Source organism: Zalophus californianus, chromosome 13, assembly GCF_009762305.2.
Source record: "Zalophus californianus isolate mZalCal1 chromosome 13, mZalCal1.pri.v2, whole genome shotgun sequence".
Classification (NCBI taxonomy): Eukaryota; Metazoa; Chordata; class Mammalia; order Carnivora; family Otariidae; genus Zalophus; species Zalophus californianus.
The window spans coordinates 12522523-12634657 of NC_045607.1; the positions used below are offsets into that span (position 1 = coordinate 12522523).

At 44.9% G+C, this 112135-nt stretch overlaps 2 protein-coding genes across 6 annotated transcripts; one reads left to right on the forward strand and one right to left on the reverse strand.

Annotated features, from left to right (window-relative positions):
- Window positions 1-23227: 23227 nt before the first annotated feature.
- MRRF (mitochondrial ribosome recycling factor) lies at window positions 23228-81227 on the reverse strand. Of its 3 annotated transcripts, XM_027614991.2 has the most exons (8): window positions 81094-81180; window positions 78805-78927; window positions 75904-76115; window positions 68424-68579; window positions 65234-65352; window positions 59322-59413; window positions 39529-39688; window positions 26782-30109 (listed from the first exon to the last, which is right to left on the reverse strand). In XM_027614991.2, the coding sequence occupies exons 3-8, from the start codon at window positions 76085-76087 to the stop codon at window positions 30032-30034; spliced, it is 789 nt and encodes a 262-aa protein (XP_027470792.1). In that variant the 5' UTR covers window positions 76088-76115; window positions 78805-78927; window positions 81094-81180; the 3' UTR covers window positions 26782-30031. The 3 variants fall into 3 exon arrangements, with proteins under 3 accessions (XP_027470793.1, XP_027470792.1, XP_027470791.1); XM_027614992.2 differs by lacking the exon at window positions 78805-78927 and having other exon boundaries at window positions 23228-30109; window positions 75904-76026; window positions 81094-81219; XM_027614990.2 differs by lacking the exon at window positions 78805-78927 and having other exon boundaries at window positions 81094-81227.
- Window positions 81123-103042, forward strand: RBM18 (RNA binding motif protein 18). 3 transcript variants are annotated; one of them, XM_027614993.2, is made up of 6 exons: window positions 81123-81318; window positions 84236-84354; window positions 92259-92385; window positions 95766-95852; window positions 97556-97641; window positions 100996-103042. In XM_027614993.2, exons 1-6 carry the CDS (start codon window positions 81160-81162, stop codon window positions 101153-101155), a joined length of 738 nt encoding a protein of 245 aa, XP_027470794.1. In that variant the 5' UTR covers window positions 81123-81159; the 3' UTR covers window positions 101156-103042. The 3 variants fall into 3 exon arrangements, with proteins under 3 accessions (XP_027470794.1, XP_027470795.1, XP_027470796.1); XM_027614995.1 differs by having other exon boundaries at window positions 81179-81318; window positions 84226-84354; XM_027614994.2 differs by lacking the exon at window positions 95766-95852.
- The last annotated feature ends 9093 nt before the right edge of the window (window positions 103043-112135 follow it).

Genomic DNA, 112135 nt, shown 5'->3' on the forward strand with positions numbered 1-112135 from the left:
GGTGCCCACTCCCTCAGCTTCTCTCCTCCTCACCCTCGCAATACACCCCCCCACCCCGCTCTAGCTCCTCAGACCCTCTCCCCTCCTTTGCCCGTCCATGTGCTTTAGATGGTCTCTTGCTCTCTTGGCATAAAGGAAAAAATACAGACTTTAGAAACATACCCACCTGGGTTTCCATCACACTAGCTGTGTGACCTTGGCCATGTTGCTTAAATTCTTTGGGTCACAATTTCTCACTACAAAGAGAGGGATTGTGTGATGATTTAAAAGGCTGATGGATGTGAAAATACTCAGCATATGGTAGGTGTTCAATAAATGTTATATTTGCTTTTTCTCAAGGGCTGCCACCCAAGAGTTGGGTTAAGAGACTTACAGGGAAAACCTTCTGGCCTCTGCTTTCCCCGCTTAATTCTCCTTTTTAAAAATCTTGCCACAGGTTCACACAAAGAGAACTCCTTCTCTGCAGGAGTAAATATTCTATAAGGCACATATATATACAATGGGATATTATTCAGCCATAAAAAAGAAGGAAATCCTGCCGTTTGCAACAGCAAATTTGAAGACATTATGCTAAGTGAAGTAAGTCAGACAGAGAAAGACAAATACTGTCTGATCTCACTTATATGTATAATTGAAAAAAGCCAGACTCACTGTGGGGCACCTGGGGGTCCCAGTGGATTAAGCATCCAACTCTTGGTTTCGGCTCAGGTCATAATCTCAGGATCGTGAGATCGAGCCCTGTGTTGGGCTCCACAGTGAGCGTGGAGCCTGCTTAAGATTCTCCCTTTCCCTCTGCCCCTCCCCCCTCTAAGAAAAACCAAAACCAAAACCAAACAAAACAAAGAACCAAACTCAGAAGCAGAAAGCAGATTGGTGGTTGCCAGAGCCTGGCAAGTGGGGGAAATGGGTGGTAGACAAAGTGTATGAACTTCCAGTTACAAGATGAATAAGTTCTGAGGATCTTGTGGAACATTGTGGTAACTATGGTTAATAACACTGTATTGTATACTTGAAAGTTGCTAAGAGAGTAGATCTTGAATGTTCTCAACACACACAGAGTAACTAGGTAAGGTAATTGATGTGTTAACTAACATTATTATGGTAAACATTTCACAGTAAATAATCTATCAAATCATCATGTTGTACACCTTAAACTTACAAATGTTTTATGTCAAATACATTTCAATAAAGCTGGAAAAAAATTCCATGAGATGTTGATTCCCAACAGAAGCATGCCCTCGCTAGGGAGGCATTTAAGAATCACCTCTAGGTATTTTTCCAAAGCAACACACGCACACGCACAAGCACATGCACACATTCAATGAGATTTTGATATTCCATTCTTCTGATGACAAGATGCAAATCAGACGCTCACTAAGTGAGCGTCCATACCGGTGGAAGTGCAAAGAGGTAAAATAAGGGGAAACACTGAGATAGATCATTTATATGCCAAACCATCTCCGGCTCACAGATCTGCTGGATCTCAGCCTGGCATATCTCCCCTCACCAGGTCTCTCCTTGGTATCTCACTTCATCTTCCTTCCCTGGCAACATAATTTGGATTATGCTGGATCTGGGCTCCTCCTTACTGCTGTCTACTTGGAGTCTTTTAACTTTCTTATCCAGACCAACCCAACCTAATTCAACTCAACTCAACCCACCCCAATTCTCCTAAATTCAACTCAAGTCAACCCAACTCAACTTATTTCCACTTACCCCACCAAATCCATCCTACCCCAGTTCAATCAAACTCAACTCCACTCAACACAACCCAACCCAGCTTAGGTCTACCAAGTTCAAATCAAGGAAAACCAGCTCAGCTCTGCTCCACTCAACCAAACCCAAACCCAACTTCCATTCAATCCAATCAAATTGAATTGTATTCACCTCACCCACCCCTACATGATATAACACAACCCTACTCCACCCAAACCAAACCAACCACACTCAACCCAACAAAACATAATTCAACTCAACCAAACCCATCCTGCCCAGCTCAGTTTTTCTCCCTTTGTATCTCCTTCTTCTTTCCAACACTTAATACCTGCATTCTAACCCTCACCCCACTACCCCTAAGGAGTCGGACACAAAGCTAATGCCTCATTTAAAGAAAGATGGGGAAGTTTTCCTTTGGACTTGCCACCTTCCTGCTCTTCTCCCAACCCTAACCGCACCCTCTTGCGGGTAATAACCTTCAGTCATCTCTGATTCCCCACCATTTATCCCTACCCTTTAATGAAGCCTTGGGGCCATGAAGCCTCAGATGCCCCAAGCGTGTGCGGGCTTTCATCTCTGCACACATTGCCCCCAGGGGCATGATGTCTGGAGGACATGTAGATTGGGGGGCCAGAGGGTTCCAGTCCCAGAGAAAATCCTAAGGTCAGAAGACCAACCCCCAGACCTGGGCACAGTGTGGGCAACAACAGGATCTGACTTGACCCCTGGGAAGCAGAGCACTCTGTCGCTGGCTTTCCTGCCCACCCTCCTGGATCTCTTTCCAATCCTTTATGGCTGCCCTGTGTCTGTCTTTATCTCTCAGTCTTGGTCTCTGTATCTCTGTATCTGTTTCCCACTGTCTCTCTCTGTCCCCACCGTTACCTCTGCCTCTGTCTCTGGGTGGCCTTATCTCTTCATCTCTGTCTAGAACACTCTCTTCCTCTTTCAGTATCTCTCTTGCTGCTAACTCCCTCTTGCTAACTCTGTCCCTCTCCATCTCTGTCTCTGTTTCTGGCACAATCTGCTTCATGTTTCGCGTCTTGGCTGGGGAGCTCTTTCTCCCGAACACAGATGCCTCCATCCCTTCATCCCCTCCAGCTTCTCCCTACCAAGGAAGCAACGGTCATCCCAGGCCGTTTACAAGCCACTCCGAGGCTGCTGGACCCAGAGCTCAAGCTGCTGCCCCACTCAGGAAATCACACTTGTGCCCAGGAACTCCCAAAAAGGAGTTCAGGCCAATCATCTTATCTTATAGATGAGGAAATGGAGCCCCCAGAGACAGCAAGGGGCTTGCCAAAGCTCAGTTAGAGTTAGTGGAGCAAAGATGAGACCCTGTCGACTAGAGACCTCAGACTCTGAAGCCAGAGGAGGAAGGTCTGGGTACCAGCCTGGCCCGGGAGGTAGATGGAAGGAAGGGACACCTTCCCCCAGAAGCCATCTGCGTCAACAAGGGAATTAACTGCCTTCCACACCATCTCAGAGTGGCATTTCCCTGTCTGTCTTTCTGTCTGTCTCATAGTAACATCTATTCTTGGGGGTGGGGGGGCGGGCAGGGGTGGTGGGTAGGGAAGAAAGGAGACAAGAAGCAATCTGGGCTTTGGTGAAGGTCATTCACCACTGACCCCGACCTTTCCTGACAATTCTGAGAGCATAAGCAGGAGGGCCTCAAAGGCCTGGGGAGGAGGAGAAAGCCAAGGTTTGGCCTCCTGCAACAGAACGTTCTACAGTGAGGAACAGAGCTGGAGTTTTAGTCAGACTGGAGCGGAGTCCAGCCCCTGAGCCCTTGGCTGCAGGCTCCCTGCCCGCCAGGCACAACCCCAAGACTGTCTGGGTCTTCATGAGGGTGAGCTTTCGGGCCTGGCCACCCGCCAGGACGGCATTCCTCCCCAGCCCCACCTGGCACCGGCCTCCTGGCCAGTCCAGGCTCCAGCAGGAACCAGAGCGTCCTGGTGGGGCCAGGCCAGAGCCAGGCCCAAGCAAGGCCCCTTGTCCAGCCCAGAAGGGGGGCCCCCACGAGCTCCTCCGAAGCCCATGACTCTGCACATCTCACTGCTCTGGATCTGCCTCCCTCAACATCATGGAGTTCCTGGGCTGGCGCCGGCCCGGGCTTCCTCAGAACCCTAGAAGGGCTGAAAATAGAAAAGGAGAAGAAGAGAAGGCTGTGGTCAGTGTGGTGGGCAGAGGAGAACTTGGGGAGGGGAGGGGAACTGGTTCCTAGGCGGCGGACGGACACCACCAGGACTGGCCCCGGCCTGACCTCCAGTACCCTCCCACCCCTTCTCTAAGCCCCCCGCTGCCTGCCTTTATGTAGAAGGGGCCTCCGAGCCTTGGGCCCAAACCTCCCTCGAACAGTTCAGGAGACTGTGGCCCAGAAAGGGAAGGAGATTGCCCAAGGATAGGTAGCAGAAGGAGCCAGGGTCCGGGGCTCCTGGCCCTTAGGCCCAGCTCCTTCCCCAGCAGGCTCTCGGGTTCTTGGGGTGGGGTTCTTTTTGGGCCCCGAGCCTACCCCATCGGCCCAAGAAGCCAAATTCAAGTAGTTTCCCGCCCGCATGAACTGTCCCAACGGGAGAGCGCCCTGTTCCTCGGAAGACACATCTAGGCTTGAATCCCAACTCCCTGCAGAGAGAGGCCTTGGGAAGGCCAGGCCCTCCTCACTTCTCCTGCCGCTTTTCTTTTTTTTTTTTTTTTAAAGATTTTATTTATTTGACAGAGAGAGACACAGCGAGAGAGGGTACACAAGCAGGGGGAGTGGGAGAGGGAGAAGCAGGCTCCCCGCCGAGCAGGGAGCCCGATGCGGGGCTCGATTCCAGGACCCTGGGATCATGACCGGAGCTGAAGGCAGACGCTTAACGACTGAGCCACCCGGGCGCCCCCTCCTGCCGCTTTTCTGCTGACCTCTGCCTTGGCTGGCTTTTTCTTCCCCTTTCCCCAGCCCCTCTCGCCCCACTGCCACCGTGGGCCCAGCAGAGACCTACCCCGAGGTAGGCAGGGAGGGGAGCCTGCCCCACTTCCACTCACTCTCAGCCCCGCCTGGACCTCCAGACACGTCCCTGTCCCTGCAGCAGACCTTGGAGCCCACTCACCCTCCGGCCCTCCGCTCCCCCCCACCCGCCTTCATTCTTGGAAGGTCCTTGGACACACGAAACTGAAATCTGCTTCCCTGACTTCTCTTCTCTGCTCTTCTCTGCTCTTGCCTCCAGGACCTTCCTCTGCCCGACGTCCCCTCAGAGTCGGGCAAGCTGCACTCCTTCCCTGACAGCCTGGTCCCTTCGGGAGGCTGCACGGGCAAGTTTCTCCAAGGTCAAGTCCTGCCTCAGCCACCCCCAGCCGTGGGACCTGTGGGACCCCATGCGTCTCCTCCCCTGGCTGATCCTAATCTGTATCTTTCCCAGTAGTAAATCATAACCGTGAACGTAAGAGCTTCCAGTGAGTTTTGCAAGTCTTTTAGCAAATGATTGAACCCGAGGGGAGTTTGAAGCGCCTCCCAAACTCGCAGTTAGTGCCAGAAGCGAGGGCAGTCTCATGCACAGACTGGGCTCCCCAACCTTGTAGTTGGCCCCACGTCACTGCAACTCCTCCCACAGTCGTGCATTGAATCCCCACGACAACCCTCTGGAGCAGGTACTATTGCCGTCAGTCCTGGTTCACAGATTGGGAAGCTGAGCTGAGTAACCTGGCTGAGGGGGCACCGCGGATAAATGACAAGGCTGAAATTTGAAAGCAGGCAGCTGGGCCCACCGCAGCCTACACCTTGTCACCACTGTGCTATCCAACTGTCCAGCTAGGGGAGGCTGAGGGGGGACCTGTGAGGCTTTGCAGGGGAGAGTTCCCGGAGGGGTTGCGGGGTAAGGAAGCTGAACTTTGACCTGGCGCCGGTGGGAAGCCATTGGTGGTTTTGAGCAGGGAGGGACATGAGTAGCTGCAGGTTTCAGCGAGATCCCTCTGGGTGCAGCATGAGAACAAGTGGGGAGAAGACCAAATGTGGCTACTGTAGTGGACAGGGTGTGGGGGTGGGCGGCGGGACAATGGTGGTGGGACTTGAGCTTTGCTCTCCGTGATGGAGAGCAGTGGACACGTTCCAGGTCTACCTGAAAGGCAGACTTGACAGGACTTGGGGACAGACTGGATTTAGGGAATAAGGGAGTGGGAGGAGCCAAGGGTAACACCCAGGCTTCCGGACTAGACAATTAGGGTGCTAAGTCCTTGAGATGGGGTAAGACAGAGGAAGAAGAGATTTGGGGTGGACTGTACCACCATTAATGGTCCCAGAGTCCTGAAGGACAGGGTTGTCCCCACCCCAGGGCACAGGGCCCTTTGTGTGGACCAGGACAGTGCACTAGCTTCCGGGGGCGGGGGTGGGGGGGAGTGGTACCTCCCTTACCTCAGTGTTGCCACCAGGTGGCAGCATAGGCCGCCTTTTCCCAGGAAGGCCAGCTGAAGGAGGAAGACAGGCGCATCTCCAAGCTGCAGATGCAGACACATTGGGGAGACCTCTGAAAGTGGGCAAAGGGCCTCCTCCAGGGGCCTGTAAGTATGAGTTCCTGCAAGTGCAGCATGCAAAGACCCCCCACCCCCATCTAGGAGGCAGGAGTCCTGGGTTCTAGATAGCGCCTGTGATCCAGAGCCAGCCCCTGCCCCTCTCAGTTTCTCTCCTATAAAGAGCGCAAGCCCTGCAGGGGAGCCAGAAGCCGGCAGGGGGACTTTGACCTGTTTCTCTGGCTTTCCACCCCCAATAGCTGTGGCTTTCAAACATAGTTTTAGAGGCAACATCTTTTTTTTTTTTTTTACACAAAATCCCAAGCGCCTCATGTATGACACAGAACAGATGCATACTGGATGTGCTCTAGTTTGAGTGGAGGAACCTCCCAAACCCACACAGAGGATGAAGTCCAGACCCCTCACCTCGGCATTCAAGGCCCTTCACTCCCTACCTCTCCATGCCTTCTTCCACCCAGACCACACCCTTCTACTCTTTCAGCTCCGGCTGGACTTGCCCTTGGGAATACACCTCTCCTCCCCTCCTGATTCAAACCCTCCTCATCCCTTAATGTCAGCTCCCTCGTCACCTCCTCTGAGAAGGCTCCTCCGAAGCCCCTGGTGGAAAGAGTCACTCCATCCTCTGCAATTGCCCCACACTTCAGTCACCAAGCACCTGCTGTGGTTAGGCACTTCCAACCAGCCAACAGCACTTCCTCTTGCTCTGAAGATCTCATGTTCTATGTACACTCACACCTGTCTCTCTCCCTGCTCCTGAGCACCTCCTGGTGGGGACCATGCCTGATTCCCCTGTAGTAGAACATGTCCAGCCTCACACAGCTAGGAGCTGGCAGACTAGCCTCTGCCCCACCAGGCCTCCCCAAGCTACATTAGCAAACGGTTTATCTTTCTTGGGTCTTTGCTTCCCTCCACCACCGCCCCTATAATGGGGGCTGCTATTATCTAACCAGGACTCTGTATAGAATTAGGACTAGCTACATCATTTGCGCTGTCCAGGGCAAAATGAAAATGTGCAGCATCTTGTTCAAAAATTACTTAAAATTTAAAGGCAATGATAGTAGACCATTCAACCAAACACCCATGGAGCTGCCCGTGAAGTCTGTGGGCTACACAAGGGGTCTGAAACCTGATCAGCCCGCACCCACATGTGGGGTTTTGTCTGCCAAGAACACAGCCACTTTTTTCTTAATTCAAGGGCAGTCTGCTGGTCAAGCTGGGTCCGGCAAAGCTGCATCTGCCCAAAAGGGAGTGAATTTTCCTTAAGTAACACAAAGTTCTGGTATTGGCCAGTGGCAGTCCTGCCCACATTCTCTGAGATCTCGTGACCTTGGCACGTGAGCCACGCTCCTGACTTTTGGTTGAATGAGGAAAGGGGACCAGAAATTGGACACAAGACATTGGAGAGCAGGGAATAGGGCAAGCTAGCACACAGCTGTGGCCCATTAATGTCTGATGGACGAGTAAATGAATGACCAAGTGCGCACTTAAGACATCTAAGTCATGGCACTGTGGAATTACAAGGCTAAGAGAAAGAGATCAAATCTGGGGTTTTCAAGCCATGTTCTCCAAACCTATAGGGATGCAAAGGTGTGCTGGGGACATGAAAAGACTAGGCACTCAGGGATCGGGTCCCCTTCCTGCCTTTTGACCTTTTTTTCTGTCTCGTGTACTGGGCTTCCCATATAAGTTTTTGTTTAAAGAAGTCTGCCGGCTCAGGAAGGACAAGAGACTTGCCCGAAGTCCCAAGGCAGAGCCTGGGGAGAGGATCAGAGAGGCGAGGTCAGAGGTCAGCCCTGAAATTATAAAATCCAGGCAGGAGGGTGAGCATCAGAAACTGGAGTTTTATACCAGAGATGCGGAATCAATGTGGAGGATCCCAGACAAACCAGAGGGTGGAGATCAGGGATGGTAAATCTCAGCTCAAAGAAGAGATTCAAGGTCAAGTTCAAAGTTCAGTAGCCAAAGGTGGGGGCTCACTCTTGCTTTGTTCACTCAGTTGGTATTTCCCGAGCACCTACTATGTGCCAGGCACAGTTCTAGGTCCTAGGATACAGCAGTGAACAAGACCAAGTCCCTGCCCTCACACAGCTCACATTCTGGGAGGCAGGGGTCTGTGTGCAGGAAATAAACTTTATTACAAGAAAACAAACGAGGCAAACAGCTAGAGAAAAGTGATAGGAAGAAAATTAAACAGAGTGGGAGAGAGAGACTGCCAGTAGGTGGGCTAGCTCCTATAGGGTGGTCAGGGAGGGCCTTCCTGAGGAGGTGACATTTGCGCTGCACTCTGAATGAGTTGGGGCCGCCAGTGTCCCAGCTGGGGGTGGGGGACAGAGCTGCCTGCCAGGAGAGCCTGCAGATCCACAGGGTGAAGTTGGGCGGGCTGGGCAGGAAGTCTGGCCCCCTGTAACCGTATCTCCAGGAGGGAGGAAGCCAGGAAGGCGCTTTCAGCAGTTGTATTCATCAAGGCAGGCTGCAGTAACCCCTGGGCAGCACCAGAGGCTCCTCAGGGCCCCTATCCACCTTTAGCCGCCTGGGGAGGAGACAGCCAGGGAGGGAGGGCCGCCTAGAGTGGGCCCTAGATTCTCTTCCAGACAATAAATGCTTCCAGGTTCCTGGGGAGCATTCCTTGGGTCACAGCCGCATCTGATCTCAATTACCCCCGGTGTAGGGTTCCAGGGCTGGGGGGGGGGGGGCAGGGGTGGAGGGAAGGCCGCTTCTCCATAATCAGAATCTCCTGGCTCAGTGGTGAAGGCACCCCTGGACAGGTCCCCCCACCCGCAGATTTAAGGATTCGGGGAGAGGGTTCTCCCTGGCTGCGGTGGAGACCCTCTGCTTCATGGCCATTTTGCTGTGTGACCTGGTGCAAGTCACTTAATCTCTCTGGCCCCTGTGGAAATGGTGACAATTCCACCTTTTCCTTCCCAAAGAGACAAGAGTACAGTCCAAGTGCGGAGGGCAAAGCTCAGTGCTCTGAGCTGGGCTGGGCTGGAATGGGGTGGGGTTGCTCGTCCCTTACTTTTTCCTGCCTTGATTAGATCTTAACCCTCCCGCTAATACATCCCCACCCAAATGATGGTACCAGAGTTGCTGGGATTAACAGATAAAACAGACCAGGGGCGTGCCACCCCCACCTCCAACCTTCCCCAACTTGCTTGGGCAAGGCACTGTACCTCTGGGCCTCTGTTAACTCATGCCCCCCTCCAGAGGGGATGTGAGGGTCAAATGAGTAACAAGCCTAAAGCCGGCTTTTTGAAAGGATACACACACCAGCAGCGGTGTTCACTGGATCATGTTTACAGTCAACAACAACCACAAAAATGGCCATAGTTCTAAGCACTGGGAGATAGGCTCTGGATTTGAAACATCTGCTTGATCCGGTTTTTGTGACTGATGACCTTGAGCAAGTCTTTCCCCTGCCAGTCCTCAGTTTCCCCATCCACACTGGTGCCTGCAAAGCTCCACCCTCTAGAGGGTCTTCTTCGGGGTCCCGTCACGCGCAGCCCCATTTGCCCAAGGGGGTGTCGCCCAAGCTACACTGGTGAGTCTTCTTTTATTGGGTAAAGCATTCCCCCCTGCAACCTGAGTTTCACCAATGTACCTTTTCTTCTCGAGGGACTGCGGCACAAGGTTGGGCTTTTAGCGGGGCAGGCGAACGGGAGGGGGCGGGGACGGAGGTGGGCTTCCAGCGGCGGGTTTTAATCTACACGGAGGGAAAGGCAGGCTCGGGAGGCAGCGAGCCGGGATTCGAACCCGGGCCGACGGGGGCCGCAGGGGCGGGGCGCGTTCCTCCTTCCCGGGCTACGGGCCCGGAGCGGATGCCGGGGTCAGCGGAGAGCGGGGCCGCCGGCCGGCCGGCTGCTCCGCGGGCGCTGCTTTCTCCTTTTATGTCCGTGCGGGGGGCCGGGAACTCCCTGCCTGGGGCCCGCGAACAATGCGCCGCTTCCTGCCGCCGGGCCCGGCCGCGGCCCCGCTCCCGCTCCCCGCCCTGCGGCCGCCGGGAAATGGGCCGCAGCCCGGGCCGACCGCGCCGGGACACGGGGTCGCGCCCCAGGAGACCGCCGGGCCCGCGCGCGGCCAGGGGCGGAGGTGAGCCGCGCTGGGTCCCCGGCTGCAGCCGGTGCGCGTCCGCCAACCACACGGGCACCGAGCGCACGGCTGCGGCCCGCGTGTGCGTGCGCACACTCGCTGGGGGGGGAGGGCAGCCCGCCTGTGCGTGTGCACACTCGCCGGGGAGGGGGCAGCCCGCCTGTGCGTGCGCACACTCGCCGGGTGGGGGTCGCCGGGCCGCCTGTGCGTGCGCACACTCGCTGGGGGTGGAGAGCAGCCCGCCTGTGCGTGCGCACACTCGCCGGGGAGGGGGCAGCCCGCCTGTGCGTGCGCACACTCGCCGGGTGGGGGTCGCCGGGCCGCCTGTGCGTGCGCACACTCGCTGGGGGGGAGGGCAGCCCGCCTGTGCGTGCGCACACTCGCCGGGGGGGGTCGCCGGGCCGCCCCGCGGCCTCGGCCGCCTGGCTGTGCTCGGCGCCCCGGTCGCGGCTCCGTCCTGCACACGCCCCCACCGAGCTGCGCTGCGGGCGCGCGGACATCCACTTGTTGATTCGCTTGTGGTCAGACATCTCCAGCGTGCCCGGCCCTGGACGAGGCACTGGGGATTCAGCAGTGAACAAAAGTCAGCAAAGCCCTGGGCCTCCTGAAGCTAACGTTCTAGTGACGGGGAAGACAACTCCCGAAACTCCTGAATCACACAGTATATTTCAAAGTGATACTTCGTTAGACAAAAATAAAGAAGGGACGGACTGATGCGGGAAAGGAGGTCTGTTTTAAATAGGGTGGTTGTGGATATTTTAACCGAGGTGACATTTGAGCAAACACACACAAGACACGAATCACAAACATATACCTCTCAAGAGGATACGCAGTACGTCCCAAGGAGACGCATTACGCAGACATGTACACTGCGTACATCAATGTGCCTACACATACATGCATAAACCCTTCACATACATGAGAGCCTACCAGTCCACGTGCAATGCACTGTATTTGTACGATATACATATCCACTACGCGCGTACCACCTCTGCACGCACAAATGTGCACCTCGATGGCCATGCCTGCATCTCAGGTATCTGTCATCACCCCCATTTCCATATATTCTTCAACTCACAAGTACAGAGCCCTGTGTCAGGCTCACATATCACATACCCCAAGTATATGTTTTTTCTAATTTCATAAGACACTTGTCAATATAGTACACCACAATACGTTCATTTTCATGTTGTGTCCATTACGTGACATATATCACATACGCATACACCCAAGCACATGTATCATAAGCCTTGGGTAAAATGGATACCTACATTCCACACACCCCCACACACACCTACACGTGCCTCTCTTGCTCATACAAACACATTTCCCACATAGTCCCTGTACCTACTTTATACATCCCATTTACACGTACCATGTGCAAATAATAGTAATAACATTTACAGAGTACTTACTATGTGCAGCACAGTCATAGGTACCTAACTTGGATTATTTCATTCAATCGTTAAGGAAACTCTACGCACCGGGCACTACCTGTTTAGCCTAGCCGTTCAAAGCTCACACTGCGATCAGAATGCCCGGGTTTGAGTCCTGGCTCTCCCACTCTCTCACCTCTGAGAGCTTCAGTTTCTCGGTCTGTAAAGTGGGGGCAACAGTCATCCTTAATTCAAAGGTTATTGTGAAAAGTCAGTAAGATGATAATGCATGAGAACCGTATAGTACAATACCAGGCACATAGTAAGTGCTCAATAAATGTTACCTGGGACTATTATTATCCATTTTGTAGATGAGAAAAATGAGGCTCAGAGAAGTTAAATGACTTGCCTGAGGTCACACAATCTGTAAGTGGAGGAGGCAAGCCTCAAGCACAGGTCTGTGTGACCACACAGTTCAGGCCCTTGAAGTATTCCATTGCTCATTACACAGCAGAGACACCAACACACACACACACACACACACACAGCACATGCCCTGCAGACTCCATATGCATGCATCACATAGCTCCCATGGTATAGATATGCATTCATTCAACATTTATATAATCAATCTCCATCCACCCAGCCAGGCACCCATCTAGGTGCTGGGGACATAGCAGTCAGCAAGACAGACTTGATCCCTGCTCTCATGGCCCTTACAGACCGGCACACACAACTGCGAACACACACTACATATCACCTGTGTACACACTGCATGTCCACATGCAGATATCCTATACACAGAGCCCAAGTGTCTGACTTACTCCCATAGACTGACCTCATTGCTAACCCAGCTACAAATAATCCACGTGGACACAGGTCTTACATCATTTACACATACTCAGTATATCCATACCATGTGTACACATAGACCTCCTACGTGTCATTCACACGTGGCCAGTGTATACACTGCCCTTAACCTATGTCCACACATTACACATAACCAGCCTGTTGTCACTCATGTACCTGTTCCCCTTTCTGCCCCATATGGGCAGCTTGGGAGGCCCAGGTCAGCCCCTCTGGGCCGGTCTTGGGGGGGTGGTGGGTGGAGGTCAGAAAGACAGGGCCTGGACCCCCCATCGCAGGGGAGAGAAGGTGGCCCATGGCTTCACAGTTGGAGGCCAGGAAATTATAGTCGACACCAAACCAAAGCGGCCCCTTAGCAGACCAGGTAATCAGGCCTCTCCCGGATTCAGCCTGACAGCTTAAATGTTCTAATTCCGCTGCCAGGGGCCCAGCTCCCAAACTCCGGCCATGGCCCAAGCCTCGGCCCTCCGTCGTAATTGGACCCACGTTTTCATTACTTTGAGATTAGACAGGTCCCCTCCGGCCGGGCCGTCCGCAGCTGCATGGGAACCATCCCCCAGCACGACTGCATTTACCTGATTATGGAGTTTATTTTATAGCAATTGCTCTGGAGTACTGGAGGCCCCCTTCGCTCCACCCCCTGCTCCCCAGACCCCGGAGGCCTCTACCAACCCAGGACAAGTAGTTTCTGCCTAATGTACTGAAGCCACCTCCCCCAGGCCCTGCAATCATGGAAGCCCCCACCTCCTGGCACCCCCGCAAGGACTATGACTCTTTTCCAAAAAAAAAAAATCACTTAAGAAATTTGAAGAAAGGGAGGGAAGAGCATTCTAAGACTCTTCTCCCGGGGTACAGATAGGAGAGTGACCTTCCTTGTTTCGTGTATTCATTCAACAAACATGTGTCCAATTCCTGAGCTAATGGCAAAGGCATTGATGGGTGAGGACGTTCGTTCATTCAACACTGACTATATGCCAGAAAGGAACGTGCACATGGCCACTGCTTCCCAGACATCACAGTCTAGCGGGGAAGCCCGGCGGGTTCCTGGTGCTTGGTTTATGCTCAGGTGAGGGCAGGAGACCTACAGGAGGACACAGAGTTAAGAAAGGGGGTTGGGCTGGGGTGCCTGGCATGCCACTCTTGATCTCAGGGTCATGAATTCGAGCCCCATGTTGGGTGTAGAGATGTACTAAAAAATAAATAAACTTTAAAAGGTCAGGGGGGGCGGTGTGCGCCTGGCTGGCTCAGTCAGGAGAGCATGTGACTCTTGATCTCGGGTGGTAGGTTCATGCCCCACGTTGGGTGTAGAGATTACTTAAATAAATAAACTTTAAAAGGGGGGGGTGAGGATGGAGGCATTTCAAGCAGAGAAAACAGTGCAGTAGCCTGCAGAGAGACAGAGAGAGCCTGGTGTGTGTGAGGAACTGGGAAAAGATAATGTTCAAGTTTGGGGTGTGCGGGGCAGAGGGAAGACTGAGGATGGAGGTTGTCAGAGCCCCGATCATAAAGGGCCTTGCTTAAAATTGCTGGCGCTTCACCCTGAAGACCCAGAGCCATGGGAGGGCTCTGGAGGGACCCCTCGCATAGCACATAGGAACATTTTAAGTAGCTGCTGTGTGCCGGGCATGGTTCTGAATGCCCCATGCGTAGCAACTCAGCTTATCCACATGTCAGCCCCACGAGTGAGGCAAATACCCCAGGCCCACGATTCCTTCCCCACAATACTGAAATCCTAAAAGCTTCAATGACCCAAAGGTTTCACACAGGTTTGGTGTCAAATCGTGTGGTGCCAAAAGAGACTTGAACCAAGCAGAAGCTATTTTTGTTCATTTCCCTTGCCTGGTGTGAATATGCATGTTTCGTTGAAAAAAAATATGAATTTCATTATAAGAAATGCCCCAGACCCCACTGGGAGGTGGTACAGTGCATGGGTTATGTTCTCTATTAGACATTATTCTCGGAAAAGCTCTGAAACCATCTGACTTCACAGGTTTTCCATAAGGACTCCGGGCTTATACTAGAATCCTCATTTCACAGATGAGAAACCTGTACCGAGCGAGTTGAAGTGATTTGCTCAAGATCACACAGCAAGACAGGGTCAAGCAGTCTGGTTTCAGAGTCTGACCGCAACAGCACACATCCTGTCTTTTTGCTTTTTATGCTCTGAAATGGGGGTCTGAGCCTGCCTGGAGGGACAGAGGAGTCCTGAGCAAGGGAGGGAGAGTGGACATTGCTCAGCACGCACGTGCTCTGAGTCTGGCCTGGGCTAGCTCTGCTGGCCTCTGACCTTCAGCTGCACCAGCTTGTGAGCATCATTGGTCCCATTTCACAGGTAGGGAGTGCAAGGATCGGAAAAGGGAGCCATCCTGGCCAAAGCCCTGCAGCAAGAGAGTCGCAGAGGAGGGAAGGGGGCTTGGGGTTGCAGTCCCCAGAAACCTGGCCTTCCCATTCTTCTGAAGACTGGCAAGAAGAAAGCATAAGCTGGGCCAGGTGGGGCCGAGGAAGGGGACCCCAGTAAAAAGTAGATCCAGTCAAGAGCCCTAGCCCCAGGCTGCCCAGTAGCAGAGACATGGTGCCCTGGTGTCACCCTGGGTGACAGCCCCCACCTCACCTCCACCCCCAGCAGGGCTGCCTCGACTTCACCCCTCCTCTGCCTGTTCTCCGCGTCTGTGCCCAGCCCCACTCGGGGAAGCCTTCCCGGATCCATCTGAGCCAAGCTTCCAGCTTCTTGATATTTGAGCCCTCCAACCATGCCTTCTACACTCTCCTTCAGTATTTTTAACTATTTACTCACAGGGCCTCACCTGCCCAGAGATTGTGGGGTCCTCCCTTTGAAAGAGGACTGACAACCAGCTTTGGAGCCAGACTAGACCAGGGTTCAAATCCTGGCTGGATTTGACCTTGGACAATCATCGTACTTCTCCAGAACTCAATGTTCTCATCTGCAACATGGGAATAATAATAATAGCACCTCTCTTACGGGGTCACCGTGAAGGTGAAATGAGATCGTGTTGGCAAAACGCCTCCGTGCGGGCCCTCTGCTTCTGGGAGCTACTACTATCAGCTACAAGTACTCCTAGCGGCCTGTGCACGGCTGACATTCAGTAAACTCCTGTCCTCTGGTCACTCCCTTCCCGGCTACAAGGGATGTTCAATTAAAACAAAAGAACCCAGTCTTGAGCCTGGCCCTGAGCCTGCCAGGTCTCTCTCACCTCATCTCCTTAGACTTTCCTTTGGGATTCTGGATTTTGCCTTTCTACTAAGCCCTCATGGCTCCGTGTTCCCTCTCCAAGATTCCTTACCTCCATGCCTTTGCTTATGCCATTTGGGACACCAGGCATTCCTTCTCCATGCCCCACTTATGCATTCTAAATTCTACTATTCATTCGCTACTCACTGTGACCTTTATTCATTCACAACAAATGCTTTACCGGATGTCTACTTCGTGCCCAGCTCTGGACCAGGTACTTTCATGCAACTTACCTCCCTCAGTCCTCATGCCAGCCTTGCAAGGGAAGGAGTGTTATCTGCATTTTACAGAGGAGGAAACTGGGCTCAGAGAGGTTATGTCACTTTCCTGAGAAGACCCAGCTAGCATGTGGCAAAGACCTGCCAGCCTCTGGAGCCCAGCAATTTCCTCTCTGCCCTGCATGTGCCAAGACCCAGGGTTGGAAAGCAGTCCTCTGTGCCTGGGTGAGCGAGAGCTGAGTAGGGAAAGGAGAGGAGGTGGCGAGGGGGTGGGGACCAGATTTTGATTGGGCTGGGGGAACAGGTGCTACATGGAGGATGGGCAGGAGGGGAGCTTCCACGTGGGGATTTGGACCCAGCTCTATGACAGGGGCCTTGTTGGGAGGACCCCAGTCTGCTTGAGGAGTCAATGGGAGTCCTATTCCACCCTGCCCACCCCCACCTCCCAGCCCCCCTTTCCCAGGCCAGTGTGAGAATAGGTCCGTGATGGCGGCTTTCTTGCTCTCCCTGACCAGGACGGGAAAATGGATGGCCCAATGCCGGTCACTGCAGGAAGGGTTCAGAAGCCAACCCCCAGCACCACCTCCTCCTCCCAGGGGCCACAGCTCTCAGGGAGGCAGCCCCGTGGTCTCGGGTCTACCAATCCCAGACAGAGGCCAGCTCCGGTAACTCAGGCAGCTGAGAGCAAAGAGCAGCTGTGGCCTGGCAGAGAGAGCCGGCAGTCAGTCACGGAAATGGGGAGAGCAAGGGGCAGAGAGAGACAGAAAGGTGAGGAAGGGACACAGAGACAGACTCAGGGATAGAGATGGGGATGGACAGGGGAAAGAAAAAAGCACACAGAGATGCAAACAGAAAGTGGAGCCTGGGGAGGCCGAGAAGCAGCAGAAAGCAGAATGGTCCTCAGGGGCTGCATCAGGAGGCTCTGGCGTCAATGCTGGGTGGCTCTTAGCCCCACCTTCCCCTCTCTGGACTCAGTGGTCCCAACAGCAACATGGGAGCAGTACTGTGCACCCCTGCTTCAGTTCGGATTCCTGGATCTCTGTAACCCCAATCTAGGGAGCTGAGGTCAGTGATCGGCAGGGGCCTGCGCCTGGGGCCGTGGCAGCACAGATGTGTCTCATTCATGCCCAGGGCTGTGGCTGTGGCTCTGTCCACCTCAGGCTTCCGTTGTGTCCATGGTGATGACTGCCGCCTGGGCCACATCCCTGATGGGTCCCTGACTACTTGTGCATCCGTGTGTCTCTCTCTGGGTCCCTGATCCTCCACTCTCTGTTTACGTGGGGAGCTTTAATAAAGAACCACCTGAAGGAAATGAGGTTTGGGTTGCACAGACCCCTGTCGTGGCAGGTCCTCAGGTCTAATGCCCTCACCCTGGTCCTCTCCTCCCACCGCCCACTGTGAAGTGCACGGCCGTCAGCCCTGGTCTCCTGACCACACACAGCCTACTCCCCACATTACCTTCCAGCCTCGTGCCTGGTATTGAGTCCAGGCCTGGGCTATGAACATTCCCAGGAGCATCTGGAGGACAGACCCAAATGGGAGGCTGGAGGCCAACTCCGGCAAGAAGCTGCAGGAATTGAGAAGGCCAGCAGTAGGAAAGGCGACTCGGCAGAGCACAGTCCAAAATGCTGGCCTCAGGGGGTGTTATGAGGGAGCACAGGATCAGGGTTGGGAGGGCTCACGCTCGTGGACAGCACCTGGTCAGCAAGGAGCTGAGGAAGCTGGCAGAGGCTTACTGCAGGGAGGGAGCTCCTCATCCCCAGGGGAGAACAAGCAAGAGATGCTGTACCTCTCCATAGGAATGTGGTGGAAAGGATTTCATCGCCAGATACATGAGGGATCAGGAGCTTTCTGAGACCCAAGTCTGAGAACATCCTGCCTCTCCACCCAAAAAAAGAGCACAAGAAATCAAGAAAGTGTGAAGGGTAGCTGCCCAGGCTCCAAACTTTCTCACCTGCCTTGGCTAGCTTCTAGGTTTTGCTGGCTGTAGCTCAGGACCACAAGGAGGAATATGAAGGCAATAATAATAAAAACAATTGCATCCGTTGGGGCAGAGCTAACATTCAGCAGGAACGCTCTGCTGAGGCCCTACGGGTTGTTAAAATACTGAATTGCGTCCACACCAGTTGCTAAGGAGCCTCTGTCCCAAGTGTCCTGAGCACACCCCTAGGGGCCTAGCTGCCTGCCCTGGATGTAACTCCACATTCCATTCTCCGCCCTGAAGCCCTGCCTGACTCTGAGCATCGCCGTGCGTAGTTCACCTGCAGGAATTTCATCCTGAACGGAGATGCCCTGCCTCAGCCGTAGAGGCTGCCCCCTGGGCGGCACCCCCTCTGCCAGGGCCCGTTCCCAAAGCCGGAGCAATCAAGGCCTGCTCCCTCCCTGGGCTGGTGCAAATGCCCGCCTCCTCCGGGCCCCTCTCCGGCTGCAAACCCAGCTCATTTGCATGTGGATCGTGCCTGCCACCATGGGTGCTGGGGTCAATTGAAACTCAAGAAAAGAGAAGAAATTTATGCAAAACTGTTGATTGCATTTGTATGTAATGAAATCATCCAATATTCATCTGACTATAGAATCTAATCTGAGAAGAGAACTGAAGGACATGAGTGTCACTGCAAAACCGTAATGAGCCACTGTAGTGATTAAAAAAGCTCTTGAGCCTTCTGAAAATCCAGGCAGAAATAGCGTCTAATCAACTCTGAATATAGGAGGCGAGATTGGGCTGGCGCGCTGCGCACGGCCCGCCGCAGCGCTGGGGGTGCGAGGTAAAGCCTGGCGGCCACGGTCTCTGGATGCCAATCGCCAGGCCACAATCAGCAGAGTCGTCCGTGCACAAAGCAATCGCCGCCTCTTACCACGCAGAAAGAGCCCAATCACGGCTGTTGTGAAGAGCGGCTTCGGGCTTTCGCACCCGCCTCTGAAGCCTGGCCAGAGGTCCCGTCTGGGTTCCTTGCTCCTGCCCTGGAAGGCAGGGAGGGTTTGGATCTCTGGGACTGTCACACCTGGATACCTCTAGCGCCCAGCCAGCCCAAGTGGGGGAGAGAGGCTGTTGTTTCTCGGGAGCCCTGGCTCATCACTGAAATGTCACCTCCTCCGGGAAGCATTCCCTGACCGCTCCCTCAACACTGGCAACTCCCACCAAACACACACACGATGCTCCATCCCTCACCCCTGCTTTGTTCTCCTTCATAGCACTTAGCTCTGCCTGGCATTTTTATTCCTTCATCTGTTTAATATCTGCCTCTTCCAAGTAGACTGTGAGCTCCGTGAGGGCGGGGACTTTACCGTAGTTTATTCACCACTGTGAAGTGTGGGGAACTGGGCTTGACACTCAGTAGATGCTCAATAAATGGTGAACGAATGAGTCCGTTTCGGTGGGCAGCCAAACGTATGTACTCAGTCTTTCAGCAAATACTTGCTGAGTGCACACTGCGTGACGAGTAATACAGTCCCTGCCCCCTTGGAGTTCACAGTCTGGGTAGGAGGCAGATACTGAAGAGGTTTACCTATAACCAAATGGGACACCATGGGGCTGGCTCAGTCCAGTGGCTGTAGGAAGAGCAGACGGAGGGTATGAACCCAAGCTGGCGGAGGTCAGGGAAGGCTTCCAGGAAGCAGGGAAATGAGGTGGAGACCTAAAGGACGGACAGGAGCTAGCCAGGCAGGGTGGGGTCTGGAGTGCCCCCCACAGACGGAAAGGGAAGCGCAGTCCCTGGAGTGACCAGCACCTGTGCGGACCCGAAGGAAGAAGTCAGAGCCGGAGCCAGCTGGAGCCAGAGCAAGGGAGAGCCTGGTGTGAGATGGGGATGGAAAGATGGTCCAAGTCAAACCTTGCAGTTAAGAACCTGTGGTAAGAATATGGGGCTTTTTCCTGGAGGTGACTGGGGGCCTCTGAGGGGGAGCAGAGTGATTTACATTTTGTCACCATATGGAGAACAGGTCAGAGGGGCCAGCTCTGGAGAAATGAGACTGTGTCAGAGGCTGTTCAGTTACCCAGGCAATGGCAAGATCTCAGGGGGCCTTTGAGCAAGGCCATGTCATGCCAAAGGTGGTTTAAGATGATGAATCTGACAGCAAGAGAGGGAGCAGAGGAAGGGGAACCAGGTTGGAGGCAGCCGTTCATTCATTCATTCATGCAGGCATGCATTCAGCATTCAACAGACAACTGAGTGTAAACTGCCCTTCCCCACATTCTAATCTATAGTTTCCAATCTGCTCTGGGTTTGCCTACCAGGTTACATATTATTAAAACGGGTTCTAAAGTTGGAGTCAGTAGCTTCTGAGAATCCAAGAGATTCTGTGGATTATGAGGCTGCTTTTTTTGGCCTGGACTTCCTGACATCAAAAAAGGCCTTGTGAGTCATTTGCCTTCTTTAGGCCTTAAATTCCTCATCACTACAAAGAGAGAGCCAAAAGAGATGATCTCTTGGTTCCCTCCCTGTTCCCCAAACTCTGTAGTTCTATGTCCCAATGAAGGCATTCTGACACCACAAATCCCAGGGGACTAAAAGTCCCGAGGTGAAGTCCGCCCTGCTAGGTGGGCGGCCAGGAGAGCTCACTGTCCTGCCCTTGCCACTCGCTTGTTCTGCTGTGAATGAATGAGCTGGTCCCTCTCTGTGCCTCAGTCTCTGCCCAGCTCCTGGCTCCTTCCTGGCGGGGATAAGGTTTTAGAATGGCACACAAGGATCCTTCTGGGCCCACACTAGACTCCCTGTACGATGGAATTCCAGGAAACTACCTTCAAAGACAAACGGGGGACGGGAGAGTTGCCTAGAAGTAGGGAGAGCTATGCGTCCCCAACTGCCCACACCAGACACCCCCTCCACCTAACAGGTCAGACTGGAGTCCCAGTTCCAACACTTAGGACCATCCTGTGACCCCGAGCAAGTCCTTTCGACTCTCTGAGTCCCCATCGGTAACACAGGGGGTCTGTGAGAATCAAATTAGATACTATAGCTTGGGGCAGAGCATGAACTAAATGCTCAGGAGATGGGGGCTGTGGTTAGGGTTGGGCCATGCCTGCCTGGATGGGTGGGCAAGATTTGGTCCCTCTTCCCCCTTTGGCCTCTACCACAAGCCCCATTTTACCAGCAGCTGGGATTCACTGGGGGCCAGTGGAATTCAGGGATTCTTTTAACAGGTGGATTTGGGTGGGAGGAGCCAAATGCCTCTCTGCCTCACTAGGGAGGGGACAGACGGGACCCCACTGAGACTCTGGCTTCAGGCTTTGTTAGCAACGGTGCTACAAACACTAGCTAACTAGGGTCGGGTGACTTCCTGGTCGTGGCAAACAAGACCTAAACATTTTTGAGTAGCAGCTGCTGCCCCCCAGGTCCCCATTCTAGAAGGAATGCTTTGAATTTCAGGAGCCCACTCCTCTCTCCCCAAAACTGATTATGGGTAGTGGATCTAAGAAGTCGTCAGAGCCTTGGTGGTTTGCCTCCTGCAGTGGTGGATGGGAGAGCTACATCCAGTCTCACAGACATCCCTGGGCACTGCCTCTGTGCCGGCCCTGTGCTGGAACTTCCTGTCCTCCTGGGGCGCCCGTCCCGTGGGGAAGAGAGTCCATGAACATCACAAAGGGAAACACAAGAGGGAAAGTGCTTTCAGCCCTGAGGGACTGAGATATGTAAGGGGCGTCACACCGTGTCTACGACTCTGCTTGCTTTTTCCACTGCGCGTTATGTTTGGGGGGCTCTCTTCTTATTCGAACACATGGCTGGGGCTCACCATGGCATCCCGTGGATGCACCATGCTTACTTACCCCTGGAGTGGGGAGGGTTTCCAAGGATGGAGATCATCCAGGGATGGCATTCCAGGTAGAGGAAGCGGTGGCAGCAAAAGCATGGGGATAGCAAAAGTGGGGGGCGCATCTGGGGGCTGGCTGGGGTCCAGGGTGGAGGGAGCACTGGGCATGTGTGGGGGAGCTGAGGGAGGCCCCCAAGCCCTAGGCCAGGAATCCACCCCTGGCCTGCTGGACATTTGGGAGTGTGGGCACAGACCCCCCCCTAGAACCGCCCTCCACAATAATTCCACTTATCCACCCTCCAAGTCCTCCCTGGGGAGGCCTCTGTTACTCTTTCCATTAATTGTCTCATTAATGACCCACTGAAGTCAAGTACCCATTGTTCTCTGGGCCTGGGGCAGCCTCCCCGGCTTTCTCCCCCGGGGGGTCTGTAAACGTCTTTCCTTCCCCGCTTTCCTTTGGCAGGCGTCCTTATCTGGTCCCTGCAGCCCTGGCCCGGACTGCTGCCACCTCTTCCTCCACCCACACCCTGCACACGCGGCCCCGCCGGTCCTGGGGCCCTGCAGCCACCACCAGCTCCCAGCTCGCTCGCCCCCTGGCCTCCCTCTGCCTCACTCCGCTCCGTTCTATGTGCTTCTCTTCCCGGTTTTCTGTTCTCTTTTCTCTCTTTCCTTCCTTTCTTCCTCTCACTCCCTTAACTGTGTTTCTCTCCCTGGATTTCTGCCACTTTCTCTCTTGGAGTGTATTTATCTCCCTCTGTGTCTCTGTGTCTATCTCAGGGTCTCTCTCTCTCTCTCTTTGGGTATCTTGGGAAATCTCTTCGGGATGACAGTCTCGCTGTCACCCTCTGTTTCCTAATGTCTCTATCTCTGTCTCTCATCTGTCACTACCTGCTGACTCTGCCTGTACGTCTGCAGGCGCGGTGCGTCCGTGCGTGCGTGTGTCTTTGTCTCTCTGATTCTGCCTCTTTCTCCCTCCCTCTGGCCTTTGTGCATCTGTCCCTCCCTCTCTGTTTGTCCCCGTCTCTCTCTCTCCTCTCTCTGACTCACCTCTCCCTACCCGTCCCTCCTTCCTTATGGGTCTCTGAACCCTCCTGATTGACTATTGTCCTGTTTCCAACCCCACCGCCTGCTCACCCACTGGGTCCCCAACACCCACACAGGTCAGACTGCTTCCCTCCATTGCCTGGCTCCCTGGTTACAGCTCCAGCTTCCCTTGGATGACAGCCTCAGGACGGCACTGCTGAGAGTAGGCGTGAGGTCCCATAGCTACCAGACTTTGGAATTCATGCATCTGTAAAGTTAAAAACAAAAAAATGAAGGTGACCAACAGAGGGTCACTGTTTTTCTAAATGGGAATTTTTTTCTAGAATCACCAACTTCTTCTCATTCCATAATAGAACATTTTAACACCAACAGTGAAAGTAGGAAGAACAAGATTTAACAATAATAGAATAGTCCTTTAAGTGAAATCAATTTAATTTTATGACATTTGCAACATTACGTGTATTTTACTTACTCTGCCCCAAATGGGTGAAGATGTTGTCAGGGACCGGCCCAGTTGGAAACCCCTGATCTTGAGCAAGCCCCGTGGGAAAAGGGAGTGACCTCTACTTTGGGCAGAAAGGGCAAAGCTGGGACAGGACCCATAGCTCGTTGGCCACTCCCACACCTCATGGGGCCCCTCTGGTCTCTTCCCTGAAAGAACTTCTGGAGGCTGCCTGGCTGGGGGTCAGGCACCAGACCCCCTGCATTTCGTGCTTTCCTCTGGTCCTGTGTGCCAATGGACAATTTAACCCCTTGCTGTGCTTCACTTTCCTCTTTTGTAAAATGAGCAAAATAATAACTAGCTTCCTAGAGCTGCCTCACACACAGGAAAAGTCCAGGACTGTTAGCCACTATGAGTATTATGATCACAAAGTCGGGGGGCAATTTGGGCTGAGGCTAGAGCCCTGGAAGGGAGAGAAGGAACGTGAACCACGCCACCCAGGGGCCGGGGGCAGGCAGGCTGTGAGCTGCACGTCGGGGTGGGGGGTACCGGCCTGGGAAGGAGCCTTAGGCCTTGGACCCCAGCAAGGCTGCTTTGCAGGAGCCAAGGGTGGCATGGCCCCCTGCCTCCTCAGGACCCCACCTAGCTCGTTCAGGCACCCCAAGCCCAGGAGCTGGCACTCCAGTCACGGACATGGACACTCCCAGTGGGAGCAAAGGCGAAGCTCCAGGTGGCATTCATGGCCGCAGATGCCAGCAAAGGGGAACCTGGACAGCAGAGGAGCCGGGTGGATGCCAGTGACCATGGACACCATGGGAGGCAGCCTTGAGATGCCCTGAAATTCTGGAAGTCGACTCAGCAGATGAGGTTGGAGGTCTGAGCAAGCAGGTGAGAGTAATTAGGGAAACTTTGGGTTATTGATGTAAATTGACTTCATTTGTATTCAAGGCCAGGCAGGCCTGTTACAATTGGACAAACGTTTCCTTAGCAGCTGCTCTGAGCCAAGCACAGTGCTAGGCAGGGGATGCAAAGATGAAAAGAACAGGGAACTTTCTTTCCAGGGACACGAGGCTTATCTAGTGCTGGTAGTGTTCTGTCTCTGAGAAAGGCCAGAGACACAGGCGAGGCCAGCCTGAAACATTTGACACTTCTGTTCCCTGGTTCGAGGATGTGCCCAGAAAGAAGAGCACTTTGAAAGCAGACCTAACGGGACTTGGTGACCTCCTGGATGAGAGTGTGTGGGAGAGGGAGGTGCAGGTGCTTCCAGTGTCTTGGCTTGGCACCTGGGTGGACAGCGAAGGCATTCCCAAGTGGCAACGCAGGAGAGTGAGCAGGGCTGGCGGGGACATGTACTCCAGAGGGGGCTGGCTGAGTTTGGGGGTGCTTGAGGCATATGCAGGTCAGTGGGCATACACACGCATTTAGGGATCAGGAGAAACGTCAAGATAAAGAAGTAAATGAGTTAGTGCAAGGATGTGGGACCAAAAAGAGCTGGGAAGGCTAGACAGATTTTGCCTATTGGGTGGGGCAGCGATCTAAGGGAGTGCCTAGCAGGCAAACAGCCTGAGACAAGACATGGAGGGGGAGGAAAGTGGCACAAAAATTCAGAAAAGGTAATAATAGCATTGAGCTTAAGCACTGGTTGCCTTAGGGTAGTTGTGAGAGGCGTATCACAACTGAAGAGATACAGAGGCTTAGCCTCTGAAGTTACGCCGGGTGAGGTCGGTACACAATTCGGCAGGCAACAGGGAGCCACTGAAGGGTGTGGAGCAGGAGGGGTGTGATGAAGGCTACGTCTCAGCTTGAGCTAACCCGACAGCACATGACGAATTAAAACAAAGACCAAAACAGAGGAATATGAGGGCCAGGGATTGCCACTTCTTTGTTCATTCAACAAGCAGGCAGCCTCCTCTGTGCAGAAGCAACCTTTTTCCCCAACCTAACATCTAGCCCCTCATCTGCTAAGGGTTCAGACACCCAACCACCTAGCGTTAATACTGCGTGCAAAAAAAAAAAAAGAAAAGAAAAGAAAAAGAAAAAAAAAGAGTAACTGTAGGCTTCTACTAAACATTTCAGGATAATCAATAAATGTGAACGAGTTTAGGTCAGTCACCTCCTAAACGAAAAGGAGTTTTACACGTACATGCAGTGGAACACTATTCAGCCTTAAAAAGGAAAGAGATTCTGACACCTGCCACAACATGGATGAACCTGGAAGACATTGTGCTGAGTGAAAGAAACCAGACACAAAAATGAAGAGAGTTCTGGAGGTCTCCTCCTTGCAGGACGTGAATGTACGTACTACTGCTGAACTGTGTACTTACAAATGGTTAAGGTGGCAAGTGTAAAGGGTATTTTATCACAATTAAAAATAGAGGTCATTTTTAAAAGGAGTTTCCAAATGGATCATAGAACAAAACCCAGCTCTAAAACAGAAACCACGCCTAAAATAGTCATTTGGAAACCTACAAAGGAACGGGAAAGCTATACCAAGCAAATGTAAACAAAAAGCAAGCGTGGGCTGTGAGCTTGATAGAGGACAAGACAGAACTCAGACTCCAAGCACGGAGTGAGATGAAGACGAGAGAAGAGCCAGACTCTCTGGGCACCAGACAACCCGGCAGCAAGTCATCCAGCAGAAACTACCGGAAGTGCAAGAAGAAATACGAATGCTAGTCAGTCTCACACTCACCAACAGGCCAAAAAATACAGAAAACCTAATATAAACTACATTTCCTGTGTACATATCAAAATTTGTACCCCTCCCCCAGAGACTGTACCTTTTGGTGCACATCATGGAAACTGACCACGTATTAGAGCAAAAGAAACTGCAAAGCTTCGCTCAGTGGTTTCAATGGGCTAGAGGTAGGAGCACTTTGAAAACTAAAAAGGACCAAGCCAATGAGTTATTGGTACCATCGACACTATTCCTGTCGTTATTGTCATTATTCACTGGTTCTCTTACAAGTTCTAGGGGAGTCTGCCAAACAGGTAGGAGGTGGAAATATGCAAATATAAACCTTTACCATCATCCCTTCAGTGTTTACCATGTGCCGCCTCCTGTGCAGCTTTCAACATACACCTTTATTAGAAATAGCTAATTGTTTTATGAGAGTGAGCTTTCTGCTTCTCTTCTATCACCCTCAGGGCCTGGAGCAGTGCATTTCGAGTAAGTGGTGAAGACTTACAAACTGAAGTGCACTGATTAAGGATCTACTTCAAAGTCAGATCTGAGTTTCAAACTTCTGGCACTGACTAGCTGTGTGACCTTGGACAAGCTGAATGCCCATTCTGAATCTTGGTTTTCTCATACGTAAACAGATAGGAGCAATACTTACACCAGCTGACACTGCTCAGTTTAACTCTAGTAAGTGTCCAGCATGGCACCTGCTCTAAGGTAGGCATTCAGTAAAGGTTAGTCTGAGGTTGAGGAAGAGTAGGTAAAACTCACCAAAACAGATAAACTTAGAATAGGGGTTCTTTTTTCTGAAAAAGCAAAAATAATCATCTTTAAATAAAAACATCCTCCAATGCATGTAAAATGATTTTTTTTAAAGATTTATTTATTTGGGGGGAGCAGCGGGAGACAAAAGGGAGAGGAAGAAAGAGACCCAAGCAGACTCATGCATGGAGCCCACACGGAGCTCAATCCCACGACCGAGATCATGACCCGAGCCAAAACCAAGAGTCAGATACCCAACCCGACTGCGCCATTTTAAAATGATATTTAAATATCATTTTAAAAATGATATTTTTAAAAAATATCATAGGGGTAGCAGTGAAATAAGTTAAGGTACATTCATAGTATGGAATACCACACTGCAATGAAAAAGGGGTAAGTTGTATCTCCATGTTCACATATGAGCAGATGGCCATCATGTGTTGTTGAGTTAAAAAAAAAAAAAAAGCAAGCTTCAGAATATGAACAGAATAGTTCCCTTCCCTGCTTTTTAAAAATTATGTACGTATAAATGTCTGGAAGAATACACATCTAATCATTAAAGGGGAGTAAGATTGGGAACTTAACAAGAAGTCTGTCTTTTAACTTTTTATATTCCAGTTTCTTTTGTAACTTCTAACACACACAAACACACACACACACAAGCATGTAAAAAGGAAAAAAAAACGGGACAGAAGTCTTTGAATTCTCTCTGGCCTGTATGTTTCATGGGACTTGGAAAGCCGGTGAGCTGAATGGAGGAGGTGGTTAATCCTTCTGGCGAGGGTAGGAATTCCCATCCCCAGCTTTTCCTTTTGAAAGAAGGAGGTTCAAGGAAGGAGAGAGGGAGAAGGCATTGCTCCAGCATTACTCATTACTCAGCAGATCCAAACAGGTAGTCTCATCCCGGTCCCTGCCACCACTGCAGCCCGGCACGGAGGAACAGAGAAACTCTTTGATAAATGTCAACTGAAATAGAGCAATCAGCTGAAAGCCATTCGCTGAGCTGTCTGACTGCCCTGGGCTCGAGGTTTTCCTTTATTCATTTATCATGATATACAGCTTTGGCCAACATACACACAGGAGAGAAATTGTTGACATGTGGGACCCAAGTACAGAAAATCTTTCATTTTCCACCCCACCCCCCAACCCCGTCTGTTCACCAAATAAGTTTTTGTTTATTTAAAGACTACAGAGGATTTGGCTGTTAAGAACCAAATGCCTTTGGAGTGGAGTTACAACATAATTTATCATTTCCTCTGTTTATTAAAAAATCCTGCATCTTTGAGAAGCACATTTGCTGTGAGTGGGGGATTTCGGCCACTCACGAAAGACTGCCGCAATGCCCCGCCATGTGGCTTACCCCAAAAAAGGCTCCTTGATTGCTATGTCTATCCCTGTTCTTCCCCCAGCTGCCTTCTGATCGTGTGATGGCTACTCAGGGCTGGTGAGTGGGGTTGGACTGAGGACAGGTAAGTGGGGGCGGAGACTAGGTTAGCTTCTTTCATTTTTGACCTGATTCTGACCTTGAACCCTCAATGGCTGTATACACTGTGCTCTACCAGTATAAGCAGAGGGAGAAGAGCAGACCTCCCCCAACGGAAGGGATCTGAGAAGAGTCAGACAGCAAAGAGAAGCTGGATGCCGCTTCAAAGGAGTGAAGGCAGGCCCCACAGCTGCCCAAGGAGGTTCCACTCTAAGGGCAGACATCTGGCAAAACTGGAATGAACTTCCGACCTTCCACTCAAGACATTTTGGATAACGACTCAGTCCAGCGTGCTGTGCACCCCTCAAAGACAGAGGTCACATCTTGCCCATTTTTGCAACCCCAGCATGTAGCACGGTACCTGACACGCAACTGGTGCTCACTAAATGTTCATGAAGGCTGCAGGATGCAGTGGGCAGAGCGCAAGCTTTAGATCAGGCCTCGGTTTGAATCCCAGCTCTGCCACTTGCTAGCTATGTACCCTGGGCAAGAAATTTGACCTCTCTTGAGCTCCTCCCTCTCTGCAAAATGAGTCTGACAATGAATAACGAAACCCTCTATCACTTTACTAGGCTTGTTACTTTGGGGAAGTCCTCTAATACTGTCAAGTCTCAGTCTCCTATTTATAAAATGAAGATAATACACATCTCCTAAGTTTACCATGAAGATTAAAGATACTGCCTAGAATTGGATCTAGCTCTATATTATGAATGAGAGAATGAAAAGAGAATGAAAGAAAGAAAGAAAGAAAGAAAGAAAGAAAGAAAGAAAGAAAGAAAGAAAGAAAGAAAAGAATATTACTAGAGGAAAAAAACCTTACTTAACCCAGTACCCAAAGATAAGCCACAACAAACCACTTGTCTGTCAACAACAGGCAGGCTCTGGGGGAAAGGTATCTCATTACCAAGTAAATGTTGAGGACAAAGGCAATAGTGGAAAATGACAGAGTGGTGGTGTTATGACTGGAAAGAAAGGAAAAGAAGCCAGGATTTGTGAGCAGCTACTTTGTACGATTCATTTACAACACATGTGAATGCTTCCTATGTTCCAGGCATTATGTCAAGTTCTGAGAAAAATAAAGATATACAGACTAATTATCAAAAAGAATAGTGAAGGTTCAGTTAAAAGCCGTGGACAGTGCTGAGAGCCAAGGATAGGAGTCCTAGCCTGGGGGAAAAGGGAAGACTTCCCAGAGGAGGTGATACCCAAGCTGAGACCTGAAGGATGAACAGGACTGGCCAGGTAGGTCAGCAGGGGCAGAATGGTCCAGGCAGAGGAAAGAGCATGTGTGAGGGTGACTCAGAGGCAAAAGTGTTGTTCTGGTGGCTTTACATACAGGTCCTTAGAGAATATGAATCCAGACTGACTCTATCCATTCCTTTGTGGTGGTTATTCTTTCCAATTTATTTTGATTTTATTGTTAGGTAAAAATGGGCCTCTAGCAAAGAGATCCAGTCACAGGTGAAGGCCCACATCAACCCAGAGTTCAAAGTTGGGGATGGGGCCCAACTAATTGAAAAGGAAGCTCTCGAGATGAGAAGCAGGCAGTGCTGAACCTGCCAATAGTCCTAGTTGCTTGGCAATGTCATGATCAGGGCAAATGCCCTAAGTAGAGGCCATCCGTCACAGCGGATACTCTGAGGGCCACCCAAGGCAGAGGGCCAGAGGAGAATGGGGTGGACAGGGTAAAGGAGGAAGAGAATGCACAAGTCTGGGTGTCCCACTAGAAGGCTGAGCCTCATAAACACCGACAGCTGCATGGTGACAGCCTTCTGTGTGGACAGAGAAGAGAGGGGGCAATTTGCCACCCATGGGATCCACCAGAATCTGGGCTCTGGAGTACTGCTGCCCCGGGTGGACTCTCATCCAAGGAGTTCTTTGGTCTTCACTGCTAGATGCCTGTCCAGCTCTGCAACGGTGTCGTCGGCCATTTGACTGATCTGCAGGAACACAAAATGAGACAGCCCGATAACTGGCGCTGGGGAAGGGTAGGGGGACAAACATTCCAAAACTATGGAAAAGTTATCTGGGAAACAGTGATGGTGACAGACGCTCACATTATTTAGTCCCAGCCAGGCGCTGTGCTAAGAACTTTATATACACACTCTTACTTATTCCCAACAGTAGCCCCATGAGATAGATACTATCATTATCCCTATTTCAGAGATGAGGAAATTGAGGCAGTTAGATCACCTGTCAAGATACACAGCTGAAAGGAGCAATGACAAAATTTAATCCCCAGTAGTCTGATTCCACAGCCCCAAATTCTTAACTATTATTATAGAACACAGAGAAGCCAGCCTTATCGGTCACTTAATGACCCTCTAGAATTTCCTACACCTCCGACACTCTGGTATATAAAGACTATTAAGATCCCAGTAATTAAGCAGGAAAAAAAAAAGTCTTGAAAAAAGAAGAAATACATCTGGTTAACAAACATGGAAAATTCAACAGACACTGAAGAAATGCAAATTAAAACAAGATATAATTCCGTTATCGTAGTTAATAAAGTTTGATGTTGTAGCTTTTAATTACAATATTCAATGCCAGAAAGCTATGGTAAAATGGATAAGCTTATATATCAGTGATAGGAATTCAAATTGATGCAAATGTCCACACCATTTTTTAACCCCCCCAAATCTCTCAACTGGGAAATTACCACATGAATGGAATCTGAAAAAAATTTCTAAAGTTCCATATGCAAAGATATTTATCTAGGCTTTATTTTTTTTTTTAAGATTTATTTATTTATTTTAGAGACAGTGGGGAGGGGCAGAGGGAGAGAGAGTCTCAAGCAGACTCCACACCAAGTGTGGAGCCTGACGCAGGGCTCAATCTCACGATCCTGAGATCCCAACCCAAGCCCAAACCAATCACGACCGGAGCCGAAACCAAGAGTCTGATGCTTAAACACCTTTGCCACCCAGATGTCCCATCTAGGGTTTATTTATTTATTTTTTTAAGATTTTATTTATTTGACAGAGAGAGACACAGTGAGGGAACACAAGCAGGGGGAGTGGGAGAAGGAGAAGCAGGCTTCCCGCTGAGCAGGGAACCTGATGCGGGGCTCGATCCCAGAACTCTGGGATCGTGACCTGAGCCGAAGGCAGACGCTGAACCGACTGAGCCACCCAGGCGCTCCTAGGCTTTATTTTTAATAATGAAAAATCAGAAAATCTCAAGTGACAGAACAGGGAAGTAGCTGAATACATACAACCATTAAAAATGGTTAAGATTAAAAAAAATGGTTAAGACTATCTACTTTTTATGGAAAGGGTATAAATATGAATAACATTCCAGCACATATTTCTGAAATGTTTGAATGTTTATAGCAAGTACGGATTGCTTTTGTAATCAGAAAAAAGGAAATAATGTTAAAGATATTCTTTATAATATCATGGGAAAATGCTCATGTTATCTTTAAAGAAAAAGCAGGATACAAAATTGTGCATATACATAGTAGAAATGATCTCAAGTATGTAAAAAAATGCACATTTCTTAAAAATGGAAGGAAACATGTGAAAATACTAATGGTCTTTATCTTTTAGTGATGGGAAGACAGATAATATATTATTCATGCCCCTATCTATCACATCTTGCAAAAGACCTAGTGTATAGCAAGTGCTCAGGAAATATTTACTAAATGAATAATTATCAAAGTTTTGTGCTTTTCTATATTTTCCAAATTTTCAAAAATAAACATGTACTAAAGGTGAGAAACAAAACACAATACAATTTAATAAGTGTTGCAGCTTCCCTCCCACGTCTAAAAGGGACCAAAGACAGGAAGCCTTGAAGTATGGTGCCCAGGATCCGTGTGCTCAGTGGCACAGTGGCCACTTGACATCTTTATTTGCAGACCACAGGCCTTGGCCAAGAACTAGGAACTAAATGCACTGGGAAGGGTAGTAACGAAAAAGGATTTGGAGCAATTGGTCCCAGGCAGGGAGACAACCAGGCTCTCACCAAATCAACAGCTGCACATTTTACAGCCAGGGGAAAGCAGGGCTTTGGGGGCTGCTGGGCGTGCTGGAAGAGCGGCTGGGCTCAGAATGGCTGCTGGGTCCCTCCTCACTCAGCCACAGACTTTCAGATGCTGCCCCACCTCGCCCAGAGCAGCTGCCTTGCATGGTGGGTGGCAGGATGCCCAGCAGCACTCACTCCAGCAAGCCTACTCTGGAAAAATGGCGCAAGGGCAGTTTGGGGACAAGAATGGGGACTGGGGAAGGAAGAGTACCTAGAGTAACAGTGTGATAATGTGGGTCAGCACCCACATATCAGTTAAATTCACAGTGAGGTGACAACGTGTAAGTCACTGAATCTCAGTTTCCTCATCTATCAAATGGGGATGCCGGTCCCTTCCTCAGAGAGTAGCTGTGCGAGTCGAACTTGTTCATGAATATGCAAGCACGGTTTAAACTGGTTATTTGCTATGCAAATGCTGCTTGTGCTACTCTGATTTTTATTATCACTTCCTGACTTCTTTTCAAATTAATCAATTAATGAAAATATTTACTAACTTTCTAGCAAATTAGAGGCACAAAGTGCCCCTGGGGACAGTCTGCCTGCAAGTTCATCTTTTCCATCTTTATCAGACTTCTTAAATAATGATGATTAACATGGGGCACCTGGGTGGCTCAGTTGGTTGAGCACCTGACTCGATTTTGGCTCAGGTCATGATCTCAGGGTCATGAGATCGAGCCCGGACTCAGGCTCTGCACTCAGCAGGGAGTCTGCTTGAGATTCTCTCTCTCCCTCTGCCCCTCCCCTGCTCGCACATGCACTCTCTCTCTCTCCCTCTAAAATAAATAAAAAACCTTTAAAAAATAATAAAATAAAACGATGATTAACAACAATGACAACAGCACAATAGCTCCCTCTTACCGAGTATTACTAGGTGCCAGGTACTCGGCTAAAAACTTCATATGCATTATTTCACATAATCCTCAAAATCTATGAAATGCTGTTACTATGTCCCTTTAATACACTGTGAATACTTGACTATTTCACCTGACAGTTGCATAGTCGTACATGGTATGCAAAGGGGTTTTGTCCAAATCCAACAACCACACATAACTTCTATAAGGCAGGTGAGACAGGTATTATCCCCATTTTACAGAGGAATAAACCAAGGGGTAAATGTTAACTAATCTGCCCAAGGTCACGTTAAAAAGTCAGTGGTGTGACTGAGCCAGGAAGTCACCTACCCCAACAGCCAGTTTGGTGCTGCTACCCGCTGTGAGGCGCCCCCAGCACCTGGCCCTGTCCTTCCTCACTCCAGGCAAGCTGTGTGGGGGTCATTCCAACCGTCAATCCTAGCCCCGAATTCAGTCAGAGAAGGGTGGGGAAAGCAATGGGACGGACAAACAGGGTGGACAATTACTGAGGACTGGCAACCACACCAGCCACTTTAAAGTATGTTTGTCATCTGGTCCTCTCAGCAAACCTGTGAGATAAGCACCCCTCCTCCCACTTTTCAGATGAGGAGACAGAAGCTCAAAAAGGTGAAGCCATTTGCTAACCTTTGCAAAGTGAAAGAGCTGGGATCTGCACCAGTCAGGCCTGCCTGCCTCCACAGCAAGAGCCCTTTCCATTTTAATCCACTGCCTCATAAAGACCATATCATCATGGTCGTCATCCTCACATCTGCTCCCTTCTCCTTCAGGAAAGTGGGAGGCGGAGCCAGGACAGGGGAAGGCAGGAGCACACAAGTGCAGGGCTGGGGCAGGCGGGTAGCAAGCCAGCCTCCCAGAGGCCTGGCTCAGAACACCCACTGCCTCACCCAGGCCGGCCTCCCTGCCTGCTTGCCTGGCCTCCGGGAGCCCCTCCCTCCTTCAGCCTGCTTGCACCCAGCTTCACTTCAGAGCAGCACTGTTGCTCAGAATAAGGCGGCAGTGAAAGGATCTTGGCCAGATTTACTGGTGGTTTCTGCCAAGCGCCTTAATGCTCAGCAGGCCCATTTATAGTAAACTGAAGCAAAGGTGAAACAGCAGGCTGGCAGATGTCAGAGTCCCGAGTGGGTAGGCCCCGGTCCTTCTTCAGCTGAGCTGGTCTGGGCCGCGGGTTGGGAAGCTGGGTGTGTGTGTGGGGGGGGGGGGGGGGGTGTCAGACGTGACTATAGGGATAGAACCTATAACTCAAGCCCTTCATTTTTATACACCAAAGAAGAAACATTTTTATAATATAGTTTTTAAAAAATCTGACTTCAAAAGAATTTTGGAACATTAAAAAAAAAATCCCACAAAGAATAATATTGAAATTGTTCATAATCCCATTGCCTGAAATGACTAGCATTAATGACCACCATTCTCAAGTGGTTAAGTTGCCAATCTTTTTTTTTTTAAGATTTTATTTTTGAGTAACATCTACAACCAATGTGGGGCTTAAACTCAAAACCCCAAGATCAAGAGCCACATGCTCTACTGACTGAGCCAGCCAGGTACTCCTAAGCTGCCAATCCTTTTATGTACATGAAAATTTTCATTATAAAAATGGAATCATATTATAATACTGTTGTGTAACCTACCTTAAAAAAATAAATTCCAAAAGAAACTTAGTATGTCCGCAAAATATTTTTTTAAAGATTTTATTTATTTGCGAGAGAGAGAGAGAGAGAGAGAGCGAGCATGAGTGGGGGGCAGAAGGAGAGGGAGAAGCAGACTCCCTCTGAGCAGGGAGCCGGACGTGGGACTCAATCCCAGGACCTCTGAATCATAACCTGAGCCAAAGGCAGATGCTTAACCAACCGAGCCACCCAGGTGCCTCTGCAAAATATTTTTTTTAAAGATCTGAAAGAGAAAGAGAGTGTGGAGCCCAATGCAGGGCTCGACCTCACAACCCTCAGATCACGACGTGAGCCAAAACCAAGAATTGGATGCCTAACTGACTATGCAACCCAGGCGCCCCTGCAAAATATTTTTATAACTGTCTCTATATAGATCCCAGTAAATGGAGGTAAATACAATTTATTTTCCCACTGTCAGAAATTTAGACAGTTTCTAATTTTCTACTATGATATATAATACATCAACAGACACCTCTGTAGGTAAGATTCGTGACAATTTATTTTGGATAAATTCTTAAGCCTCTGAGTCAAAAATGTATGGATTTTGGTATACACTGCTATGTTATCCTTTAGGAAGGTTGTATAGGTTTATACAAAAAATAATCTTTTCTGTGGAGTGTAGAAGTAAAAGCAATACTTCCAAGATCAGCAGCATTTCAAACTCACATTAAAAATTCTGGGTTCAAATGCTGGGGATTAGAAAAGGCAAAATTTTAAAAAATACACATATTCTAAAACCCTTGCAAGTGATTTAGGCAGTACATACCAAGAATCTTAAGAATATGCATTCCCCTTGTGCAATAATTCCACAGTTGGGACTCTATCCTAGGGAAATCATCCCAACAAAGATTTACGTATAAAAATATTCCCTGCAACCTTATTTATAACAAAAAAGTTTAAACAAACTAAATGTCCAACAAGAGGCTTATGAAAGTGAATTATGGTATAACCACAAGACAGACTATTTTGTAACCATCAGAAATGGCTGTTTACAGACACTTTTTTAAGACACGAGAAAATGCTAATAGTTTTAATGCTAAACAGAAAATAAAAAGCCAAGTACAAAACCATATGCATACTACATATTCAGGCATGTTAAAAACTATGTAGTTAAAAAAAAAAGAAGGAAAGCAGAAATACTCCAAAATGTTAAGAGCAGTTGCTTCTGCAATGTGGGTTTATGGTGTGAATTTTTCCCCATTTTTTTAAAACAGTCTTCTGAACTCTCCACATTTTCTACAGTGAGCATATATTACTTGGATAATCAGGAACAAAGTGAACAAATACATTTTAAAAAACTCTAATAAAACAACAATCAGCCCCCTTCCTTGCTTATTTAAAAAACAAAAACAAAAACCACATACCCAAAACTCCAGCTTAGTGCCTTCTGTCAGGGAAAAAGAACAAAATAAAGTGACACCTGGACCCTCGTGCTGGGTCTGTCTCCTGAAGATTTTCTCCCTCCACTTTTAACCATATGACAATAAAGGCACTTGTTAACAGAAATGGTAAGAACTCATCTTCAAATGATAATATCTTAAATAATAAAGATTATTGCACTGGGTATGTTATGTACATACACTGTGATCTATTCTCTTGTAATATTACACATGTCCTCACAGAGAGAGCATGCAGGTCTGCACTAGAATGTTAACAATGGTCATCTCTGGGTGATGAAAATTTCAATTACTTCCTTCTTAATTAAAAAAAAAATTGACATAACATGTATAGCTTAGTATCAGAAAAAAACTAATAAAGTTATTTTCATTTTGAAAAATAATAACAGTCAACAGAAATAAGCATTAAAGAAACGAATCTAATCTGAAGAGGAAGGTGAAAAGCGAGGTGCTAATGTGAAGGCTTCTAGCAACGTCTTCGTCAAGTGGGTTTGATCAAGAGTACTACTTACCCGATCATTCTTCCCTTTTCGGGGAACATGGGCTCTGGTCCCTGAGGCAGTGGCCCAGTCTTGTTGAGTGAGGAGTGCCTGGCACTTTCCCGTGGTCCATGGGCTTACCACGAAGAAGCAAGGGAAAGGTCAAGTGTTGGCTGCAGAGACGGAATCTCCTGGGGATGGACAAGGAGCTGGCCCAGCTAGGGCCAAGGACAGACTCCTACAAGGCCTGACTGGTGCTCAGAAAAGGCCAGCCTAATCTAGGAACCTCTTTTAGCTGATGCAGGGCAAGAGGAGGGTTCAAGGAAGGCAAGAAGGGAACTCTGAGGGTCCAGGTATCAGGCACTCTAATGGTGCCTCTAGCATGTCCACAGCAACCCTTTACAGTAGGAATTACAAATCCCTTTTTACAGAAGGAGTCAAGTAATGTCCCCAAGGTCACAGGACATCATGTGCAGAACTAGCCTGATCTAACTCTGGTACCATCACAGGGATACACCGTAAGGCTTCTAGGTCCTTAATTACCAACTGTGTCTGCTTTTGCAGAATTATCCGGGGAGCTTTTTAAAAGTAACTAATGATGTAATATATGATGATTAACATAACAATAAAAAATTTTTTAAAAAAGCAATGGCCACACAAATATTAATTTACAAAATGAAAAAAAAAAAAGTATACATTCCTGGGCGCCTGGGTGGCTCAGTTGGTAAGTGACCGCCTTCAGTTCAGGTCATGATCTTGGAGTCCCGGGATCGAGTCCCACATCGGGCTCCCTGCTCAGCAAGGAGCCTGCTTCCCCCTCTAACCTTCCCCCCTCTCATGTACTCTCTCTCTCTCTCATTCTCGCTCTCTCAAATAAATAATCTTAAAAAAAAATAAAAATAAAAATACACATTCCTAGGGAGACCTACTAAAAATCAGTAAATGCAGGAGCAGAGCCCAGGCATCCATCTAAAATTTTTTCCTAGGTGATTGTTAGGGCTGGCCCACAAATGGCATTCTGACTGCTGGTCTAGGAGAAGGGGAGCAGTTGGTTAATTTACGGCTTCCTCCAGATGTCCCTCTAACAGCACTCATGCTCCCTGCCTCTAGCCTCTTCCCTCCTTATGCCCCATCCTGCCCACACTCATGTTCAATCTTCCTAAAATAATGCTTTCGTGGTGGATGCAGAGGCTTTGGGCAAGCCCTTTATATTATGCTAAACACTATTCTATCTCCTAAATACTGGTAAATTCATCTTCCTATCTTAATTCCACTGATATCTCTTAGCTTCAGGCTACCATTTCCTGGATGGATTTCCGCAACAGCCTCCCTGGCCTCCCTGCCTCCACTCTTGATCCTTACAATCTGTTTTCTACCCAGCCACCATAATCATCGTTCATAAACACAGATGTGATCTCCCCAGTGTCTGGGAAAAAAATCTTTCCAGGAACTTACTGTATCAGAATCACGTGGGGAGCATTTAAAAATGCAGATCTGCAGCGCCCACCCCAGACTCACTGACTCAATCTCTGGGCGTGGGGTCCCAGAAACCTGTATTTTTATAAGCTCCTTAAGTGACCGTGATGCTGTAGCAGATTCGATTATTGTTCAAAAATTTTCATACTCTCCTCTAGACCTCCACAAACATATATATTTCTCTGTCCCGGTGATACTGGGCTTGGCCTGTGTGATCTGCTTGGCCAGTGGGATGTACCAAGAGCAGGTGCTTCAAATGTACTTGAATGGCTGGGCTTATGCTCTTGGCATCTGCTGTTGAAAAGATGTCCTCGGGGGAAGCCTGGGTGGCTTAGTCGGTTAAGAGTCTGGCTTTGGCTTGGGTCATGATCCCAGGGTGCTGGGATCGAGTCCCACGTCGGGCTCTTTGCTCAATGGGGAGCCTGCTTCTCCCTCTGCCTGCCGCTCCCCCTGTTTGTGCTCTCTCTCTCTACCTCTGTCAAATAAATAAATAAAATCTTAAAAAAAAAAAAAAAAGAAAGAAAGAAAAAAGAAAAGATGTCCTGGGAAGCTTGTTGACTCCAGAAGACTGAGAGACAAAGCAGACCTGAACCCAATCCAACATCTGGAACCAAGCCCACTGAGCCCAGCCTAGAAGAGCGACTCCCAGCTGACCCACAGAAATTAGACTAAGAAATAAAACCTGATACTGTAAATCACTGAGTTGTGAGGTGGTCTGTCATGCAGCATTATCGTGGCCACAGACGACTGACAGAGCTACACAGCCAGTGTGGGAGTGTCTGCACAGGCTGGAGATCAAGCTGCTCAGCCTGGTCTCCAAGCCCTGCTCTGACCAACCCAGCTGGCTGCTGTGTCTATCCACTCCCCAGCCTCAGCCATTTTCACGCTGCAATTACCCACCCGCATAACATTCTTTTACACAGCACACCTCTGCATGTGTTATTCTACCTGCCCCCAGTCTCTCACTATTTCACTGCAGTTTGTTCAAGTGCTACCACTCAGCGCAGTAAGCACACTGCTAAGGCCTCACTTGCCAGCACCCAGACAAGCCACCACACACACAAGGGCATCAGCGCCCAGGCTCTGAAGTTAGTCGGCCTGCGTTGGGATCCATTTCTAATTGACCAGCATGTGACTTTGAGCAAGTTATTTAGCTGCTCTGAACCTCAGTTTGCTCAGGACCTCCTTCACGACTCTGCAGCAACAAGGATAAATGAAATGATAGAAAGTGTTCAGCACTGAGCCTGGAACCCAGCGAAGAGCCAACAGCATCTTCTCTTCCTCCACATTCCCAGGGCTAAGCCCAGAACAGAGACTCATCCAATCCTCATCATGTCAAGGAAAGAATCAGGGATACTCTGTTTTAATTTTCCTCTCTTCAGACATGAACAGATGGTTCCCTGGGTCAGACACACAAGTACTACATCTGTTGGCAACAGTACCTGTTTCTCTATGAGCCTAATGGTGTCCTCCGAGACTTTGTCCTTTGATTTCTTCAGCTTATTCATTGCATTGGTACGAACTTTCCGTAAGGAATCCTTGGCCTTGTTGGTGTTCTGTTTGGCCAGTTTCACCAGCATTTCCCTGTGCTCCCTGGTTACTCTGATTAAGAAAAGAAACAAACAAAAACATTCAACAAAATCATCCCACACATTAGCTGCTAGCTGAGAATTTAACATCACTCCGTCCACTAGCTTAGCAGTCAGTAGCTCTGCTCTCCATCGGTGATGATCTTTATGGTCCTGAAGCATGCCCAGGGGTGTGCTTGGGGCCAAGTGAAGTTCCTGGTGAGTTAGGTGAGGAGAACCAGCAAGAGGACTGCTGAAAAGCTTGGGCCAGCGCGTCCTGGCCACACCTGGCCAGTTCCTGCATGCGTAACTGACTTGTCTCCTCAGAGTTCCCATCTGTAAAATGTGGTAAGGTGATAAAGAGGCAGTGCATGTAAACTGTTTAGCGCTGACTCTGGCCCATATTTAGAGCTCAATGAAAGGAACCAATTGTTAGCTCTAACTCTACCCCCTTCTCTCCCACTGAAGCACAAACAAGTGGATGATGCTACAGAAATTGCTCCGTTCAATCTCTAAATCACCCAAAACAAGTTAAGTAGCAATCTTCAGAATCTTACTAATTATTATAGCAAATTACTTATGAATCACCTCAAGACTGACTAAGACACAACCTGAGTGCCAACATGTGAGAACTGCTGCTGCACCAGTTAACTTCCACAAAGAAGCCACGAGAGGGTCTGGCACGTGTCAGTGCTTACTGAATGTCAGCGTTTCCGCTGTTCCCTTCCCCATCGTAGCACCACCACGAGCACAAGGAGGGCCTCCTACAAACCCCTGGCACAAGCACCTTCTAAGCTGGCCCTTACCACTACACAAGGCACTTACTTTATTCTTATTTTACCTTTACTCATCACAACAACCCAGCAAAGTAACCCCGCGAGTTGGCTCCGCCTTTGTTTCTTTGTCCTCTACACAGTGAGGGCTACTCACCTACCACAACCAGGGCCGGGCATGAGGGTACTACGGTGAACACTGACTGAGCTTGGTTCGGCTCTCAGGGAGCTCAGCCAGGGAGAGAGGTGAGTAAAGACACACAACAGGAGTGTGGGACGTGCCGTGGCAAGGGAAGCGAAGTGCAAGGTGCCATAGGAGCACTAAAGCAGCTCCCCTAACTCGCCAGGAACTGTCCGAGCTCGGGCAGGTGGCAAGTAGGGGAGACTCTCCTGAAAAAATAATCCCTAAATGCGGGAGTGTTTGGGTCTGCTCACTAGTGTTCTGGTTCTTATTCTTTCCAGTAAGAAGGCATTTTTTCCTCTCCCCTCTAAGGTCTGGTGTGGCACCAGGACTTGCACTGGTCAATGAAATGTGAGCAGAAATGAGGGGGGTCACCTCAGGGCAGGAGCGTTATTAGGAGCCAGTGTGGGCTCCGCCACATTTGTTTCTGTTGGCTGCAATACAAGCGGAGATGGGGCGCCCATCAGCGCGGGTCCCAGAGCAACCACGATCAACAGCGCCCATCATGCAGCCTGGGCAAGAAGGAGATTTCTATGCTAAACCACGGAGACTTAGGGGTTGCCTGTTACTACAGCATAACCCACCTGTCCTGACTAATACACACACTAGGATCTGAAGAATGAGTGCAGGTTGCCCATGCTGGCACGGCAAGGGGGGCTTCCAGGAGGAAGAAAGAGCACGTACAAAGGCTTTAAGCTGTAAAGAGACGATGTTTCATTTGAGGAATTACTGGAGCATGGATAACAAGAGAGTGACAAGAAAAGAGGCTGGAAAGCCATACCATGGAGGGTCTTGCAAGATCCTGAGCCCCATTTTACAGATGAAGAAAATGAAGCCCAAGAAGTTTGGGCCAAACCCAGGCTGACCCGTCTCAAATGGCAATATTCTTAGTATGACAAAATTCCCCTGCCCCCTGGGTCCTGAAATGGACATCACTGGCATATGGTTCCTGACCCTCAAATCAGTGTGGTTCTTACTTGGTAAGGACAAGCCCACGTTCTGGGTATATGTTCCATGTGAAGCAGTGGCAAGAAGATGTTAAAAGATTTAGTGGCATCTACCTGCTATTTTTCTCCCTGACAGGATGAGAAAAAAAATTAAAGAATTTTGAGAAAAAATGAGCTCTGAAGACAAAGTGGACGGCTGCATTATAAATCAATCCTTCTGGATTCAGCTATTTGAAGGTATTCTCGAAATAGAAATGATCCTGATTACTGCCATTATTAAGCCCATCTCTGCCAGGTGAGTACTGTAAGTACTGCACCTCACAGACCCTCACAACAACTCTTCCAGCTAGATTCTCATCCCCCCATTTTCCAATGTGGAAATTGAGGCTCACAGATGTTAAGCAACTTGCACATGGGCCTGACAGGCCTGGGATTCAAATCCAGATCTCTCTGGCCTGTGTGCTTTCCCCTCCTCTGTGCTGCCCACCCCTTGTAATCTATTTCAAATAAATTATGTACTGCTGCCATTGCTGCTGCTTCCAGGCAGAAAGCTTTTCAAAGTCAGTAATATGAATCTTGGGACTGAAAAGGACAAAACCACCATGTCAGGAGTTTAGGGATTTGGATCAGATCTTGTTACTTTTATGGTTTTTAATTCATTGAACAAAAATCATGCTGACATGTTTAGGTCTCTTTTTTGTTCTGCCAAAGCATATGTCGGTATAAGGAAGGAACAGGAAAATTAAAACTTGATCCACTGATTCAAAAAACTTAATCCTGCTGAAATACTAGGAGGGGCAGAAAATAAATGAATCTCAGTTTGTAAAAAACCTCTTAAACTTCTCTAAAGAGAGCTATTTCAATCTTATATTTCATATATAATTTGAAATAGATATTCCACTGTTTAGACAACCTTTAATAAGATAAAAAATTTTATCTAACAAACTTCCTTTTCACTACATTATTACATTTACATTTTACATGAAGAAAAAACCGTACCTTTTAAAAAATATATACATTGGGACTCAAAGAAATCTTAGGAGTAAAAGGCTGTATAAAGAAAACAAAATTAAAATATATGTAATTTGGCTTTAATACAATATTATTTTGTATTTCTTAATATAAAGGTGACATTAGTATACTATTAACACTATTCCACACATAATAGTATCCAATTATTGACAGTGACAAAAACATTTCAGTTTCAGGATGCAAGTACAGAGGCAATAATCTAAGGAAATGGAGAGCAGAATGCGGGGGTGGGGGCGGGCACAGAGAGGGCTGAGGGGAAGGGAATATGCATGCTGGTTCAGGGTGTTGGGCTGAAAGGTATCTCAAAAACAAGTTCAGAAGCAGCTGGGCTGATGGAAAGGCACTGGTATGAAGTCACCCAGACCTGTTGCATTCCTATGTCTATTACTCGGAAGCTGATTCCTCATTTCTAAAATGAAGGCAATAAAAACACCTCACAGGGTGACGGGGAGAAGCAGACACAACACATACATAAAGTACCAATAAAGAACAGCATATAATAGCCTTGAATAAATGATAACAATTATGAATGTTTTAATCAAATACACCTAATTACTTCCTTATGAAACGAGGGCACATCTGTTTTAGAAAAGAACCATACTATATTATGGAAATATTTTAATTCCTTTCCAAACCAGTGATTAATACATCTGATCATCTCTGTCTCACATTCATGGGGTTCTCTGAGTACACGCTAGTTTGTTCTCAGGCTTCTGCACTCAGCCAGTTGGTTCTGAGCACCCGCCTCTGCACTTGGTGTGCATTCATTCATCAAGCACTGGCTGAGGCCGCTGAGTTCTGTGCCAGATCCTGGGCCAGGCTGAGGAGCTCCAGAGAGAAGGCAGGCCTGGTCTAACTTCCCCAGAGGCTCAGCCCAGTGGTGGAGACAAACTCGTCAGCCACTACTTAGAAAGAGCAAGAGTGCCTCTAGGGCACAGGGATGGGCCTTCTGCAGGAGGAGCAAGCAGAGAAGTACAACTCATTCTGCCTCTAGATCTGGAAAATGCCTTAGAAGCATTTTGGTTCACCGAAGAAGCATCTGGTCCGCTGAAATGCCCGGAGAGGGCATCTCAGGAGGAAGCACGGTGGGAGATCTAACGGCAGGAGGGCAGAAGGGCAGGAGGCTGCAAAGGTCAAATTTGTTCTGCAGGCCTGGAGTTTGCAAATTCTTCTTTAGCCACAAAACTCTGGCTTTAAAGAAAACCATGGCAGACGCTCCATTTATAAATGTATAAAACAAATGAAAAGAGAGCTCTTCCAGTTAAGGGAAAGGGCACTTGGGGAGGGGTGGTGCTCTATCCTGGGCTTACAAAGTGTAGTCCACCCTGACTCCCCTCTACTTCTGGGCCTACCACTAGCTGGCTGAGGGACCTCAAACAAGTTGTTTAAACTCTCTGGGCCTTGGTCTTCTCATCTGGAAATAGAAATGAAAATCAAACAAACGAAAAAACCCCAGCATCTACCTTTCAGAGTTCTTGTGAGGATTCCATGAGAGACTAGGTGGAGTGTACACAGTACAAAAGCCTGGTAGAGCATAAGCAATCAGAGAGTGTCAGTTGCCTTTGCTGCTGCTGTTTATGTGCTGGCCCTCACTGAGGCATCATCAAGTAATGAAGAGTTTATTCTTGGAGGTTTTGATCAACAGAGAAATGACAGGGCAAACAATCGAAGCTTCAGCAAGATGACTTTTTGAGATCCTACTAGGAACTTAACAACTCGTGTACATTTTATAATCCAAATGCTCCCAGCATGTAGCCCTGAAATTGTCTCTTTTCGGTACTAATTCATTCATTTAATTTGTAGTTTCATTAACAGCTGTTTACTGGGCACATATTATGTGCCAGCCCCGATGCCAGCCATGAGAGATGTAGCATTAAACACATGAGTCTACTGTCTAGCAACGGAGGCAGTCATTAAACAAACATATGCACAATTGATCAATAAGTTACAGTTCTAATAAGCACAATGAAGACATACAGACTTCTATGAAAATAATTAGCGGAGTCTGACCGAGGTCCCCTGTGGGACTCTAGGAACAAAATGTGGGGACATTTAAACTAATGATATTTAAATTAAGATGTGTAAGAGTGGTGGGGTGCCTGGGTGGCTCAACTGGTTAAGCGTCAGCCTTCAGCTCAGGTCATGATCCGGGGTCCTGGGATCAAGCCCCAAGTAGGGCTCCCTGCTCAGTGGGGAGTCTGCTTTGGCCTCTCCCTCTTTTTCTATGCTCTCTCTCTCTCTCTCTCTGTCAAATAAATAAATAAATAAATCTTAAAAAAAAAAAGAAGACGGTATACATTTAAAAAAAAAAAAGCTGCGTAAGAGTGGAAGGGCTGGGGGAGATCATTTCCACCCACGGGAATGGTCTGTGTAAGGTAAAGGCATCTTTCCAGGTCAGAAGGTGGGTACTGCTCTCTGAGGGACTGAAAAAGGCAGTGAGGCTGAGGACAGAAAGAGGAGTAAGACTATCCCAAAGGAGGAGGCTGATCAGCCTGGCAAATGCAAGAGTATGCACACAAGCCCTTCAATGTCACACTGAGGCTTCATAGGTCCATCGACAAGTGATCGGACACACGAGTGGTATATATACACACAGTGCAACTGCATTCAGCCTAGAAAGGAAATCTGACACATGTGACAGCGTGGATGAATCCTGAAAACATTATGCTAAGTGAGATAACCCAGACTCAAAAGGACAAATATGGTATGATTCCACTTTCTGCGAGGTACCTAGAATAGTCAAATTCAGAGAGACAGGAAGTAGAACAGCAATTTCCGGGAGCTCACCAGGGGGTTAAGGGAATGGGAAGTTATTGTTTAATGGGTATAGACTTTGAGTTTTGCAAAATGAAAAAGGGGTTCTGGAGACGGTTGCACAACAATGTACATGTACTTAACACCACTGAACTATACACTTTTAAATAACGGTAAATTTTTTATGTACATCTTACCATGATAAAAAAGTTTTTTTTTTTTTTAAAGATTTTATTTATTTATTCATGAGAGACAGAGACAGAGAGAGAGAGAGAGAGGCAGAGGGAGAAGCAGGCTCCCAAGGAGCAGGGAGCCCGATGCGGGACTTGATCCCAGGACCCTGGGATCATGACCTGAGCTGAAGGCAGACGCTTAACCATCTGAGCCACCCAGGCGCCCCACGATAAAAAAGTTTAAAAGAGTCCTAGTAGATTATTCCTAGGAACAACATGGAGTCCCATGAGTTTGAGTGAGGCCCAGGAAACATGATCAGATTTGTATTTTGTATAGATAGCAACGTACAAATGAGATCTAAGCTCCTGGCAAATCTACCCAAGGGCCTCTAGGCAGGCACAACTGGGAGGCTGTGAAGCCGCCCTTTAACAGCTTCTTGGCTGGATGATGAAGACAGCAGGCTTTTCCGCTAGGGTCAGAGAGCCTCCCAGCATAAGGCAGGGGTTTTGGCTGAGCTGGCAGGGTCACACTTTGTTTGTACATACTCCACCAGGCAGGTCTTCCAGTAACATCCTGGATGGGGGCCTTCCTGCAAAATTCCTTGAGCATGTTCCCATGAACAATAAGCAGAGGGCATGCCCTGATGGTAACTCACACAGCAGAGAATCCCCCGGACTGCAGTGATACTTCCTATTGTTTCCCTGAGAATGGGACACATGTACAAAGCTATTCACCAGGTGTATATCAGAGGAAGCTATGCTCAGCGTTGGCAATTACAGTAAAGTCCACTTATGTCAGACGCTCAACTTCAAAAGGATCGCTGGTTACTTAGAGGGGACTTTAAAATGTGGAAAAAACATGCTTCAAAGCCAAGAAGACCTAAGTTGGAATCCCCCCACCCCCGCTCTGCTACTTCTCAGCTTCAGAACTGTAAGCGTGCTACTCAACTTCTCCAAACTGGTTCTTTGTGTAGACAGTGGCAGGAAGAATGTTACTAAGAGGGCAGAAGCCAGTATTAAGTGAAAGGGTGGTAGCAAGGGCTTGGCACGCCGCCGCACGTGTGCACTATAGATAGAAGCTCACTACTGGGTGGCTGCATTCTCACTCTTACCACAGACTCTCCGGGGCTTGGGGGTACTAACAGGAAGTGAATGGCGAGGGAGAAAACCATCAAAAGGATTTAGTAGCTTGAGCTTGGACTGTTGAATGGATGGGAAGCAGAGAGTGAAAGAAGGGGAACACAGGAGAGCAGGCGGTGGGGGCTGGGGGAGGCAGGTGCTCTCCTCCAACAGGACAGGGGGACAGGCTGAGGGAGAAGAAAGCTGCACTTCCAGGGAACGTCCCATCAAAACACATCTCTGACAGCTCCACGGAGACAAACCTCGCCACCTCCTCACCGGCTTCTGGGAGACTTCCCCCCAGGAGGAGCATCAGCCTGCAATCAGCAGCAGACACAGGCCTGACTTCATTGTTCGCTGGTGGGCGCTGCCCGCTGCCTCGGGGCCACTGGCCCTGAAGGAAATGTTTTTGTTTGTATAGCCCAGCCAGACTTCCTACGCTTCTAGGTATACAATTTCCCCCCTCCCTTCTTTCCTCACCCTCACCACCCCCAGCTCACCAGCCTGTTGTACATACACTAAAGTCTCATAAAGACATCAGGTGTCCTTTTAGCCCAAAGGAAATCACACCAGCACTTTGCAGGGACTTCTACCCACCCGCAGTCACCTCAGTTTTCTCTCGGGACACAACTGGCCCCCCGCTTTCAGATGATGGTCCTGTGACTCTTAAAGGCCTGGCTCAGCCAGACATACCATGCTGAAGTACAGCCTAGCAGGATGAAAAGATAAAGGAGGCTGAGGTCGGGGCTCAAATCTCCACATTCTTAGCAGAGTGACCTTGATTAAGTCAGCCGATGTCTTCCCTGTCACTCGAGTGGGACGGAAACCCAAGTGCAAAGATGAGTGCAGGTAACTCTTCCCTCAGTTCTCACGTACAGGAGAAAAAACATAGGTTTGGTGGTGAAGGCAGACTTGGGTTTCCAATCCCGGCTCCACCCCCTGTGAGCTGGGTGACTGGGCGCAAGTAACTTGTCCTCTATGAATTGAGAAGACATCTAGCGAAGCACTTAGGAGAACAGTCCCTGAAGCCAGACTGCTGGGGTTTGAGGCTCAGATCTCTCACGTCTTAACTGTATGGCCCTGGGTGGGTAATTTTACCTCTTTGCCTCAATCTTCCCATCTGTCAAATGTGTATAATACCATTAACTTAATGGGACTGTTGTAAGGATTCAAAGGTAATACATGTGTGGCACATGGTAGTGTGCTCAATAAACATTATCTGTTATTATTTCCTCAACTGTCAAATGAAGGGGGAGTAATAAAAATGTTACGTTTCTTCCACAGTGAGTGTTAGAAGCAAATGAGCAGATGGTTAAAGAACTCTGCCTATGTACATATTAACTATTTAAAAGCTGTCAATGCTATCAGTAATAAAAATATTGGTGATGTCTCCTCCTGAGGGAGGGGGGTCCAAGCCCTGGCTCTGAGAAAGACAGCCCGCTTCTCCACTTACTGTGTGTGACATGGGGCACAAAGAACCCCATTCCCCTAGGACTCAGTTTCTTCAGCTCTAAAAGAGGAGTAATAATTTACCTACCTCAGAGGATTGTTATGAATATATTAGTGAATACAAACAGCACCTGGAATAGCAGTGAGCATACGGTAAGTGCTTGTATTCATTTATTCCATAAACACTGATGGCATTTTTGCATTCTTACTACACGCGAGGCCCTGTTCCAGGGCTAGGGATAGAGCCATGAACAAAACTGACAGAGCAACTCCTATCCATGTTCTAGTGAAAGAGAAAAACCAGTAAATATATAAAATGAAACGTGACTGCCATGAAGAAAATAAAACACCACAGGTGAGACATGGAAGAATCTTATTATTGTCACACTAAGGGCCCACTTGCGTCTGCCTAGACATCTGACTCGGATGGCATCTGCTCCCATTCAATAATAATAATGATACCTAATATTTGCAGAGCTCTTTCCCTGTGCCAGGACCTGAGGTGATAACACTCCGTGCATTAGCTCTGTGAATCCTCACAGCCCCGTGCAGCTGACCCTTGCACGCTAGACCTCCTTTCTTGGTGCTGGGCAAACCGAAGCAGCTCTTCTTACTAGTGGAAGTGGTAAGAACAGCACTGCTCTTACATTAAGGCCTGCTTAGATACATAGTTCATTACTCCCCCTCCAGCTTCCCTACAAGTCCAAGTGCAGTGGGGAGAAAGGAGAAAGGGAATCTACAGAGGACTGCAATGGAAAAGTGATCTGACCCGTAGCAGTCAGCTGCCACATTCTGTAGACAGGTGCAGGACACAAAGCGGGGAGGACAGGGAAGACAGGAGCCTGTCCTCTGGGGTGCAGCTTTTGCACAGGTGTTGGTGGCACCTTCTCCTCTGTCCATGTTCCACTCTTGATTCCTGATTGCACTTTCTTACGTGTTTCAACCAGAACCTCTATGCTGGGAGGGAGCCCTCGTTTCACACACGTGGATCCTGAACTAGCAGGAGGCACACCTGAAAAGCCGCAGGCTGGGTGGGAAGCCACGCCAGAGAGGAGGAGGCAGGCACCCTAACAGTGCACAGAGGTCCTCGCGGGCCTGGAAGGCAGGAAGAAACAAGGGACTGGAACCCAGCCAGCAGAACGAGCAGCCCTGAGCAAGGAGCAGTGGTAAGTGGGCGGTGAGAAGGAAAGGGCTGCAAAAGCAACTGCAGTTGCTCAAATGCAGTGTGCCGCTGCCCCAGCCCAAATGAAGTCCCTAGGCCTTCTTCTCTATTTTTCCCTTTCAGGACTGCTGAAGGTCTGCTTGTGTGTGGGTTGTATAAGAAAAGGGTGTTTCCTGGAATGCACACATCAGACCCACTACTCAGGTAAAGGTTCACAAGGCCCTAGAGCAGCCAGACGAGGAGGCCACAGAGCTGGAAGACGGGCTCCCGGTTGGCAGCCCGATGAACAACATGACAGTGTGGCAAGAACATGGGTTCTAGAAGCAGACAGCTTCAATCTGAATAATGACTCCTCTGCTGACTAATCTGTGACCTTGAACAAATTAAACTTTCTGATGCCCCAGTCTCCTTATCAGTATTATACCCACCTCAAAAGGGTATTTCTCTGCAGCGGCCAAAACAATGAGATCACCATGAAGGTATGTATACAAGGCATGTTTTTTTAAAAAAAAAAAAAAAAAAGGCAGATATTCAATCCCATTTATGTAAACTTAAATATATATATACATATAGGTTTGTATATGCATCTTTTACAATTTGGAAGGATATACACCAAACTCATCAAGTTACTTCATGGAAGAGTATTTGGGGAACAGTAAAAACTTTTTGTTTTTCTGTAGGATTTGAGTTTTTGCAATAAATGTGTACCATTTTTACAATTAAGAGATGAACATTATATATCTAGAAGTCTAGTATCCAGAATATACAAAGAACTCTTAGAATTTAACAAAAGAACAACTCAATTAAAAAATGGGTAAAGAACTTCAACAGACATTGTTCTGAAGATATATAAATGCCAAACAAGCACATGAAAAGATGCTTAGCATCAGCAGTCATGAGGGAAATACAAATCAAGACTATAATGAGATACCACATCTTACCCACTAGGATGGTGGTAATAATAACAATGAACTAATAAAATAAGTGTTGGCAAGGAGATGGAGAAACTGGAACCCCTATACATTACTGGTGGGAGTATAAAATGTGCAGCCCCCGTGGAAAAGTTTGGCAGATCCTCAAAAAGTTAAAAAGAGCTGTCATATGACCCAGCAACTCCACTCTTACATATGTACCCAAGAGAACTGAAAATATGTTTACACAAAAGTGTGTGCAATGACATTCACAGCAGCAGCATTATTCCTAACAGCCAAAAAGTGGAAAACAACTCAAATGTTCATCAACTTACAGAAGGATAAATAAAATGTGGTATATGCCCCTACAATGGAATATTATTTGGCAATAAAAAGAATGAAGTACTTATACGTGCTAGAGCATGGATGAGCGTGAAAACATCATGCTAAGGGGAAAAAGCCAGTCACAAAACACCACATAATGTGTGATTCCATTTCTATGGAATGCTCCGAACAGGGAAATCCATGGAGACAGAAAGCAGATTAGTGGTCGCCTACAGCAATCCCAAGTGGGGCAGGGTGGCTGGACAATAAAGCTGGGAGTGACTGCTAGCGGGTACAGAGTTTCTTTCTGGGGTGATGAAAAATGTCCTAAGATTGATTGTGGTGATGGTGGCACAACTCTCTGAATATGCCAAAAACCACTGCATTGTTGAAGTGGGTGACTTATATCTCAGTAAAGCTGCTGAAGAAGGTCCTATGCCTCTCTGGTTTTTGTCACTGAACAGTGATTGTCTGCTGGACGGAAAGCCTAAGGACAGGAGGCACGCCTGTTTCCTCACCTGGGGATCGGCAGTGCTGATACTGCTCCCTGCAACAGTGCGCGATCACTATGCAGGGAAGGTCACAGGAATGCTCTGTGACAACAGCTCCTTTGACGGCAACCACTTAAAAACTAACATTCACTCTCACTGCCTGACTTTCCTCTCTTCACGGGTGTCAGGCCTGTGTCACGGTCCAAAGGCTCTTCCCTCTACTCCTGCTCCCCCTCCCCTTTATCCGTCTCAGGAGTGTCCCCCAATACATCTGCCCCAGAGTAAATGTGGCTATTATCCAATTCTACAGATGAGGACACTGAGACTCAGAGAACTGAAATAACCAGTGTAAGGTCACATAACTCTCTTCACTGGTTTTCTTTTCATGGTTTCTCTGACGGTAACCTTGGCTCCCCCAGCTTTCCATGCTGCCTTTCCCTGGCTGCATCATGGCTCCCTGCCCCTAGTGAACTCAGCCTGGGGACCATCCTACCTTGCCTTACACCTGGCTTGCTCTCCCTGGAAAAAACCTGGTCATCGTTCATGAGAAATCATATGTCAGGATATAGTGGGGGAAAAGTACTTGGGAAAGGGGATTTGGGCTAGGAGAACTGTAATGCAGGGCTTCTTACTGGAATCAGATTCCAGTAAAGAATGAAGTCTGAGGGAAGGAGCCTACCTGGGCATAAGGTCTATCATCCCCGACGATGCCCGAAGGAAAAGTGGGACCTGACGATGGCAACTGTCTGACTGTTGGGAGGCCTTGCCAAGCAGCTCAGTGGGCTGAGGGTGTTAAGAAGAGCCAAGGTCCCTCTGCTCACCAGAAACACAAAGCAAATCTCACACCACAGCCAGGACTGGTCCTCAGATCTTCTTACTCAGGATATACCTTCTAGGAGGTCTTATTTGCCATCATTCACATTCAAAGAACAAACTGAATTCTCATTAACAATCAAACTGCAGTATTCCTGAGCAACTGAAATTCCAAAATAATTACAACATCATGACTCAACTCCTCCCACCCCTAAAAATGGGGGAAAAGATAGAAAAAAATGAACACGAGGTTGGGGGGAGGGAGTTGGTGAGGAAGAGGGGGAGAGTTAAGGACCAAAAGTGTAATCACTAAACAGAAGTAATGTATCATTGGTCTCACTTCCAAATAATCAGAAAAATAATGTTTCCAAGAACTCTTTTATCAGGAGAATTAGATAGTGCCAAATACTATAAGACAAAGGAATTAAAATTGATTAGGTACCTATGACATGCCAAGCCCCACACTAAGAGTACCACATATGATATCCCATTACTCCTCACAACCATAGAAATGATTCCCACTTTACAGATAAGGAAGCTGAGGCTTCTAACAATTAAGCAGTGGGCACATTCCCCAGACTGCTAGGCACTGGCCATACCTGACAGAGGGGCTCCTTTAACGGGCAATCTGCTCAGGAACGCCCCTTCAGCCTGGGTGAATTTTTCAGAGGTGCACTGCAGGGGGTCTCCTCCCACCCAATCCCCCTCTATTCCTTTCTTCACTGGTGGCAGACCCGTACTCTGTCTCTTTCACGGGCATTTCCTCCCATAAACCTCTTACACATCTGATTCTGTCCTGGCATCTGCTTCTCATAGGACCCAAGCTGACATACACAGAGTGACAGAACAGGGATTTGAACCCCAAAGCCCTTGTGCTTTCCTTTATACCTAGAGATTAAGTGGTGGATAAATCAGGTCACTAAAACCAGTGATCATTCTCACACCTTCTCTCCCTGGACTCACTGGCCATGTTCAGCATGGCCAATGACTCCCTCCTCTTTAAAACGCTTTGCTCAGTTTCCCGGACCCATGTCTTCCGGGTTCTCTGGCCACTTAGTCTCAGTCTCCTTTGCTGGCTCCTCCTCACCTCCCTGACCCATAAATCTTGAAGTGGACCATCAGGGCTATATCCACCAAACCCCTTCTCTTCATGATCTACATTACTCCATAAAATAATCTCACCTAATTTCACAGCCTCCTCTATAGGTTCACGTCTCCCAGATTTCTCTGGCCCACACCTGTCCTCTGAACTCTAAACTTATAGATCAAACAGCCTACTTGACCTTTCCACTTAGATCTCACAGTATCTCAAAATAAACACATACAAAACCTGTCCTTCGCTTACCCCCAACTGGCCCTCCCACAATCTGCCCTGTCAGTGAGTAGCACTTCCATCCTTCCAGGTGCTCAGACCAAAAACCTTGGAGGCATCTCTGAGTCCTCTTTTTCTAAATTCACAACCAACCTGCCAGCAAATCCAGGCAGCTTTTTCTATAAAAAGTATCCAGAATTCAACCACTTCTTACCAACTCCACCATTACTAAGCTATCTAGGCCATCATCATGCCTGGGTTACTACAATAGCTCCTTAACTAGACCCTGCTTTCACCCTTGCCTTCCTACAGAATTCTCAAAAGAGCAACCAGTATGAGCCTTTCAAAAACCTAACTCAGATCATGTCACTCCCTAGCTCAAAACCCTCTGGTGACTTCGCATTTTATTCCAAACAAAAGCCAAAATCCTTATAATGGTCTATAAAACTACGATGGCGAATTTTATGTGTCAATTTAACTAGGCCACAGGGTGCCCAGATATTTGGTCAAACATTATTCTGGAAGTTTCTATGAGGGTGTTTTGGGATGAATTTAACATTTAAATCAATAGACTGAGGAAAGCAGTGGGCAGCCCTGGAGGGTCACCTGGGTGCACTGCAGATGGCTGTCTGGCTCTGAAATGTCCACGTCGCTAAGAAGCTCAGCAATATGCAGCCCACTGTTGAAAACGAGCACTGAGACAATCAAGCAGCAACAGCTATACTAAGGCTCCCCCTGTTCCCTTGTTTCCCAATTACAGTCCCCCCGCCCTACCACTTCCTACTCCCAGTAGAACCGGAAGCAAACTTTGAAGAGCCTTAATGACACTGTTAGTAAAAGAGAAAAACTTTCAACAACGAACTCATTCAACAACTGCGAACTAGTTAATGCTGTGTGTAAAATGCAACTGCTACGTATCCTTTAAAAAGAGTGCGGAGGAATTCTCATCAGAGAGTAATGACACATTGTTAAGTTAAAAAACAAGTGCAGAACAGTGTATGTAATTTAATCCCTTATCATTACAAGAAAAATGGAGGAGATGGAGACACGTGTTTGAATCTGCATAGAAAAAAGTCTAGGAAATCAAGGTGCTAAGAGTGGTTCCCCATGGAGAACAAGATGGAGATATTTTAATTTTTTCTTTAATTCTACTTAAAATAAAATCAATGCGGACACTGATGAAAAATAACGACAGAAGGGGACAATCAAGGAAGAACGCAACCTCAGCAGGGAGTGAGTCAATCACACGTACTTTTATTTCTTCAGTGAATTCATGATTCCTTACAGGTTTCTCTAAAGGCAGACATGAGGTCAGCACTCTCCAACAAGCAGCCTCACTCTACTTTGTGTGGTTTTCTCACTGAAATTTGGTAAACTGATGAGCAATGGAATGTGGGTGTGTGTGCTTGTTTGGGGGCATAATAAAGATGTGAATGGGGTCAGGGCGGAAATCTGGCCTGATGAAAAGGATCTCCTGCTCAAAACTTTTCAGGTTCCCCAATCACTTCACTCAGTGCAGTGAAAGAGTAATATTCCAGAGAGACCTGCCATCAGGAAACCAGATCAGGGAAAAAGGCAGTAAAAAAAGATGTGAGTTCTAATCCTGCCTCTGCCACTTACAGCTTTATGACAATGGGTGTTTACTTCCGTGAGCTTCAGACACTTCACCCGTCAAACAGGCATAGGAACAGTCTCCTGACCTCATCGGAGTGTTGTGAGAATTCGGGGAGAAACTATAAGGCATTCAGCACAGCACCCTCAGGCACTACACCTGCAGAGCAGGTGATTAATAAAGAGTACCCCAAATGTGATTACATAAATAGGAAAGAAAAAGTAGAAGGAACAATTTCACTGAATTTGAAACATTAACAGGAATGATCAAAGAATCTATCCAGTAGGCTGACTTCTCTAAATGAAAGAACACTGGCCAGAGGAGAAAACAAAGGCTGTACACACTGCCCGTGGGTACAGACAGAAGCCAGCCTCTGAGGCTCAGTGTCACTGTACAAGGACAGCCACGAGAAGAACCTGTGCACAGCCAGTTGGGGCTGCATTCCCAGAGGCGGTGAAAGATGGCTCCAAGTCTGACCTGTTGTCAACTTAGGATTTATCTTCCCCCTCTTTCCCAAAAGGATCAGAGGCAGATTCTAGCAAGAGCCACATACTCCACTGACTCATTTAAATAAGAACCTAAGAATCAGAGGAGTATAATAAGGACGAGGTCCTAGCCATGATCTGCTGCCAACTGCAAATAAAACTTAGCTCTGGGCAGCCAGAGTTAAGGCCAGAAAACTTGCAGACTGATCATTAGGCAGAGGAAGAATCAAGATCGATCAGGAAAGGCAAATTTTCCTAGCACTAAACTTTGAAATTTTATAATCAGAATCCGATGCTCGGAATATGCGTAAGCTTCGGGTTCCCTCACACCTCCCAACCTCCTAACAGAAGCTTTGGCGTATTATTTTCCTCTTCACAGCTTTGCCAATTACCAGCTATGTGACCCGGAACCAACAGCCCTCCTCTGGATCTCAGCTTCCTCGTCCTTAACAGGGAATGGTGCTCCTGCCTATTTATGAAAGGGAATGGAGGGACATTTGCTAGCATTCACTGGGTACTGGCTAAACATCAACATCTTTGTGTACACTATCTCACTGAAATCTCCCCAAAACCACAGAAGGCAGGTCCTGTGAGTATTTTAAAGATGACCTCCCTGGGTCTCAGAGAGGTGGGGACAGCTGCCACTGTCACCCAGCTAAAAGTAGGACACGATGAACCCAACTGCACGCTTCTGTGGTACCAAGGCAGAAATTTAACCATGACACTGTCCCCATGTAGGTCAAGCACCGACCAGGTTCTGCGACATAGTCGGCACTCAACATATTAGTTCCCTTCTTCATTTCTTCCTTTCTCCTAAACTACAATTATGTTATCTACAAAACTAAGTTTACTGAAATAACATCGGTATCTTATATTTATATAGTTTCTTTCCTCTAAGGAGATCATACGACTTAATCTATTTTCTCTACTAATCCCACCAAATCTCTACCTATCATTATGTATTATTTCACTTATTTTACAAGTAAGGAACTAGAAGGCAGCAGGCTGCTAGGGTGACGTGCCCACGGTCATATGGAAGTCACTGCCAAAACCAAATAAAAACCTTCGTCCTCTTTATGTCTAAATCAACCTTTATCCTCTCATATGACACTGCCTCCATAATGAAGAACAGATCATTCATTTTTTATCTGGAAAACTACCAAATGTATAATTCAGTAAGGGGCCTCATGACCTTACCACCTTGTCAAAGGGAAGTAAGTATATAAAAAATGAGGTTTGCAGGAGCAGACGGTTTCGGTCCGTCAACTTTCTCTTAGATTACTCCCATTAACCAACATAAAATAATGTAAAATATAAAGTAACAGATCCCCAAGTCTTTGGAAATTTAAGTAAAACTCACTGATCCTTCAAACTTACATACAATGCACAAGGGCAATCATTAACTCTGTAGGGCTGCAGAGGTGCACATTATGTCAACTGGATCTTTGAAAGAATAATATGATACACAACTGGGCCACTCTCAGAAGAATCGAAGTCAGCAATGAGCATTTAGCAGCATAAATTCATAGCATCCACAGAATTTTAAAGTTCCAGAGGGACGCGGCAGGCCACAGAATAATCTCTTCATCTGGTATACAAGGAAACTGAGGCTCAAGGAGGTTAAGTGGTTTTTCCAAGATTTCACAAACAAAAGAACAAGAACTAAAAAACAAATCTGCTGACTACTACCCATTCCAGTTGCAAGTCTTACATCTGATGTCCATGAACACACTTAGCACTTTCCAGAATTACCCATTTATAAAGACAGTGCAGGATTAAGAGCATGTACTCTAGGAACAGAAAAACTGAGGATTCGAATCCTGACTGCAACTTACTGGCCATGTGATCTTGGGCAAGTCCCTTAATTTCTTTGAATTTTAATGTTTTCATCTGTAAACTGTAGGTAATAGTAAATGCCACAGATAAGCTGTAGATTATAAAGAAGGGGCCGGGCCTGGCCACAGCCTGTGACCTCCATGAAGACAAACATCGGGTTCATATATCCCCAGCCCCTAGCCCAGAGCCTGACACATGATCCATTTGTAAAAATTTGCTGAGCAAATTAATGAACTAACCAAGCAAACAGGTACTGGACTTGAATTCAGGTCTACTTGGTTCTTAAACACTAGGTTACATCGCTCCAAATTCACAGATTTCAAAGCACAGTGTTAATTCCGACTTATAGAATACCGAGAACACAATGGAATAAGACAGCCATTTTCTGGCCATAAGGCAGGAAAAAAGTTTAGTGGACTCTTAAGTGTTGGGACTGATTCTTGTTGCTAGCATGGGTACATCATGAGGCTTTAGAATCAATGAAACCTGGGCTTAGGTTCCAGCTTTCACATAAGCTGAGTGATCTCACCTCTCTGAGCCTAAATTTCCATAGCTGCAATAAACAGGGATTCTATGAGAAGTGAGGTAATATATATAAAAAATACAGGATGATGTGTAGCATAAAAAGACCCTATTTCCCCTCTAATTACTTGGAGGCTTCACTCATTGATTTCACTTAGGTCTCTGCTCAAATGTCACCTCGTTTTGGGGCACCAGGCTGGGTCAGTCAGCTAAGTGCCTGACTCTTCATCTCAGCTCAGGTCATGATCTCAGGGTCATGAGATCAAGCCCCACTTCAGGCTTCAGGCTCCATGCTCAGCATGGAGTCTGCCTGAGATTCTCTCTCTCTCCTTCTCCCTCTGCCCCCGCCCCCAGGTGTGCTCTTTCTCTCGCTCTCTAAAATAAGTAAGTCCTTAAAGAAAAAAAGTCACTTCCTTTCTGAACCTTCCTATCTACAATAAAACCTCCCGATTCCCTAGCCCCTTACCCTCTTATTCTTTTTCATAGTTCTTATCATCACACAACACTACATCATGTATTTGTCTTTCTGTTTACTGTGCCTACTCAACCAGAAGGTAATCCCAGGAGGACAGCAGCTTGTTGTTGTTTATTTTGTTTACTGCTATAGCTCAGCCACCAGGAAAGTGCCTGGCATGTAGTTAGTGCTTAATAAATATCTGTTGAATGACTAAATGAATTAATTCAATGTTGATTTGGGATCTGCTATCCGTGAGACACTGTGTAGAAGAGGGACTTAAAGATAATTAAGCGACAAGATGACAGAAGGAGAAACATCTGCCTGCTCTGGAATCTTCACAGGTTTGGAATCTTCGAAGATTCCTAACTCACCTGGGCCATCACGGTTGACTCCTGACTATCCTTATGTCTACCCTGTCCCCCCATGTTCCATTTTATTAGTCCATTGCCAGAGAGACCCCCAAAAAGTCAACATCTGATCAGATCGCCTTCTGCTTAAACTCTTCCGGTGGTTTCCCATTTCAATTAGAGTAAAGCCCACACTCCTTACCACAGCCTGAAAAGCCTCTCCTACCAATCTCTCTGCTGCCCTCCCTGAGTTTTAGAAACACTGGCTTTCGCGTTCTCAAACATGCCAAGGTCTTGTTATTTCTTTTCTTTTTTAATTTCAAAATAAACATACATTTTTATTCACTCAAAACTCCAAGTTCTATTTATATAATTAACAATATTCTGTTCTAATGCCTAAATTTTTCAAGAAACAAGGGCCTAATGTAAAAAAAAACTCTTCAAGGAGCATGGGTTGGAGATGACAAGCATTGAGGTCTATTCTGATTTGGGGCCTTTGTGCTGGCTGTTCACTCTGCCTGAAAAGCTCTTCCCTGAGGCTGGCTCTTCCTCACCATTCAGCTCAGCAAAAATCTTACCTCCTTAAAGAGTCTTCCCAGGCTGAAGTTGTCCCTCCACCATCACCCTCATCAAGTTGCTCTATTGGGTCCCAGCACCTTTTCTTTCCTCACAGCATTTCATTATCTGGAACCACTCTGCTATTTATGTGTCCTACCTTCCCAACCAGAACACACGCACAGACAAGGACTTCGCAGGTTTACTGCTGCATCTCCAGCCCCTAGTACATAGTAGGCACTCAATAAGTATTTCTGAATCAATAAACTGGATCTCAAAAGATGTTGGAGTTTGCCAGAATGAGAGTACAGGTAAGGTGTGCTACCAGCCTAACAGTATCTTGATGTGTTGGTTTCCTTCCAAGGACAACCACCCTATTCCACCAAACTATGTGAATTTTAACCGAACTTACCTGGGAATGGGTACCCGAATCAGTGCCCCTTCCACTTCTGGGTTCAGATTCATCCCACTTTCTCTTATAGCCTCGACAGCTGCAGCTGTACACTGAAAACCAGATCAAAAGGTAAACAGAATTAGAAAATAATTATTACCAGATGCAAGCCCTCTGTCGATAACTGGCAACCCATCTTGGCAGAACATGGAAACATTTAGTTCTGTTACCAGTACGATCAGGAAGTTACATTGGTGCAGAGTGCTTTGATCAAGCTGAATAGCAAACTACGTCCACTCCTGGTACCAGTGTACTGCGGGAAGGAAGAAAAGCAAAGAGAAGGAAAAAAGAAAAAGAAAACAGCTCTGCTTCTTTGAAAAGATTTCAATGGTTTGAGGCAACACAGATCAAAACCACAATAAATCCTCAAGGGAGGGGGGCTGGTCTGTGCAAAGATTGGTGTAAAGACAGATGAAAGATTTTATACATTAAAAATTCCAGTTGACATCTTACACTCAAAATATACCAGTGCCGATTTGGAATGAGTAAATAAATTTAACTCATTCGCATCTACATTCACACCAACCACACTCACGTTTTAGACTGAGCAATGAGTCTCTGCTGGTATATGCTCTAGGAAAGGCAGTATGGGCTTTAGGGTCAGAAAGAGCTCAGTCCAAATCCTAGCTCCACTAACCATGTGACCCGGGGCAACAATCCTGACCTCTCTGAGTCACCATGTTGTAATCTGAGACCACAAGGCACCTAGACCTCACAGAGGATTAAACGAGATAACATGAACAATGCACTGGCTCTGTGCCTGGCACACAGTGACACCCAAGCAAGGGGACTTATCATAGAAACTTATTATATAAAGGTAAGAATGCACAAATCCTCCAAACAAGGCTGAGTTGATGTCATCACTCAGCTGATGCACTGTTGTCCTGACTGACATCCTTCAGGTTCTTCTCCGATACAGTCTTGCTCTCTACTGGGCTAGGTGGCACAACGTCACATTGAATTCCCAAGGTGTGGGTCACCTCACCTCAAGCAACAGTATAACTACACCTGCTATGAAATCCTAAAGGATAAAATAAAGCAGTGCGGAAGAAAGTTACTTTCACTGGCATCACAATGTGGAATTCATGAAAAAAGTCCTCTGACATTTTCAAAGAATTTCACGTTTGACCAAAGCCAATCTACTTCACTTGGATTCACAGGGCCAATTCTTGACCTTGAGTTCCTCCCTAGACTCTGTGGTTTCATGACTGCACACCTATTTTACTTTTCTAGGTTTTGTTTTGATTTTTGAGAGTGCCTAAAAAGCTCATCCGTTTCATCTTAACATGACCTTAATTCTACAGGGACTTAAGGTGTTACCATAAGGTCAAAAAGACAAACCGGAAGTCCACATGCAGATGAATCATCCCTTTGGGCGGCTGTACACAGAATACAACAGCGTGACCACTGCTTAAAATAGTAAATCCTTAAAATGGTACCTCTAACCACAGACTACTGGAGCTGGAAGGGATCTCTGACATAATCAAGTACAGTTCCTTCCGTATGTATACAGGGACCCTCCACACATATGCAGTCTTCCCTGAGAGCCAAGAACAAGGGAGCGAAGACCTTGCCCACATACTTCCGGTTACTGGCCGAGTTAGGAGGAGACTCCGGGCACCTCAACTCTCCAACCAATGACATTACTGTGAATTTTCTTCCAGATCTATTAGCTCACTGTATTCAGTAATTGAGATATGGGGAATTTGATTTTTTTTTTTAATAGACAAAAATAGGGGTGCCTGGCTGGCTCAGTCGGTGGAGCATGAGACTCTTATCTTGGGAGTTGTAAATTAGAGCCCCACATTGGGTGCAGAGATTACTTAAAAATAAAATCTTAAAAATAAATAAATAAATAAAGTAGCCAAAAACAATTTGGAATTGGTCTGGTGTATAAAGGGAATGGTCAAGGTAAATAAAAGAGCTGGATAAAGAAATGAAATTTTCTTCCATTTCTAAAGTTAGCAATAAAGGGAGAATCTCTACTTTGAAGTGACCTGATCTCAAGTCTCCGAATCCCCCTCTTCTGAAGCTTCTCCCTGAATGACCGAGAACTCAGCTGTCACATCCCACCACCACCAACTGCCTTTGGCCGTCTGGTCCCCAGTCTTCCCATACAACCTTCCCCCATAGGCATGGGAACGCCCACCTCTGCTTCCAAGCTGGGCAGGAACTATGCCTCAATATGTATGTCTTCCCAGTATAATTACAGTGCCAGGTACATGGTAAGTGCTCAGTAAAGGTATGTTGAATACGTAGATAATGAACTGGCTTAGATCTGTTAGAAAAACTCAACTCCTTACTTTTACTTCATGTATATAACCCCCCTAAAACTTTGTATTATACTTTACTTGTTGTGTCCTTTCATATGCAGAAAAAGTATGAATCAAGAGAGGTTTCATTTGCAAAAAACCTATTAAAAGAGGTAGTTCTTCTAAAATATTCTAAATATGTAAATTTTCATTTGATATGGTAGGTAACAGAAACTCAGGGAATCACAGTTATTTTTCCAACATGACTTCTGAACTACTCATGGCTCAGACAAAAAGGCACTTATTTCTACTGCACTTCCATCTCAGCCTGTACCCCCTTACTGAAGGGATGCTGACCAGTACATCAGGGCAAACGGGCTTTTCTCAAACAGCAATACTGACCAACTGGTTGTAGCTGCTTAGGGTACTGTGTGGAGAAAGCTCATCGACCCCATCTAGGGTCAGGCAAGAAAGAGTGCTGTGATCAATTAGCAATGTCTGCTATTGCTGTTCCTAAGCTAATCTGGGTTAAAGGATGAAAAATGATAAAAGTTTTGTAGACAGGTGAACAAGAACTTTGACAATGTGGGTCCGAGTCAACTTTGCTAGGGCCATTTTAATTACCGGCCTTCCATTCTCTTTATATCCCAATGAGTCCCTCACGTGCAAGGTCTATGAAGGCAGGAACTCTGGCTGTCTTAATCAGTGAATTCTCACACCTCAATAGAGCCTAATAACTCGCAGAAACTCAATAAATATTTGCTGAATTACTGTAGGAATGGTGAAAGGAACACAGGCTTTAGTGTCAAACAGACCCATGTTCAAATCTTGACTCTATCCTTACAGTGTGAACCTGGGGAAAATATTTAACTTCTCTGAGCCTCATCTATATAATGGAATAAATAATGCTTCATCTGAGCAAGGACCTACGTGGATCACTGAACAGGAGAAAGTAATGCCTGGCAACATAGTAGACACTCAATACACATTAGCTTTCTTCCTTCCACAAGAGCAGAAGTGGAGCCTGTAGATTTTTTTTTTTCATTTTGCCTTGTTCAAATCAAGCTGTGGTTTTGACTCCCTCTTTCCTTTCCCATCATTAACTCTAGCTGCAGGCAAGTTTATGGAAGGCAGCAACTGTGTGTATCATTTATCAAGCAGGACACATGTTAAACAAATGCAACACAGTTTTCTGTCCTCAATACATTTGAAAAGATTATGCATGTAAATCTGCATCATGTCACTACAGCACGGACACAGAAATGCTCAGGTCTGGAAAGAAAGCCAACCGCATGTGAAACAGAAAGGAATTACATAAACACAGAGGGGATTAGGCTCAGCATTTTGAAGCTATGAACCTGGGTACTCTATGGAGTTTCTAAACTGGAGGAAGGAAATGTTTAGTTAGAAACTATTCGTTTAATTATATCACCAGATGAGATAAAGGAATTCAAAAGACAATGTAAACTCACACTTCCTCACTCTCTCCTTGTAAAAAACCTCTCTACTGAGATGATTATGAAGGTTTTGGGCTTTTTTCAAAACTCACAGCATTTCAACTTAAGAGAAATGGGAAAGATGCTTGGTTGAAAAAATGAAGATGTATTCCAACTTCCTAAGAAAAAATTAAGCTGTTAATACTTCCTCCTGCCTCATAAGACGCTCTGGTGGCCAATCAGGTGCTTCTTCTGTGAATGCCATTTGCTATTTAATAACAGAAGTGGCTGGCTCTGAAAAGCAATCTGCCTGATGAGGTCTTCAAGCTGTGTAATTAGGAGGCTATTCCCCAAATTGGCCCGCGGTGCCCATGGGATCAGATGAACAAGGCAGAAGGCCTCGGCCATTCAGAGGGAGCCAGAAAGGGAAAGAGTTGACAATTCTCTTTTCGTCCATTTCTCTGCTTCTCAGTAACACCAAGAAAGAGTGGCCTCTTTCCATCAATCTAATGACCAGTATTCATGCACCTGAGGAAAAGTGACTGAGTGCTTCCATGTGCCAGGCACTGCGATAGGTGTTGGACACAATGTTAGATACGATTCCTACATTCCAAGCTTACAATCTAGTGGAAGTGAGATGGAAAATAAAGATGTAAATAAATGCCTAACTGTTAATGATGAGTGCAGTGAAGAAAAAGAACTGAGCTATGTAAAAGAGGTTAGTGTGGACGAATAATTTAGATTAAGCACATTAGGGAAGGTTTCCCTGAGAAAGTGCCATTTAAGCTGTGATCCAAAATATGAGTAACAATTAGCCACACAAGAGTGTCCTAAGCAAAGGGAAGAGCATATGCAAAGGCCCTGAGAATACAAAGGGTGTGGTGTGTTTGAGGAACTGAAAGGCCAATGTGCCTAGAGAGGTGTACAGGGACGACAGTGGCATGAGACTAGAGAGATTAGAGACAGGCAGGGGCCACATCATAATGCAAATCCTTCTAGGCCACAATAATTTTTTTCTTAAAAGATTACGAAGCCCCTGATAAATTTAAAGCATGGGAATGACATAATCTAATATATGTTTTTGAACGTTCACTCTGGCTTCAGTATGGAAAATGGAATGGGGGAGGGGTAACAAGTCCCCCGCCCCGCAAGTGTGCCTCGAACATCAGCTACAATAGCCCTCTGATTTGAAACAGTTTGTTCAAAGCAAGGACTTTCCCTTACTCATACCTCTAATCCAGTTTGTCAAATCCAACAGGTTCTACTTTGGTCTCTGGAATAGAACTACTGAAAGAGACCATCGAAACAGGAAGGGACCTCAGATTCCTTCATCTCATAGTAACAGATTAGAAAATGGAGGTCAAACAGTCAGCTGGAAGGAGAGGTGGGACCAGGTTCCAGGTTCTCCAGGACTCCCAATCCAGGTCAGTTCCTACTGGACCAACAAGTAAAAGCCCATTTATTTCCTCAACCAAACTAAAATCATAGCCTCAAGGTTGCAATGATCTAAGGCAACCCATTTTACATCTTGGAAGCTCTGCTCTGTGCAATTCTACAATGACCAGTCCAGTTTGAAAGGAATATGAATTCCAGAAGGTCTGCTCCAAATGGTAATGCAAAGATCACAAACTGGAGGCCCATAGGCCAAATCTGGCCCATGAACATGTTCTGTCTCATAGTCTTTAAAAAAAAAAAAAAAAAAAGTGAATCAGTTATCAACATTTAACAAAGGTCTTATATAAAAATTTGAGTTACTGGCTTCATCTAGAAATAAAAACCTTAATATCTGATAACACTGATGACCAGGTCTACATTTCTGCCTGGCAATGATCAGCAGGAGATGGGCAGAGGCTACTCCCTTCAGACAGGGCACAGGTTCTCCTGCTTACTCCAGCCCCTTCCATCTGGCTAAGTGCCAATCACTGCATCGCCACTATTGTTTTTCTTAGATGGAGCCTGTTTCAGTATTCAAATTACTTGCCTGGACTTTTAGTGTTTGAGTTTAACAGAAAAGGAATTTAGAAACAGGAAGAGAGCATTTCCTTAAATCCTGAAGTTCCCTTTATTGTGCCTTCTCTCTTGTTTCATCTCAAGCTGGAGGGAATACTTCCTCCTGACTTGACCCAGCCTCCTCCATTCCAAAAGAGACCATGAAGAAGAATCCTTTTTGGCAAAGCCACCTCACCTCTGGGAAGCTGGCCATATTCACCAAAATCAGCTGTGGTGACTTCATAGAGATCTGGCCAATCTGGTTTAAAGCAAGCTTCCCATCAGCAGTTACCACAGTGATATGATCAAGGGATCCTAGAAGAAAAGTCACAGGGTGTTAGAATTCAGAAGGACTTTAACAACCCCACATCTAAGTCCCTACCTAATTCAGATTCAGCGAATATTCGGGGATCCCTTATCAACGTGGCAAGACCGTTCAAGGGGCTTTTGTAGGAGCAGCAGTGTCACATGATGGAAAGGGCTCACAAATGTTGACAGAATGAGGACTTCCTTACCATCCACGAGGGTGGCCAACCATAAATGGCTCATTCTGAGACACAAAGAGAAAGGTGGGGAGGAGTCCTTTCAGACAAATTGGGTGTTGTCCCAGCAAACTGCTGCTAGAATAATGCAGTACTTTTATGGCCCAAAGATCCGATTTGAAGTATTCAACCAGTTTCAATGTCATCACAAGAAAGGAAGTTGCTGATACCACGGGCTTCAATCTGGAAGAGTCCAGGATGTATAATGGTAAAAGTCTCCATGATTCTGAAGACCAATGATGTGGGTTCAAATACCAACTCTTCCATCTCCTGATTATTTGACCCTGGGCAGATCCCCTCAACCTTTCGGCACCTGTTTCCTGAACTCTAAATGGGGCATAAAAATTGTACTTCTCTCATAGTGTTGTTAATGAGGATTCAATGAAAGGGTTTCTGGAAAGCACTTGTAACTGTGTCCTGGCATATACAAGTGCCCAATAAATGTTAAATTATTTCTTGACTTTTTCCTAAGTTTTAACCAAACCAACCTACTTCCAATTTCTCTAATACAGTCTTCTTCTTGCCTCAGGACTCTGAATATATGTATTTTTCTTTCTATTGAGAATGTCCTTCTCTGTTCAGGTAACTCGGGTTCATTCTTTAACACTCAGCTATAACAGTATCCAATCTCGGAAATCTTAACTGACCTTCTGGGCCAGATTACAAACCCCCTTATGAGCTCCCAAGGACCATATGCACTCTTCTATAATAATCAGTATTTGCTGAACATTTCCTATGAGCGAGACATTGTGCTGAATGCTTTCTATAATTTGGTTGCTTTCATTATCACAGTAACACTAAGAAATAGTACCACTATTTTTTGAGATGAGAAAACTGAGGACCAAACAGTAACTTGCTCAAGGTCACAACAGCTCTTAATAATGGAGTCTAGTTTGGCTAACTCTAAAGGCATGGTCTTCACCACTCTGCTTTGCTATATGGTTTTGTCCATGTTGGTTTACTTGTCTATCCCTTCACATTAGGCTTGAGGCTCTTGGAAAGTGGGAACAATGCCTTTTCTCTATCTACAGCACCTATTCATCAGCACAGCATTAAGTGCTCAATAATGTTTTGATGAATACATGAGTGTGTAGATGGGCAAATGAATGGAAGAGGGCAAGAACAAACATGTGGATAAATCTGTATCTAGACAACTACCAAAAGCAACCAACTACCTTGGAGATAGAAATTGCTGGTAGACGGACGGAGGTGTGAAAGGAAAAGTGCCTGCTGGCTCAGATAGTAATGAAAGAGGATATGGAAGAATCTGGCACAGAAAAGACTGGCTGAGTTCAGTTTCACCCAGTCTCTTCATGGCCCCAAGTTCTATGGAGAACGTTACACAAACATAACCTTGAAGAGAAAGAGGCAAAGAGGAAATACCAACGGGAGGCCTTTTGAAAATGGATCTTGACTCAGCCTTCCTGATTTGCCATAAGATCCTGTGCCACAGAAGTTGCAACATGGGCTTTTCAGTATGCAATTGTGGCGTTTCCCATTCCCTAAATCCATAGCAACATAATGCATCAAATCCTTTTCCCTCAATCTGTCCCCAGCGAGAATCTCCCTCAGCCTCATTCCTGCCCCTCATTTTCTCAGAGGTTAACATTTAACAAATTACACTCCCAACCTCTTTCCAGGCCCATCATCTTTTTAAGTTCAACAAGAGTAGAGCTTGCTGGCTAATTTTAAGTATCACATTTCTCCCTGAGCTCCTCTCAAACTGCTCTCTGGTTTCGGCTGCAGAATGTTAACAGGCCAGAAAGCACAGGGGAGACAAAGCACTTTATCAGTTTCATACCTAAAATAATAAGCAAGTTTAAAATAAACAGTTGGGAGAGATTGAATGGCACGCTCTACTGTCAGCAAAGGCAGAAATGCCCCAGTCCAAAGGTTGACAAATGACGGAATGGTCTTCTGATTTCACATAGGATCTCGTCTCCCTGAACTCAGTATGTTTCTGCTGGTGTTTATAAATGGAGCTGTATATTTTTCACTTGGTTTTCTTAAGAACAAGCTCACAAAACATTTTCTAGTTTCCTTAGGAACGATCCCAACCAAGATGTGAGTAGGAGCAGCCCAAGCTCCCATAGATACCTTCAGAGGGGGTCCCAGGCTTGACTCTAGGATGATGACAATTTCCAAAAGGCCAATTTAACAGCAATTGGATTTTTCCTGCCTGCCTGCACCATTAGCTGACAACTCACTTCTTCCATCACATCTGCAAACAGTTCTCCTAGACAGTTCTGACATTTCCCACTTAGAAAAGCCACTTTCAGGAAGTTATTAACCCAAACGGAATCTTCCTGGTCAAGCTCAGGGGTACAGAAATGCCTCAGACGGATAGGTTTGCAGCCACTTGGTTCCCAGTAAGGGATAAGAATGGCCAAATAGGACAAACTGCGAAAATCAGACAAAGATGTCGGTTACTGTGAGATTATATACCTAGAAGTGCTTATATAGTATAATCTTAATAAAACCCCCATTTTTTGAGAATGCAATTCCATGACAGCAAAGACCATGCCTATTTTCTGTTCACCACTATGTACCAGCACAATACTTAGTTCATCGTAGACAAATATTTGCTAAATGGATGAATAAAGTAGTATTAACGATGAGCAGGCACTGTGCTCCAACCATTCCGTATGTTACCTCATATATTTTAATACTTACCCCAAAGCTATGAAGTGGGAATTTAGACAAGGAAACTGAGGACCAGAAAAGTAAAGTAACTGCCCATGGTCACCAGTTAGAAAGTAATAAAACCGGGACTGAAACCCAGCTCTGCCAAAGCCATGATCTTTCCACTATGCCCCTCTCCAAAACATTGGTTCAGCCACTAACCTGGTGAGGTCCTTATATTGATAGTCTTATTGAAATTATCTTTGAGTACTTCCATCACAGACTTCATTTCTTCATCCACCTCTTCCAAGCTGATTATATCCTCAACCAAGGCAGCATTAAGATTCACTCTGGTTTGGATTTGTCCTTTCCCTTTGGCTAGGAAGTCAACAATCAGTGAATAAAAGAACAGCAGCATACACAGAGACAATAAACAACTAGTGAAGAAGTGCCACTAAGTGCAGAGAAAAATGCCAAGTGCTAAAGAATTATACATTATTAGTGCCCTAAAAGAGAGCCTACACTGACTGTCCACTAGGTACCCAGCACTGTGCTAATCACTTTCTGAGATACTAGTGAAGGCACAAGCTTTATAATGAAACACCTCAGGTGAAAATCCTGGCTATGATGCACACCAGTTTTATGACTTTGGGCAAGTTACTCTACTTTGCAGAGTATCAGGTTCCTTGCCTGTAAAACAGGGATAATACCTATATCGCCAGGTTGCTATGCTACAAATTAAGTAATTCAAATACCTAAAAGAGCACTATCCATATGGCAGGCACTCCATAAATGAATTCCTTATTTTTTAGAAAAATAAACAGAAGATAAGAGAGGTAAAGTGACTTGCCTAATGTCGCAAGGTCATGAAATAGTAAAGCCAAGATTTGGTCCCGGATCTGCCTAATTTTAAACCCGTGAACTTTCCATTAGATTGTCTCCAAAAAATCTAACTGGAGACACAGGAAATATATTAATTCATTTTAAAATGAATACTAAGACAGGGTATGCAAAGTATCTGATAGCTGGGACGGACAAAACGAACAACAGTAGTTAACAAACATTAAAAACCACCAGTGGTAATAACAATGGTTGTATTTCAGAAAATCAACAGCAATGGGGGCTGAAAAAAATTTGATTTTATGCCTAAGCCACCATGGTGATTTTTCATATATGTTCTATGTATATAGATCACTTTCATGAGTAAAACAAATATTCCTGCCTTTCTTCATGGAAGGTGAGTGAAGGGAAAAAAGAATAAAAATATTAAGCAATACTATCCTACACTTAACTACTCAACAAATATTTATTGAGATTCATTCATAACAAATTTTATTGAACATCTACAGTGAGCTAAATCCTGTGATATTTGCAGAGCACATTATAATTTGCAATGCAATTTAAAGTACATTCTTCTATTAGAAAGTCAGAGCAGCTCCCCGAGGTAGGAAGAACAGAGATTATTATTGTCCCCTTGTACAGGGAGATGAGATGAGAAATTTATAGCACAAGTCATTTTAATGTTTTCCCCCAAGTACCAACCAGTAAGCAGCAGAGTGATTTTTTAAAAACATGTATTTGCTTGTGTCCCCACCATGCTTGAAACCTTATTGCTTTTAATAGAACAATGGCTTAGAATTTTCAAAACTGATGAAAGACGAGAATCTTCAGATTCAGAAATACAGGTTCCAAAGAGGATAATAAAAGTAAATTCATACCTAGACATCCTGTGAGTGCAGAAAACCAAGGACAAAGAGATACTGAAAACAGCCCAAGATAAAAGACAAGTGATCCACAAAGGATCAAAATTCAGAATAACAGCATACTTTCAAAGAACAACAGGAGCTAGAAACAATGGAAATAGTATCTGCAACTTTCGATTTTTTTAAACTAAGAATGCATGTTAAAAATTTTAAGTTATGCCTATCAGTATCAGGATGGATAATATGAACGAAATAGTATACAGCCATGAGAAAGAAAGATCTACAACTACACAGAAGAAAATGATTCTTACAAACATACTGTTGAGCAAAGAGGCTAGACACCAGAATACAGACTGTGCAGTACAAGAGTCAGATACAAGAATGTACAGTACAAGAGACAAAACTAACCCATGCCATTAGAAGTCAGAATAACAGTTACCTGCAAGGAGTAGAAGAAGGTGGGAAGTTACTAGAAGGGAGCATAAAGGGGACTTCTGACATGCTGAAAATGTTGATTCTTGATCTGGGTGCTGATTACACAAGGGTTTTCAGTTTGTGAAAATTATCAAGCTATTTCCTATGACAGCTGCACTTTTCTATAGGTGCTTTTTAATTTCTATAAAAAGTTAAAAACAGAAATTAAGGGTAACTACTAAAACAATAAGAAATAAGATGTATAACTTCCAAATCAGCAGTGATGAAAAAAGAGAAATAAAGAAATCTGATTAATTCAATAGAAAGGAGGGGGAAAAAAAGAAGAAAACTATGATAAAGTACAAAATAAAATGATACACAAATACTCAGTAATCACAAGAAATATAAACAGACCAAGAAGATCATTTAAAAGTTAGAAATTCTCAGTAAGAACTTTTTAGGTCTAGTCATATACAATATATAAGAGGTCTTACAAAAACATGAGATTATAGAAAGTTTAATGTATAGGAATGGAAAAATTATAACCCCAGCAAATATTAAACAAAAGAAGGCTGTTGCAATTACATTAATACCTAGAAATAGATTTTAAGACAAAATGCATTATTAGAAAAAATGAAGACCATTTCATAATGACAGTAAAAACAATTCACAGAAAGATATTACAATTCTGAGCTTCAGTATACCCCATAACATAGCCTCAAAATTAACGGAATGAAAAGGAGAAACTGATGAGTCAATAATCATACAAGGACATCCAAAATACTTTCTTCATAACTGATAAATTGAGCAAATAAAAAAATAAATAGAAAATTTGATCAACAAAATTAGCCAACTCAATCTAATGGTCATACATACAATCCTGTACCCAGCAATAAAATATGCATTCTTCTCAAGCACACTTGAACCTTTATACAAAATAACCATGTTCTAACCCACAAAGCAAATCTCAATAAATATCAAAGAATCTATATCATATAGGACACATTCTCTGATCACGGCGGGATTAAGCTAATTCTCCAAAAAGCGTTATGTTTGAAAAATTTAAAACACTTCCAAATAACTCACAGACTACAGAAACACATAATGAAAATTTAAAATATTTAGAAAAAGGCAATAAAAATACTGTGTATCTAAAACTTCTAGGACGCACCTGAAGTTGTATTTAGATAGAAGTTTATAGCTGTACATGCTTATAAGAAAAGAACAAAGGTTGAAAATTAATGAACTGTCCAGTTCAAAAGATAGAAAAAGGACATGGAAGAAAATAAAAAATAAGGGCAGAAATCAATAAAACTAAGAAAAGAGAAATCACCAAAATTAAAAGCTCTTTTTAATAAGGCCTATGAAACCAACAAACTTCAAAAGGAAAGTAGACAAATCAATATTAAGAAAGAAAAGGAGGAGAGTTATCAAAACATTACAGATTTTAATAATCTTAAGAGACTATTTTGGACAACTTTATGCCAACAACTTTGAAAACTTAGAAATAATGAAAAATTTCCAAAAACATATAATTTACTAAAACTAACTCAAGAAAAAGAGAAAATCTAAGCAGCATCATAACCATTAAAGAAATTGAACCTATGATTTAAAGTCTGTCCACATACATGTCCACATACCAGGTCCAGATGATTTCACAGGCACATTCTACCAATCATGTAAAGAACCAATTAACCCTGATCTTATCAGACCATCCCACTGAGAGACAGACTGAGACAGAGATGAATTCCCCAACTCAAATTATGAGACTGATACAGTCTTGATACCAAAACTGGACAAGGATAATGCTAGAAAGTTATGCCCATCGATATCAGAGAGTTACATTAAGGCTAATCTCACGTAAAAGTATAGACTCAAAAACCCTAAATTAATATTAGCAAACCAAATCCAATGACATACGTATAGATTATGTATCAGCAATGTACAAATTATGTATCAAAAGCAAATAGGGCTCATACCAAAAATGCAAAAGCGGTTTAACATCAGAAAAAGCTATTGATGTTGAGTCACCCCATTAACGGATTAAAAAATTTAAAAAAATAGATGATCAACTCAATAAAAGCAGTAAGAGCATTTGATAAAAACTTAATACTCATTCAAATAAAGGATTCTTAACAAAATAGGGACAGAAAATATTTGCTTATAAGAGAGACCACTGAAAAAATAAGCAAACGTAATTCTTGATGTTAACATATGAGAAGTGTTCCTGATAGAGTCTGAAATAATAATAAGGATGCCTACTATCATCAGTCATGTTTATTCAATTATATTCAAGTTCTTAGTCTATGCAGTTGCGGGGGAGAGAGAAAGGGAAGGAGAGAAAGAAAAGGTATATGGATTAGAAAGGGAAAAACAAAGCTATCATTATTTACAAATACTGTAACTACCTATACAAACAATAGATTTAATAAAAGATTTCAAGGTTGCAAAACCCAAGATCGGCGTATAATAACCAAGTGTTCCTATTCACCAGCAACCAAACAGAACACATAATCTTTAAAAAGATATGAATTTAAAACAACAAATCTTCCATAAAATAATGTAACAGATATACTCATGACCTTAAGTTAGGGAAATTTTTCTCAAATAGAAAAAAAAAACAACACCATTCATAAAGGAAAAGACTGATAAATTGGACTATATTAAAATTAAAAACTTTTGTTCATCAAAAAACACCATTAAAAGAGTGAAAACTACGTATGCATGACAGAAGTCTTATCTTTAGAATATGTTAAAACTCCTACAAACCAATTTTTTTAATGGGCAAAAGACTGGAAAGAGGATAAACAAAGAGCCAATAAACAAACATGAAGGGGCTCACCATCATCAAGAAATTACAAATTAAAACCACAATGAGATATAACTGCACACCCATCAGAATGGCTAGAAATAAAAAGACTGACTATATACCAAGTGTTCATGAGTATGTGGAGCAAAGAGAAAGCTAAAACATTTTTGGTAAGAGTGGACACTGGCAAGACCATTTTGGAGAACTGTATGTAGAGAAACTGAATATACGCATCCTCGAAGACTCAGAGATTCCCCCCTCTTGGTATAGGTACACCATCAGAAAGGTATTCATATGGGCACAAAAATCCACGTACAGGCATGTTCATAGTAGCATTATTTATTTTAGCTCAAAACTGGAAGCAACCCAAATGCCCATCAACTACAGAAAGCATACACAAGTTGTGGTATAAGCCTTCACTAGGATACCATAAAGGAAGAAAAATGCACAAACAACTACAACATGCAACAGCATGGACAAATCTCACCAAGAGATTGTTACCAAAGGAAGCCAGACACAAAAGAAGCCATACTGAGTTCAAAAAGGGCAAATCTAATCTACAGTGCTAAAGTCAATAAAATGGGTTATCTTTTGAAGGGTGACAACTGAAAGGGACATGCGGAAAGCTTCCAGAGTACGAGTGATGTTCTATATCTTGATGTGGGTGATGGTTACAAGGCTGTGTTCACTTGATGAGAATTTTCTGTACTGTAACCACTTGCAAGTTAAGTATGTACTTTCCTGCATATATGTTATAACCCAAAAAATTACTTTAAAAATATACGTATGTGATCAAAATGATGATATCCCAGAAATAAACCTGATTAAAGAAAAGTGTAAAATCTTTATGGAGAAAAACTCACAGTATGATTATAAATTTCATATACAAGAGCAAATGGCCAGAAAGAAGAAAATGAAAAAGTGTGTGCATATGATGAAGACAAAGATTTGTAACACCAGATTCAAGATATTACGACAGTGATAAAGGAATTTAGAAAGGAATTTAGTGTAGGGAGAGATAAGTAATTCAACAAAATTAAGAGTCAAAAATAAAATACATAAAAAGAAACTTGACATGCTACAGAGGAGTAAAGAATGAGCTAATCGATACACGATATTGACAGAACTTATTACCCATCATAAAAAAGAAACTTTAGAAAACTAGATTCCCAACCTCACAACATATTCAGGAATAAATTCCATATGGATTAAAAACCCATGAAAAGTAAAAATCTTTAAAATATTCAGAAAAAATATAGAAGAATAGCTTTAAGACCTTGGATAGGTAAGGATTTGTTAAATAAGACATAAAAAGTACAAATGATAAAGAAAAGGACTAAAAAATATGACCATATTAAAATTTATGCTCAACAAAAGATATTGGTAAGTAAAAAACAAAGCAGACAGCTATAACACATAAAATCAACAGAGGACTCTCATTCCTAACACAGAAAGAATCCAATAAACCTAAAAGAAAATGTCAAGCCACCAACTTTTTAAAGAGGCAATCAAAAAAGATAAAAGCTAAATAGCCAATTAAAGTTGAAAAGATGCTGCTTACCCGCTGTAGCTAATGTGTGTGACGCTGTGTGCATCAAGAGCCCCCCATTTCCAGTTCTGCCACTAACTAGATGTGATCATGGACAAACATCTTACAAAGGCACCCCGGCTTCCTCATTTGTAAATGGTGAGATCTGTGCTTCACCAGATAATTACAAAAATTTCTTCATTGGATAATTCTAATTCTTTCACTGGATAAAGATCAATTTATTAAATATGTGAACTTAAAAAAAATTAGTGCAACATACAGATTAAAAGTTGTTGCCATTATCACTATTAACAGAATGTAAGTCTTCTAACTAAGTATTAATGCTCTTTCAGCAACTTGTTCATTTTCCTATTAATAGAAAAGAGAAGGTCCATACGAAATGATAAAAGGAAAGCCGGTGGAAAAAATACTCAGCAGCATCTTTCCAGCACCATCTTTGGGAATGGACACCCTGACCCACCACTGCAAAAAGCAGGTGTGCTTGACAATTTTCTGTCACTCCTTCATTCATTCAATGTTTTTTGATACATACTACGTGTCAGGCCCTCTTAGGTACTAAACAAGATACAGGCCCTATCCTCATAAAGTCCGGCATAGAAGACATATAACAAACAATAATTCTTACAATTAATTGATTAATTAATGAGTGCTGTGCTAAGGACGTCAAATGTAAAATAACCGTGCGTATGAGTGCGCGTAACAAGGGACCTGACCCAGTCTAAGAGGTCAGAGAGGGCTTCCATGAGGAAACGCCATTTAAGCTGAGACCTGCGGTATATCAAAGTCTCATTCTTGGATGACACAAACCATTAAGATCATCCATCTAAATCCACGGCTCTAATACCTCCTCACCCAACAAACTTCTGGTTTTAATTTTACTTCCAACATAGGTCTTGCTATAAGGAGAAAACATGTTGATCTCTGCCACAAATAGTCTGATTTGCTTGGCACTAACATCTCTAATTCTAAAACTAAAAGAAGGAACTCAGACATTTTCTAAGAAATGGTAACATGGGAGGCAGCATGGTAATGAGCAAACAGACCCTCAGTTCTACCACTGTCTCTGTCACTGTGGTATCTTTTAAGCTGATCAACTGAACTGTCTGAGACACCCTCTCCTCATTCTTCCACAAGAGGAGAAATTCAGTACCTCTCCGAGATCCCTTCCAGCTATGACAGTTCAAGGGCTAAATGTAAGAAAATGGTGAGCAGGTCATGTATCTCTACCTTTGGCTTTCTTGGTAGCAAAATGACAGACTGGTACAGCTGGAGAGGCCATGGATTGCCCACGGTCATTTTGTCTTCCACTCACTGTCTTCAGCATCCCTTCCGAAACAGGTCTGGTCCAGGCTGCAAGGGAGTTACAAAAGACAGGGTGGACCAAGCGGAAGCACCTTAAACCCAAGGCCATGACTGAAGACAATCCTTGTGAACATTCACTAAAAAGAGTAAGACAAAAAGGAGATCTAAGTAAAACAGACTGTATTACAACTTCAGAAAATAATTTGTTATTTGTTAAATAATTATGAAGCAACCCCTGCAAACTGAGCTGTGTGCTAGGCAATTTAAATATATCATCTCCTCCCAACAGCCATCCAAGGAAATATGATTAGCCCCATATTACAGGATGAAGAGATTGAGGCTCGCAGAGATTTAAGTAACTTGCCCACAGTCTGTAAGACTCGATATTGCCAGGCTCTTTCTACTGTACCAAATGCCTCTTAGAGTACACAGGGAACACAGAGTAAGTAAACGTGCAGCAGCCTAAATCTTTAATGATGCTAATTAAATCCTTACATGAGAAAAGGCAAAAAATCTTGATAAAGTTATACTATAAAGAGGGAGGGCAGAGCACTGAAAGAGGACTTTAAACTAAATAAAAAAAAAATCATTTCAACAGGCATAAAATGACTGGAAAATTCACACGACAGCATTTAATTAAAATTTTCTTTGGTTCCTTATGCACTGATTACCAATTAGAATGCACTTTACTTTAATGTGAGTCTGAAGCACGGTTGAGGTTTGAGGTCTTCCACGTTACAGAACTGAAGCTCTGGAAAATGCCACCCTCCTCTGTGTTAACACAAGTTACACATTATACATCTAAGGTTCTGACCATGAAAAGATGCTAGCATCTAGCTAATGTACACCTAGCATCTGCCAGGAATCTGGCTATCACTCAGTTAAAACCAAAAACAATTCTCATCAAATACCTGGAAGCTACTACTATCTTTGAAAATTTGTCCTACACCTCATTTAAAAAAAAGAAAAAGAAAAGAAAATCCTATCCTAAAATGTTGATGCAGTAGAACTAAATCAGAGCATCTACTCTGTAGCCAGATGGACTCCAACCCCGGCTCCACCGCTGACTAAATGCTCTTGACCTGACTCTGCACCTCGATTTCCTCAACTGTAAAATGGGGATAATTATAATTATTTCTTGGGCGCCTGGGTGGCTCAGTTAGTTAAGCGACTGCCTTCGGCTCAGGTCATGATCCTGGAGTCCCGGGATCGAGTCCCGCATCGGGCTCCCTGCTCGGCAGGGAGTCTGCTTCTCCCTCTGACCCTCTTCCCTCTCGTGCTCTCTATCTCATTCTCTCTCTCTAATAAATAAATAAAATCTTTAAAAAAAATTATAATTATTTCTTAGGGTGGGGAAGAATAAATGAGTTTATGCAGGTAAAATAATTGGCACAGTGCCCAGCAGACAGCAGGAGCCCCCAAAAGGGTATCTGTTCGTAACTATCGTCTTTCCTTTCAAAAAGACTTTCATGCGAGGGTCAGACACAATAAAGAAATCTTGCATGTCATTATACAAGATAGCCTAGTCAGTCAAATCTGGATGTACATTTCTTTTTTTTTAATTTTTTATTTAAATCCCAGTTAGTCACCATACACCATACATACACCACACACCATATATTAGTTTCGTGATTCCACACTTCGTCCATCACCCAGTGCTCGTCATGACTAGTGCCCTCCTTCATCCCCATCACCTACTTAACACCCAGCTGCTTTTATTTTATTTATTTTTTTATTTTGGATGTACATTTCAACTTTGGACAGTTCACTCCAGCTATCTGGGCATCACTTTCCTCATCTGCAAAATGAGAAAAATAATCCTGATCTTAAAATGAAATAGTAAGTGTATGGAAAACACCTAGCACAGTGCCAGGAATACAGTATTTGCTTATTAAATGCTAGCTATCATTATCATCATTTCTTAAAAGAAAAGCAAATGAGCAAAGGCAAATTATTTCTCCTGATAGAATTTTTTTCTCTCCTGATGGGATTTTTAATAGCAAGGGATGCTAGATGTCATGGATTAGTATATGAAGTCAGTAAAAACAAATCTGGATTAAAAAATGAAGAAGTATCTTTTCTTCTTCTTTAATTATTATCAATAGCTGCTATTAACTGAAGTCAGGCCCAGGCTGCTTGCTTTACCTGTACATATTTCACTTAATCCTCCCAATAATGCCCCAAAGAAAGTAGAGTAATCTCCATTTTACAGATGTAGAAACTGAGGTTCAAAGAGACTGTCACTGTCCAAGGGCATGGAACTAATAGCTCTGCCCTATTTCGGCAAAACTGTTCGCAAAATTTGGCTCTGAGTGAGGTTTCTATATCTAGATTTTTCTAATATAGCCAATGCCTAACCCACACATATCCAAATATGGCTGTATAATAATGTGTTTTTTTAATTTATTTTTTTTAATCTACAGGGTCTCAATTTGGCTGCTCCATTTAAGACAGGTTTCCTGGTGTTCCTGTTGCAGGTCCTAATACCAAGCCACAAAGCAACAGGAAATCAAAATGGGTTAGAAATAAACAACCTTTGACAGAAAATGCAGTACCCAAAAGCAGACCCAGTACATGTGAACCGGAAGACAACTCTATAAATAAACCACATTGCTGAAATGTTTTAGGCACAGATTTTAATTGCACAGAAGTCAGGAAATTTCAAAGTGGAAGTTCAATAAAGGCAGTCCCCTTGGGCCCTTTACCTTAAGGACATGCATATTAACAGTTCAGCACAGAAGAATTAAAGTCGAGGAAAGGAACTGTCACAGGAGCCCAATCCAACAAAATTAGCCTATACGCAGAGAAATATGTGTCAGGAAGTACCTGGGCTTTGGACACGGTGTTGAACTGGAATCCCGCACTTATTAACTCTGTGACCTTGGGTAGATCATTTCGCCTCTCTGAGCTGGTTTGCACCCCATTTTTACCATGGTGATATTAATGAGGCTTTAAAAAGATAATTATAACAATAAAAAATGAAACAATTGCCAACACTTACAGAGTTACAACTATGTGCCAGAAAACAATTCTAAGTGCTACACTGCATACATTAACTTATTTGAACCTCATGGTATCACTATGAAATAAGTACTATCAGTACACCCATTCTATGGATGAAGAAATAAAGGCACAGATAAATAATTTGCCCAAGATTAGAATTCAGGCAGTCTAGCTCCAGAGTCTGTGCTCTTAACCACTATACTGTACTATTACGTACCTGAAACCACTCAGAGCAATTACGGACATTATTGTTGAAACCGTTGAAGTAATTCTTAAAACTATTTGAAGCACATACTGTTTTTCCAAAGTTAAGGTTCTCAAAACTTGACTTTGTTTTCCATAGGTGTATTTTAATTTTAAAAAAGAACTAGATAAGGAACACAAAGCCCATTGTCCACTGTCCCAGCAACCTCTCCCAATTCAGCTGTATATCAGCTTATGATATGTACATTTTTAATACTTTCACATGTATTATCTGATAACCAGATTTGTGATTACCACCCACATTTTACAAATAAGCACACTCATTTTTCATTTCCTGGAATATTCCTTCTGCTCCTAGGTCTTCAAACATACTGAAGTTGAATCTGCTTGGAATGATCTTCCCCCACCTCTTTAATGAACTACCGCCCATTCTTCTTTCAGATTTCAACTTAAGCATCACTTTCTCAGAGGATGCCTTCTCTGGCCGTCTCCTCCAACGCAACTAGATCAAATGTCCTGTAGTTTTTGTTAACACCCTACACTTCATAGTGCTTAAACAATATTAGCTAATATTTGCAGAGTTATTTGATCATTGCCTAATTCCCTCCACAAGACTATAACCATCGCAAGGACTGATCTATGGTTGTCTTGTTCACTGCCATACCTCCAGTACCCAGCACAGTCCCTAAACACAGAAGGCACTGAATACAAGTGATGAATACATGAATGAAAGTCTAGAAAGAGCAGGTCCTTGACCAAGGTCACAATTATGTTTCGATTTGGAATCTAAGCCTCAGACTGAAGGTCCTGGGATCTACTTACCAACAGAGCTTCAGCGATCTCTTGGTTTGCTAGATTTTCCACATACAGATAGTAGGGTACGCTCTCTAAATTCAGTGCCATGTAAAGGTGTTTATAGCAACTGACTACATAGAATCTGACTATTCATAGTATCATGACTATAGTATAGAATCACGGCCCTGACATAGCCAAAGGAGGGTAAGACACTTTAACAGGTGGAGAAAGAGCTTTTGCCTAAGAGCTAGGAGGTATGGATCCCAATATTCCTAGTTCATCACTCCCTGCCAACCATCCTCTATAGATTCATAATCACCTGTACTCAAAAAGCATTTGTGCCAGCTCTAGGACTGACATATGACTTGTATCAAATCATTTCTCCCACCTAGGTTGTGTTTCCTCAACTGTAAAATGAAAGGGTAGTGCAATGGAGTGTAGTGAAAGGAAAACGGAACCAAACTTAGAGAACACCTGGGAAAGAGCTCTGGTTCTAGCACTTCCTAGATAAGTGACCTCAGCTAGGTCGAACTCTCTGGACCTCAATCTCCTCTGTAAAATGTAGATGACAATACTATTTGTCAGGGTTACCAGGACGATCCAACGAGATAAGGGCTGCAGAAACACTTTGTAACTAGATAACAGCTACAGAAATGACAACTGTTTGCCAAGGAAAGACACAGAGTAATGGCTAAAAGTTGAAGCTTTGTAATTTAAGTTCCATCACACACTGGCCGCATGACCCTGGTAGTTATTTCTCTGAGCTTCCATTTCTTCATCATGGGGGGGAGGGTAATAATACCTACTTCCATGGGAAAACTAAATGTTCCTGCCAAATAGTGGGCTACTAAGTAGTGGCTACTTTTGAGTAAGCTCCCTTCCCCTCCGCCATCCTCGAAGTTCCTAGCTGAGGAGACAAGCCCCGCCCCCACCCCACGAAACTCTCTGGGAAGCGACAGGTCCCGCCCCCAGCCTTAAAGGTCAAGCCGGACTCGAATGGAACCGGTCGGGGAACGGCGATCGGACTCCCTAAGGTCCCCCAGAAATCTTTGAAGAGAAGTCTCTGACACCCGGACCCAGCGCGCGCCTCGAGGCCGTGCAGAGGCCACTCACCAGCTATCTCCCAAGTTACTAGGAAAAGACCTACGCCACGGCGATGACGGCGGCGGCGCGGGCGCCATGACGTCACGGGGCCGGCGTGGCGGCGCAGGCGTAGCGCGTCACCGACGGCCTGGCAGGAGGCGGTGTCGAATCGGACGCGTTTGGAGGGCTGTCGGGCCGCGGAGTCGGGATCTGCTTCTGGGGCATGAGCCGAGGGGACGACGCCGAGGCCACGAGGTGAGTCCGGCCGCGATGCGCCCCTGCACCCCATCACAGGCCCCGCGAGGGGCTCGCAGAGCAGGCTGCCCTAGCAAGACGGCTTCTCAGGCCCCGCCCCGGATTGTCCCGCCGCTAGCCCGGAAATAACAATCCGAGAAATGACCCATCGCATCTGGGAATTCGCGGCCAGGAATAGGGAAGCCGGGGTTCTAGGCTTGACCCTGCCGTTACCGTTCGCTTTAGGAACAAGTGGCTTTGCTTCTCTGGACTTTAGTTTCCCCGTATGATTATTCCCGCCTTCCAGGTTGTTGCAGGTCAACTGCGAGGATAGATAACAGCGTTTTGTGAACTCTCTTAATCTAGGGGGTTGTCGCCATTGCAGACCTAAAAGATTTTGATAGTCGCATGCCATCTTGATCTCATTACACTTCACCGTTCCTCAAAAGGCCCTGGGCTGAGCTGTCACAGATACTGTCTCATTTAAGCTTCTTAACGACCCATGAGTTTGGGATAATCGGACCCATTCTAGAAAGGAAGAAGAAACAGAGGCTCCGAGTGGAGACTCATTCATTCATTCAGTAAATATCGAGCACCAGCCATGAGCCAGGCAGTGTACTAAGTGCTAGGAATAGAACTATGATCAGGACAGGCAAGGCCCTGCCCTGTAGAAGCTTCCATTCTAGTGAGGGAGACAGAATATGGAATAGGAAATAATATTGAATTAGCATTATCTGGAAAGGAAAGGTGTCTTTGATAGAGTCTAACAAGGAGCTCAACTCTTAGGGAAAGCTTTTCTGAGAAGACACTTATTAAATCATGCAATAACTGGGTACAAAAGCCAGGATTTGAATATAGATCTTTTGGCCCCATATCCTGTACTCTTGCCACCAAAATATGATACCCTCCTGTGATATTAAGTAGTTGTTGGTATTGCTGTTTTCAGAAATGAGAAAATCAGGAGGTCCTGTCATTGAAGCCTCATCTCAAATGTTATGTCCTTTAGAGAGGCCTTCCTTCACTAATTCTGAAGTAGTCCAACCCCCGTCTCCCTGTCAAATCACCTTGTTTAATTGTGTTTGCAGCTGTCAGTAGTTACTTACATATTGCTTATTTATTTAACTTTTGTTTTTTACCCCCTGCCCCTCTTCCAAATACAAGCATCCCTAGCGGAGACCTTGTTTGTTCATTGCTCCGTCCCCAGTATCTAGACAATACCTAGAAATAGAAGCTCAATTTTTTTTTGTTTTGTTTAATGAATGAATGATCTGTAGGAAAATAGGAAAGGAAAGCAGGGGGAAGACAAAATGTTTCTCCTCCTCTGTTTCCACTGCTGAGATTCTGTTTCTGTGTGTTTCACCTTTCTCTCAGGAGGTAAGAGCAAGATCTATAGCTTATTCATTTCTCTATTTTCAGCACATAGCCCTGGGTTTAGCAGTTAGCAGTTGCTTATCATGCATTGCTGAACAGATTGAACATGTGAGTGAGAAAGGAAGAAGAATACCCTCACATGTGGGGCTAGATAAACATGTTCACCAAATGCGTAAGGCCCACCGTGTGCCAGACTTCATAGGCTCTACTGAGATGAATAAGAGGTAATGACAGTGTTCAGTATATGTCACCTGTTGTGTTTGAGACAGTTCCTGCAGCACTGACCTTTGAGGCACATCTGCTTACATGATACACATGGTTCCTCTGTGTATTCTAGTTCTGAAGTCTGGCACAGCCTGACTCTTTTCCCAGCTCTTTTTTCTTTCTCTACCACATTATACATTTGTTAAAGCTTTATTTTGCATCTGTCGTCTCATTTTTGGCCCTCTCAGCAACCTTAAGTTACAAGCAGGGCAAGGTTTGATATGTAGAGATGAGGAAACAAGCTTAGAGAGAGGGAAGTGACTTCCAGTGGAAATGCCAAAATTTGAAACCATGTCTTGACATCCAGGTTTTTTCTCTTGCCCCTATTGTCTCCATCGTAACTCTCATCCTCCCTTTTTGGTTGTGAAAGGAGTCATTTCAGGATGGAAGACTAGTAATAATTTAAACTAACTTCAATTGAAAGCTTCTTAGGTGCGATGCATCGTTCTTAACGCTTTGGGTGTGTTAACTCAGTAAATCCACACAGCTTTTATGAGGTGTTACTCCATTTCAGAGATGAGGAAACTGAGGTACAGAATGGCAGAGTAACTTGAGCAAGGTTACGCAGCTAGTAAACAGTGCAACTGGAATGACTAAGGAGAAATTAGTCTCTTCTTCTGAGTCTCTCCCAAAATATTAAACATGATACTAGTGAACATTTATCGATTGCTTGGTGCTGTTAGATGCAGTGGTTAATGATTTTTCATGCACTATCTCTAATCTTTGCAGCAGCCCTATAAGATAAGAACTGTTCTCTCCATTCATAGTAGGAGGAAACGGAGGCTAGAATGTTCAGATTATTCACCAAGTCACACAACTGGCTTTCAAACTGAGTTCTAACTCCAAAATCTACGGTCTTCAATTTCCTAGATTGCCTCTTTCATGAGGAAGACATGTGTGCTGCTCTTTCCCACCCATCTCCTTCAGTGCCATTAAGACTCTTCTTTCTGATGATTTCCAAGACTTGTTTTGGGTGACAGTTTTTAAACTGGAGTATCATGTAGTAATAGAGTCTTTGGCCTCCTGCCCAGTCTGCCTTTGGCTTCAGAAGAGGAAAACTAGTTTCTGCACACAGAACCACGCCCCTTTCACCTTAAATGGAAGCTTTTGCACTCTGGCTGCCAGAGGAGCTGTCCCAAGGGAACTGGTGCTGGGACCCTGGTTGTGGAATGACTGAGGCTTTTGAAGAACTGGCCAGAGCTGCTTCTCCTTGAATAACTGTTTGTTGAATTTGAAGCCTCATGTTCACACAGTGTTGCTCCTCTCCTGCCTGAATGTTCACGTTTCCTTTAGTTTTTCATAGAGATTGATGGAAGCAGAAACCAAAACTCTTCCCCTGGAGAACGCATCCATCCTTTCAGAGGGTTCCCTGCAGGAAGGGCACCGGTTATGGATTGGCAACCTGGACCCCAAGATCACAGAGTAAGTCTAAGTCCTCTTAAGTCATTACCTACAACACTGGGATGTTTGCACTGATAACGTTCGGAAGAATTTTCAAGAGATGCAGGATATATTTTGACCCTTTTATTTATGTTTTAATTATCTTTGAAGGGTATGTGCTTTTGTTGCTAACCTGTTATGTTGACATTTTTCTCACGTTTGAACTCTTCTACAAGAACATAGGCTTGGGTATTGTTTAAAACATATACCTCTTTTTTCCTATTTGCCAAAGATGGTTTCCTGTTTTCACCAATTTGAGTCCTTGTACCCAGTGACACAGGCATTATTTTCTAGAATCAGCCCACGACATACTTTCGTTCCTCAAAATGAAGGAACAAGCAGAAGTCTCAGTACCTTCACAAACAGGCAGAGGGTACCACTTGATTGTAATTCGTGTGAGGCAGCCATGGAACCATAGAAGGTCACAGCTGGAAGGCATCTTAGAGATCACATCCGTCCCTTCGGTTTTCATTCAGTCGAGAAATGATGTGAGTGCCTGTTGTGTGCCAAGTGCCCATTTGTGCCTAGTGCCGTGCTAAGCAGTGCTCAGACTTTTTAAATCTGAGGAACCTGTGTTAAAGTAACCTGTTTATAAAATAAAGCTCAGAGCTGCTCTGATTGGGGGGGCAGGGGGAGAGGTCCACCCAAAGCCTTTTGGCAACTGCCACCCTTTCCTCGGTGGTAAATTATACGACTCCATGGAGCACACTTGTAAAGCTCTGATATGATCCAGCTCCCTTATCCTACAGTAAAGGAAACTGGGGCCTAAGACATGGAAGTACCTTGCTCAGGGTAACAAAACTAATTAAATTGTCCTGACTCCCCGCTCTTTGTACTGTGGCCATTATAGTGGAAAGCAGTTTCTTAGCAGAGAGAATTAAGAGGTTTTTCCTTCTCCCAGTCGCTCAGTAGGTACAGGGCTACGGTTGGTGGCAGGATGGGTAAGGAGTGAGTAGATCAGGCTCTATGGGATCAATGCTTAAACCAAGCATAAAGTATGCCATCGGTCCTAAAAGGTACTCCCTTTGGAATAGTGTTAAAGGCAGGGTGAGAGGAGACAAGAGAATCCACTTATTTGAATCAAGGATGCGAAGAGGTGTGTGTAGGATTGGGACTGGGAGAAAGAAGGGGATGTGAACTAACGGATCACGATCATAACAGAAAGTTTAGTTCTTTAATCCTACTCAAGTTGAGATCAGCTAAACATGGATAACTTTGGTCCCTCTAGGAATTATGATGCCATTTAAGATATGTTGTCCCCCATGTTATGTTATCTTGGTCACTGGGGCCCTGGAATGAACTGTGCATTTGTTTTGGTTCTCTCTATGGCTCGTGGCTTTGAGGATGAATGTGTGAATCAGCCAAACCTCTCAGTCATGTCTGTTGATCAGAGAAGCTGTTTGCATCATCTGAAACCCAAGCTGTGAGGGGATGCTCCCAAGAGTGGTTTCCATTCCCACCTCTGCTTGTGTGCATGGAAATCTGGAACATGGAAACACTGTTCATTGTTTTGGCTGCAATGCACTGTAATGAGACTTGTTCTAATTGTGTCCTGCTGCTTGATAGGAAGATCCAAATAGGCATCTGCCCCCTCAGTTTATGTCATAAGTTGGAGTATATGAATGTTTTTTTTCAGTTAGAGCATTAACAGGAACATTGAAAGAAAACTTTCCTACTCGTATCTCTGCCCTTTTTATATCAGGCCAAAGGTGGACCTCATGTACTGAACTGCAGATCAGGGCTTTGCAGGGTCTGCCTGTGGCTTCCCTACCAATGGGTCACCTGCGATTTTGTTTACTCTTTTTCCTCTCTGGATTCCTTATGTTAAAACATGTTCTCTCCCAAACAAAGTGATTTATTAAACAGTAGTAAATTTCTTTTTAAAGATACAGCCCCCAATCATAGCTATGGTTAGCATGGTATGCTTAGTATTATCTCATTTAATTTACTTAATTACAGTAGAGAAACCTAATGTGTTAGTAAGGTAGGCTTTATGGAAATATGTGATTTCCTTCCAAGTTTTTGAATTACATAAACTTGTGGATCCTGCTCCTCTCAAGGTGGGTAATGATGAGCCTAGATGAGTTATTAAAATGGTCATTTCCAGACATGGTAGGATTGGATGTTGTAACTTTCGTGAATATGGGGCACCTGGCTTGTAGTCCAATCTCAAAGTATTTGAATCCAGATCTTTAACTCTAATAACTCTTGAGAGAAGTTTGCAGATCATACTCCAGTTTTCATAATTAAACTGACACCCCACCCATACATTGCTGCTAGTTCCTGCTACTTCCCCCTTCAACACACTCTTCTTATCTCTTTCCTGTGCATATCCCCGCTTTTTACCATCCCTCTTCCTGACCTCTTTTATAAATGGATTTGAATGCTTTTATACAAATGGTCTCTCACCTCTTGTTAGAGGACAACATAGTGTATATTTATTGTCATGAGTGGTTATAGGGGTATATAAAACAGTGGCAGTTAAAAAAAAAAGATTTTTCCACTCAATTTTTCAGAGTTTATTTTGTAATTAATTCGAGTCCTCCTATGTGTATGTGCTTCTTAGTTATTAATCTGAGTCCTGCTCAAGTTTCCTGGGATGTCCCATTAATCTCTTCCCAGTGGAATATGCGTTGTTAACCGACTGTCTAGCACTCCGATATTCCGCTTCATGTTGATTTGTGTCCAGTATTTTGTGGTTGCAATATTCACCATTTCACGGCTATGCTAGCTGCCACAAATACCTGTACAGCTAAATAGGTCTTAGAGGTTTAGATTTAAGGGAATGATGACGTATTATTAATTGTGGAGGTAGCAGATCCCAAACCCATGCTCTTTCTACTCTATTCTGATTCCTCCCAACTATATTTCGTTTCCTATTTCTTACCTGTAAGGTAAGAATGTTCCACTAATGATCTGAACATTTCTTCTAGCTCTGGTATTATATTATTTCCTCTTAAGCTCATAACAACCTTGTGAGGCAAGGTTGTTATGAGCTTAAATAATATTTATTTAAGATAATATTTTCCCTGTTTTTATTTATTTATTTATTTTTAGGTAGGCTCCACACCCAGCGTGGAGCTCAGTGCGAGACTTGAACTCACAACCCTGAGATTGAGACCTGCACTCAGAATAAGAGTCAGACACTTAAGCAACTGAGCCAGCAAGGTGCCCCTCTTCCTGTTTTATGGGACAGAGTTAAGTGGCTTGACTTAGTATACTGCAGAGTAGTTAACAATGGGACTAATCTCCTATCACCTAATTTTGTGCTCTTTGCATGGATGTTCTAGTAGTCCACATAACAGAACAATCATAAACTAAAGTGTCCTATTCTAAATTTTAAAATGTAAGGACTTCTGTTAAATTGTTGTGGGATCCAATCTAACCATAGGGTAAAAACAGTACCTCCAAATACCATTGCTAGTGCCTGCAACAGAGACGCCAAAAAAGTTAATGTCCTTAGACGTTATCGATTTTCCACGCTGGTTTCCTCTGGAAGGATTAATACTGGCTTTCTTTTTCAAACATTAAATGTGCTACGTAGAAAGCCAAATTAATAGCCACTGCACAGTTCATAAGGAGAAGTAAAGAGCAAAGCCAGCAGAAATTCTAAAAGAAGGAGCATTCTTTTTTTTTTTTATGTTATGATAGTCACCGTACATTACATCATTAGTTTTTGATGTAGTGTTCCATGGTTCGTTGTTTGCGTATAACACCCAGTGCTCCATGCAGAATGTGCCCTCTTTAATACCCATCACCAGGCTAACCCATCCCCCCACCGCTGTCCCCTCTAGAACCCTCAGTTTGTTTCTCAAAGTCCATAGTCTCTCATGGTTCGTCTCCCCCTCCGATTTCCCCCCCTTCATTCTTCCCCTCCTGTTATCGTCTTTCTTTTTTTTTTAAACATATATTGCATTATTTGTTTCACAGGCACAGATCTGTGATTCAACAGTCTTGCACAATTCACAGCACTCACCATAGCACATATCCTCCCCAATGTCTATCACCCAGCCACCCCATCCCTCCCACCCCCCACCACTCCAGCAACCCTCAGTTTGTTTCCTGAGATGAAGAATTCCTCATATCAGTGAGGTCATATGATACATGTCTTTCTCTGATTGACTTATTTCGCTCAGCATAACACTCTCCAGTAAGAAGGAGCATTCTAAGTAGAGGGTGTAAGTAGAAATAAGAAAGAGTGGGTGAGCAGAGTATCAGGAGGACCTTTTTGACTAAAGGAGAGGTTGAATACTAAGTGATAGTGAAAACAGTAGTTGGATAGATAGAATACTACCAGATAAATACAGGGTTTTTAAAATTTACTCAGACAAGAAATTTGAATTTCTTGTAGAAGAGACTTCCTGTGGGTATTTAGCAGGATACTGACAACATGAAAGTGATGTTTTAGTGGGGAAATGAGACATCAGTATGTAGAGTGGGTTGGAGGAGCAAAGACTAACGATGAAGATTAACTAGGAGAGACTGCCAGAAACTAGGCCTGTCTATCACCTAGGTAGAGGGTGAACTTGGAAGCCAGTAGGTGAGTCTAAAAGATGAAGAACATGATTAAAGATCAGAGAGTTGAAGATGACCCTGATGTTCCTTGCCTGAGAAATGGAGACTCATGTCAACACTGACTGGTGGAATAGCTGGAAAGGGCATCTGTTTGTGAAGCGGGGTGATCAGTGTGGGTTATACTAAGTAAACTTAAAAGCAGTGGCGAGCCATCCAGGGGAAAATGTCCTTCTGAGGCCGACTTTCAGAGATGAACTAGAACAAAAGAGGAGAGCATGTGCATGGATGTGTGAGAACAGTGTGTTTACCCCTAAAGAAACCCTGGTTTTCTCAGCCTGTTCCTTACTTTTCCATCATGATTCATGCTTCGTTCTTTTAATGCCTTCGTCTGCATGAATCAGCCTTTACTGTTTGCTCCTTAAATTTGAAACACAGTAATACTATTTAATAATGTACAGAAAGGAGAACATAAAGACCTAGCAAATAATAATTTCTACATTTATAACAAGTTTTTCTCTAAAACAAGTTATGCATTTAAAACAGTCTTAAATGTCATTTCATTGACTTCCCGTTGCCTACGCGTCAAATTGAAATTCCTTCACTAAGGACACCAGCGTCCTTCATAGTCTTGTCCCCTACCTGCCTTTCAGCCTCATCACTTAACTGCCCTACCCGCACTCTCTTCCAATGGAGCAGACTCTTTTTCACCTTTATGTCTTTGTACCTGACACTCACTAACCACCACATCCCCTGCCTCTTCATCTGTGTGCTCACGTACATACCTCTAATGTGCATATCATAGTGTTTTGCAATTTTTTGATTGCATATATCTCTCCTCTAACCAGAATGTGAGGTCCTTGAAGGCTGGGACCTCGTTGTATTCATCTGGGTAGTTCAAGTGCCTAAAACGGTTTTTGACAAGTGATAGGTGTCTATTTTAGCATTTGTGTAGATTAATTACTTCTGCACCATTAGGCAGGAAGGCCATTTTCAAGACCCAATACAGAAAGCACTAAGTTGCAGAAATATGTTGGGGCTGGCGTACTAGCTCCCGAAGCCGCAGGGCCCATGTTTCATTAAGTGAAGCAAGGCTCTGATGAGTAGTGAGCCCTCCCATACTTCAGCAACAGATGAAAGTGCTTGCAGATGTGAAAGCAAGATTCTTCAGGCTTTTTTCACTATCAGAGCTCACAGTCCCCATCTCCAGGAAGCAAAATAGTAAACATTTCGTTCCTTTTGTTTCGGTGTTCCGATAATTTCAAGAAATTATCAAACAAGGAAAGAAATCCCGGAGAAGTTGAAAGACACAGACCTAAGCAGATGTTCCTGGAATCTTAAGGTCGCACTTCTCGGGCAGAATGTATTTATTAGCTTTTCAAAGAATAATCTGTCGGCATTTTTTTTTTCTGAGTAAATTAAAATTCATTTCCTAGGAAATGCCGATCGCCTTACCTTCCTGCCATTAAGCGGAATGGAGCTGATGAAAAGATGACCAGCCCACAGTAGCCCTTAGATTGTTTTTTGGAAAAATGGGTTTGACCCACCGTTCATGGCAACTAACACACGGGCATAGTAAGTGGAAGATGCAGCTGTGAGTTAAAGACCCAGGGGAGGGGCACCTGGCCAGCTCAGCCAGTGGAGCATGCAACTCTAGATCTCGGGGTCGTGAGTTTGAGCCCTAAATTGGGCGTAGAGATTACTTTAATTAATTAGGGCATAGAGATAAATTAATTAGAGACCCAGGGGAGACTCTTCCAGCCCTTCCGTCTCTGCATTCGAGGGGCTCACCCTTATTGTACGCCTACTCAAAAATCAAGTAAAACCAGAAATTTGCACGTGAGGTATCTCCCTTTCCCCTGAAGAATCACCTCCTCCATCCTCACTAGCAGCTGAGGTCTCCTGGTGGGAGTTGAGAATTTAAAATCTAGGGGGTTACAGTTTTCCCTTTCAAAACCGGTCTCAAGACCAGATTAATGTCCACAATATGCCTTGGGATCCTTGTATCCTGCCCCAGTGCAAGACCTGTATTATGTCTCCCTTGCTCCACTGTCAGGCACCTGATCCTGGATAATGGGCTTGCTTGTTGATGTGCATTAGTATCCAATTTAATATATATAGCTTATGGTCCACTTCATATCTCTCTGCCTCCCAAAGGAGAGTCTTACTCAAGAATAAAATCTTGATGAGTTTCTTCTAGAAAACAATGTGAATATAAATGTGGCTATAAGGACAGCCTTACGGACTCCCTGTGGGGTAGAATTCCCAGTAATAACAGATTTAGCATGTGGGCTGATACCTTTTTAGTATCACAGGGACAGCATTGTTTAGAGAAAGCCTTGACTCCATTTGAATAGTGTGGAGGATGCCAGGAGGAAGGCCAAAGGAAACGGAAACGGGAGAGCTGTTGGTTTGTCTCACCCTTACATCAGATGACAGGAAGTCGGAATTGAGATTGGCCACAGCAACCTGTTAAGGCCACATCTGTTTGAATAACTTAAAAGCTCTATAGAAACCAAATAAGTTTTAGAGAAAGGAATCCAAGAAGAGGACGAGGGGCGGAATGGCAAACACGAGCTTGGGGTGAACTTCCTGCCAGGAAAAAATTTCTTCTCGGGCCATCCATATTCTTAAATCGACCAGGCTCCAGAGTGTAAACTGTGTTAAAGCAACTGAGGTGGATTAGCTTCCCACAACTGGGTGATTTGTAGGACTGGCCAGGTTCCCCTGCCCTCTATGAGAACAGCCTCAGGCACACTGTGGTTCCACATTGTCCCTAACTGTTCAGTTACATCAGGGATTGAAACTCACAGGCACTTATGGAAGGGCCACTAGCTGCGGTTTGGTTTTTGGCAGAGCTTCTCACAAGTGCAATTCGGACCTAATGATTAATTATGAAATCTATTACAGAAGTCCTCCAAGGTTGTTTTTCTGTTTGTGTGAATGTGTATGTGGTTGCTACTTTTGAGATAGGGTAGGTTTTGGCGTTTGGAGTGTGGGTATGCGTTCCTGATGGAGTTGTAGTTATTCACAAACACTAGTTCATTGCCAAGAAATTAAAAATAAATAAATCGACCCTATTTTTGAGCTTTTCTCCAAAAGAAAAACAAATGGTGCTCGTGGGCCAGACAGCTGTTTATTAGGTGTGGTTTTTTTGTTTGGTATTTTTGTGAGGGACAGACGTATAGCCATGACTATTCGAGTTCCCATTCCAGATAGAGGCAAACAAGTCTGTTTGCCAAATAAACTAACGCAGTGGTTTGCGAGATCCCCCCGCCAAGGGTAAATTATCTCCTGCTTTTATCTCACACTTGAGGCCGAGTAAAGCTGTCCCAATCCCCAGAGTGTGCTCATGAGCTCTGCTTTCTCTGCAGATACCACCTCCTCAAGCTCCTCCAGAAGTTTGGCACGGTCAAGCAGTTTGACTTCCTCTTTCACAAGTCAGGTGCTTTGGAGGGGCAGCCTCGAGGGTACTGTTTCGTGAACTTCGAAACTAAGCAGGTAATGAAACCTCTCCCCTTTCATGGTGCTTCTTATACTCCCCCGCTTCTTTCTGCATTTCTCTCAGCTGCTTAGAATAGTGGTGCCTTGTGGGCAGGAGCCGTGTCAGATTCCTCTCTGTGCGCCTTGCCCTGCGTCCTGAAGGAGACCCTCGCCAAACGAATGAGTGAACATCTTTCAAATTCTACCCTCCCCAGGCCCCTGGCCTGAGGCGGCTGACCTACTTTTCTGACCAGATGCTTTGGGGTGCCCACATTAAGCACGTGGACATCCTCCTCCCTGTTACTGGTTTGTTTGTTCCTTTAGTGGCAGGCCAACAAAGCCTCCTTTTCTTTCAATAGTTTTGCCCCGTGGTTCAGAAGCCCTCCCTGTGTGTGGTGAGCCACCCACAAACTCTTTTATTTTGATTTCTTAAAAATGTACCCTTCTCAGTGTCTCAGAACAACTGCATACAGATTTGAATTTACAGGAAGGAGGAGAGCATTCAGCTTCAACCATGATATATACATGTATCTTCTTGCAGTAAAATTATATCCTTTGGGTGGACATGCCTTGATAAAGAAATTGAATTTGAATGTTATTAAATACAGACATAGTGTTTAAAACTCTCTATAACTTTATTAGTCATGTGGAAGGACATTGCCCAGTTATTGTTGCGTTAATAATCTATTTGGATGTTTTTCTTGTTATGAAAGTAATATATATTAATTGTAGATGAAAATACAGATAAGCGACTTCACTTAATCAGCCCAATATGCAGAAATAAGCTCTGTCAATATTTAGTTCTAGATCTTTCTAGTCTCGTCTTTATATTCACACACGCATACGCACGTATGGCGTGGAGCACACAGAGAAGGTCTCATCATCCCGTTCACCACTCACAGTGTGTTAAAAATTTTCTGTCCTCTACTACACACCCAGATAACCCAGGTAACGTTCTGTATCGGGACATTGTGGTTTCACCGGTGTGACTACGTATTTGTAAGACTTCACTGATATAGAGCTTTAATACATACATTGTGTTGTATGTAACTTAGACTTCGGTTTAAAAATGAATCAACATCATTTTTGTTGACTGCACAGTATTTCATCATAGGAATATATGGTAAGTTATTTGACTAATCCCCAATTGTTAGCTATTTAGGTGGTCCCCAGTGATTCACAGGTATAACCAGTGTGCTAGGGAATATCTGCATCCCTCTGATTATGTTCATGCATACGTATTATCCGTGGACATGGAGCGATGTCAACAAAGGCCTTGATACGACTGCCAGTCACCTTCAGGCAATGATGTATCAGTGTGTTCTGAGACGGTATGAGTGTCGTTTGTCCTTATCTGTGCTGGGGATTCTTTCAGTTTCCTCTAACTTTTGCAAATGAGATAGGCACTGATACATTGCTGTCCTAAATGGAAGAACTGGAAGAATGCTGTGTATGGTTAGCATTTTTAAATACTTTATTCTTCCCTAATGATAGAGTGTGATGAGCATTCTTGCAGACAGCTAAAATCAGTGGTCATGCTGGGGCTTAGATGTTGGTTTGAAAACACTGGACTATAAGTCACAAAGCCTAGCTTCTGTTGCTGGCTCTTTATTTATTAACTTTGGGCAAGTCTCTTAACCTCTTTTGGCCTCAGTTTTCATTTAAAAATGGGGATTAAAAATATCTTCCTTGGGGGCGCCTGGTTGGCTCAGCCGTTAAGTGTCTGCCTTCAGCTCAGGTCATGGTCCCAGGGTCCTGGGGTCGAGCCCCACATCGGGCTCCCTGCTCTGCGGGAAGCCTGCTTCTCCCTCTCCCACTCCCCCTGCTTGTGTTCCCTCTCTCACTATGTCTCTCTCTCTGTCAAATAAATAAGTAAAATCTTTGGGGCGCCTGGTTGGCTCAGCCGTTAAGTGTCTGCCTTCAGCTCAGGTCATGATCCCAGGGTCCTGGGATCAAGCCCCGCATCGGGCTCCCTGCTCCGTGGGAAGCCTGCTTCTCCCTCTCCCTCTCCCTCTCCCCCTGCTTGTGTTCCCTCTCTCGCTGTCTCTCTCTCTCTGTCAAACAAATAAAATCTTTATAAATAAATAAATAAATAAATAAAATCTTTAAAAAATACATATATATATCTTCCTTACCTTCCAGGAAGTTGAGAGAATAGACGAAGATATATAGGAAAATACCATTGGCATTTAATAATGCTGTTGAATACATGAACTCTGAAGTGACATACAGAGATAGGAACTTGTTTTTGAAACATTTATCCCCTTGCTGGCATCTTATGACTGCTCATGCTGTAGAATCAATAGAGAGTACCATGTAACTTCTTGACTAGAGGAAACTTAAAAGAAGAGTAAAACATCTCTTATCTGTCTCTCTAACTGCTAAGCAAGGATGTCAGTGACTATCCAATGGCTGACACATAGTGAGCACGCAGATACTTGTTGAATGTCATGCTGGTGAGCTCTGGGGATAAGAGAATCACCAGTAAAACCAGACTGGAATGCCTGCTGGTATTACACTGCGATCTCGGATAGATTCGTCTTGTTCCTCTTCCTGTTCCTTAAGGGCCTCTGCACCCCCGGTAAACGTGGGTTATGCTTGGCTGAATGCCTCGTGGATACAAATGGAGCAGAGAAGGTTTGGCAGGATGGAAAAGTACGACCAGGCTTCCTGGGAATGTCCATAGAGTGACTCTTACCCAGTTTCAGGAATTCCTTTTAACGTTGTTGCTCCTGTATCTGATAGGGAAAGGGTCAGGGAATTTTTGGCTCCAAAAGCCAGGTGCATAGATTGGCTCACACAAATACCTTGCTCACAGGCTCCTTGACTCACTCCTGCTTTTTCCGACCTGATTTCCTTCACTCCCGTATTGTTTGAAGCCATTACTGTTTCTCACTTTGGACCCAGAGTATAAGCCCTAGCCTGGGGTATAGTTCCAGGATCCCTGGAGGGGAGTAAATTTCTTAGCACAGTAGGCTCTAACAGACGGCAGTGTATAGAAAGGTATCAACTAATAAGAACAATCTGCTAACATTGATTGAGTGCCTACCGTGTGCTCCGTGCTTTCTTTACATGCACTCTTTGACTCCTCACAATAACCAATGAGGAACAAGTAGTCGTATCCATATTTTATAGATGAAGAAGCTAATATTCACAGAGATTAACTGGTAGTAAGTGACAGAGAGCCAGGATTGGCGTTTTTGTTTGACCAACTTTACCAAACTCATACCCTTTCTGTTATTCTGCCTTTCTTTCTTTATTGTAAACCCTTTGCGAGTTGTTTATCAAAGGCAATCTGGTTAGGATTGCAGCCATCCAAGCTGGTGAGGCCCTATGAGATACATACAGCTAATTAGGCATTGGAATTTTTGGCTAACATCCGTCCCTTTCCCGGACAGGAAGCAGAACAAGCCATCCAGTGTCTCAATGGCAAGCTGGCTCTGTCTAAGAAGCTGGTGGTGCGGTGGGCACATGCGCAAGTAAAGGTATGTCTCATAGGCTGGAAAGACAACATCAAGCTCACCCGAAATGAGTTTTCCAGAAGATAGTTGTCCACTTACCCCTTTGCATCCCAGCCTCTTCACATCTGGAGCAGTCATACTTTGGTCTCCTACTTCTATTTACCATGTGTGTTGCCAGATTTTTCTTTTGAGAAACATCTCAGGAGGGATTAAGTTCCTTCATTGTTTCTCTCCACATACCCACAGATTCTGTTTTTGATTGATTTTTCCATGTGGCTGATGTGTATACTCAGACCTCTATCGTGTTTTTGGTGGGGGTTGTTCTTTGGAGGAAAAAATGTATTTATTTTTAAAATTAGTTGCTTTAGGCATTATTAGACTCTTCCCAGCCTCTCGGTTCTGTGGAGAGTTTGAATATGTTTATCCTGAACGCTTGAGAAATGGGTAGTTTGTATGAGTGCTTAAAGCACCAGCATCTCATTACTTCAGAGAGTTTGAGAGTTATTTGTGGGACTTTGCCCTGTCTGTATTGTCTCCAAAGCCCAAGAACTGGCCAGTCGCCTTGTTCATCTTATAGCTGGTCTCTTGGGAGACTGCATTGGAAAAGATATGACCATGTGGGAAAAAAAAAGAGAGAAAGAATGGCATCTGTTTTACCTGGCACAAAGGTGCGGAAGTCTGTGGACTGGAGCAATCCCAAGAGTTCATTCTCTTCCTTCGTGGTGGGGTCTTGATAGACCTGCCTGTGAAAAGATCTGTGGCAATTAAATTTGGAGCTTTGGTCTTTAGCTATAGGAGCATGGCTTTTGAGCAGAGACTCCCTACCCGTCAAGCTTCCCAGTAAACAGCAATTAAACACTTGAGCTCAGAGTCCAAACTGAAAAACAGAGCTCAGATACTTTGGATCCTGAGGATCTCAGGTCATCACAGAGCCTTCTCAATTTCTAGGACACATTGCCTTAAAAATAGAAACAACAGAGAATTCCCAAATGCTTTTTTACTCAAAAGAAAATCAAGTCTGATTTGCCAAACTGGCTGTCGTTTTCTCATTCTGTGTCTCATTGAAAAGACATGCAAGAGAAATGATCCTTCATTCCTGTCTTTCATTTGAGCATCTCGATGCCTTGTAGTTCTCTTCTCCTACAAGTCTTTTTGACCACAGACTCCTGATTACTCTTTAGTATTTAATTTACTTTTTATAAGAGGTGTATAATTATCTGACATCAAATTAAACTACCCTTTTGCTATAGGATGTTTTCTCTATCAGTGGCTGAAAGCTGTTACTACTTTTCTTTTCCAGTCAGGCCTGTTGAGAGTTGAATGTTATGCTTGGTAGTTTGCAAAACTCTAGCAAAATTTTTAAGTGTTTTGAATAAAGCAAAGTAAATATTGTAAGAGGTGATATGTGACAGTTAAAACAAGAGTGTAGGAGGGCAATCGTATTGTATATTTATACCATCTGTGAATTTGAAAGTTGAAGTTCTTTCCCTACCAAATAAGGAGGACTAGTGGCTAGATGGGAAGCTTCTTCTAAACTTCTTTTTCTAAATTTATTGCTTTTAGGCCAAAACTGTGAGGAGTTTTGCCTTAATTCCAAATGTAAAGCAGTCCTCAGATTGTCTAGAAATACACCGATGGTACACTGGTGGGGTTGGAGTTTCTGAACTTACGCACTACAGTCAAGGACTGGTTTTTGCTCACCTCAGTGATTTCCCTTTTTCTTTCAGAGATACGATCATAACAAGAATGATAAGATCCTTCCTATCAGTCTTGAGCCATCCTCAAGCACTGAGCCCACTCAGTCTAACCTAAGGTAAGACGGTGTGCCTTAGAAAGACACAAGTATTCAAGAGCGTGAGCCACTTCTTCATTCCAAGCCTTCATTCATACTTCAGTGAATCTTTAGACTCTTAAGTTAGGATAGAATCTACTAACTTTTGACATGTTGAGAGATGTGTTCCGTTAATCTCCAGAATTGTACATACCCTGTGCTGGCATACCCCTAAGATCCGGTACTTACAGAATTCATGCACTCAAAAAAGCCTGGCTGGACCTGCCACGTAGCAGCCAGTGTGCTGGGCCCTGAAATACAAAGGTATGTCAGACAGTCCTTACCCTAAAAAGAAGCGTTTTCATGAGACCTGAAGTCTCATTGGCGTTTGTCATCGTCCACTACTTCCTCCCCCACTGTGAGTTTCTTTATACAGAGTGTCGGTTTATAGCACTTTCATTCTCTGTGCTGCGTTTCTGTGACAGCAGCAGTGTTGGTTCTAGTGTGCACAAATTGTCAGTTACTTCTTCGGAGTTAATTCAAAACAGAAGGAACAAAGGGCTGGGTGGAGAAAGGGGAAGTTAAGTGGATGGTTGAGCAGAAGTAGAGGGTTTTGGGGTTTTGTTTTGTTTTGTTTTTTCCCCTGCGTTGTAGCCTAGGGCGAAATTTTAACAATAACAATAGCCAGGATTTATTGAGGTTACTCTAAATCGGGCACTGTGCTAAACACTTCACATGCCATATGTCATTTAATTATAAAAATTCTGGTAAAAGTACTGTACTAGGCATCTTACCCCTGAGGAAACTGATGCTTAGCAAGGTAAACTATCTTGGCCAAGATCACCAGGTAGCAAATAGCAGATTCTAGATTCAAAGCTAGGCCTCCTGGACTTCAAAATTCGGTCTTTGCGTTACTACCTCAAAGAAATTTAATGCTGTGAATGCAGGGATACAGTTCTGAAGCCTGTTCCGGGGGAGGGAAGGCAGATAGGTGAAGGAGCATCAGTGTCCTATAAAAGTTAGAAATCAGCATGCAATCACAGAGTCAGGAAAACGATGCCTATTTGGATGGAGGACCAGACAGCAAACAAACAACCACACCAAACATAATAGATCTCATTAAGCTGTAGGGGAAGGTGACCCTGAAATGTTTTCAGGAGCAATAAAGTTAGCAAAGTAAAATTAATTTTATAGTTAGTAGTTTAATATCATTGACTTATTTTTTTATAATACTGAAATAGTTGATTTAATATTTGATGTTATATTTTATATATTACAAATAAAATTTATTAAATTTAATATTTATGGTAAATATTAAATGTAATAGTTAATATCATTGATTTCTTAATTATGTGCTCTTTTATTATTTTTTGCTCCCAGAAATTAAAAAGAAATATATGATGACTTCTGTAGGTTCACTGGGAACCATATCCACTCTGCTATTTTCCCCATAAAGTTTGAACCTCCATGATCACAAATTTTATAAATCTCATTCCTGTTGGGAAGAGACCACTGCATTTATGCTTGGTCCTCTACACATTACAATGACGTGTCTTTAGTTTTCTTTTCAATGTTTGCACTTATCCTAGACAGTGTAGTGTTTTCCATTTATTTTGTAATCCAGAGAACCTCAGCTTACATCTTTCTATTAACATCTATACCTAATTAGAGAAAGTTGTCATTTCGTGTCCCCTACAGAACAATGGCTGGCTGTCCCGTTAGTGGAGGAGGTGCTGGAATGCATCTTGGTAATACCTCGGTGTTCTTTTTAATTGTAACTTAGGTGGTTAATTCTACATGGGCCATGTATAGTTATGAATATGTGCAGCAGATGCACACTTTTTGAGGGATCTCTAAAAGGCCGTTGTAACATTCCCTTCCAAGTTTCTCTCCCTCTCTGTAGACCACTGACAGCATCGAGAATGGAAAGGGGACCATGGGTCCTAGAATACCCACTGCCTGAGGGCTTTGCCTTCTGGTCCAGGGATGGCAGTGACCTCGGTCGGAAGGGAATTCCTCCCAACTTGTGCAGTGTCTCCTCACCCCTTCTCTCTAGTACAGGGCTGCTCAGCTCCCAACCTGACAGAGAGAAAAGAGCAAGGGCTTTGGTGATAATACACCAGGCTTGAATCCTGGCTGTGCTGTTAGCTGTGTGAACCCTGGGCAAATGACTACCTCTCTGCATTTATTTCTTTATCTATAAAATGGATATTATCCCAAGGATTAGAAACAATATAGGTGAAATTCTGGGCCCAGTGCCTGGCTCATTGTAAGCACCCCATAAATGATTGCGTTTAGAAACACCTATTTATTAGTAAAAAAAGATTTTGTAGGATTTCTAGGGTGTGTTTTCCATTATTATTCAGTGATTCAAAAAGTGGTACGGTGTAGTAGTTAATAGTATGGGGTCTGCAATCTGATTGTGTTTAAATCTCAACTCTCCCACTTACTAGCTGTGTAATACTGGGCAAGTTAACCTTACTGTGCCTCTGTTTTTTCATCTGCAAAATGAGTGTGACCTACCTTATAATGTTGTTTTCAATCCTACGTGAATTGTTTTTTCCAATTTTTTTTATTGTGGCAAAAGACACATAAAATAGCATTTACCGTCTTATCCGTCTTAGGTTCCACAGTTTAGTGGTACCAAATATATTCATAATGTTGTACAGCCGTTACCACCATCCTTCTTCGTAATTCTTTTTATCTTGCAGAACTGAACCCCTGTACCCATTAAATAATAACTTCCCATTCCCGCCTCTCCCAAGCCCCTGGCAACCCCCATTCCACTTTATCTCTCTGATTTTGAATAGTTTATGTACCTTATACAAGTGGAAACTGGCTTGTTTCACTTAGCATAATGTCCTCAAGGTTTATCCATGTTGTGGCGTATGTGAGAATTCCCTTCCTCTTTAAAGCTGAGTAATATTCCAGAATGTGATATGATACCACATTTTGCTTACCCATTCATACATCGATGAACACTTGGGTTGCTTCTACAGTTTAACTGTTGTGACTAATGCCGTTGTGAACACACGAGCGTACAAACATCTCTTCCGGACCCCACCTTCAGTTTCTACGTGAATTAATCGAGTGCCTGCTGTCTGCCAAGCACTAAGGTGTCAGACAGTGTTTGTGTCTGGAGAGTAAATGTAGCCGTATGCGAAGTACACAGCTAACTGTCTGGGTTGTTAGTAAAAACTTAATAGATGATTCAGGTCTGATCTCTTTGTGAAAATGACACTTGGGTGTGTGTTTTATGTGAAATATTTGCATATTCATATTTGAGTTACCTTGTTGCTTCTGTGATATGCATAAAAGGCACAAGGAAGATGAGATACACAAGTATTTCCTGAATGCACCCAGGCCCGCTCTGATCCTCCGCTGTTCTTTTTCCAGTGTCACTGCAAAGATAAAAGCCATCGAAGCAAAGCTGAAAATGATGGCAGAAAATCCTGACGCAGAATATCCAGCAGCGCCTGTCTATTCCTACTTTAAGCCTCCAGATAAGAAAAGGACTACTCCTTATTCTAGAACAGCTTGGAAATCTCGAAGATGATGATTATGAATTATTGTAGCAGCAAAAGCAAATTGGTCTCCGCACCTGAAATCCTCTGCCTTTGTACTTTGTCGATGTGAATGGTACTACCCAACAGAGCACAATCACATGTTAACGTTTGGTAACTTGACATGTTTGGATGTTCTCCTGGATGTTTCTTCCCTGAAGTATGTGTGGAATTGAGCATCATCCAGAATAAATAGGATTGTATCCAAAATTGTGATTTGAACAGTGGGATGCTCTAGTTGGCTGGTGTGTTTGGATTTGTAACTTCAGAAACATTATATAGTATGCCAGAGAGAAAGGCAAACATAAAAAAATGTTATTATTTAAATCAGGAAACTAAATGTATTAACGTCCGTCTTAAAAAAAAAAGAGCATTTTTCTGTGCTCAAATGTCTTTACAACATAAAGAAAAAGTAAGAGGGAGGGAAGTGAGCAGTTTTGAATCATGTTGAGAACTATTGTTCCAGAATTTATTATGGAAATCCCTCCAACTGGACTAAAAACGTTCTTGGCAAAAGGGAGCTGATTCTTTGAGCAAATGTTGTGGTAATCTGTTTAAGAATTATGTTACTGTTTCAAAATCCCAGTTAGGAAAACATGGTGTATATCTTAAAATTGTTTGCATCAACAAAACTGTAGATTCAAATTTAGCATTTTATACCACAATGGAAGTTCTATTTGGAAATCCAGCTTTTATTCTCTAGTGATCATTTTTTAAAAATCTAAATAATCCTGCCTTCTATAATACCAAATGTTGTTATTAACGTGGGACTTTTAAAATTGCACTTATTGCATGAGATTGTTTTTTATAGCATGAGAATGTTCTATTTGGAATTGTATCATGGTCAATCTAAATAGAGAAGCAAAATTTCTTTGAAAACCTAATCGTTGCTACGTTGATCGCTATCAAGCATACTATTTATTAATAATTATGTAGGGGTCTGTGTTGAAGAAATTGAACTGTCTTGGGCAGCATGAGGAGGGGACATGCAGGGGACACAGAAAGTCAACGGAGCAGGCCCGACTCTGGCACCGAGATTGTAAAATGACCTGTTTTATGTAGTTCTTAAAGGCTTGAAAGGCTGCATGACTTTAAAATGATTCTTCCTTCGTAGAACATACTTCTGCCTAGATATGTTTTGCCACTTGGAATTTCTTAAACATAAGAACAGAGAGAGAAAAATAAATCCGCAGACGTGGGAGTGTGTTTCTGTCAGCAGTTTTGGTCATTTTGGTGCCAGGTTGACAGACTGTTTCACTGGGCAGCACCTTTGCTTCTTTACCAGGTAAACCATTTTGAGACCTAGGCGCCATTCTTAGTGATTACGGACACCTTACCATGATCCCTTCTGGCAAGAGGAAGCTTTCATTTTTAGGAATTCACGTCTTCCCTGTGAGCATAAATGAGTTGAAGACACTTGAACCAAATCTTGAGCGTAGTGAGGTTTCAGAGTTCACAGAACCGGTTTAGAGAAATTCTCATCCCCTTTCCCAAGGTAAATCTTTTTAGATATCCTTAGATATTAAATACTTTCTGCATTTATTAGCTCTGTCTATGAGGCAAGTAACTCTCCTTCCATTTGAGGGATAGTTCAGGGAGGTGGGAGCATTATCTCCCATTTTTCTGGTGACTTCTTAAGAGTACAGAATTCACCATTTTATCCTTACGTCCTCAGAGGGTTGTGGTGGAGTAGGACTTACTTAATGCAAAATAGTCTTCTATTTTTAATAGGAACCTAGAAAATACTTAACTTCGAATTATCTAGAGTTGTTTCCTTTAGAAACCAGAGCTATTTATTTGTATTTAAAGCAATGTTTATTATTTGTACGGATTCCTAATTCCTCTGTGTGAATAAATGCAAGATAGTGTCTGTGTGGTTATGTCTTGTCTCGTTTACTTTCTGGAATAAAGACTACAGTTGTCTGGTAGGCTCGCTTCCCCTGGGGACTTGCGCTGGGATGTCTAGGCAGGGTGCTTCTCTAAGTGCCTTCTCTGCAGAAGGCTCTGGCTAGAGGCAGACCTCAGAGACCTCTCTGCCCATTGTGCGTGCCTCCTTCTGTTATTAGAGATGAGAAAGAGACTAGTCGTTCCACAGCAAACCTGACCATTTGAAAAGAAGCCGTAAGTGGAAGTCGGTGAAAGTATCACACTGGGTTTGGTCCTTCTTCCAGAGTCGAGGTTTCAAAGAATAAATGTACGTGTCGTAAATATGCTGAAAGCAGTCTGGAGAGAGGGCTGTAAAATACCAGTGTTAACTTGGCTGACTCACTGTTTGAAATTACGGGAGTGGGGGCGCCTGGGTGGCTCAGTCGGCTAAGCGTCTGCCTTCGGTTCAGGTCATGATCCCAGGGTCCTGGAATCAAGCCCCGCATCGAGCTCTCTGCTCAGCAGGAAGTCTGCTTCTCTCTCTCCTTCTGCCCCTCTCCCTGCCTCGTGCTCGCTCTCTGAGACTCTGCACTCTCAAATAAATAAAATTTTGAAATTAAAAGGGTGAAGAATTGAAGGAAACATTCAGGAAAGAGGTATGAGCTATATTCATAATCTCGGCTCTGTTCTATCAAATGCAAAGCATAACCCGAACCAGTGGACATTCTGTAACTGGCATCTCCATGTTGGGTAAGAGGAAAGGTTTTCCAAAGCATGTAAAAAATCAACGGCAAAAGTTTTTTTAAAACCAAATATTCCAGAGCGCTGTCTCCTGTTTATTAACTTATATACAGTTAATTTCTGAATCAGCAAATAGATCTGAATTTGTAATAGTATCGTATAAAAGGAACAGGATTAATTCTTGCCTTATAAATTGAATGTTAAGTATTTCCTCTATGTAATCACTATGTTCCTAAAATATGATTTGATCCTGGGTGGCTCAGTCAGTTAAGCGTCCAGCTCTTGGTTTTGGCTTGGGTCACAATCTCGGGCTTGTGAGATCGAGCCCTGCATCAGCCCCGTGCTCAGCAGGGAGTCTGCTTGAGATTCTCTCTCTCCCTCTCCCCCCCCCCCCCCCCCCCCCGCTCTCTCTCCAGTCTTAAAATGTGATTTGATCCTATCGTATTTATCTTTGATGTCTCTCTCTCCTGCTCCTGGCCAGTCCCTCAACAAATCCTGTCAAAATCCATCTCGAATCCAACCACTTCTCACCACCCCCAACACCACTGTTTTTGTTCAAGCCATTGTCATCTCTCGCCTGGACTCTTGCAGTACCTTCTGATGATCTCCCTGCCTCCACTGGTGCCTCCTTCGAGTCAGTTTTCCACGCGGTCAGCCAAAGCGGCCCTTTTTAAAATCTGAGCACGTCATTCGTGTCTCAGTGGCTTTGCATCACACCTCGAATAAAATCCAGAGACCTACAAGGCCCCGAATGGCCTGTCCCTGACTGCCTGTCTGTCCTTAGGGCCTGCTGTTACTGCCTTTGTTCACTGCTCCAGCCACACTGGCCTTGCTGTTTCTTGAATACGAGGGAGCCCCAACCCCAAGGCCTTTACGTCAGCCGTCCCGCAGAGCCCACTCCCTCATCGGTTCGTGTCTCTGTTCAAACATCAGTGATCAAAGAGCCCCGATCTCCCTTTCTAAAGTCACAGCCCTGTCACTTCCCAATCCTCCCCTTCTTCATTTTCTTAATAGCATCTGCCACTACCCAATTTTAAATACCAATTTATTTTATCTTTTTTTTTTTTCATTAGCATGTAAGTTCCACGTGAGCAGGAACTTTTATTCACTGCTCTATGTCCAGCATTTAAAACAATGTGTGGTATATATAATAGATGCTCAATAAATTTTTGCCGGTAAAAAATCAAAAGTATGGTACTTGAGAGCTGAAGGGCCTTGAGAGGCTGACCCGCATGGCCCCTCATGGCCCAGATGGAAAAAAAAATAACCCCAGAGAGATAAAGGGACTTGGCTAGGATCACACAATTAATGGGAGAGCACCAGGTAGAACCCAGGCCAGCAAACACCTCAGTTTGGTGTTTGTTACACGGGCAAAGTAGCATGTCCCTTCTTTTTTGTACAGCCCACAAAGCTAAGAATGGCTTGCACAGGGGCGCTTGGGTGGCTCAGTCATTAAGCGTCTGCCTTCAGCTCAGGTCATGATCCCAGGGTCCTGGGATCGAGCCCTGCATCGGGCTCCCGGCTCCGCGGGAAGTCTGCTTTCCCTCTCTCACTCACCTTGTGTTCCCTCTCTCGCTGTCTCTCTCTCTCTCTCTGTCAAATAAATAAATAAAATCTTAAAAAGAATGGTTTGCACACTTTTAAACGTTGAGGAAAAAGAAGAATACTATTTTGTGACCCATAAAAAAAATGCATGAATTTTGAATTTCGGTGTCTAAAAATAAATTTTTCTTGGAACATAGCCACGTCCACTGATGTCTGGCTATTTTCCCACCACAGTGACAGAAGCAGGGGCAGTGAGCATCGTCAGATCCTCATCACACCTTTTGGGATAGAGGAACTGGCTGTCCATGCCTAGTACCATTGCTGCACTGAAAAAAATTATATGGGTACAGAATAGACATCCTCCTTGTATACGTGGGGAAACTTCAGACCCAGAGAGCTTTGGCATCAATTATGCCCTGAGCTAGACTGGTAGCTCCAGCTGGGTGAGCAGGCTAGTCAGGACTCAGTTCAAGCGACAAACACTACTCCAACCCGCCTTATGGTAGAAATTTATTTGGCTCATGTAACCAAAAAGTCCAGGTGTTCAAATGGTACGGTCAGGAATCGATCTCTTGATTGTGTTTTCATCTGGGTTGGTTCATTCTCAGGCAGGGTGGTCTCTGGAGAGAGACTTGGATCCCAGGTATAAAAAACAGATCTGTCAGAATTTATCCCAGGAAGTGGGACTGTATCTTCCTTCTGCATTTGGTCTTACTTGGCTAGGATTACTAATCATACAGAATGGCATTTCATTTTTATTATGTCCCGCAACCTTTGTAAGCTAGAAATAGAATTTAAAATGTAGCCTTTAAAAAAATCAAACAAATTAAGTTTTCCTCTTCTAAAAACAGGTCTCTCCCCATCATGAAGCTTTCTGGTGGGTGATCTCATCAAAAGGAAAGTTATTCATTCTTCAGACATGCGCTGAGCATCTGCCATGTGCCAGGCGTGGAGAGTGTAAGATGGTAAGGCACGGTCCCTATGCACTATCACGTGCCATGATAAAGGCAAGATCTGGGAGCTGGGAGAGGGCAGGAGATGGGCACCTGGCCAAGGTGGAGATGGGTGAGGGCATAGACCATTTCCCGGAGAAAGCAACACCTGAGCTGAGTGCTGCAGAATGTTTAAACACAAGCCAGGCAAAAGGTTTAAGAAAAATGTTGGAGGAAGAGAAACGAAGCCCATTGAAGTGAGAGCTAATCGTGAGAGGAGTTAAGACACTTCTGAACAACGGGGCGCCTGGGTGGCTCAGTCAGTTAAGCAGCTGCCTTCGGTTTAGGTCATGATCCTGGGGTCCTGGGATCAAGCCCCACATCTGGCTCCCTGCTCAGAGGAGAATCTACTTCTCCCTCTGACCCTCCCCCCTGTTGTTCTCTCTCTCTCTCTCTCTCTCTCTCTCTCTCTCTCTCTCTCTCTCAAATAAATAAATAAATTTTTTTAAGATTTTATTTATTTATTTGAGAGATAGCACGAGAGAGAAGAGGATCAGAGGGAGAAGCAGACTCCCTGCCGAGCAGGGAGCCCGATGCGGGACTCGATCCCAGAACTCCAGGATCATGACCTGAGCCGAAGGCAGTTGCTTAACCAACTGAGCCACCCAGGCGCCCTAAATGAGTAAAATCTTAAAAAAAAAAAAAAAAAAAAAGACACTTCTGAACACCTATACCTATAGGATAAACCAGGTGTATGAGGCCTTCCACAGTCTGTTCCCAATCACATTCTCTCCCTAACCAGACCCAACTGCTTGAACACCCCAAATGAAATGTCATTGTTCAAGATGGTCCTTCTACCTGGGAAGTCCCTTTTGCACATCCACACCCCATTTGTCAAACGGACATTTTCCTGCCTATCCTCACTGCCCCCGAGGCAGTTAATTGTCTTTCTGCTTCTCAAATGCCTGATTCTGTTTTAGCTTATATCACCATATGTTTTACAGGAATATAAATAATAAAATGTATCTGGTTTTTTTAAATAATTTTAAAGATTATTTAAAATTTTTTCTAATTCAAAAATCATTCTCATTGAAAATAAGATTAGCCTCAGGGACAGGTTGCTTTACCCTGAAAACAGAGCAAACAAATCAACTCTCTTCTGTATGTGGAGTTAATCCTCGATGCTGTAAAAATCTCAGCTCCCGGGGCTTCAGCTGCCATGTCTCCACTGATGTCTCTGAGGCTCCTTTCTGCAGCCCTAGGCTGTCTTCCGAACCACAGCCCTAATATCCAGTTCATTCCTGGGCACCTCCACCTGCATACTCCCCCAGCATGTTGAACCCAAACTGAGTTCCTTATTCCCCCTTGCCCCTCCCCAATCACTCCTGTGTTCCATGCCTTGGGGGACAACATCATAAGTAAAAAATTAGAAAACTATGAGTTTTCTTTGACATTTCCCACTCCCCCACTCCTCACATCCTGTCTCCTAAATAACCAACTTTACATTTTAGTTACATGTGATATTATATAGACTCATATAATACATATAATAAATGTATTATGTATGTGAGTATTATGTATCATATATACTATGGTTCTACATAACATAGAGCTTCAATGTGTAAATATTATTTAGGAGACTGGGTGTGTTATATATAGTTATAAATATATATAATACATGATCATATATCACATAAAAAGTGACATATGACAATTCTGTCTTCATCATATTCCTTCTTTCCATCCTTCCTGTCCCTGTGAGTGCTGCCTCACCTCTCCCTTAGATTATTGCAATATCTTCAGGACTCCGTGAAGGACTCAAGCCCTTCAAATCTATCTCAAGCCACTGCTTCAGTCATCCTTCCAAACCCCCAATTTGACCATGTCATCCTCATGCTTAAAAGCCTTTGATGGCCCCTTACAGTTTATATGTTAAAGTTGAGGTTCTTTAGCAGGTCGTACAAGGCTCATCTCAGTGTAGCTCATTCTTCAGCCTTATCTTCCCCTCTGCTGGGAAAAAAAGTTAATAGGAGAGATTTACTTCAAATAGTGTGGCCAAGGGCAGAATCCTGCAAGGAGGGGACATCTATCCCTTTGAGGACTCGCCACTTAATAAGCGCTTTCTATGCCTTTGTGACCCTCACTGGGTGACCACGTGCCTGCTGGATGCCAGGCTGGTGCCAAGTTTTTAACTTGGAGATGTATCTTGGTCTTCCAGGCTCATCGCAGCTCATGTGGGTTCTCTGTTAATGCCTAGTTTATGGTTGAAGAGACCGAGCCTCATAGAGTTTGTCACTTGCCTTAGTTCCCACAACCGGTGTGCAACAGAGTCAGGTGGAGCTCAGGCTACCTGACTCCAAACCCAGCATCCCTAGCCTCCATGCCACACTGCATCTGCAGAGACGGAGACAGGATGCTGCCTTCTGTACAGTTTGGCTGGAAGACACACAGCTTTCAAGATGAACCCGAACTCCTCGCCCAGGACTCAGCCCTCCGTGGTCTGGTTCCTTGGACCTCCTCAGCCTCATCTAGCAAACCATTCACTGGGCACCCCCTCTCCATCCTGATACTTGAGGTCTAAAATGCCCTTTCAGACTGGTTATTTCATTTACTCCTCTGAGACTGATATCACCCCCATAGGTGAGAAAACGGAAGTTCAGTTAAGCAACTTTTCCAAGTTCGCCCAGCCAGGAAGTGGCTGGGCTGAGACTGACCTAGGGCCTATCTGACTCCAAGGCTAGTGCTCTTTCCATCACTTCCCCAGTGATCTGATTCAAATAACACACACATTGTGCTGACGAGGACACCAAGGCCAGGGGAGCAAATTGCTTGCCCAGGTCACGCGGTCCGGACCCCGTTCCGTGGTCTTCCCCCCCACTCAAACAGGAAATGCCCGGGAGGGCCACAAGGTGAGGACTGGGTCCTGAGCTGGGAAAGGGTGGGCTGCCCGTACCTCTTCCCATTGCTCATTTCCCATTTGTCAAACCTGAATGTTTAAATCTTGTATTTAGTATTTACTCTGAAATGGCTTTCATCTAACTTCCCCCCCTTGCTCACCAATTTAGCTGTCAGAGTAAATAAATGTGAAGCTGGGTCTCTAGCCTCCCCTGGGCTCACATTACCTTCCTAGAATTACACCCCAGTGGGGTGGAACCGCTGCTGGGGGTGGGGGGTGCTTCCATGAATTATCCAGTTACTACTGAAGCCTCTTTTCAAACCCAAACCTTGGACCTAGACTCAGGTGGAGAAGGATGGCAAAATTCACCTTGGAGGATGAGATGACCATATCCTGTTTAGTGACCGGGAGAAAGAATGAGGTAAGGACTAGATCACATTGTACCTTCAAGATGCTTATGATGTCATACATGCACGATGCTGATGACATTATATATACAGACTCCGTATGACATTATACATCTAAGGTGTTTATACAGTGCCAGAAACCGAGGCGACACTTTTAAAAATATTAGTTTTTAATATGTGGTTCATTGTCATTACACTCCTGAGAGGTAACTGTTGGTATCCCCATTTGCAAGTAAGGAAACTAAGGCTCAGAGACCCTAAGTGACTTGCCCACAGTCTCCTGTAGGAAGAAATCAAGTTCCCAATGGAATGCACTGAGTTTGCTGATTCTGATTTTGCCAAGGTCACTCATATATGGACTGTCTTTCCTGCTGGAGTCAGGAGTTGTTAGAAGAGAGATTTTTTTTCCCAAGTAAGTTCACTCCTGTCCCTTTTGAGGTCAGGCAAGCCTTGGGTTGGAATAAGGGCTCTGCAGCTCCCTTAGGTAAGTTATTCAAAAGAATATTAGATATTTGATTGATTGATGCCCTGCCATCCCCCATTAAAAAAAAAAAAAACCTGATGTGGCATCTAATAGAATAACACCTGGAAAATGTAGCCAGTCCATCCTGTAATGATGGGAGCCCTTTGACATGGATCATTTGCTCAATTTTCACAAGGATAAGAAGTGGAGTCTGTTGTCACCCCCACTTCACAGATGAAGAAGCTGAGGCTGAGCCAGGGACTGAATACCTTGTCTGGGGGTTACCAGGTCATAACGGGCAATGCTAAGACGCATCACAGCAGTCTGGCTCCAGAGTCTCTCTCACGATTGAGATGAACACCTCTTATTCCAATTTTGATTTCCTGAGCACCTAATCCGAATTCAGGAACAGAACCGCACAGTAGGTAAGAGTTTGGGTTCTGGAGTCTGAGTGTTACCGCCTGAAATGAGGCTCCTGTAAGCTTGTTTCCCCAACTATAAAATAAATATAATAACAATGGTACCTGGCTGGCTCAGTCGGATGAGCATGCAATCCTTGATCTCAGGGTGGTGAATTTGAGCCCCACGTTGGGCATGGAACCTACTTAAAAAAAAATAAGTATAATAACATAACCTCCTTGTAGGGTTGCTGCAAGGGTTAAGGAGTATAATATAGTAGCTGAGTGTATTCGGTACAAAGAGATAATTGAGGGGGAGGAGGTTGTTCATCTGTGGTTATGTGGATGTTTAAGGGTGCACGTGTATGTGTGTGCACACGTGTGTATATGCACACATCTCACTAGCTTTCTTTTTGTAATCGTTCTCTTCGTATAAAAGATTAGGATTCAGAGAGAAACTTTTCACTCTGAATTTCTGTGTCTGAGAGCAGTAAATGTCTAGGAGGGAGTGGGAGATGCCATTGGCTGGGGCTGGGGCTGGGGCTGATTCTGTGTATCTTGGTGTCTGTAAAGGAACAGTATTTGTATCTTTCAGGGATATAGGTGTGAGTCTTTAGTATGACATTGGTGTGCAGATACCCTTGTCTGCCATTTGTGCCCGTGGGCGTGCATGATTGAGGCTGTAACTATCGGGAATCCTGTGTCTGCAGAGGCGGATATGCTGTCTCCGCCTATAAATGGTTATTTTGCCATCTGTAGGGATGTGTGTGCATATCTGTGGGTGTCTGAGTAGAGGACATGAGGTTTTGCTTGGGTTTGGAGCTCTGTAGTTGTCTGTGTTCTCTTGAGTATGGATGCGAGTACAGGTGGAAAAACAGTTGTGGGGGTGCACATCTGTAAATGAGGGCAGTTAGGGGTTGTGATGATATGCATGATGGCAGGGGGCGGGGGTGTCGTGATGTCGATAAGGTTGGATCTAAGTCTGAGTGTGCATAGGTATTTTTCAAAGATCATGTGTATTTACATGTGTCTCTGTAGGCTCAGTTTGTGTGTGGAGAAGGGGGCTGGAGGCTGTGAGTGTCCACTTGTGTGTGGATATTGTGCAGAGTGTTCATGTGTGTAAGCCTCTACGTTTGAGTCTGAGGGTTTTGTGTGTGTGTGTGTGTGTGTGTGTGTGTGTGTGTGTGTGTGTGTGTGTTCAGGGGCTGTGTCTCCTAGCCACATGCCTGGGCTCCCCTGCCTTCCCCACCTCTCTATCAATAGAACTCTACAGAAGGTGAGATGTGCATTAGACTGGATGTCTCAGCAAATCCCAAAGGGAATGGGGATAGCCCAGGCAATCCCTCCCAGGAGAACTGAGGGAAACAAGTGTCCCCCCCCCACACACACACCAAGTAACTCCCCCTCCCCCACCCAACCCAATCCCATTCAGCCCTAGGAGCGGGTCCACTCTCTGGTTGGTATGGAGCCGAGACCTTTGTGCAGGTGTGTACGTCCGGATGCCTTGTGTTCCTGTAAATGATGTGAACAGGCAAACATGTGCATCAGTATGTACACAGATGTACCAGGAGCGGGACTGCATCAACAGAGTATAACGTGCGACTTTATATGGACTCCATCTCGGCCCGCAGCGTGACCATGGGTCCCTCTTGTACCTGCGAGCGGGGCTGTGCCTGAGGGCCGGGGGTGCCCCCTGAGGGAGGGGCGGTAGTGAGGGCTGAGTGG

Bases quoted from the DNA above. Each gene is read 5' to 3' on its own strand.
- RBM18 (XM_027614993.2), top strand. From the start codon at position 81,160: ATGACGTCACGGGGCCGGCGTGGCGGCGCAGGCGTAGCGCGTCACCGA. The intron at 81,319-84,235 runs GTGAGTCCGGCC...AGTTTTTCATAG, and splicing joins GACGACGCCGAGGCCACGAG to AGATTGATGGAAGCAGAAAC. The intron at 84,355-92,258 runs GTAAGTCTAAGT...CTTTCTCTGCAG, and splicing joins CTGGACCCCAAGATCACAGA to ATACCACCTCCTCAAGCTCC.
- MRRF (XM_027614990.2), bottom strand. From the start codon at position 81,161: ATGGCGCCCGCGCCGCCGCCGTCATCGCCGTGGCGTAGGTCTTTTCCT. The intron at 68,580-75,903 runs GTAGAGATACAT...TTGACTTCCTAG, and splicing joins TGCTACCAAGAAAGCCAAAG to CCAAAGGGAAAGGACAAATC. The intron at 30,110-39,528 runs GTACTGTTGCCA...GTGTTCCTGCAG, and splicing joins TTAGGCTCATAGAGAAACAG to ATCAGTCAAATGGCCGACGA.